This window comes from Bufo gargarizans, chromosome 10 (assembly GCF_014858855.1).
Source record: "Bufo gargarizans isolate SCDJY-AF-19 chromosome 10, ASM1485885v1, whole genome shotgun sequence".
Classification (NCBI taxonomy): Eukaryota; Metazoa; Chordata; class Amphibia; order Anura; family Bufonidae; genus Bufo; species Bufo gargarizans.
This window is the reverse complement of record NC_058089.1, coordinates 117,348,511-117,470,406: the sequence shown is the minus strand read 5'-3', so window position 1 is coordinate 117,470,406 and position 121,896 is coordinate 117,348,511. Positions and strand designations below refer to the sequence as shown.

The window sequence follows — 121,896 nt, the reverse complement described above, 5'->3', positions numbered from 1 at the left end:
ACATCCCGCGGTGGTTCCTGCGGCTTTGGTCTAGGGCGTAGTGCCCTGTGTATACGCTCGATCACTATTCCGGCCGCCCTCTCTGCGCCCAGTAGGTTTGAAAATATTACGCGCGCAATTGACGGCAAGGCCTCTACCGCATGCGATTCAGGTAGGCCCCGTATGCGGATATTCCGCCTGCGACTGCGGTTTTCCTGGTCTTCTAGTTTCAGGAATGCTTCATTCAATAAGGCCTTGTGGGCCGCTAACACGTCTGCGGCTTTACTTTCGTACGCCATGATGTCATCTTGAGCAGACTCCAGGGAAACGACTCTCTGGCCTAGATGTTTCAAGTCGTCTTTAATGTCAGATAAGCCTTGCTTGAGAGGTGAGAGAGCTGAATCTAGGACTCTCTTAAGGGTCCGTTCAGAAAGCGGTGGGTCGCGTGGACGTCTGTCTGAAATATCAGAGCCACTTCCCGCGTCCGAGAGGTCTCCTGCATCGGAGTCGTGGGTAATGGATGCCGCCATGTTAGGGCCTCTCTGCACAGCGAGCCTCTGAGTTTTCCTGAGGAACTTTTCCATTTCTGGCTGCTTAGAGTGTAGTGGGGTCGTCTCTGAACTGCCTCTGGACTTGTCCTTGCCAGTCTTCCCCATATTAGTGCAAATTATAGCTTAATTTAGGGCAAATGAGCCGGAATGCTGGAGGAGCTCAAGCTCGTGCGGCCATTCAGCAGCGTGGCTAGGCTCCGCCCCCTATAGTAGTTATATTCTTGTACATATGAGTAGAATTATAGTAATTATATTCTTGTACATAGGGGCAGTATTATAGTAGGTATATTCTTGTACATAGGAGGCAGTATTATAGTAGTTATATTCTTGTACATAGGAGGCAGTATTATAGTAGTTATATTCTTGTTCATAGGAGCAGTATTATAGTAGTTATATTCTTGTACATAGGAGCAGTATTATAGTAGTTATATTCTTGTACATAGGAGCAGTATTATAGTAGTTATATTCTTGTACATAGGAGCAGTATTATAGTAGTTATATTCTTGTACATAGACGCAGTATTATAGTAGTTCTATTCTTGTACATAGGAGCAGTATTATAGTAGTTATATTCTTGTACATAGGAGGCAGTATTATAGTAGTTATAGTCTTGTACATAGGAGGCAGTATTATAGTAGTTATATTCTTGTACATAGGAGCAGTATTATAGTAGTTATATTCTTGTACATAGGAGCAGTATTATAGTAGTTATATTCTTGTACATTGGAGCAGTATTATAGTAGTTATATTCTTGTACATAGGAGCAGTATTATAGTAGTTATATTCTTGTACACAGGAGGCAGTATTATAGTAGTTATATTCTTGTACATTGGAGCAGTATTATAGTAGTTATATACTTGTACATAGGAGCAGTATTATAGTAGTTATATTCTTGTACATTGGAGCAGTATTATAGTAGTTATATTCTTTGACAATTTTCTTTTTATTGAAAATAGCGTCCACAAGGCATACCACAACTGGACAAATGTTACATACAACAAAGTACAGCATGTTCAGTACAAGCAGAATAAGACAGTAACAACGCCGCATGAAGGCGCGTATCCCAAAGTTATCCTGACATTGAATAATTGAAATCAACATATTCATAGGTACGAACTACGCCCATCAAGAATAGGCAAATACAGCTCAGTACGCCTATAGTGTTGCGGAGTGATATTTAGCTCTAAGAACAGTAGAGTGAAGGGAAAGAGGGGGGTGGAAAGTAAAGGGAAGTTAGGGCCAGGGCGTAGGGGAGAGGAAAAAAGGTAAAAGGGAGGGAGGAAAACATAGGGAGGAAAACAAGAACTAAAACCCATCCATGGTACCTAGACATATGCAGTATATCAAGTGTTTCTCGGCCGAGTTATCTATCGCAATACATGTCAAAGTAAGACCGATCGCCACCTAAAGGAAAATGTACAAAAAGAACATAGATAGCATGTTGCCGGCGCCAGAAAGAAACTATGAAAGCGCATCGGAACCTACTATGTGCCCAAGATATGGGCTACTCGACTCCCCTGAATATGAACCAAGGGGTCCACATTTTCATGTATTTATTGTGATTCCTGTCGTCCCAACTCGCTAGCTCCTCCATACGGCATATGTGATCCACTTTATTCAGCCAAGCCTCTACAGTAGGGGGTTCGGTGCATAACCACTGTTGTGGGATGAGTAGCCTGGCTGCCTGAAGCAGATGTGTAATCAGACATTTTCTGGAGGGCGAGAAAGAGGGAGTTGGGAGCCACAGGAGCACTAGCGAAGGAGGTACCTCAACTGTAACTCGTGTTATGCTCCGGATGGTGGCCAGAACCCCCTCCCAGAAAGGGCGAATCTTCGGACAAAACCAGAAAATGTGAGATAATGTACCAGTACCCTCCAGACACCTCCAGCATTTATCATCTTGTCTCATACCTCTAATATATAATTGCTTCGGAGTCTGATACCATTGGGTAAGGACCTTGTATGAATGTTCCTGAATTCTCGAACATCTGGAGAACCCGTGTGAGTGTGCGTGCATACGCATCACATCCGTCTCGCTCAGTTCTAAATTCAATTCAGTGGCCCAGATCCTCGCATATTGCGGCGTTCCAGGAGAGCGGGGACTAACCAAGGCCAGGTAACACAAGGAGATCAGCTTGCGGGGAACAGTCTCGGACACCAGCAGTTTCTCAAACCATGACTGCGATGGTCTATGTCTATTATTCCCTATGATTGGTTTGGAGACAGAGTTGAGCTCAATCTGCTCCAGGAAATTGCATGATTGCGTTAGAGAATGCAGGGGATGTTCCTCAGCCAGAGTCCCTGAGGACAAATTAAGGAATTCCTCTGTCTTAAATTTACGCAATTTAAGCCAAATTGGAGCGACTTGTTTTGCTTTCGGGCGTGTGGCAAAGGGGAGAAGATCTGCTGGCATGGAAGGGGAGGGGTTATTCAGAAGATTGTGCATTTTATTTAGTTGTTGAATCACCGAAGTCGTACCCCCTAGTATATAGTAGTTATATTCTTGTACATAGGAGCAGTATTATAGTAGTTATATTCTTGTACATAGGAGCAGTATTATAGTAGTTATATTCTTGTATATAGGGGCAGTATTATAGTAGTTATATTCTTGTACATAGGAGCAGTATTATAGTAGTTATATTCTTGTACATAGGAGCAGTATTATAGTAGATATATTCTTGTATATAGGAACAGTATTATAGTAGTTATATTCTTGTACATAGGAGCAGTATTATAGTAGATATATTCTTGTATATAGGAGCAGTATTATAGCAGTTATATTCTTGTACATAGGAGCAGTATTATAGTAGTTATATTCTTGTACATAGGAGCAGTATTATAGTAGATATATTCTTGTATATAGGAACAGTATTATAGTAGTTATATTCTTGTACATAGAAGGCAGTATTATAGTAGTTATATTCTTGTACATAGGAGCAGTATTATAGTAGATATATTCTTGTATATAGGAACAGTATTATAGTAGTTATATTCTTGTACATAGGAGCAGTATTATAGTAGATATATTCTTGTATATAGGAGCAGTATTATAGCAGTTATATTCTTGTACATAGAAGCAGTATAATAGTAGTTATATTCTTGTACATAGGAGCAGTATTATAGTAGTTATATTCTTGTACATAGGAGCAGTATTATAGTAGATATATTCTTGTATATAGGAACAGTATTATAGTAGTTATATTCTTGTACATAGGAGGCAGTATAATAGTAGTTATATTCTTGTACATAGGAGCAGTATTATAGTAGTTATATTCTTGTACATAGGAGCAGTATTATAGTAGATATATTCTTGTATATAGGAACAGTATTATAGTAGTTATATTCTTGTACATAGGAGGCAGTATTATAGTAGTTATATTCTTGTACATAGGAGCAGTATTATAGTAGTTATATTCTTGTACATAGGAGCAGTATTATAGTAGTTATATTCTTGTATATAGGAACAGTATTATAGTAGTTATATTCTTGTACATAGGAGCAGTATTATAGTAGTTATATTCTTGTACATAGGAAGCAGTATTATAGTAGTTATATTCTTGTACATAGGAGCAGTATTATAGTAGTTATATTCTTGTACATAGGAGCAGTATTATAGTAGTTATATTCTTGTATATAGGAACAGTATTATAGTAGTTATATTCTTGTACATAGGGGCCAAACGGAGACAATTTAGTGGTGCTCTTACAGAGCAACTGCTGCAAGAAAGTTAATATTGATTGCATATAGATTCTATAAAGGTGTAAAGTTCCCATTCATCCATCTGTGGAGTCATAAAACGAGTCCCTCTCGCTGTTAATAAAGTGCAATAAATTCCTTTTAAAGTACATTGTTATATAATATTCATTCGTTTAAAATGGCTCTGCGAGTGGCGATGCTCTGCAGACTACGGATTCCTTATCTAAAGTGAGGCATTTAGTAGCAATAACAGGAATATGTCATGTTCAGCTGGTTTATACGTAACCCAGTAATTTCACTTGTCAAAGTCTACATGCTAAGTGCACGATGGAACGCGTCCTCCGTATCATGTTTGCATAAATTAATGGCAACACAGAGCAATAAACCTAAAGATTAGCCAGTGGATGGTAAAAAGCTGTCGATCCAAGAATCATTATGGGAATATTAGCAAGCTCTATGGTCTTTCTACAGCCGAGTGCCCACCTGTAATGTCCCATAGTAGAACTCTATGTTCTAATGCAAATGCCACCTTCCTCCTTTGTAGGTATACACCCTTAGGTGGCCAGTGAGGCATAGTTTATTAGCAAAATGGCCAAAATCACGCAAAAAAAATAAAAATTTGAGTCTGTCTCCTCTAAAATCAGTTGCAGTGTAAGCATACCACCAATACCAGCAGGTAGTGTCCTAAACGTAGATTCATCCCTTTAATCCTGAGAAAATGCTTCTTTTTATTTTTATGCAAATAAGGTTTTCGGTGCACCGTAGGCAGGGCTCCTCTGTTCGGTGCACCGTAGGCAGGGCTCCTCTGTTCGGTGCACCGTAGGCAGGGCTCCTCTGTTCGGTGCACCGTAGGCAGGGCTCCTCTGTTCGGTGCACCGTAGGCAGGGCTCCTCTGTTCGGCGCACCGTAGGCAGGGCTCCTCTGTTCGGCGCACCGTAGGCAGGGCTCCTCTGTTCGGCGCACCGTAGGCAGGGCTCCTCTGTGCGGCGCACCGTAGGCAGGGCTCCTCTGTTCGGTGCACCGTAGGCAGGGCTCCTCTGTTCGGTGCACCGTAGGCAGGGCTCCTCTGTGCGGTGCACCGTAGGCAGGGCTCCTCTGTTCGGTGCACCGTAGGCAGGGCTCCTCTGTTCGGTGCACCGTAGGCAGGGCTCCTCTGTTCGGTGCACCGTAGGCAGGGCTCCTCTGTTCGGTGCACCGTAGGCAGGGCTCCTCTGTTCGGTGCACCTGCGTCATTTTTACCGGCGCTGCAGCTTTACTGGCACAGAGATGGTGAACCAAATGGAACAGTCTATGGTTAAGTTTAACGGCACCAACCCTACATGGCGGCATGCTTACTTGGAAACTGATTTTGGAGGGGATAGACTCCATTTAAGGAACATATGTGACAAGTGTGGTCAGATCCACATAAACTAGGAAGGAAAGCCCTGCGGATTACATCATAAGCAGCCACGTTAGGCCGGGATTCACGCAACGTCTTTCATACGCCAGTCTTCGTAAAGGGTTCGCTGGAATAACATGTGGCAAATGTTTAATGGGGGCAAAGGCCTCATAATAAATTTGGTGCACCTTCCGTCCTTCCGTGCACAAGAATGTGAAATCGACACCAGCTATGAATTGGTGGAAATCTCAGTTTTATCATTTATGACAATTTTTGAAATACGTGATCGTATATCTGTTGGGCTGCAGGAGGCCACACCCCTCCCGCTAAGACCTGCCCACTTTTTTGACACTTTCTAAAAGAAGAGTTAAAAAGGCAGATATGACATAAAAAGGATTTAATAAATCTTCTCCAAACCGTGTTGGATTATTATTATTTTTTTTGCAATGGCTGAAACGTTGCCCGCTGGCATTACCTCACCATGTGGTTGACCAATTATTGCAATGTGGCCCCAACCTAAAACCACTGCTTTTACTTAATGGGTGTTCCCCAAACACGCCCAAGGGGATAGTGGCCCCAGGAAGTGCAGTGGCCCTCTTACACTGGATCTCCATGTAATCTGCTCTTTATGACACTTTGGGCATGTTGGTTGCCGTTCCGGTTGGCAGGACGGTATTAACACCGCTGGTGTCCGCTCAGCCTTTGCACCGTCCATTACCTTTAACTCTGCATTTCTTCATCAATTACTAACTTTTACATTGTCTCTCAAAACAAATGATTGTCACCCAGGAGGAATGAAGCGGATCACGGATGTGTATGTGACAGCACGTATCATAGGTCAAGGCTAGAGAGGAGCGAATTTCATATTTAGAAATTCTTTCACACTTCGTTTGGTGGTAAAAGGTGAAGTGCGTTATGGATTCAGTTACCACGGACCGTAACGCTATTCTATGACGGAATGCCTTTAGAGGCATTGCGTTATTCATCTCGTCATAATAGAAGTCTATGGGCTGCAAAACGGATCCGTCCTGTTTCCGTTATGCAGGGGAGTCCTCCCCTGCATAACGGAAACGGACAGATCCGTTTTGCAGCCCATAGACTTCTATTATGACGGAATGAATAACTGATTCCATTATGCATTCCGTCATAGACTTGCGTTATGGTCCGTGGTAACGGAATCCATAACGCAATTCACCTTTTACCACTAAAAGAAATTTGCTCATCTCTAGTCAAGGCGCCTGTTCGGCTAGAAACGCGGGCGGGTGTTTACACGGGGATGAATACTTTTGCAGGCTTTCTTTGACCCTCTTGGCACGACCCTTTTTAGTTGTCATTACGCTTTTGATGAAATTCATGTCGGCTTTAATTTTTCTCTTCTGCCGGCACCGTCCTTGTGTCTTATTTTGCAGAATTGAGGCTGAGCTGCACTTCCGGAAATCACCCACGGACAAGAGTGGCGCTGTTTCTGTCTGAAAGCAGCTGTGTTTTCCTAATGCCATGCAACTTAAGATGGCGCTCATGCAGCTGACAGCTATTCTTCCTTACTCCCCCCCATACACATGCATGCTCAGTTCGGTCACGGATGCATGTGTTCTGGATGGGAAGAAGGAAGAAAGTTGCTGCCAGACACCTGTACGATGGCTGATCTCCCCCTGAGAAATGAAATCCAAATTGCCCAATCCTTTTTTTTATTCCCCTGCGGTTGAGGAAAGCCAGGATACCCCCATACACATTACACGGTCATCTGGACCCGCCGTGTCCTCTGCACTTTGATTGACAGGACCAGGCAGTGAAAACGTGATCACGACTGGCCCTGACAATCAAGGTGTAATGGACATGACAAGCCTGAGATTGTATTTGGTCTCCCCAAACCCACTGCCGTACCCTTGGCATCTGTTTGCTGGTGTTGACTCCGGCCATTATGGTGGAAAACTCTGCACATTTCTCAGGTGGTCAGGTCCCCAATGTGGCACCCGGTGCCGTCTACGCGTCAATCAATGTCACTTATGCAAAAAATATATATGGCTAGGTGAGTAGTTTTGCGGAACTACCTCCTCGCCTTCCAGTTCCTCCCGTCCACTGCTTTGTGGTGTAGCCTCCATTTCCACCCCAAATCCAGATTTCTGTATATCTTTCTGGCTGATCTACGCCCATAATGAGTTTCAAAATTCCCCTGTGTGTAGGCTCTGCAGAACAACAAGACTCTGTATGCGGCTGCCCAGCCGGGCGACCACTGCGTACGGGATACTGTCTGACTGCCCAGTGCAGCAAAACAATACACATTGCAAACAGACGTAATGGGATGATAAGCCGAGCGTTGTGCAAGCGTTCAGCTCTGCCATAATTAGGCTATGTTTAATAATTACTGACAGTGACCTCTGCTCTCCTGTTCCTCAGTTTCCCGTCCGGATCGGAAAGATTATTTGTGAACTTTACCTGCGCCTTATAACACCGCTGAAGACGCTCAGCATCCAGTCCAGCGCCTCGGCTCCCAAGAGCTTGACACACAAGGTAAGTCCTCTCCACCTCGGTGGGCTTTAGTCCGTTGCATCGGGGGTTATGCCTCTTAGCCATGCAACGGGCGACATATAGGTGTTTGTAACTGCCAGGACTTCCATTATTGGGTCATTTCACCCATCCTCCATCATCTTAAGAGTCCGCTGAAGATGCGGGCGCCCGACTATGCCTCCTCCGCAGCTGCCCCCCATCTTTTGCATTCAATTTCAACCTGACACCTTGGGATCGGACGGGATTTGTCCGTGATGTGTGGACCTGTTTAGTCATTTGCCCTTGGATTGTAGGAATCCTCTCTGTTGTACGGTCATGATTGCAACTGCCGTTTTTTTTGTGTAAATTTTTGGTTTTTACAGTCAGTCGATCACAGGGCTAAAAGCATGATTAGTCGGGGGTCTACTTTATGGATTCTAGCCGGGGTGTACATTGCTACAAACTACTTTGCTTCCCAGTTCCTTTTCTATCTACATTACCCTGTGTGTAATTAGGTGTGGTGAACTGAAGGACCCCTGTAAAGATGCCCAGAGAAAGGGGCCCCCATTAGAGCAGAGTCACCTCGCAGTGCCTCCTTTTGTGGTGTCTTTGGTGCCACCATGTTTTACATGACCAGCTATTCATCTGTAATATACTACAGTATCGTAGTATCGTAGTTTCCCCAGCCCGGACCCCTGATGTTCTGCAGCATCTGAGGTGTGTATTAGGCTTTGTTCACATCTGCACTAGTAACATTCACTGTTCTGCTCGGTCACAGCAGCACAATAACCACAACCATGGGAGTGCCAGGAGGACAACACCTGATGGATCCCACAGACTACAGTGCGTCCGGAAAGTCTTCAGACCCATTGACTTTTATGTACCGGCCTGTGCTAATAGAAAAATATCCAGTTTTCCCATCATTCTGTATTCATTACCCCATAATGAGAAAGTGAGAACTAAATGATAGAAATCCTTGCTGATCAATTAAAAAGGAAAAACTAAACTCTTGCATTGACCTAAATCTGCAGACCCTTCACTCAGGACATAAATCTGCAGACCCTTCACTCAGCACATAAGTCTTCAACCCCATTCCTCGGGATGTAAGTCTTCGGCCCCTTTACTCAGGACATTAAGTATTCAGCCCCTTTGGCAGTGATTCCAGTCTTCTTGGAGATGCTGCCACAAGGTTTGGGGATTTTCGGCCATTCTTCTCTGCAGATCCTCTCAAGCTCTGTCAGGTTGGATGGGGGCCGTCAGTGGACAGACATCTTCAGGTCTCTCCAGAGAAGATCCATTTGGTCCAGGGCTCTGGCTCGGCCACTCAAGGACGTTCACAGAGTTGTACCTGAGCTGCTCCTGTGTTGTTTTGGCTGTGGCCTAGGGTCATTGTCTGGTTGGAAGGTGAACCTTCGGCCCAGAGCTCTGGATCAGGTTAAGAATATCTCTGTATTTTACGCCACTCCGCTTCCCTTCCACCCTGACCTGTCCCCCCAGCATGATGCTGCCACCACCAGCCTTCACTGTAGGGGATGGTATTGTGCAGGTGATGAGCAGGGCCTGATTTCCTCCAGACTAGTGTTGAGAGAACTTGTGTTTTTAAGTTCAGCGTCTAAAATTCGGGTTATTGAAGAATTGCGTTATGGATTCTAAATTCCATTATGGTCCATGGTAGTGGAATTCATAACGCGATTCTTCGATAACCCGAACTTTAGACGCCGAACTTAAAACACAAGTTCGCTCAACACTTCTCCAGACATGATGCTTAGATTTGAGGCCAAAACGTTCACACTTTGTTCCATCAGACCAGAGAATCTTGTTTCTCACAGTCTGAGAGCACTTCCAAATGCATTGTGTAATGAGATCCGGTGGGTTTCCATCATGGAGCCTGGCAGGCTGCAAAATTTTGTCCAGCATTTATGACCTGATCTGCGATGGAGACCCCTAACACACATGTGATCAAAGCCTTATGTGTTCTGTAGCTTCAGACTATCATGTTCTGAGGTGTGTATTGTCAGAATAAGCAGCAGCTGGGTGTGTATTATGAGGTTCTGCAGCAGCTGAGGTGTGTATTATGAGGTTCTGCAGCAGCTGAGGTGTGTATTATGAGGATCTACAGCAGCTGAGGTGTGTATTATGAGGTTCTGCAGCAGCTGAGGTGTGTATTATGAGGTTCTGCAGCAGCTGAGGTGTGTATTATGAGGTTCTGCAGCAGCTGAGGTGTGTATTATGAGGTTCTGCAGCAGCTGAGGTGTGTATTATGAGGTTCTGCAGCAGCTGAGGTGTGTATTATGAGTATCTACAGCAGCTGAGGTGTGTATTCTGAGGATCTGCAGCAGCTGAGGTGTGTATTATGAGGTTCTGCAGCAGCTGAGGTGTGTATTATGAGGTTCTGCAGCAGCTGAGGTGTGTATTATGAGGATCTGCAGCAGCTGAGGTGTGTGTTATGAGGTTCTGCAGCAGCTGAGGTGTGTGTTATGAGGTTCTGCAGCAGCTGAGGTGTGTATTATGAGGTTTTGCAGCAGCTGAGGTGTGTATTATGAGGTTCTGCAGCAGCTGAGGTGTGTATTATGAGGTTCTGCAGCAGCTGAGGTGTGTATTATGAGGTTCTGCAGCAGCTGAGGTGTGTATTATGAGGTTCTGCAGCAGCTGAGGTGTGTATTATGGGGAGGGGCCATACCGAATAGCAGAAGAGGACAGGGCATGGGGGGGAATTCAAATTCTTGCTACGGGGGCCATTGATTTCTATGCCCCTGGAGACCCCATACACATTAAATGGTCGGAAATCCAATCAGTACGGCTGGCTTTTCTGTGGCACCAGGTCTGCTATCGGAATAGGATGGATCGCTTCTCGGCCTTATGCCTAAGATCAAGTGTAGTATCAGTTCTGATCCGTCCTGGTGGTGTAGTCTGGGGCACTGGGATGTTGAGTTGAGCAGAGAACCACACGGAAGTTAACCCTAGGGTGTACGGCCATTAGTGCCATATGGCAGGTGACCAAGGGCCTCCAGATCAAAGTCATGGGCTGAGATATTTGAAAGCCTGAGGTGCAGAAGTGCCCCAGTACCGTAATGGCACACATTCACTTTATTTAGTTTTTGTGTTCACTGTGGGGCTCATTTACAATCAGAAATATACTCATATTAGGTGTATTTCTAGTGCAGATTGCGGCGCAAAAGTTATTTGCGCCGCAATCTGCAACTTTTCCCCACTCGGGCCAGGTCTACAAAAGTGAGTGTCACGGCTTGTGTTAGTCGTAGAAAATGGTTTAAATGTAAGACAACTAGTAAGGCGGGTTACATTAGGATCGGCGCTGGATACGCTGAAGTTATGTAGAGAACTTCAGCGGATCCACCGCCAGAGCAGGGGCTTCTTATAAGACCGCTGTCTAAAGTGCCGGTCTTAACAAATGACCCCCTCTCTGTTCACTTTCCACATTGTCACTAGGACCATTCAAGGTTGTGGTGCCCTTACTGGCTACCCGCTGAGGTCTGGGGGGGGGGGGGGCGGGCTGGCTGGCTGGCTATCAGGTTCCTCGCCTCCGGGGAGAAGCCAGACCTAGACTGTGGCTCTTGGCCAATACCTGGGGTGGAAGGCAGAGCAAAGACTGGCGTTTCTTCCGCTGAGGGATGGCCGCTAGTTCTGGACCCTTGCAGGAGCCTTCTGGCCCAAAGGGGCTGGGATTGGTTTATGGGGGGCTGTTCTCTTATGGAGAGGGCCCACAGTAGACTGCAACCTAGTGCACGTTTTTGTCTGGCACGCTTTTGTTGCACAGGGGTAGGAAGCACGTACTTCGAGCTTTAAAAAATTTAATCGGAGTAGAATCATTTTGCCGAGCATCTTCACCTACATGGCCGCCAGCCACCTTATGTTTATAATGAGCCTAAATCTAATTTATCTTACACCTGGTAATCTGATAGATGTGTGGCCTGCCCAGTCACTGCCCGCCCATTGTGGCCTGCCCAGTCACTGCCCGCCCATTGTGGCCTGCCCAGTCACTGCCCGCCCATTGTGGCCTGCCCAGTCACTGCCCGCCCATTGTGGCCTGCCCAGTCACTGCCCGCCCATTGTGGCCTGCCCAGTCACTGCCCGCCCATTGTGGCCCCCCCAGTCACTGCCCGCCCATTGTGGCCTGCCCAGTCACTGCCCGCCCAGTCACTGCCCGCCCATTGTGGCCTGCCCAGTCACTGCCCGCCCATTGTGGCCTGCCCAGTCACTGCCCGCCCATTGTGGCCTGCCCAGTCACTGCCCGCCCATTGTGGCCTGCCCAGTCACTGCCCGCCCATTGTGGCCTGCCCAGTCACTGCCCGCCCATTGTGGCCTGCCCAGTCACTGCCCGCCCATTGTGGCCTGCCCAGTCACTGCCCGCCCATTGTGGCCTGCCCAGTCACTGCCCGCCCATTGTGGCCTGCCCAGTCTCCACAGCTACCTGTGTAGTTAAATGGTCCACAAAGAATCTAGAGAAACACACGATAATGACACTTGTCACATGCATTGCCGCATCTGGTGAACGGTAAACCCTCTGTGCAGGTTACTCTGCTTTTGCATCAATGTACAGTTTACGGTACAGTCACATGTGGCGGATTTTTGGCAGTGTATACAGTAGCCCCAAAGTGCATGAGATAAAAAAAAAATCTCATCCAAATGCTGCAAAAAAAGTTCGGCAACCTAATCTGACCTGCAGTTTCTTTTGCTAGTGCATATACATCCCGTCCGGACATTACCCTATGGGCTCATCCACACGTAGAGGAATTGCTGAGGATTTCAGTACCAGCAAAGTGAATAAGACGCTGAGTACATTTTCCATGTAGAAACTGAGCTGTGGTGCAGATTTTCCAATCCACAGCATATGCCGGCTCACTGGGTAGAGGAGGACGAGGTTACAGGGGTTTTCCGAGTGTTTTATACTGAAGACCTGTCCTGAGGATAGGTCGTCAGTATCTGATCAATGGGGGTCCAACTCCCACCACCCCACTGATCAGCTCTTTGAGGGATAGTGATGACCTATCCTGCAGTATAGAACACTCGGAAACCCCCTTTAAGGTTAGGCGGATGTTTCGCACACATCATCCACTAGAAGGTTGATTGCTTTCTAACTTTTATGATTTTCTGGTGTCACAATAACAGGAAATAAACCATATCGTGCCCCTGATTGGCCAATTTATTAGCGATATCAGCAGAACGCCAACCTGATTACAGCATTTACAAGCAGGTACCATGTATTTTTATTGTGGCACATGATCACATGATCTCATTATTACTTATGACTCAGGATCCGGCAATCGGCCTCGGCGGGCACCATGGGCGAGGACAGCCTAAGGAAGCGAAAAGTGGGGAAAAATGAAGATAGCCAGTCCATCCAGAGCAAGGAGTCCACAGCCATGCAGCTCAAGAAGCAGGTAAGTGCCCTGCAGCGGCTTCAATATTTAGGACTCTCACATGAGATGCCTGTCGGCCGAAGACGGCCGTCTCGCTTAATCCCTCAAACGCTTGCACACTCAGCTCAGCCAAGCATGCATGTGTTCTGAACGGGGAAGACAGGGAGAAGAGCAAAATGAACGGCCCGATCCGTATCTCCCTCGACATCCATTAGTGGTCAACCCTTCCTGCCAAAATTGTTGGGTCCAGCCTATATAAGTCTCGTGTAACCCAAATGATGAGAAGCGGAGGCAAAGGAAGCCAGAAGAAGGGGAGCGGCTCAGAAGACACCTGCAGCCCTTCCCTCTTCCTAGCAAGGGGCACCCAGACACGGGCACAGAGGTTCACTTTTTGTGCACATTGATGCTAATCACATTTTATGTGTTCATCTTGCCATCTAAAGTCCTTCCTACAATTCAGCCCATACTAAGGGCACTGTTCATCCGGGGCCACCTGGTTCATAAAATACAATGCATCATTTACACATTAAAGGTCTGTGGTTGCCCCCCTCCTCTAATGTGTGCCGGCAGCAAAACTATCCTCCAACATCTGTCAATAGTTTAAGAACCATTACCGGCATGTTAGTTTTTTAACATGCGCCCTGTGGAGATAAGCGGCGCCATTGGTCTATATGGCAGCCAATCCATGCATGCATGTTTACACTTTCAATGGTTTTTCCTGCCCAGTCCTTTACCACCTCTAGAAAGATGCCTGATTTGTCCGTCTGTCACTTATACCCCCTGCTTCAATAAAATCAGCAGTTAATAGCGTCTCTACGGATCCTTAGAGGGGTCACAATATTATTGCTCTGTCCTCAGAATAGTCCATCAATATCAGATCGGTGGGGGTCTCACTCTCAGCACCCTTGACACTTGTATGGGTGCTGCGCCCCCTGTATTGTTTATAGGGCTCTTTCACATGAGCGGATCCTGTGCGAGTAATCTGCTGCGTGAAAGAGAACCAAGCCCCGCACCGGACAGCAGAGACACGGAGCAGTAACATGACTGATAATGCTCCGTGCCTCTCTGTGTGATCATTTTACTACAGAATCACAGTGACATAAAGTTGTCACCGAGAGGCACGGAGCAGTCATCAATCATGTTAGTGCTCTGTGTCTCTGCTGTCCGGTGACGGGGCTTGGCTCTCTTTCACGCAGCAGATTACCCGCACGGCATCCGCTCGTGTGAAAGAGCCCTAAACAATACAGGGGGCGCAGCACCCATACAAGGGTCAAGGGTGCTGAGAGTGAGACCCCCACCGATCTGATATTGATGGACTATTATTATTATATTATTCACAGCTGCAGATGACACACACAGTATCCGCCCTTACATGGGTCTGTCTGTCCGTACGCAGACTACTTATTAGCAGCCATGCAGAATATCGCAGCTTCATCCCATGCAAGTGAATGAACAGGATGAAGCTGTAATACTCTGCAGAAGTTTGTATCGGTAAATGGGCCCATCTTACAGTCCATTTCCTGAGAATAGGCCATCCGTTTTCGGATCTAAAAAACAACAACTTTAAATCTTTGCTTAGATCTAAAGATCGCCACTTGTGACTATTCACACACGTGCACCCACTACTCTGCTGGGATTTTTGGGGTCCTAGAGGTCAAACCACCGCAACTTAGGCTACTTTCACACTTGTGTTTTTACCTGATTCAGCAGGGTCCGTTATGAACGGATCTTGTTGTATTATCTTTAACATAGCAATGACGGATACGGCATTAAAACCATTGGAAGTCAATGGGCGCTGGATCCGTTTTTTTATAGTGTCTGAGAAAAGGGATCCGGCACCATTGACTTGCATTGTGTGTCATGCCAGATCCGTTTTGCTTCGCATCCCACGCCGGATGCGACAGTATGTGAACGCCACCCAACGGAATGCATTTTGAAGCACTCTGTTCAGTTTGTCCCCATTGACAATAAATGGGGACAAAACGGAAGCGTTTTCCTCCGGTATTGAGACCCTGTGACGGATCTCAGTACTGGAAAAGTTAAACGCGAGTGTGAAAGTAGCCTTACTCCTTTTATAGCTCATTGCTCCGACATCCTGGTTGGAGAAAAGTGACTATTTGTTTGCTGCGGGCCACCCGTAATAATGAGACGTGAATGTTGGAGACCTCATAGAGAGGTGAGATCATCTCGCAGCATGGAGGCATCCAGGAATAGACTAATAACTCAATCCGTAGACACCTCGTATTGATCGCCTCATCGTTGCTGGGTGGTTAAATATAGCCGACTCTGATCAACAAAAAGACAAGACGTTTTCATCAGATGACTCAGCCGCCTATTTATTAAGCTGCGTCCCATCCCCCACCCCCAGGGCCTCACTAGTTCAGGCGAGGAGCCAGACCGCTCATGCAGCTCAACCCCCACCAGACCCAAAATAGGAACCAATGCAGATAATACTGCATGGATCGGGGTCGGAGAGTAGGGGCGCCGTTACGCTGCACTGTTTTGGCCTATTACACACACAGAGGTATATTTTTTGGTCTCCTTTACCGTTCCTCTCCATTACCCCCAACGTGCTTGTGTTCAGGTCCTTCTCACATCTCTGAAGTGTCCACTCAACATGTGAGCTTGCATTCTGCTGGAGTCAACAGCGGGCGCCGTGGGTTAATGAATGCAGCCTTCAGTTAATATCTATCCGCCGCAGGTTGTCTCAGCGATCAGTCTCCATTATGTGGAGGAATAAAGAAGCAGATAACATGAAATTCATTGCTGCCGCCGGCAAGTCCTGGTCTCTGCACAGCTGAGATTATATTATCATCCAGTCATTACCCAGGCTGGGAAGACGGCAGTGTTCGGGTCTATTCACACCTGGAAGATTTGTTACAGAACTTCATGTGACTGTGAATAGGATCTATGAGCGGTGACGTGTCTGTGGGACTCATCGCCGCAGAGGCCAGTCATTGGCTGCAGTGGCTCACATGACCCCGACCTTCTAGGCATTTGCAGACCAATGAATGGAGCAGGTGACATTTTTTATTTATTATTAGATACCATACACTCCAGGGGCTAGATAAAAAAACGGACAGAATCCTGGAAAACCCCCTTTAAGCTGCCCATACACGTTAGATCTGAACTGATTATGTAATGTGTATGGAGGAATCCTGACGGCTGATGTCGAGGATGGGGCATGTTGAATTCAGTTGCCCAGTGGGATGAGCTGAGGGCGGAGGAGGCTGGCACCTGCTTTCTCCTCTCACAACAAGTGCATGCTCGGCTCGGCCAAGCATGCATGTGCATGGGAGGATCAGGAGAGTTAGCTGTAGGCTGAAGGAACGTTCTCGTGTGTTGTCCAGCTGTAGACTGCCACACAAGATGGCTGTCATTCGACTGCTCGTCCAGCCGATGCCACTGGAGAAGAGTCCCGGACTCCTCGTCATCTGGTGACTTTGCAGGGTTGGGCGGGTTTGCTATAGTTTGGGAACTTAAACCCCAGCTGCATAGAAGCATGTTTATGGTTTAGTGGCCCCATAACAGGTGACAAGTTCCCTTTAAGGCCATACATATTAAAGAGGTTTTCTGAGATTTTTTATATTTTTTTTACTGATGACTAGTGTTGAGCGAACTTGTGTTTTAAGTTCGCCGTCTAAAGTTCGGGATCAGGTTATCGAAGAATCGCGTTATGGATTCCGCTACCCTGGACCAAGTTATGGTCCGTGGTAGCAGAATCCATAACGCGATTCTTCGATAACCTGATCCCGAACTTTAGACGCCGAACTTAAAACACAAGTTCGCTCAACACTACTGATGACCTAACCTCAGGGTAGGTCATCAGTATCTGGTGGGGGTCCGACATCCAGGACCCCCGCCGATCAGCTGTTCGAGAAGGCAGTGGTGTTCCAGTGAGAGCCACGACTTTCTCTCCGCTTTTCCTAGGCGAGTGACATCACATTCTGCCTCTGTCTGACTGCTCTGCCTGTGCAAGTGCTACAGCATTGAACCGGGAAGCTCTGGATGAGCAGCAACGCGTGCGTCGATATAATACAATATACGTGCATTAGTATAGCAGTATAAACCTCCTCTGTGATTGAGAATTTCTAGGAAATTGGCGATGGCTGTGACCGAGACACTCTGGAGCTTTATAGTACAAGGCTGTGGATTCGCGGCTGACGTACACGTGTATCCATGCCAGGTAAACAGACCTCAGCGGGATAAAAGGTTCATGTTTTATGGGGTAATTGCTCATTATCGCCATAAAAGGATCCGGTGAGCGGTCATCTTCTGGTAATTAGCAAGTAAAATGATCTTATTTAATGTGAAGGTCAAAGTCTGAGGACAAGTGCGAATCCTCATCTGCCAGGAGGAATTTATGGTCCTGGAGATGGTTCACCTGTCTTCCGCCCAGTAACCCTTTCAGGACCGGGCAATTTCCATTTTAGTTTTTTTTACTCCTGGCTTTCGCGGGGGTCATAGATTTTCTTTATGTTTCCCTTCACATAGCCGTTTGAGGGCTTGTTTTTTGTGGGACAAGTACTTTCTAATGGCTGTTTAATATGGCATACACCGTATTGGGAAGCTGGTAAAAAATTCCAAAGGGTCGAATTGGGATTGGGGGGGGGGGGGGACACAATTCCGCCACAGTTTTTTTTTTGGGGGATGTGAAGTGAAGAAAAAAACTGCGAATCTGGCACTTTGATTTTTCTCCCTTTCACCGTATGGGATAAATATTTTAATAGTGACCTCCGCAGTTCTCCACCCCCTTAACTGTGACCTCCCCAGCACCAGGGGCGGATTGGCCATAGACCCTACAGGGAAATTTCCTGGTGGGCCGATACCACTCAAGCCCCTCACAACCGCCAGCTGGGTACATAATGATCTGATTGTCTCCTACGCACCTGGCCAGCAGGTGTCCTCCTGAATTCAACTGCATCAACATCTTCTTGACAGCGATACAGTTTAAGGGCTCATGCACACAGATACACATACGGCAGGTCCGCAATACACCGGCACCGGTTGTGCGGATCGCGGAACCATTCACTTCAATGGGTCCACAATCCGGGCGATGCGGAACAGAGGCACGGAACAGAAGCCCACAGAAGCACTACGGAGTGCTTTTGTGGGTTTTCTGTCCGTGTCTCCACACCGCAAAAAAGTAGCTGCATGCACTACTTTTTTGCGGTGCGGACAGATCACGGACCCATTCAAGTTGAATGGTTCTGGATCTGTCTGCAGCTGCCGCACGGATGTTGCCGTACATTGGGGACCGCAAGATTGCACGGAACGGCCAGCACACGGTCGTGTACATGAGCCCTAATACTGTGGTGCAGGGGGCAGTATTTTATGCTGCACTGTGGTATTTGGTTTCAGCTGGGCGGTATATTGCTCTGCACTATGGTATTGCTGGCCCTGCCTTCTTCTGTTGGCCCTTCCTAATTATGTTGCCTTGCCTTCTGTCAATTTGGACACATCTGCAACATGGGGCCACTTTTATGTTTTTTTTTTTTCCAGGGCCACTTTTAGTTCCCAATCCGCTCCTGACCACCTTAACGGTGACCACCACAGCGCGCAACCCCATTAACCGTGACCTCCACAGAAGCCCACCTCCTTAACAATGACCAGAACCGTACGTCCTAGAGAGCTGAGACCCGAAGTAAAAGCTTCCTAGACACCCGATGTACCTATGTGCCAAATTGGCTATGCATAAAGAATATGATAAAAAAAAAAATAATTATGTATAATTTTTTTTTTTATCTTTCTTTTTTAGGGCTCCAAGGGACCTCCACATGGAATCACCAGATTGCCATTTCTGTTCAGTAATTGGATTTAATGCATTACTAAATAGAAATTTCAGTATATTCCACTGAAGTGCTGCCACCTGCAGGCTTTCACTGTAATATACTCCTGGTAGCCTTGTACGGGCTCAGGCCTATTACCGCTGGGAAACGCCTTTCCTGATTTCAGCAAGGGTTTTTTACCATTTCCTCACAGCATCTGAGGGGTTAAGTCTGCGATCGGCGTTCAAAACAGCAAAAACCTGGAGGCTATGGCCCCCACAGCCGCCATTTTTAAACCTCGCCCTTCTGTTATGCATCACATTATTTGATAAATGTATGATTGCTGCGACCTCCACTGTGAACAGAGGTCCGTGAACCCAACTTGTGAATGGAGCGGTGGTGGTGCGCATGTGTGACCACCGAGCCATTCACTTCCATGGGACTGCCGAGTACAGCGCTCCTCCATCTCTGGCAGTCGCACCCAAACCCATCAGAGCCCGATTGCAAAATGCCGATGGGCTGACACAGGGAACATATATTTCCATCACAGAATAGTAATATCGTCTGCGGACTATCCTAGCCCGGGACATCTGATAATCTGGCAGCTCTCATGTTCTAATGATGCCAAATTAAAGGAATTTTACTGACATTTTTGCTTATTTCACGGCAGCCACATATCTGAGAATCTAACCCTTTTAGTTACGGCATCATGTGACCGCGGCCCTGCACAGCGAGCACTGACCTGCACCTTTGTTTTCCGCAGGTGGGACTGCTCAGTGGGATAAGTCTCATTGTCGGAACAATCATTGGGTCTGGGATCTTCATTTCCCCAAAATCCGTCCTCAGAAACACAGGTGCCGTGGGGCCCTGCCTCATCATTTGGGCAGGTGTGCGGGGTGATTGGGATTATGGGTAAGTATGACCCACACATATATAAAGCTCGGTGACCGCCTTCAGTGCAGTCCTTATAGGGATAGCCTCTCGGCTATGAGTCCAGGACAGCCTCTCGGCCTATGCTGCAGTCCATCCTGCTCTCCTGTACTGGGAGATTGGCCAGTCAGGGCTCTGAGATAGTGGAGTGCCAGTCCCATACATGACATGTCCTTCTTGTGTGTCTGCAGGGGCCCTGTGCTTTGCCGAGCTTGGCACAATGATCACAAAGTCTGGCGGTGAATACCCGTACCTCATGGAGGCCTTTGGACCCATCCCCGCCTTCCTCTTCTCCTGGGCCAGCGTCATCGTCATAAAACCTTCGTCATTTGCAATCATATGTCTCAGCTTTGCAGAGTATGCATCAGCGCCATTTTATCCGGGCTGCGAACCCCCACCGGTGGTCATCAAATGCCTGGCCGCTGCCGCCATCAGTAAGTTTAGGGACCACTCATACCCAATAGGTGCCACCACCATGACCGGGGGGGACAATGTTTGGGGTACATTTAATCTTGGCTTTCTTCTGTCCGGCAGTGACGATCACAGTGGTGAACTGTCTGAGTGTGAAGCTGGCTTCTTATGTGCAGAATTTCTTAACTGTGGCCAAAATGATCATCATCATCATCATCATTGTCAGCGGCATCGTCCTGCTGATACAAGGTACGCGAGGTGCAGAATCAGGGATGGGGGGTGAATTACTTATTTTTCCATTACACATAGGACTGCTCCCCTCCAATATACAGCGCCACCCTTGTCTACAGGACGTGTCTGATATTGCACCTGGCCTCATATGAGTGTGCCGTGTACTGAAATACCATCGTCTCATCTTTAGGAAATACTGAGAACTTTACAAACAGCTTCGAAGGCTCCAAAATCACAGCCGGGGGGATCGGTCTGGCGCTCTACAATGGTCTGTGGGCCTATGATGGATGGTAGGAAGATGTCTTCTATATTATCTGTCCTCTGTGTCTTGGCATACATCGTCCTGCTTCTGATAATCAACAACATGGTGCCTGGTGCGACAATCTCACGGGGTCACTGAAGATCGTGGCTGCATTCTTCCAAAAACAGCGCCACACCTGTCCATGGGTTGTTTCTGGTATTGCTCCACTGACATGGATGGGGCTGAGCTGTATTACCACACAGTTGTTACATGTATATAGATGCCTTCAGCATATCCTGCATACATTTATGCCTTGGTAGTATTGTACATTGCTTTCAGTCTAGTCTTCAAAAGCATAGGAGTGTAGGGCTGAAGGCGAAATTACTGCGCACCTGCAGTCCAAGCAGAGCTCAACGCTCCTCATGGATGGGGCGCCCCTGTGTGTGTGTATATAGTTATTGCACCAGCATCTAGCACTTGGAGCCTGTCAACAAGAAAATGCAATGTAAGCTACAGGCACCATGTATCGAGCAGAAGGAGCTGAGAAGACTGATTTATAGTTTCAGTATAAGGCCTCATGCCCACGACCGTATGTTTTTTTTATTCTTTTTCTCCTCCGTTCATTGGGGGGGGGGACTTGACCATGGGTATATGGCCACTAGGAGGCGGACACTAAGCACAAAAGTGTGATCTCCTCCCACCTGCTATTACCCGTCTTGCAGGGACTAAGCTAAAACAGTGCAAAAGCAGTAAAAAGCAAAACGGAACTGAACCAAGCCGCAATGAAGGCCAATAAAACAAAAGAATGGGTGGGAACTGTGTCCCCCAATAAACGGAAGAGAAAAAGATTTTACCCTAAGTAAAGAAAAGTCTAGTTTTCTCATCTGTGTTATGGGGGGGGGATGAGGCTTGACCAGAGCAATCCCAACAGTGGGCCAGAATACACAGGGGTAGGAACTAGGGATGAAACATCTGAAGTAGATTCGCATAAAACTTTGTTTCAATACTGTACGGAGCGAGTATTAGAATGTATTGGCTCTGATGAGCCAAAGTTATTACTTTGCAAAGTCTCGCGAGACTTTGCATAATAACTTCAGAAATTGATTTATACTGTAAAAAAAACATTTCCTGAACTCTGGTTCGGTTCCACGGTACAACTTGTACATTGGAAATGTTTTTTTACAGTATAAATCAATTTCTGAAGTTATTATGCAAAGTCTCGCGAGACTTTGCAAAGTAATAACTTTGGCTCATCGGAGCCAATACATTCTAATACTCGCTCCGTACAGTATTGAAACAAAGTTTTATGCGAATCGACTTAAATGTTTCATCCAAAGTCGATTCGCTCATCCCTAGTTGGAACGGTCAGAGAACTGCCGTCTGCAGCACTTTGCGCCCAAGTGAAGCGACTGAGTGTGCACCCTGTAAAACCTGGAGAAACAGTGTAAAGAGGACCACGTAGCAGTATTAAACACCCGAAGGGCCGAATCCCCATGATGTACAGCCCGGGAGGCGCCTACTACCCGCACAGAATGAGCAGTAACACGGAAGGGGTGGTTCCTGGTGTTTATTACGGTATGCTTCCACAATAGCCAAACAAATCCATAGAGAAATGGAAGATTTGAATGCCGTCAATCCTCGCCCGTCAGGGATCATGAAAAGGGAAACCGCCTTCCAGAAGTATGACGTCTGCAACAGATAAATGAGAATAGCCTGACCCAGATCCAGAGTATGGAGAGAGAGCTCCTGGGAGTGTGAAGGAGAGGCAACACAATCTCCTCATTGGGATGGAACGAGGATACCACCTTCAGAAGGAAAGACTGAACAGGACGAAGGACCATCTTGTCCAGATGGAGCTCTAGGAAAGGAGAGCGACAGAAGAGAGCCACAAGTTCCGACACCCGTCGAATGGAGGTGACTGCCACCAGAAAGGCTACCTTATAGGAGAGAAAACGGAGAGAAATCTGCTGCAAAGGCTCAAATGGCGATGACTGGAGGGTGTCGAGAAGATTAAGATCCCACGGGCTCAGCCAGGTTGCACTGAAATAAAGTAGAAAGAGGCTAGACTTGGCCCTTAAAGGGGAACCGAGCGCCAGCCCGTCTCCAGGTCGGATTGACACACATGGGCACATGAAGGTAAGCGTCCTTGATATCTATTGAGGACAGATATTCCTCCTGCTCCATAGATGCAATAACTGACTTCAAGGATTCCATCCTAAAATGTTGCACCCGAAGGAAGCGGCTAAGAGCTATGAGGTCCAGACCGTACCCTCCTTTTTTGGAACCATGAAGATAGTGGAATAAAAACCATGAAAATGGTCTTGGACAGGAAGTGGAATAATCACGTCCTGCTAGAGGAGAGTGTGTATAGCTTGAAAAAAGGCACATGCGGCGGAGCAGAAGTTCGGAGGAGAGGAATAAAAAAAAATGGAGTTAAGGAAGAAGTTAACTCAAGCTTGTACCCTTCCGAGATGACTTCTTGCACCCAGATGTCCGAAACATGAGCCAACCCAACGTGCAGACGTCTGTCCAACATACTAGAAGGGGATGAGGGATGCAAGTCATGCTGAGGAATACTTCTCTGTTTAGGACTTGGAACTCTCGGGGTAAGGATGCCATGATGGACGAGGTTTGAAGGGGGTCTTCTGCTTCCCATCCCGGGTAGACTTGTCATCCAGTCGTTTGGGGCTGGAGAAATGCCGTTAAATAGGTCCGTTCTTTTTGCACCTGGTGAAACTAGGGGATTTTTTCTGCGGCAAATGGGTGCTTTTACCACCTGTAGCATCAGAGATTATCTCATCCCGAAGCATGCCAAAGAGTCTACCACCATCAAAGGGAAGGGCTGCTATGGCCCGTTTTGATGCATTGTACTCTGCCCAGAAGGAAAGCCAGAGGGTATGGCAGATAGCCAGATCTAGCAGTGGGTGCTGAAAGCAGGGCACCACCGAACAATGCAGGGGTTGGTCCATGAGAAGGGAGGCTAGCAGGAGCTAATTACCCTGGAGAACCAGAGACAGGGGCATGAAAAACAGGTCAGGAAGGTGTTACTTACCTGTACAACATTTTCTGCCCACCCTGAATCCAGCCGTGTCACCCACCTCAGTGTGCTGCACCTTGGTGAGGGCAGCTACACCGGTACTGGAGGGGGACCTTCCTGAAGGAACGGCCAAGCTAACCCAATCACTGGTGGGATTGGGAGACAGAAGATATGAGACCTTCTGTACCTCCTTGTCTTCTGGAGGTGGGAAATGAACAGCGCGCTTGGGGACCCACTGGTCTCCCCCCTCACGGGTGGGAACAACAGGTGCCTTAATGCTGCCTGTAGCCCAACCAACCAAAAAAGGAAAAAATAAAAATGGAAAAACTAAACATTTTAAATGATTTTCAGCAGACTTGCACAGCGGGAATATCTGCCTCCTACAGACACTAAGCTAAAACTGGTGGGAGGTGCTCACACTTTTGTGCTTAGTGTCCACCTCCTTCACAGTAGTTATGTCCTCCCAGTGCCCCCCTTTGGCCCCTGGTGCCCTCCAGCTCCTTGGAAAAAAAGAAAAAGAACACAAATACCCTGATTATCAGCACATCCATCCGGCCATTCCCAGAGGCAGTAGCACAACCAACGGTCTCGCACACACATTGCGCTGCAGGCTGTGCGGGAGGCTGGTCCCCGGGCTTTCACATCTCCTCCCACAAAGCCAGCAGAGCAATGTGCGCCTGCGCAGGAGATCAGCAGAACGCTGAAGCAGAGAGTGGAGGGCTCCCTGATTCACCATGCAACCAAACTGCCCAGCGGGAGCCCCCCCCCAGCCTCTGCCCCGACTGCACCCCTCCCTACGCTCCTGACCCCCTAGTGGCAGCAGCTATACCCATGGCCCAGCCTGTGTCCCCCAATGACACAGACGAGAAATGGAAACGAATAGGACATGTTCTATCTTTTTTGCGGAACAATGGCAAGGACATATCGATGCAGAAAGCGCGCTGTCCACATTTTTTGCGGCCCAAATGAAATGAATGGTCCCACATGTGATCCGCAACAAAAATGTGGTTATGTGCATGGGGCCTAACTTGTAATTTTATATTCTTGCTCATTCTGGGCTTTGTAGTCCAGGATGCGGTCCTATCAGTGATTGACAGCTCCCTCTGTATACACAGTCAAAGACGACAGGCTGTCAATCACTGATAGGACCTCCTGGACTGCAAATTGCAGAAAGATCTCAGCTCCTTCTGCTCTATAACATCCTATCCTCTACCCTGTGGCATACCAGCATACCCCCCTTGCTGTACAGACATGGAGAGGGGATGGCGGTAGGCTCAGGGTTTGAACCTGCACCATCGGTAATGTGTCAGCTGTAACATGCACAAATGGCGAAGTTTGGAAAGAAGTCCGATCCCAGACGTTAAACCCTCTGTTAGCACCCCCACGGTTCGACCACCGTCTGCCCCTGGGTTGTCATGGCATTGGGGGGGGGGGGGGGGGCCTTGTTTTCTGCTTCAGTGTGACTTTTTAGAAAAGGGGCCCTTGTTTTCTGCCCCCTGTGATCGGGCCCCATCTGACGTGTGTGAATTATGCTTCTCCCTGCAGGAACCAGCTCAATTATATTACAGAGGAGCTTAAAAATCCATACAGGTAAGAGGCGAACGCCGCTGATTTATTACCCAGAATTTACAGAAGGGATCTGAGTATTGATTGCAGGAGAATGTGCTTAACTCCTGGACGGCCAGAGGAAAATGAAGAAGTAATAAAATCCCACTAAGTTAAAGGGGTTGTCCACCAGGAGAAGCTGTCCCCTATACACAGGATGGATACTTCTCCAGTCAATCCTATGGGCTGCCAAACAGAAGTAGAGTACAGCAACTCGGCTGTCCACCAGCCCTACAGATACATGGAGTGGTACAGCTGCTATAACCTGGGCATCTCCTGTATATAATTATATATGTACAGCTGGTATAAGTTATACATCCTCTTGTATACAGTGATATGGAGCATGCTGGTATAACCTGGGCATCTCCTGTATATAGTTATATATGTACAGCTGGTATAAGTTATACATCTCCTTGTATATAGTGATATGGAGCATGCTGGTATAACCTGGGTATCTCCTGTATATAATTATATATGTACAGCTGGTATAAGTTATACATCTTCTTGTATATAGTGATATGGAGCATGCTGGTATAACCTGGGTATGTCCTGTATATAATTATATATGTACATCTGGTATAAGTTATACATCTTCTTGTATACAGTGATATGGACCATGCTGGTATAACCTGGGCATCTCCTGTATATAATTCTATATGTACAGCTGGTGTAAGTTATACATCTCCTTGTATATAGTGATATGGACCGTGCTGGTATAACCTGGGCATCTCCTGTATGTAATTATATATGTACAGCTGGTATAAGTTATACATCTTCTTGTATATAGTGATATGGACCATGCTGGTATAACCTGGGTATCCCCTGTATATAATTATATATGTACAGCTGGTATAAGTTATACATCTTCTTGTATATAGTGATATGGAGCATGCTGGTATAACCTGGGTATCTCCTGTATATAATTATATATGTACAGCTGGTATAAGTTATACATCTTCTTGTATATAGTGATATGGAGCATGCTGGTATAACCTGGGCATCTCCTGTATATAATTATATATGTACAGCTGGTATAAGTTATACATCTTCTTGTATATAGTGATATGGACCGTGCTGGTATAACCTGGGCATCTCCTGTATGTAATTATATATGTACAGCTGGTATAAGTTATACATCTTCCTGTATATAGTGATATGGAGCATGCTGGTATAACCTGGGTATCTCCTGTATATAATTATATATGTACAGCTGGTATAAGTTATACATCTTCTTGTATATAGTGATATGGAGCATGCTGGTATAACCTGGGCATCTCCTGTATGTAATTATATATGTACAGCTGGTATAAGTTATACATCTTCCTGTATATAGTGATATGGAGCATGCTGGTATAACCTGGGTATCTCCTGTATATAATTATATATGTACAGCTGGTATAAGTTATACATCTTCCTGTATATAGTGATATGGAGCATGCTGGTATAACCTGGGTATCTCCTGTATATAATTATATATGTACAGCTGGTATAAGTTATACATCGTCTTGTATATAGTGATATGGAGCATGCTGGTATAACCTGGGCATCTCCTGTATATAATTATATATTATTCAACTGGATTGACACAGCCTTGTATAATAACAAGGGTGTACCTCCTTAATTTATAAATCAACAAAAGAGAACTGGTACCATGGAATACCCAATAAAATGAATCTTTATTTAACGTAAAAACATAGAAAAAAATCTTTTTATAGACAAAAATACATATACATAGAGACCATACAGGGTGCCAACAGAGAATGGTCCACAATAGCTGCTATATTATTATTAACTTATAATGTGGTATTATATATTTAAAGTGTGAGACACCGCTAGTAGTTCGTGTCAAGATCAGCATGCCATATATAAGCTGTCTCTAATCATAAATGCGGCTGTCTCTCACTTCAAATACACATAGTATGGCCTCATGCACACGACCGTTGTGTGCATCCGTGGCCGTTGTGCCGTTTTTTTTCGCGGACCCATTGACTTTCAATGGGTCCGTGGAAAAATCGGAAAATGCACCGTTTTGCAGCCGAGGCCGTGATCCGTGTATCCTGTCCGTCAAAAAAATATGACCTGTCCTATTTTTTTGACGGACAACGGTTCACGGACCCATTCAAGTCAATGGGTCCGTGAAAGAACACGGATGCACACAAGATTGGCATCCGTGTCCGTGATCCGTGGCCGTAGGTTGCTTTCATACAGACGGATCCGAAGATCCGTCCGCATAAAAGCTTTTTCTGATCTAAGTTTTCACTTCGTGAAAACTCATTTCCGACAGTATATTCTAACACAGAAGCGTTCCCATGGTGATGGGGACGCTTCTAGTTAGAATACACTGCAAACTTTGTACAAGACTGCCCCCTGCTGCCTGGCAGCACCCGATCTCTTACAGGGGGATATGATAGCACAATTAACCCCTTCAGGTGCGGCACCTAAAGGGGTTAATTGTACTATCATATTCCCCTGTAAGAGATCAGGGTTGCCAGGCAGCAGACCCCTCCCCCTCCCCAGTTTGAATATCGTTGGTGGCACAGTGTGCGCCCCCCATCGGCCCCCCCTCCCTCCCTCTATTGTAATAAATCGTTGGTGGCACAGTGTGCACCCACCATCGGCCCCCCCTCCCTCCCTCTATTGTAATAAATCGTTGGTGGCACAGTGTGCCAACCACCATCGTCCCCCCTCCCTCTATAGCAGTAACAACATTGGTGGCAGTGTGCGGCCTCCCATTCCCCCCCCCCCCCATCATTGGTGGCAGCGGAGTTCCGATCGGAGTCCCAGTTTAATCGCTGGGGCTCCGATCGGTAACCATGGCAACCAGGAAGCTACTGCAGCCCTGGTTGCCATGGTTACTTAGCAATAGTACAACAGTATAAGATTCATACTTACCTGCTTGCTGCTGCGATGTCTGTGAACGGCCGGGAGCTCCTCCTACTGGTAAGTGACAGTTCTTTAGCAATGCGCCGCACAGACCTTTCACTTACCAGTAGGTGGAGCTCCCGGCCGGACACAGACATCGCAGCAGCAAGCAGGTAAGTATGAATCTTCTACTGTTGTACTATTGCTAAGTAACCATGGCAACCAGGACTGCAGTAGCGTCCTGGTTGCCATGGTTACCGATCGGAGCCCCAGCGATTAAACTGGGACTCCGATCGGAACTCCGCTGCCACCAATGATGGGCGGGGGGGGGGGGGGGGAGAATGGGAGACCGCACACTGCCACCAATGTTGTTACTGCTATAGAGGGAGGGGGGGGGGGCGATGGTGGGCGCACACTGTGCCACCAACGATTTATTACAATAGAGGGAGGGAGGGGGGGGCGATGGTGGGCGCACACTGTGCCACCAACGATTTCTAACATTAGAGGGAGGAAGGGGGGGCCCGATGGGGGGCGCACACTGTGCCACCAACGATATTCAAACTGGGGAGGGGGGGTCTGCCCCCTGCTGCCTGGCAGCCCTGATCTCTTACAGGGGAATATGATAGTACAATTAACCCCTTTAGGTGCCGCACCTGAAGGGGTTAATTGTGCTATCATATCCCCCTGTAAGAGATCGGGTGCTGCCAGGCAGCAGGGGGCACTCTTGTACAAAGTTTGTAGTGTATTCTAACCTGAAGCGTCCCCATCACCATGGGAACGCCTCTGTGTTAGAATATACTGTCGGATCTGAGGTTCACGAAGTAGCTCATATCACAGTATATTCTAACATAGAGGCGTTCCCATGGTGATGGGGACGCTTCAAGTTAAAATATACCATCGGATTGGAGAAAACTCCAATCCGATGGTATAAAAGAACTCCAGACTTTACATTGAAAGTCAATGGGGACGGATCCGTTTGAAATGGCACCATATTGTGTCAACATCAAACGGATCCGTCCCCATTGACTTGCATTGTAATTCAGGACGGATCCGTTTGGCTCCGCACGGCCAGGCGGACACCAAAACGACTTTTTTTTCATGTCCGTGGATCCTACAAAAATCAAGGAAGACCCACGGACGAAAAAACGGTCACGGATCACGGACCCACGGACCCCGTTTTTGCGGACCGTGAAAAAAAACTGTCGTGTGCATGAGGCCTATCACTGTGATTGGGGTATAAGTAAAACTATATTTGCAGGGTTGGTGCCATATATTATTCACAGCCTATTGCATAATCTATGATACAAGCGCCAACACTAATTTGCGTTCGTCTCTTACCCCGAAATCCTGTGATTCAAATGTGGTCAGTCTCTGCTAGGCAGTCCTCATCCTCAACGCACGTTTCGCTTATTGCTTCCTCAGGAGGAGGTCTCTATGTATATGTATTTTTGTCTATAAAAAGATTTTTTTCTATGTTTTTACGTTAAATAAAGATTCATTTTATTGGGTATTCCATGGTACCAGTTCTCTTTTGTTGATTTATATAATTATATATGTACAGCTGGTATAAGTTATACATCTCCTTGTATATAGTGATATGGAGCATGCTGGTATAACCTGGGCCTCTCCTGTATATAATTATATATGTACAGCTGGTATAGGTTATACATCTTCTTGTATACAGTGATATGGACCATGCTGGTATAACCTGGGCATCTCCTGTATATAATTATATATGTACAGCTGGTATAAGTTATACATCATCTTGTATATAGTGATATGGAGCATGCTGGTATAACCTGGGCATCTCCTGTATATAATTATATATGTACAGCTGGTATAACCTGGGTATCTCCTGTATATAATTATATATGTGCAGCTGGTATAAGTTATACATCTTCCTGTATATAGTGATATGAAGCATGCTGGTATAACCTGGGCATCTCCTGTATATAATTATATATGTACAGCTGGTATAACCTGGGTATCTCCTGTATATAATTATATATGTGCAGCTGGTATAAGTTATACATCTCCTTGTATATAGTGATATGGACCATGCTGGTATAACCTGGGCATCTCCTGTATATAATTATATATGTACAGCTGGTATAAGTTATACGTCTTCTTGTATATAGTGATATGGACCATGCTGGTATAACCTGGGTATCTCCTGTGTATAATTATATATGTACAGCTGGTATAGGTTATACATCTTCCTGTATATAGTGATATGGACCATGCTGGTATAACCTGGGCATCTCCTGTATATAATTATATATGTACAGCTGTATAAGTTATACATCTCCTTGTATATAGTGATATGGAGCATGCTGGTATAACCTGGGCATCTCCTGTATATAATTATATATGTACAGCTGTATAAGTTATACATCTCCTTGTATATAGTGATATGGAGCATGCTGGTATAACCTGGGCATCTCCTGTATATAATTATATATGTACAGCTGTATAAGTTATACATCTCCTTGTATATAGTGATATGGAGCATGCTGGTATAACCTGGGCATCTCCTGTATATATTTATATATGTGCAGCTGGTATACGTTATACATCTCCTTGTATATAGTGATATGGAGCATGCTGGTATAACCTGGGCATCTCCTGTATATAATTATATATGTGCAGCTGGTATACGTTATACATCTCCTTGTATATAGTGATATGGAGCATGCTGGTATAACCTGGGCATCTCCTGTATATAATTATATATGTGCAGCTGGTATAAGTTATACATCTCCTTGTATATAGTGATATGGACCATGCTGGCATAACCTGGGTATCTCCTGTATATAATTATATATGTACAGCTGGTATAAGTTATACGTCTTCTTGTATATAGTGATATGGACCATGCTGGTATAACCTGGGCATCTCCTGTATATAATTATATATGTACAGCTGGTATAGGTTATACATCTTCTTGTATACAGTGATATGGACCATGCTGGTATAACCTGGGCATCTCCTGTATATAATTATATGTGTACAGCTGGTATAAGTTATACATCTTCTTGTATATAGTGATATGGAGCATGCTGGTATAACCTGGGCATCTCCTGTATATAATTATATATGTACAGCTGTATAAGTTATACATCTCCTTGTATATAGTGATATGGAGCATGCTGGTATAACCTGGGCATCTCCTGTATATAATTATATATGTACAGCTGGTATAACCTGGGTATCTCCTGTATATAATTATATATGTACAGCTGGTATAAGTTATACATCTTCTTGTATATAGTGATATGGAGCATGCTGGTATAACCTGGGCATCTCCTGTATATAATTATATATGTACAGCTGGTATAACCTGGGTATCTCCTGTATATAATTATATATGTACAGCTGGTATAAGTTATACATCTTCTTGTATATAGTGATATGGAGCATGCTGGTATAACCTGGGTATCTCCTGTATATAATTATATATGTGCAGCTGGTATAAGTTATACATCTCCTTGTATATAGTGATATGGACCATGCTGGTATAACCTGGGCATCTCCTGTATATAATTATATATGTACAGCTGGTATAAGTTATACGTCTTCTTGTATATAGTGATATGGACCATGCTGGTATAACCTGGGCATCTCCTGTATATAATTATATATGTACAGCTGGTATAGGTTATACATCTTCCTGTATATAGTGATATGGACCATGCTGGTATAACCTGGGCATCTCCTGTATATAATTATATATGTACAGCTGTATAAGTTATACATCTCCTTGTATATAGTGATATGGAGCATGCTGGTATAACCTGGGCATCTCCTGTATATAATTATATATGTACAGCTGTATAAGTTATACATCTCCTTGTATATAGTGATATGGAGCATGCTGGTATAACCTGGGCATCTCCTGTATATAATTATATATGTACAGCTGTATAAGTTATACATCTCCTTGTATATAGTGATATGGAGCATGCTGGTATAACCTGGGTATATCCAGTATATAATTATATATGTACAGCTGGTATAAGTTATACATCTTCCTGTATATAGTGATATGGAGCATGCTGGTATAACCTGGGTATCTCCTGTATATAATTATATATATACAGCTGGTATAAGTTATACATCTCCTTGTATATAGTGATATGGACCATGCTGGCATAACCTGGGTATCTCCTGTATATAATTATATATGTACAGCTGGTATAAGTTATACGTCTTCTTGTATATAGTGATATGGACCATGCTGGTATAACCTGGGTATCTCCTGTATATAATTATATATGTACAGCTGGTATAAGTTATACATCTTCTTGTATATAGTGATATGGAGCATGCTGGTATAACCTGGGTATATCCAGTATATAATTATATATGTACAGCTGGTATAAGTTATACATCTTCCTGTATATAGTGATATGGAGCATGCTGGTATAACCTGGGTATATCCAGTATATAATTATATATGTACAGCTGGTATAAGGTATATATCTTCCTGTATATAGTGATATGGAGCATGCTGGTATAACCTGGGTATCTCCTGTATATAATTATATATATACAGCTGGTATAAGTTATACATCTCCTTGTATATAGTGATATGGACCATGCTGGCATAACCTGGGTATCTCCTGTATATAATTATATATGTACAGCTGGTATAAGTTATACATCTTCTTGTATATAGTGATATGGAGCATGCTGGTATAACCTGGGTATATCCAGTATATAATTATATATGTACAGCTGGTATAAGTTATACATCTTCCTGTATATAGTGATATGGAGCATGCTGGTATAACCTGGGTATCTCCTGTATATAATTATATATGTACAGCTGGTATAAGTTATACATCTCCTTGTATATAGTGATATGGACCATGCTGGCATAACCTGGGTATCTCCTGTATATAATTATATATGTACAGCTGGTATAAGTTATACGTCTTCTTGTATATAGTGATATGGACCATGCTGGTATAACCTGGGTATCTCCTGTATATAATTATATATGTACAGCTGGTATAAGTTATACATCTTCTTGTATATAGTGATATGGAGCATGCTGGTATAACCTGGGTATATCCAGTATATAATTATATATGTACAGCTGGTATAAGTTATACATCTTCCTGTATATAGTGATATGGAGCATGCTGGTATAACCTGGGTATCTCCTGTATATAATTATATATGTACAGCTGGTATAAGTTATACATCTTCTTGTATATAGTGATATGGAGCATGCTGGTATAACCTGGGCATCTCCTGTATATAATTATATATGTACAGCTGGTATAAGTTATACATCTTCTTGTATATAGTGATATGGACCATGCTGGCATAACCTGGGCATCTCCTGTATATAATTATATATGTACAGCTGGTATAAGTTATACATCTTCTTGTATATAGTGATATGGACCATGCTGGTATAACCTGGGCATCTCCTGTATATAATTATATATGTGCAGCTGGTATAAGTTATACATCTTCTTGTATATAGTGATATGGAGCATGCTGGTATAACCTGGGTATCTCCTGTATATAATTATATATGTACAGCTGGTATAAGTTATACATCTTCCTGTATATAGTGATATGGAGCATGCTGGTATAACCTGGGTATCTCCTGTATATAATTATATATGTACAGCTGGTATAAGTTATACATCTTCTTGTATATAGTGATATGGACCATGCTGGTATAACCTGGGCATCTCCTGTATATAATTATATATGTGCAGCTGGTATAAGTTATACATCTTCTTGTATATAGTGATATGGAGCATGCTGGTATAACCTGGGTATCTCCTGTATATAATTATATATGTACAGCTGGTATAAGTTATACATCTTCTTGTATATAGTGATATGGAGCATGCTGGTATAACCTGGGTATCTCCTGTATATAATTATATATGTACAGCTGGTATAAGTTATACATCTTCCTGTATATAGTGATATGGAGCATGCTGGTATAACCTGGGTATCCCCTGTATATAATTATATATGTACAGCTGGTATAAGTTATACATCTTCTTGTATATAGTGATATGGAGCATGCTGGTATAACCTGGGCATCTCCTGTATATAATTATATATGTGCAGCTGGTATAAGTTATACATCTTCTTGTATATAGTGATATGGAGCATGCTGGTATAACCTGGGCATCTCCTGTATATAATTATATATGTGCAGCTGGTATAAGTTATACATCTTCTTGTATATAGTGATATGGACCATGCTGGCATAACCTGGGCATCTCCTGTATATAATTATATATGTACAGCTGGTATAAGTTATACATCTTCTTGTATATAGTGATATGGAGCATGCTGGTATAACCTGGGCATCTCCTGTATATAATTATATAAGGACAGTTGTACAGTGTGCATGTGCTGCCACCTAGTGGTAGAATTTTATTTGTTTGTCATATTTTATAATAAGAAAAGCTGGTCACAGAAATGCATTATTATATAACGATGATTTTTTTTTTCATACTTTTTGCGCAGAAACCTTCCCTTCGCCATCATACTTGGGATTCCGCTGGTTATGGTTTGTTACCTGCTGGTCAACATTGCCTATTACACGGTGATGAGCCCCACCGAGCTCCTGCAGTCTCCGGCCGTTGCTGTGGTAGGTGGGCCGTGAAGGCTTTTTTCTCCCAGTTTGCTAAATGAACCAATTAATCTGTGAATCTGGTTTATGGGGACAAGATGAGGCACAATTGTCATCACCTCAAGCCCCAACTGTGGTCTTAACATTGGGGGGTACTAGTAGCCCCATTACTGGATCCTATAGTCGAAACTCTCTGAGCTTATATTAGATTGTGAGCTCCTGGGAACAGATGCCTCAGAATATGTGGGATTTGGTATATACTGTATAATGTAAGCTGCAGGTGACCATCTGCGCTCTCTTGCAGACCTTCGGGGATCGTGTGTTGTACCCCGCATCCTGGCTCGTGCCTTTGTTTGTGGCATTTTCAACCCTTGGATCTGCAAATGGATCCTGCTTCACCGCTGGAAGGTTAGTGATGACTGCACCTCTACAACAATGTGTATATACTCAAGTTGTATTTGATCCTAGGCCAGGGATGCTCAACCCACGGTTCCCAAACTACAACTCCCAGCATGCCCTAATAGCTGTAGGCTGTCCAGGCATGCTGGGAGTTGTAGTTTTGGAACAGCTGGGGGCCACAGGTTGGGCAACCCTATCCTAGGCTCACTGTGGTAAGACTACGACTCCCAAGACGCACACTCGCTTGGCTGTTCTCAGAACTCCATAGAAATAAATGGAGCCTGCTGGGAGTTGTATCGCTGTATGGCTGTGGTCCCACATATGTTCCCAGAGTCCTCTTTGGTTGTGCAAGTCTGAGAATGCATATGGACACCGCCGTGCGGAAGGAATATTCAGTTCACCGCCCTCTTTCCTCAGGCTTACGTATGTGGCTGGTCGTGAAGGACACATGCTGAAATTCCTATCGTACATCAGCGTCAAGAGACTGACCCCGCTGCCGGCCGTTGTGTCCTATGTACGTCAACGTGAGATCTGTCACCGTTTCCCTTCCCCCGGCTCCATGTGGTATTTGTACATTTTGCTTCGGATTGGGTCAGGGGAATGGAAGGAAAAAAATGTTACAAAAAAAAAAAAACAATTGGCTTAAAACGTCCTAAAATTTGGGCACATGCTAAGGAAACTCCTGATTAGTGCCGAGCCTGGGGGCGGCCCAGCCTGACAGAGGAACTCATGGGTGCAGACAGGCCGTCCTTTCTTTGGGGTCCCTACAAATCCTGTGTCATGCCCCGCCCCCCCAGGCCATGCACTAGACTTCCTGACCTCCATCCTTCTTTCTCTCAGGGCATTATTGGAATGTGTTACATTATCCCGGCTGACATCGACACCCTCATTAACTACTTCAGCTTTGCCGTCTGGTTGTTTTATGGATTAACCATCGCTGGACTTGTGGTCATGAGATTCACAAAAAAGGACATGAAGAGACCGATTAAGGTAAATGAGCAAAGTATAGAAGTTTCAATGCAGCAATTCAGTATAATCTCCTACTCGCTATGTCCATACAGCTCCTATGCAGGCCTATGTGCTTCCATGGTAACAGACTCCAAACAAGGCCTGTAGCGCCCAGTCCTGCAGTTTTTCCATCTGTTCCCTACTACTTGCTAACATACGTTTGGAAAGGAAGCTAGAAGTACAGGACTGATGGAAGGACAGCAGGGCTGGACTACGCACAGGGTCGGTGGTCTGTACAGAAGGGTAGACTGTTAATCAGGATTCAAAGTTGCTTGTACAAGCATTGTTACAATAAAATAAAAAATAAAACAATTTCAAAAGTTTACACATCCTTTAAATAATTTCCTTACATACCATAATTGGGTATTCCAGCCTTTGTAAGTTGTCCCCTACCCACAGGATAAAGGATGACTATTAGATCAGTGGGGGTCCTCGAACCTGATGTACCAATGTTTCTATCATGCATTGTCCTGTCTGATCACAGACACTGCCGCTCCAGGAAAGGGGCGTTCAGGCACCGGACAGGAGAATGCATTACGGAGATACCCTGTGCACCAGATGTCGCCGTGCAGCACCCGTCCTGAACTTCTCGGTTCTGCGCTGTCCGGAGCGTGACACTCGCTCGTCTAAGCGGCCCAGGAGCTGAAATTCGGGAGCAGTATTATCACAAAAGCAAGCTGCACTGCCTAGTAAGGTAGACTGTAAAAGTTTATAAAATCACCCGCCCTAAAAAAATGACAGGTGCGCTCATCTGCGTTGTGAATTGCATTTTTCTGTTCCATCATAGGAGCAGAACAACCGAATTAATGCTCTGCACCGGCCAGACCCCACTAACTTATGTTGGGGGTCGTTGAGTTCAAATATTATTATTTTTTAACCGGAAAGTGCTGCGTGAGTCCTGAGCACATGTCCAGCCGGTCATTGACTCAGCTCCCACAATTCACTGCTCTCTGGTAACAGAATTCTGAATTTAGCTCTGGAGAATAACAGGATTGCCCCAGCACATGAGACGGAAAGTACAGTATTTTGCAGTTACGCATCAGTTTATGCAGTTTCTACTTGTTGCCGTATCTAAACCTGTTCATATTCTTACATTGTCAGAGTTCAGTTTTTCTGATACAGAGCTCCAAATCTCCTGCACTGCCAGTGATAAATGATAATATTCTGTCTCCTCACAGCCACCACTAGGGGGAGCTCACTGCACATTGTTTATCTGCTGATCTAAATCGTTGCTTTAGGCTTAAATCAGTTGGCCGGTTTCCTACGTTGATGGCCCATTCTCAAGATAGGTCACCAATAACAGATTGGCAGGGGCGCGATCAGCTGTTTGAAGACGGCGCAGCGTTCGCATGAGCGCTGCCTCCTCTTCACCTGCCTGTCACTGCCATCGCAATGACGAGCAGGTGTAATTACAGCTCCCCTGTCCTCATTTACTTCAACTGGAAGAAGCAAACTGAGTGTAACTGCTCCTTCCCATTAAAATGAATGGGGACGGAGGAGCTGTAATGTCAACGGCGAAAAGGAGGCAGCGCACACAGGAACGCTGTGTTCTCTTCTAACAGCTGATCGGGGGGGGGGGGGGGGTGCTGGGAGTCCCACCAATCTGATATTGATCCTCAGGACAGGTCATCAATACAGGAAACAGGCCAACCCCTTTAAATAGAAAATTGTGTTTCCATTAGTCACCGTTTTAAACACGTTCATGTGCATGTAGCCTAATGCTGCAGATTCTCTGCACGCTACCCGTGGCCGAATCCTAAAGATGCACCAAATTTATCCCAGTAGCTCAGGGCGGATGATACATTTGGCACATGGTAATTTTACACGCCTGTTGGTTGGCTCTGTGCCAAAACTTTGCAGCTCTGGGTGTCAAAATTGCACAAATTTAAGGTACACCCCTTTCTGCTAAGCTGCATTTTCATTAATGTAACTTTGTCCTAATAATTATTGTGCCAGACTAATGTAGGGGTAAATATCCTTATATATTCTACACACTCTACACACACACACACACACTTTTATCTTACATTCTTCTGGTTCTCCTCCTCAGGTCCCAATTGTCATCCCCATCGTGATGGTTCTTGTCTCGGTGTACCTGGTGCTGGCGCCCATCATCGAGGAGCCGGACTTGGCCTACCTGTACTGCGTGATCTTCATTCTGAGTGGCCTCATCCTTTATTTCCCCTTTGTGCACTTTAAGGTCAAATGGGCGCAGAAGATAACAAGTAAGGGCTACCAAGACTTTCCTACCAACTCTGCCGATTCTAGATTAGGCCTTGTTCACACGTCCGTTATTTGGAGCCAAAACCAGGTGCAGATCTTTTCATTATACCTGATCTCTGTGTAGCCTCCACTCCTGGTTTTGGCTCACAAAAACTGATGGAAATAACTGATATGTGAACAAGGCCTTAGGCTACTTTCACACTAGCTTTAAAGTTTTCCGGTATTGAGATCCATCATAGGGGCAAAAGCGTTTTTGCTGAACCCTGCTGGATCCAGCAAAAACGCTAGTGTGAAAGTAGCCTTAAAGGGGTTATCCACATTCTTTCTTATATATATATATATATATATATATATATATATATATATATATATATATATATATATATATATATATATATATATATATATATATGAAGTCTATGGGCTGCAAAACAGATCCGTCCCGTTTCCATTATGCAGGGAGGTCCTCTCCTGATCCCGGGTCCTCCCCTGCATAACAGAAACGGGACGGATCCGTTTTGCAGCCCATAGACTTCTATTATGACGGAATGCCTCTAAAGGCCTTCCGTCATAGAACTGCGTTATGGGCTGTGGTAACCGAATCCATAACGCAATTCAGATTTAACCAACAAACGAAGTGTGAACGAATTTCATAAGCGGAAATTTGCTCATCTCTATTGATTACCTATCCTCAGGATGGGTCATCAATATTAGATCGGCGGAGGGCCGACACCCAGCACCCCCACCTATCATCTGTTTAAAGAGGAGTCGGCGTTCTTATGAGCACTTCCTTCTCTTCATTGCTTACCTGCTCGCCATCGCAGCAGTGAGCAGGGTTAATTATATCTTGGCCGTCCCCTTCACTTCCTATATCAGGGAATTGCACAGTGAATTATTATGGGCTTCCCCCACTGATGAACCTGGGGCATATTAATTCCCATCTATATGGATGTTTGGATGTCTGCTGCTGCTCCATAGGCAGAATATGGAAGCAGTAAGGGGCAGTCTGTATTCTGCAAGAGCCTTTTCCCTCCAAACCAGGGGGTAAAGCTCTGGCAGCTGCCATCACCCTGTACTCGGCACACTCTCTACGGTATGTCTTTCTCATTCCAGAGCCAATCACCATGTACGTACAGATGATCATGGAAGTGGTTCCTCCAGAATAGCCCAAGATCTATGGACCCAGGTTACAAGACTGATGATGAACCTAAAGAAAAGACTGTGCAGGGGTCTTTACCCGCCGCACTATTGTACATAATGTAAATGTCACATTTCTCAGGAAAGCAGCCGCCGATGAATCTAACCCTCCAGCTGTCTGAATATTTTGTATTTTTTCATTTACTTTTATTGAATGCGTCTTTTCTACCTCTGTGTAAGGGGGATTCAGAGCAATAAATATATGGTATTTGAGGGAACAACGTCCTCGCCGGTGTACACTGCTCCTCGCGCAGCGAACAATGATAGAAGAGGATGAATGCGAGCCTATGAAGATTATTGCACGTTCACAACCGGCTTTACATACAGTAACAGTACAACCACACGGCGCAACTGTCTTGCAGCAGTACAGGTCACCGTGGGCCCCAATTAAACTTGAAGGGCATCTGTCAGCAGATTTGTACCTATGAAACTAGCTGACCTGTTGAATGTGGCAGAGAGCAGAGCTTCCAGGTGTAACGGCAACGCCCCCATTGCTCCTAGAGGTTAATTTGCATATAATAAAACATCCTTTTTCTCAGCGATGTGGGCACATAAGAACATGGGACCAACACAGATGCCTTCAGCTGCCAAGTGCACACGTAACAGGTCAGCCGGTGTCATAGGTACAAAACTGCTGACAGATGCCCTTTAAGGCCGCACTGTTTAGTCGGTTCGCCTTGTAAATGTCAGTGCAGCCATACTATACAGTGTGGTCATCATTCGTTTAATTAGAGCCTGTACTGCCACGCCATGACCATGCGGTGTAGTCGTACCTTGAAGAGGACTCTGTACTGGAAGGGGGTCTTATTGAAAACTCGAATTTCATTATTAAGTATTACATAAGCTGATTTGCCACTTATATTACACTCCAGAGCTGCACTCACCAAGCTTGAAGAACCGAGTAAAACCTGCAGACAGAAAAATATGCAACCCAAGGCTACTTTCACACTAGCGTTTTTGCTGGATACGGTGGGGTTCAGCAAAAATGCTTCCGTAATAATACAACAGTCTGCGTCCGTTATGAACGGATCCGTTTGTATTATCTTTAACATTGCCAAGACGGAGCCGTCATGAACTCCACTGAAAGTCAATGGAGGACGGATCCATTTTCTATTGCATCAGAGAAAATGGGTCCGTCCCCATTGACTTGCATTGTGGGTTATGATGGATCCGTCTTGCTCCGCATCCCAGGACGGAAAGCAAACTGAAGCTTGCTGCGGTTTGCTCTTCGGCATGAGAACAGGACTGAATGCATTTTGGAGCGCTCCATTCTGTTCAGTTATGTTTTGTCCCTATTGATAATGAATGGGGACAAAATGGAAGCGTTTTTTTCTGGTATTGAGACCCTATGACGGATCTCAATACCGGAAAATATTAACGCTAGTGTGAAAGTAGCCTTACACGGCGGGTTTTCTCCACTGTGTGCATGAGATTTCTTAGATCTCCTCCACTTTCCTTGTAGTTTAGCTGCTGTGGATTTTCCACACTGTGGGGGTCATTTATCAAGATCAGCATTTGTACGCCAGTATTATCCCCCATACGCTCCGAAAGCACCTCATCATAAATGGAGTGCATCCCCCAGCACTCCCTGAGCCTAGATACAAATCTGCCCTAGCTCACCGCTGGCGTAAATGATGATAAATGAGCCAGAGCTGATGACCCCGCAGTGTTTTCGGAAAGTGTCAAGGATGTCATATAGCAACACCAATGGCTCCTAAATTTGCAACTTTTCATTTATTTTTATTTTTTTACCCCAGTTTCTGCCGCAGAGAATCTGCAGTATTTATGCCCCATGTGAACATACTCTTAAAGTGAAGGTCCACCTTTGAAACCAATTTGTTTTAAAGCTTCAATGCACAGAAATTAAAAACATCGCCACCCTGAAAAAAATTATTTTGCATCTGAAGCAACTATGGATTTGCAAGTCTCCATCGTAAAAGACAACAAGCTCGCTCCAGGCAGCCCCCTATTATTCGCTGACCTGCAGAAATGGATGAGCGGGAATTGGTGTCAGAGCAATGGCAAAATGACTGCAGGGTGATCAACGCAAGGCTTTCAATATTGTTTTACTATGGAGACACAAAGGTCAGCACAGGAGTTTAGAGACAAAACCACAGAATTTGAATCAAGATTATATAAGTTCTTTTAAAAATTCAGCAGAATCAACCCTATTAAAAGAGGCATAATGCTTAGAGTTTATCCTGCTGTGTACAAAGATTTTTTTGTGCTTACCTGTAAAATCCTCTCTCGCCGAGTTCATTCAGATGTTAGCATCTAGTGTTGACCGAACTTGTGTTTTAAGTTTGGCGTCTAAAGTTCAGGTTATCAATGAATCGCCTTATGGATTCTAAATTCCGTTATGGTCCGTGGTAGCGGAATCCATAAGGCGATTCTTCGATAACCCGAACTTTAAACACAAGTTCGCTCAACACTATTAGCATCAATGACCCACTTGTGAAGGGTAGAAAAGCACAACAGGGGTGGGGGGGACGTTAGCTGAAAAAACCCGTACTAGTGCACACCAGAAGCGATGGACTCATCAGCTAAGTACCCCACGCTATTGCACTCACTGGTCCGGTGATGAAAGCAATGTGGATGACCAGTGCCATCAGGAATGAATGGAAGTGTCAGCTACGGCACCAACTGCCAGCATGAAGACGACACCTGACAAAGCCACTACATCCATAGGTAGCGTAAAATCCGGAAATATATATACATAATCACCAAACCCAGTACCAACTGGAAGGTTCCACCTATAGAAAGGGGGATGCAGTAGGAGCTATCGCATACAAAGACAGGTCCGAAACATGGTGTGGAGTAGACGCCAATGTGGTAGGAAACCATAGATCTAATACCCGGTGCAAATGAGCCATGTGAGGAAGGAAGCAACACGGGCGCCATGACAGCTTTCAGAGTGAAGGTAGGCACTGCACCTGAGAAGGGAACCATAAAACTGTAGACCTAGAATGTAGATACTCCACCTGAGAGGGGAGCCATACACTAGAGAACACAGCATCTAGTGCTCGTGCAACACTCCACCCGAGGGGGAGGCCGTACAGCAAACACAATACTCTACCCGAGGGGGAGGCCATATCGTAGACGCCGCCATGGTATGTAGTGCTAGCGTAGACACTCCATCCGAGGCGGGCCCACTCCATCCGAGGCGGGCCCACAGTAGTGGCTGCAGAATCTAGTGCTGGCTTATAAACTCCACCTAAGGAGGCGGCCATACAGTAGTAGCCATGGTATGGTTGCCTCTTCAGCTGCTAGTACCTAGGTGGTAGGGAGGCTGTAGTGGACTGCAGAAATGCAGGTGCCCCCATGGCTGGCGGGATGCAGGGGAGCTGGGCTGCCCTAGTGCACTTTGCCTTCTTGGGGTATAGCTCTGAGGAGGAGCTAACACTTTTTTTGCTTAGTGTCGCCTCCTAGTGGCAGCAGCTGTACCCATGGTCTCCTGTGTCCCCCAATGATACGAGAGAGAAATGACAGTTCAATTGTGTAGATCTCTAGTTCACTTTTTGTTAATATGTGATCTAGATGTTCAGTGCCCCGACGAGCGGGCCAGGGCATCTCAGCTACCTAATTCTTGCCAGTCACCTAGCCCTGTAATCTCATGCCTGCGCTGTACTTTACACTCTTGGCGCATGCACAGTATATAAACCTATGCTTCCCTTAGCAACACCGTTTAGTAATGTGCATGCACCAATGACATCATCCTCCACCCAGAAGAGAAGACACTTGGGTTTGCTCATGTGGAGGATGTCCTGCACTGCTGAGGTATTCAAGTCAATGGGACTGAGCTGCTCCTTGGGTGTGTGACTGATGTACGGTGATGTCACATAGCCTAGGATGAGTCTGCGGCGCCCACCTTCTTCTAACAGCTGATCGGTGGGGGGGGTCCTGGGTTTTGGACCCCCGTCTATCTGATAATGATGACTTATCCAGAGAATAGGTTATCAATAGTAATTCCCAGATAACCCCTTTAAAGACTATGGACACTGATATTTTGTTAAAACTTTTTTTTTTTGTACATTTGCTTATAAAATACAAATTTTTATATTTTTTTAATTCTAAAATAATCAATAATTTTCTACCATTTTGCTTCTTCAGCGAGTGGCTTCTAAAACGGACATAGAAACAGCAGCAGAGCTCTGGCGAGGTTGACTGTTCTCTCTGCTCTCCTCCTTCCTTCTCTCTGTGTTCGAGATACCAGCAGGGAGGCAGAGGGGGTTGCAGAGGGGTTGCTCACACAGATTGTAGATCAGGAGAAAAGCACACTCAAGGTAGTCTGCCAGGGGAAGGCAGCAGCATCCTGGACACACAGATCCAGAATGCATTAGGGCTCATGCACATGACTGTGATCGGCCTGGGAAACATGGTCTATGTATTGGTCTCATCTCCTGGGCCAACTGTATCATAGCAATACATACAGCCAGATCGCCCCGCGATCAGATATGAAATGACTGTTATAAATTATGGTAGAATTGGTTCAGGTTCAGTTCCAGGGAAGCCACGGTCGCCCTGGAAGATTCGTCCGGCCACATGGACCGTGTTTCCCATGCCATTCACAGATGTGTGCATAAGCCCTTACTGGGAGGGTCGCATCCACGTGAGAAAAATCTGAAACTAGGGGCAGGTTCTAAACTGAATATCAGGGGGGTCTGAAAACAAGTAAAGCAATGAAAATCGCAGCCCGAAACTTAGTGCATCTTTTATTGACTTAAGGTAACAGAACATGTCTCCATGTCAAACGTGCGAAGCCTTTAAGCAGCAGAATGTCCCATGTCATAAAGTCTTTAAACAAAACCAATATTAGATGTAAAAAAATATATCAAATAACACATATCGCCAAAACCACGGGATCAGCAGCTGTAGGGACTATACACAGTATTATTGCCTTTTTGCCTCTGTAACTTCCAGTACAACAATGGACTATCTCACACAGCGAGTAACCTGACCGCAGCCTCGGAAAAAAAATAAAAAAAATATATAATTTGCATCTTTTTATAAATTGAAACAAGTAAACATATTTGCCCCTGCCCGGTATTATTACATATTTGTCATACTGAAATGTTTCTGATTTTAAAACAAAATGCAATAATAGGAAAGGGAATGCAAAAAATAAAATAAAATACTGCCGTTTATTAAACATCCCAATTAGGGCTCATGCACACGACCGTATGCCCCCCCGAGACATACGTTCCGTGAGCGGGCCACATCGTGCGCACAGCATCATAGGTTACTATGATGCTGTGCGCATCGGGCCGCCTGCGGGGCTATTGTCCAGCACTTATAAGATCATATGAGTGCAGGACAATAGCCCCATTGGCGGCCCGATGCGCACAGCATCATAGTAACCTATGGTGCTGTGCGCACGATGTCTGCCGCTCCGGGACATGTGGCCTGCTCACAGGACCATATTGTCTCGGAGGGCATACGGCCGTGTGCAAGAGACCTTACCCATGTGAAAAAGTAATCACCCCCCTTAACCTTGATAACTGGTTGCACCACCTTTAGTAGTAATTACTGCAGTGCTTCTTGTCAATTAAGGTGAAACTAAGGCCGAGTTCACACTTCAGTTATTTCCATCAGTTATTTGGTTATTGTGAGCCAAAATCAGTAGTGAAACCTACTCAGAGATCAGGTATAATGAAAAGATCTGCACCTGTTCTGTGTCTTTGACCTGAACCTGGATTTGGCTCACGATAACTGATGGAAATAACTGACCAGATAACTGAAGTGTGAACTCAGCCCAACCCTCATCTAGTCAGAGAATTAAAGGGGGTTTCTCATGCTGCTAAACATTTACATCAATGGACCTAGCTGCTTGAAAAAGTAAGATTTAAGATCAACATCTGTTATGTAAATCCAGTGCTTGTCCGAGATGCTCAATCTGATCCCCTGGTTTACAGATGACATACAGGGGGGAGGTAAGGCAGACCCCATTTACATGTGAACAGTGAAGTGTCCTCGCAGAAGGGAGCAGTTCTCGGAGCAAAGTGAGACTACTACAGCTTCCAGCCCATCATGACTGACCGAGGATCTCTGACGAGCACCGGATTTACAGTGCATTCAGAAAGTCTTCAGACCCTTTCTCTTTTTACATTTTGTTATGTTGCTCCTTGTGCTAAAAAAATAAAAAATAAAAGTTCTCCCCTTCACTCTGCACTCAATACCCCATAATGAGAAAGTGAGAACAGAATTTGAGAAAAGTTTGCATATTTATTGAAAAGGAAAAACTAACATTTCTCCTGGACATAAGTATTCAGACCCTTTGCTATGACACTTGACGTTTAGCTCTGGGGCCTCCCACTTCTCTTCATCCTCTCTGAGATGTTTCTACACCTTGATTGGCGTCACCTGTGGTAAATTCAGTTGATTGAACATGATTTGGAAAGACACAGCCCTGTCTATATAAGATCTCACAGCAAAAACCAAGACATGATGAGGAAAGAACTGCCTATAGACCCCAGAGACAGGATTGTGTGGAGGCACAGATCTGGAGAAGGGGACAAAGCATTTCTGGTGCACTGAAAGTTCCTAGGAGCACAGTGGTCTCATAATTCTTAAATGGAAGAATTTTGGAACATCCAGGACTCTTACAGCTGGCAGTCCCACCAAACTAATTAATTAGGGGAGAAGGGCCTTGATCAGAGAGGTGACCAAGAACCCAATGGTCATTGAGACTGAGCTCCAGAGATCTTGTGTGCAGAAGGGAGAAACTTCCAGAAGGTCAACCATCACTGCAGGACTCCACCAATCTGGGCTTTATGGCACAGTGGCGAGAAAGAAGCCTCTCCTCAGTAAGAGACACGCAAAAGCCGCCTGGAGGTTGTAGAAAAGCACCTAAAAGGACCCTCAGACTGTGAGAAACAAGACTGAACTTTCTGGCCTAAATTCTAAGCGTCATGTCTGGAGTAGGGTTGTTGCGATACAATAAAAAAGTACCGTATTTTTCGCTTTATAAGACGCACCTTTTTTTCCCCCAAAAGAGGGGGGGAAATGACAGTGCGTCTTATAAAACGATGGTTGACTTTTTTTTACAGGGCTGACACTGATATATCGCCGGCCGCTATGCTGCACAGTATGGCCGGCGATACATCAGTTACAGTGTGGGGAGGGAGGAGGGGCTGGAGGCAAGTCACAGCGGGGCCCAGTGCAGTCACTGTATTACACCGGGCCCCGCACACAGAAGTCTTTGTATGTAAAATCTTTCATTAATCCTTTATACCGTAAATCGCTCTCCTTTTGATAAACGTTACTATCCTAATCGCCTGCATCAGTACTCACTATGAATGCAGCGTGCGGTCCGGCCGGCGTGTGTGACTGACGTCACGCTCCTCCCACTTCATTAATGAAGCAGGAGCAGGATGAAGTCATGCGCCGGAGGGACCGCACGCTGCATTCATAGTGAGTACTGATGCAGGCGATTAGGATAGTAACGTTTATCAAAAGGAGAGCGATTTACGGTATAAAGGATTAATGAAAGATTTTACATACAAAGACTTCTGTGCGCGGGGCCCGGTGTAATACAGTGACTGCACCGGGCCCCGCTGTGACTTGCCTCCAGCCCCTCCTCTCTCCCCGCACTGTGACTGATGTATCGCCGGCCACATATATCAGTGTCAGCTAGTTTATCAAAAGGAGAGCGATTGATTCTATTTTACATACAAAAAATAAAGTACTGTAATGCTGTGAAACATAGGGCCAATGAGGGGGACCAGCATAAGATGCTATATGTGTGTCACCCACACATATAGAATCTTATGCTGGCCCCCCTCATGGCCCTATGTGTCACAGCACACATCCCCCATAACAGTGCATCATCCATAGTTTCCCCCATAACAGTGCATCATCCACAGATTCCCCCCCCCCCATAACAGTGTGTCATCCACACATCCCCCATAACAGTGTCATCTCCAGACCATTAGTTCAAAATCCACCAAAAGCACACCTTTTGGTTCAAAATATATTTTTTCTTATTTTCCTCCTCAAAAACCTAGGTGCGTCTTATAATCAGGTGCGTCTTATAAAGCGAAAAATACGGTATTGCAATACTCGATACCATGCAAAAAAATAAATATTAAAAAAAAGCCACGGGCATTACGCATTTAAAAAAATGCCAAAATCGGGAATTTTTTTTTTTCTTCTGTTCTGGCGTTTACCGCATAGGAGATTTTTTTTAGATTTTCGGACGTGGCAATATGTGGTATGTCTTTTTTTATTTATTGCTTATATATTTTATATGTAAAATTGGGAAAGGGGAAGATTTAAACTGTTTTCTTACTATTTATTTAATAACTATTAGCCCCCTTAGGGGCTAGAACCTGGGATATTTTCATTCCTTTTCCTAGTCACCCTAACAGAGCTCTATCAGGGTGAAAAGGACCTCACACTCTCCCTGCTGCTCTTTGCATATTACACACAGCAGCAGGGAGATTACCATGGCAGCCAGGGCTTCAGTAGCGTCCTGGCTGCCATGGTAACCGATCGGAGCCCCAGGATTACACTGCTGGGGCTCCGATCAGAAGCTGCCACTGCCACAAATGAGAAGTGGAGGTGGCCCTGTGGCCACTGCCACCAATTATTTTAATACTGGGGGCGGGCGGGCGCACTGCGCCACCAATGATAATTAACCTTTAATACAGGAGGCCGGTGCCGGCAGCAGATCAGCGGCAGTTAACTGCCGCTGATCGCAGCTCCCTGTCAGAGGCAGGGTGCCAGCTATGTGATTCTGCTGCCAGCACCCGCCTCCTGTAGTAAACGTTAACTATCCATGGTGGCGCAGTGCGCTCGCCCCTCTCTCTTCTTATTGGCAGCAGCAGCACAGGCGGGAGGGAGAGAGACTCCTTCCCTGTGCTGCTGAGGGAACATGAGCGCGCTCCATGTTCTTTGATGTTAGGCTGCGCAGTAGGGCAGCCTAGTATCGATAAATGTCAAATCCCTGTATCATATCGATACCCGCAACAACCCTAGTCTGGAGGAAACCAATCACTAGCCATCACCTGCCCAATACCATCCCTACAGTGAAGGCTGGTGGTGCCAGCATCATGCTGGGGGGACAGGGAGACGGGTCAGGGTGGAGGGGAAGATGAATGCAGCAAAGTACAGAGATATTCTTAATGAAAACCTGATCCAGAGCTCTGGGCCGAAGGTTCACCTTCTAACAAGACAGTGACCCTAAGCACACAGCCAAAACAACACAGGAGCGGCTGAGGGGACGACTCTGTGAATGACCTTGAGTGGTCCAGCCAGAGGCCTGAACACAAAGTATCTCTGGAGAGACCTGAAGATGTCTGTCCACCGGACCGCCCCCATCCAACCTGACAGAGCTGGAGAGGATCTGCAAAGAATGGCAGAAAATCCCCAAATCCAGGTGTGAACCTTGTGGCATCATCTCCAAAAAGACTGGAGGCTGGAATCGCTGCCAACGGGGCATCAACTAAGTCCTGAGTAAAGAGGCTGAGACTTATGTCAATACAAGATTTTAGTTTTTCCCTTTCAATAATCTAGCAAAGATTTTGAACATTCTGTTCTCACTTTAGCACAACGAGCAACATAATAAAATGTGAAATAAGTGAAAAGGTCTGAAGACTTTCCAAATGCACTGCAGATACTGTAACATAACTAAGAACACAGGGACAGCTGTATACTTCAGGTCCCTTATCAAGCACACTGCTCAGATTTACTAACATGTTTGCTCCCACAATCTGTCTAAGCCGTGGAAAAACTAGGCAAAAGGTGTTTGGCCCAAGATGTGACATTCAGCGCCAAAATAGCCCCACAATTGAGGCGTAGAATTCTGTTTTAAAGGGGCTGTCCCACAAAAAATATCCTACTGTTTTCAAACCAGCACCTGGACATGAATCCTTTTGTAATTGCATGTAATTAAAAAATTTGTATAACCACTGAGTTATTCAATACAATGTATCTGTAGAGCGCCACCTGCTGTTTGTTCTTTTTCTTATTTCTTTGTCCTGCTCACTGAGAAGGCCGCACATGCTCTGTTTCATATTTCAACTGCCTCCTGAGCTGTGATAGGGAGAGCATGGACACGCCCCCTGATCTGTGATAGGAAGAGCATGGATACGCCCCCTGAGCTGTGATAAGAAGAGCATGGACACGCCCCCTGATCTGTGATAGGAAGAGCATGGATACGCCCCCTGAGCTGTGATAAGAAGAGCATGGACACGCCCCCTGAGCTGCAGCAGAGAAGACACTCCCCTTCAGCTGTCAGCCTGATATAAATCTAGCAGAGCAGTGAATGTGGAGATCTCTGGATCCATGTGAGGTACAGGGCTGGTTCTAGCTTTGTTAGAAAGAGGATGTCATGTAATATAATGATGTCTGATTTTCATTTTTTACATTAATCATGGGATAACCCCTTTAAAGTAGGTCAACCAATAATTTAAAACAAAAGGGTCTATCCCCGCGCCACATTCATCATCCAGCATCAGCACTGTGACAAATCTTGTGCAGGTCTAGATAAGCCTACGTTTATGCCATTTATAGGATTAGTAAATCCATCCCATTGAGTAAACATCCACAGCACAGAGGAAAAGGTAAGTGAAGTCTAGCCGTAGATCCCTCTTCAGCAGCAATCGCTTCCACCAAATGTTTCCTGCAGCTGCTAATAAGATCTGCACAATGTTGAGGATGAATTGTGGACCATTCCTCCCTGCAAATGTGTTTCAGATTATCAATATTTCTGGGATGCCTTGCATGCACAGCACTCTTCAGGTCATGCCACAGCATCCTGATAGGGTTCAGGTCAGGACTTGACCATTCCAAAGCACAAATCTTCTTTCTCCACCGTTCTTAAGTTGATTTGGGTCATTGTCTTGTAGCATCACCCAACATCCCTTCATCTTTAGGTCATGGACACTTCCTTTACATTCTTCTGTAAAATGTTCTCATTCTCCTTAGAAATCATTGTTCCGTCAATGACTAGAAGGTGTCTGGATCCTGAGGAGCAAAGCAGCCCCAAACCATGGTGCCTTCTCCACTAGCCGCAAACCATGATAACCTCCCTCCTCCCCCATTCACAAACCATGACGCCCCCTCCGCCGTGCTGCACACCTGGGATAAAGTCTCTTTCCTCCAAATACTTTCACACTTGCGTTTTTGTTTTCCGGCACTGAGTTCAGTCCTAGGGACTCAATACCGAAAAAGAACTGATCAGTTTTATCCCCATGTATTCTGAATGGAGAGCGATCCGTTCAGGATGCATCAGTTCAGTCCCTCTTACGTTTTTTGGCCGGAGAAAATAACGCAGCATTGCTGTATTCTTCTCTCCGGCCCAAAATCCTGAACACTTGCCGGAATGCTGGATCCGGCATTAATTTCCATTGAAATGCATTTGATCCGGCCCCAAGTGTTCTGGCAAAAGAGATCCGGATTTCCGGTCCGCACATGCGCAGACCTTTAAAAATGCAAAAAAAATATATAAAAATACCGGATCCGTTTTTACAGATGACACCGGAGAGACGGATCCGCCTGACAAATGCCAGCCGTTTGCGTCCAGATTTGGCGGATACGGCAGGCAGATCCGGCTACGGAACTGCCTGCCGGAATCCTCTGCCGCAAGTGTGAAAGTACCCTTAAAGAAACACACAGCAGACATCTCAAGCTTGCCTGACAACTACCTGGATGTTCCATAATGCTTTTGGATGTTCTATGGACAGATGAGAAAAAAGTGTAACTTTTTTTTGGGAAGAAAGAGGATATTTTACCACTGAATGTCTAGGAAGAGAAGGTGAAGCTCCTCTTCCAACAGCTGATCAGGGGGCGTCAGGAGCTGGAGCCCCATCAGTCTGAGGATAGGCCATCAACGTCTGACTCCTGGAAAACCCCATTAAACTCAAGGGTTCACTTACTTTTTCACCGTGTGGATGTTTCCTCAATAAATTACATGATCGGCACAACTGCTTGTGTGATATTAGTTGAGATAATGTAACGGCTGAGGGGCGACATGATCTGTCCATTCACAACCTCTGTGACAATACAGCTGACACACCCAGCTTTCCCAGTAACAGATATAAGAAGGATTAGTACATGGCTCATCAGAAGAGAACTTTCTCAGAGGATACGACACAGACAGGATGTAAAGCCTCTCTACCCGTGGATTGTATAGAAAACACTAGGTAGACTGCACGCTTTGGGAGAGAGACATATACACAAGTCACCGTCTCACAGATGGTTTTACCGAGCCCCCGTTATGTTCTCGTCAGTGGCCGCACTGCCGCAGACTAATCACTGTCGGAGCTGCTGTATTCCGAGGACGTCAGGTCTTCGCTGATCACATTGTAAAACTTTTTAGGCATGTCCAATCCTAGAGAGCGGGAGAAAGGTGCGTGAGTGAATGTCTGGAGACAGTCCTCCACAATCCATGTGCTGTATGTACGTCCTAACCATCTAATAGATTGTACAGCCGAATATTACATGGAGCCCAGTGCAATGATCACTTTCATCTGACCCCTCCAGGACCTGCTTAAAGGGGTTACACGTACATTTGCCACGTGTTTCCAGCCTGGGCTTACAAACTGCAGCGCATACGCAACTCTGAATCTCTCACTAATGCGCTATTCAAGGGTAGTCAGACGCATGCGCTGTGGGTTCTAATCCCAGGCTGGGATCGCGTGGTAAGTGTGAAGGTCCGAGGTTTTAGTACTCATGCCACCCTGGTGTTTGGAGAGCACCATGCCTGTGGTACTGAGGTCACCTACATAATTTTGGTGGCCAGAAGAGCATCCTAGAGGCAAAAATGTCCCAATAGAAAGATGAGTTTTCTGGAGACTAGGAAGTCTGATGATGGGGCCTAGGTTTATAGGCTGACGGGGAGTATGTGGCTTTGATGCATTATTATGATTTGCAACACTGGGTTTCTGGGACTCACCCGGGCAGGTGGACGGAGATGCCAGAGGTAATTACCCAAGTACACAGGAAGGTGCCCATAGCTATGACCGTCACACGGGAGCTGTGGTCTGGTTTCAGATATTCTATAGTAAGAAAGACACCAACCTTCCCTCCCAGAGGATTTTACATAATGATTTAAGATCACAAGTGTAAGTAGCCTGGAAAAAAAAAAAAAGATTTCCTAGCAATGAAGAGAAGGCACCCACTATTTAACCCTTAGATGACCGGGTGGTTTCCGCTTATGTTTTTCATTCCTAGCCCTACCAGAGTCATAACTTTTTTATTTTACCGTTCACATAACCTGATCTTTGCCAGGGAACGCAGACTGCTCAGATGCCGTGACCACGGAATATGAGGGGTAAAATGTATACAATCAGCCATATGGCTGATCGCATACATGTGTGGCGGGTCACTGCTGTTTCAAACAGCAGAAAGCGAACTGCCATTGAGCCCACTGCACGCAGGCGCCATGTTTAAAGATGCGACTTCCACCGTACATAAATGCCGGATGTCACGAAGGGGGTTAAACGCTTGGCACAATATTGCAACATGTAAACGTTGTGGCCACGGTGCATTTTTTTTGTTTTCTGTAGTGATATCAGAAAACCGCTGAATAAAAAAAAAAGCTAATAAAAAGGATAATGCACTCATCCGACAAAGATGCAAGGATGAGGTAAAATCCACCTTGCCCAGTCATGTTTAGAGTCATGGTAGATGTTACCTAGACCCAAAGACATAAGATTGCTGATGGATCCAGTCAAAGCTAGTGGAAGGCATCAACCGTCCAGTGTCCGCTCCTTTCACCAAATGCTTTACCTCATCACATTTAGGCCTATTTCCCACGTCCATCTTTACATACATGACAAGATGGCCCGTGGTTCATGCGTGACGATGAAGGATCTGCATGTCCGTTTTTTGCCCTCCATATGTCATCCGTATTCCATGTACACGGCAAGGCTGACAATTTCCAGGGCATCTCCTGGCAATGGTCTGTGTGGTTTTCATGGACCCTTGGACCACCTGACGTGTGAATACACACACATTAAATTCAATGGATATGTGAGCGGTTTGTAGAGGCCACGGACAGAACATGTCTGCCATTCTCCTACATGTGAAAGAAGCCTTACCAATATTTCCCATCATCTCATGCAGCTGTTCCCATAACTGCTATACAGCTCGTATGTAGCAGCAGCGTGTACACTCAACCATGGCTCCAAATAAACAGTGCTCCCCATATTTATAGGAATCCCAGAGGCAACACTTAACATCTACTGTGTGGATTGCTGAGAATTGTCTACTGTGGGTGCCATACGCTGTATCTCCTGCACTAGACGCATATGACCACAAGACCACAGTGTACACATGGTCAGATTAGAATCCAGGACTTACCTAAATTACTCCCCTTGATTTCCTCCACGTCTTCAAAGCGGTCAAAATCAAAGCTCACGTTTCGATGCTACAAAGAAGCAGAACACACAGTAAGCACTGGGGCCCCTGTAACCCGGGCAGAAATGTCCATTTCCCATATCTCACTTTAAGCTTCAATACTCTGTCCCACAATTCTGCTTTACTCTTCTGGACGGTGATTACGGCTTCTCCGTTCTTCACTGTGCATTCCGATTTGTCTGCTACGATATCCTTGTAGAGCTCCATATCCGCGACATAGTGCTTTCCTCCAGCATAGCAACTGTGAGAAATACATCCACGTCTGCATGACAAGAACCCGCCATCAAGTCAGAGGCTTTCAGCTTCCACTGTAAAATGGCTTACCTGAAGACGAGTCGGTCGCTGTAGAAGGTGCACTTGGGCTCGGTCACTTGTCTCAGCTTTACAGGTCAAGGTCACAGAATCGTTCTTCTCAAACCATTTCACTTCTGGAAATAAACTAAAGACAAGAGAGTCTTGCTTCCTTACAACGGGCAACATACAATAAATGATGGAATTGTGCAACGTGCACTGGAAGACAAGAGCTTTGACAGGAGAGGAAAGGGATGTTTCTCAACTATTTTAACTACAACTTTTTGCTGGACCGCCACTAACCTTGCGGAGGGGAGAGTTCTTAGATGTTCAGAGTCCCCACTCACAGGAAAGCTTTGCCTTTCATCATTAGGATGGGGCAAGAGGTCAGCCCTGGTAATCTTCTCATTGCCTGGTAATAAAAGAGATCAGGCCTGTAATACAGCTCCATGTCTGCCTCATGTGAAGGAGGGTTATAGCACTATGTATACTGATATGTATGAGGATAGCAGCATACCAGAATCTGTATTCTTCAGACATGGAGAACGATCTGCCAGATCGTTCTCAGGTACTACATCTTCTTCTTTCCTGGTAAAAGTATATGCCGTATCGTTCTCAGGTACTACATCTTCTTCTTTCCTGGTAAAAGTATATGCCGTATCGTTCTCAGGTACTACATCTTCTCCTTTCCTGGTAAAAGTATATGCCGTATCGTTCTCAGGTACTACACCTTCTTTCCTGGTAAAAGTATATGCCGTATCGTTCTCAGGTACTACATCTTCTTCTTTCCTGGTAAAAGTATATGCCGGATCGTTCTCGGGTACTACATCTTCTTCTTTCCTGTTAAAAGTATATGCCGGATCGTTCTCGGGTACTACATCTTCTTCTTTCCTGGTAAAAGTAAAAGTATTCAGTAAAAGAAGAATATTTGGGCAACGCTTTTCCCAAGATACGTGGGGCACAATGAGTCTTTCCCAGGGACTATTTGTAACTCACATCAAAGTTTTCTCATCCCTAAAATGTGGTAATTCTGTGTAAGTCGGTTCTCATGGAATTACCTGGACATTGCCCAGATAGTGTTACCCCCTTTCTTTGCTGAAGCTCCTATTTTGGCTAACAGATGAAGGCTATGGCTGATGAAGCATAGTAGGATAAAACGAGATTTTTGTATAACTTACCAGTAAAATCTCTTTCTCGCTCTTCCTTGGGGGACACAGGAACTCTTGGGTATAGCTTATCTCCATAGGAGGCGTGACACTAAGTAAAAGACTGTTAAGCCCCTCCTCCAGCAGCTATACCCTCAGCCTGGAGAGAGAGACTTCCAGTTATGTGCCCAAGTAGTACAAGACAAAGGCAAGGAGTAACCAAACCAATACCAACAAGTCCGAAAAAAACACCCGTAGGGCAACAAAAAACAATGGGTGGGCGCTGTGTCCCCCAAGGAAGAGCGAGAAAGAGATTTTACTGGTAAGTTATACAAAAATCTCGTTTTCTCGCCCAATTCCTTGGGGGACACAGGAACTCTTGGGACGTTCAAAAGCAGTCCACAAACAGGGAGGGACCACAATCAAAAGCGACCCAGGCACCGTAAACATTAAGGCACCGCCGCCTGCAAGACCAAGCGGCCCAAGGCAGCATCCGCCGAGGCATAAGTGTTCACCCTGTAAAACTTGGTGAACGTGTGCAAAGAAGACCAGGTGGCCGCCTTGCACAGTTGATCAGCCGAGGCACGATTACGCTGAGCCCAGGAAGCCCCGACCGCTCTCGTAGAATGAGCGGTAACACCAAAGGGCGGATCCCTGCCCCTAGCACGGTAAGCCTCAACGATAGCCATCTTGAGGAAGCGGGCAACAACCACCTTATACGCCGCCAGCCCCCTGCGCGGACCCTCCGGAATCACAAACAGAGAATCCGAGCGTCGAAAGGGTCTGGTCACATCCAGGTAGATCCTGAGAGCCCGAACAACATCCAGACGGTGAAGATCCCGTTCCCGAGGATGCGACGGGGACGGACACAGAGAAGGAAGGACAATATCTTCATTCAGGTGAAAGGCGGACACCACTTTCGGAAGAAAATCCGGAACCGGGCGGAGAACCACCTTGTCCTGGTGAAAAACCAAGAAGGGTTCCACGCAAGAAAGAGCCGCCAACTCAGACACACGCCGAAGAGACGTGATGGCGACGAGAAAGAAAACTTTGCAAGACAACAAGCGAGGGGAAACCTTGCGCAGAGGCTCGAAAGGGGAAGATTGGAGAGCCGTCAGCACAACGTTAAGATCCCAAGCAGGAACGGAAGGGCGATACGGGGGAGCACAGTGAGCAACCCCCTGAAGAAAGGTCTTAATTGGACCGAGCGGAGCCAGAGGGCGCTGAAAAAGGACCGAAAGAGCCGAAATCTGACCCTTCAGGGTACTGAGGCCCAAGCCCAGATCCAGACCGGACTGCAAAAAGGACAAAACCGTAGGAAGGGAAAACCGCAGAGGAGGAATCCCTAAGGCCTCGCAGAAGGCTAAATAGGCCCGCCAGGTACGGTAATAAATCCTGGACGATGCCGGTTTACGCGCACGAATCATGGTACGGACCACGTCAGCCGAAAACCCCCGCCGCGTCAGAACCGCGGTTTCAACAGCCACCCCGCTAAACGTAGCGACCCTAAATGCTGGTGGAAGATCGGCCCCTGAGAGAGGAGGTCTTCTCTGAGAGGCAGAGGCAAGGGAGCGTCTGCCAGAAGCAACATAAGGTCGGCGTACCAAGGACGACGCGGCCAGTCCGGGGCTATCAGGATTGCTGGCGTGCCCTCCGCCGCAATCTTCCGAAGGACCCGTGGAAGAAGAGGCAGGGGCGGAAACACGTAGAGGAGCGAAAACTCCGTCCAGGGGAGGACGAGCGCGTCTGCGCCGTAAGCGTCCGGATCCTTGGCCCTGGCCACGTAGGTGGGAAGTTTGTTGTTGAATCTGGAGGCCATGAGATCCACGTCCGGACGACCCCAACGGAGACAAAGAGACTCGAAGACGTCGGGGTGCAGAGACCACTCCCCCGGGTCGATCGTTGTTCGGCTGAGGAAATCCGCCGCCCAATTGTCCACCCCCGGGATGTAAATGGCCGAAAGGGCAGGAACATGAACCTCCGCCCAGCGAAGGATCAGAGACACCTCTCTCATCGCCGCCGCGCTGCGAGTGCCCCCCTGGTGATTTATGTACGCCACAAAAAGGAGGGGAGAGGAGGAGAGGGGGGGAGCGGCACGGCTGTACAGCCACCTCACCATTCGGCGACTTCACCCTCTAGTCCATCCAGCTGGGACGCCCCTTCAGCCACTGACACAGAAGTGGCAGCAGCTGGAGAGGGACTTGCAGGTGGGCGACCCTGTGCTGGCGGGATGCAGGGGAGCATGGGCTGCCCTGGTCCTCCTTTTCTTCTGTGGGGGAGGCAGCAGGGCGGATAACCGGCCCTGGCGCAGCTCAACCCCGGGAAAACAGACAGGTCTACTGCGACTCTGTTGTCCCTGTGGAAAAAACAAATGAAAAAAATAAAAAATAAAAATAAAAATCTTTGCAAAGACAGCTCTGCAGTGCAGAGAGTGTCTTGCCTCCTTGACACTAAGCAAAAAACTGGAAGTCTCTCTCTCCAGGCTGAGGGTATAGCTGCTGGAGGAGGGGCTTAACAGTCTTTTACTTAGTGTCACGCCTCCTATGGAGATAAGCTATACCCAAGAGTTCCTGTGTCCCCCAAGGAATTGGGCGAGAAATTGGAATATGCATAGCACAAACATCTCCTTCTATATGACCCGTACGGGAAGCCATATGTAAGTTCTGCTGCAATATCTAACAGTTTACATATTACAATTGTGTGATTTTAGGAACGCACTTGATTCCATTCAGATACAAACCTATTGGCAGACGTTTGTGAGGATCTGCTGGGCTCCAGCAGAGCTTTCAGTTGAAGAATGTGCTGAGGGTTGTCTGTACCCAGTCCTGTGGATAGGATTTCTTGCCGTACATTAAGGTCATATACGCAGGATGCCAAATCTGACAATCGAGTCACCTGCACCTAAAATGAGAGTTGAAGGGGATAAAACAGACATTAAAAAATATGAAGCAGCTTCACTTCTGCCTTGAAGCTACCCATCTGCTGGTGGTTACACACATCAGCCGTCTGCTCTTACCATAGGATCCAGCCAGTACGTTTTTCCAAGATGAAGAACGACTTTAGCTCTGTGCTGCTTCCCTCTGACACTTTTGGTAATCATTTTTGTCACCTAAGACATACACCAGAGATGAAACGTTAACACCAAGATATTAGGAATGTAAGGAAATGTAACACTGCGGGTACCGATAGGCTCTACACGGGAGGGCTGCTCTCATACCTGCTGGTGTTTTATGTGTGGACTAATTATTTGAGAAACATATAATAAAGAGTGACTTCCTATTCAATGAGCATGTTATACAGCACGTTTCAAAACTCACTTTTGGATCCCACGTATCTTCATTGTCAAGAGGTTTCACCCTACACACAATGAACTCCCTGAACTGTGCAGGGACTGACTGAAAGGCAACTGGCAGCAGGAATAGCGTATGGACGGGAATCACATCTGTCCGCCCGTCATCGACGTACTGAATGTGTGCGAACAAGACGGTGTCCATTGTTTTTGTAGATAAAACCTGTACCCTATTAAAAGACAAAATCAATAACAGTGGACCATGTCTAAAGAGCTTTTATATGTCCTATCAGTGCATAGAAATCTAGAAGCAGGGAGTCCCTCCGCACATCCAGATGTCACATGCTGGCCAACATGAAATCATAAAAAGCCCTACAAACACACGGCCTACGTGCAGCTCAGTCCCCGTAACACGGCCTCTTCAAGCAGGTGATCAGCGGGGGTGACGGTAGTCCCACCCCACAAATCTGATATCGATGGCCTATCCTGAGGATGGGTCATCATCAATACTGTACTCCCAGAAAACCCCTTTAATGCCAGGGTGCCAGGACTACAATGGTTGCACAACACTACATGGTATGCTTTTTAGGTTTCCTTTCTTTCTGACCTTTGCCTCCTGAAAAATGATGGTTCCTCAGATTGCAGAAATCTGTACTGTCACCACCATTAAAGGGGTTTTCCAGGCTTTTAATATTGATGACCTATCCTGAGGATAGGTCATCAATATCAGATATCGTCAGGGATCCGACACCCCCACCGATCAGCTGTATGAAAAACAGAGTGTGTGCCGTCTCCTGTCTCTCTTCCCGCTCACTGTCAACATAGCAGCGGCGAGCAGGATGAGAGACAGGAGACCGCACAAGCACATAGAGCGTGCCTTCTGTTCATACAGCTGATAGGCTGGGGTGCCGGGTGTCGGACACCCGCCAATCTGATATTGATGACCTGTCCTGAGGATGGATCATCAATATTAAAAGCCCAGAGAACGCCTTTAAGAGGGTCATATACATTAGATGTATACCGACCACAATGCAACAGTCCAGGTTGAGTGGCAGATGTGGATATATTAGCAATTATCATCCCACAGAAATGTGACCAGCCCCCAAAGTGTGAATAAAAAGTGAGAAATAGTTGTCAGACACAGCCACGTACGGGGGCCTACAGGCTGCATTTGTAGTTAAGTCTTGGATTAAGAAATCTGAATCTATGCTGGTTTATAGAATTAGCAGCAGAATATGTGAAGTACCTGTAATAATCTGAGCCATCACTTATGGCATACAAATGTTTGCACTCCACTTGGCGCACTGGCTCTTTATTATTTGGTGACCTGTAATATTCATTGAGTTCTGCAGCAAGTGTATTGTATGGATCGTTTTTGGTTACTACACGACCACGGAATCGAGCTGCATCCACAATACAGAGAGGGACGACCTGTGCAAAAAAAACAAAAACAGGAGTGCAAAAGTTATGGCCCCTTAACTGTGATCATGTGAGGCTCAGACGGCCACAAGGTGGGTGCGTTTTATCATCCATAACACAGCTGCAAATCCTGGTCCGAACACCGCCCTTCAAAATTTATCATAGGGAACTATGATGCGGTGAGTTTAGATTGTTAGACCAATGGCTGGGCTGGGATTTTAGGCTGTGATATGAACACTCAACTGCCTCCCATTGTGGTAATGCCCTGATGGTAACAACCCCCAGCAATTACTGCAGGAGTATAGCTGTATCTTAAATAGTAAAGCAAAAATCATAGCTATTGTGGTCAGATGCAACTTACCGTTATATACTGGTCACTCTCTGGAATGGTGGCTTCTCCACAATGAAAGTCCACTGAGGGGTTAATATGATGCCGAAGAGGACACATACCATCATCTTGCCTGGGTGAGGAAAAGGGGAAAATATATGCAACACAGAAACAAGGATAGGCTCAGGAATATATCCCATCATATTTGCATTGGTATGACGGTATTTTAGGACTGTTATATTACAGACGGGTTACCTAGAACCTGGAGTCAGGTGAAACTTTAGGTTCTAGGTCAGCCTACACACATGTAAGAATAAAAACACTGCCACTTACTTGCAATAGCCAAAGGATTTAAGGTAAGGGCAGAGCTCCTGATCCCGCTTCTTGTTTTCCCAGCTCTGTAACAATCCCTGAGCATGAGCGATGAGTGCAGGCGGGACTTCGGCCTGTGCTTGCTTCATGCTCTTCAATAAATCAATTGCGAAGCTTGCGTGTTTCTCGGTCATCAGAATAACAGATTTGGCCCTCAAATGGTCATCTTTCTGCATCGATATCTAGATTTGAAAATTGCATTGTGTAGATTATCATGAGAAGATCAAGCAACAGATACACTGAGGAGAAGGTGCAGAGGGATCACCTCTAACAGAGCAGAATATATAAACTTCCAATACCTTATCAATGCTGCACTGAATATACTCCAGCAAAGAAAACAGGCGGAGATTTAAGACGCCGACATTTTCAGGAAAACTGTAATGAATGACGCATGTGGCGTCTGTGATCTCCAGGAGAGGAACATAGTCATCTGTGACCACTGCAACAGAAACATAATAAAGGGAGGGTCTGACTTTGATCTAATTACAGATAGTTGAAATACCGACGCATTCCAGCATCTGTATTGCATCCACAACACACAAACAACGCATCATTCAAATGAACCAAAGATATAGCCGCTTACCCAGGACCACGACTGTTCGGAGACCTGACGACCTCTTCCACTGCTCTAAGATATGACTGAACTTATGCACAAGACTACTATGCAGCAATAAACTGTACAGTGAGGCGGTCTGAACGGCCTGCAAGGAGAAGCAACAGCATCATAATTTACATGACAGATACTCAGCCTTAAACTTGCACTGAAGACCGACTGGTCATGGGATTTTTGCCATGGGCGGAAAAAGGATAGGACGGGCTGGAGATAAATCCACCCAATCCTATTGTTTTCCCAACACGTGCACTGCCAGAAATGACTGGCGGTCCCTTATCCCTGCTGCCCACAATAGAAACTTCTAATTCCTACATTATACATGGAGAGCTCACCAGAATAGAGCACGGCCTGCTACAACCAGCCGTGACAATGTGTAATTCAACCAAAGGCCGGCTCTCAAGTAATTAATGTAACATTTATTCCCTGTTCATTTCATGTGCAAACAGAATATATACAGAAAATTATAAAAAATATAAAAGATACAATTCATATAGAAAAAACCCCATAAAAATATAGTGATATATTAGTATTTATAATTCATTATAGTCACGGTCCCGCTTACAGCTCCATTTGCGGAGCTCACGCAAACTTTGGAACTTAGACTCAATTCATATGCTGCGGTTAAGTATCTCTCTATATGTTATGTTCGTATGTGGCGTGCTACTAATACCGTTCCAGGTTAGTGTTGAAAGTTCGATCTCCTTATATTTCCATGGTACGCTTGTCTGTTAGTACTGGTATGGGTGTACTTATTAGTTCAACAGGGTATATTGCGTTCTTGCGCTTCTTACCGGTACCTTGGTGTGCCCGCCTTATCACACGGTCTGCTACTGCCAATGTAGAAGTTGGTACATACGTGGCTTTGTCCGTATATACTGCTTGATCTCTATTGCTCTGGGATCGCTGAGACTTGCAGTCCGTCCCTGCGCTTGTGCCGGCACTTTGTTATAGGCCTCGGGACGCCAGATTCTGTTGCGTATCTAATTCGCAAGGCACGTATGCTTCTTCTGGCAGGCAATGAAGATCTGGTTTTTAAATTCCGCAGCTTACTTCTTGTGCGTTTTTACCAGATGCGTTTCGAAACTTAAACTGTTTCTTCCTCAGTGGTAAAGCTATAATGTGGCATGAGGGACAAATTGCTCTTTATATAGAGCTGATGTCATTACTAAAATAAACCGGACTATACAATACACATGTTGCGATATACCCGCGCTCTCATATATATATATATAATGGTGATACATTTATACTTTGTTATAAGATATTATATAATGTTTATAACATAAAAAATATAATAAAATAAAATAAACATCATGTGATAATGTAGAAACAAATATAGATGATGATATTAAATTAAAAAAACTTTCAATACTAACCTGGAACGGTATTAGTAGCACGCCACATACGAAGATAACATATAGAGAGATACTTAACCGCAGCATATGAATTGAGTCTAAGTTCCAAAGTTTGCGTGAGCTCCGCAATTGGAGCTGTAAGCGGGACCGTGACTATGATGAATTATAAATACTAATAGATCACTATATTTTTATATGTTTTTTCCTATATGAATTGTATCTTTTATATTTTTTATAATTTTTCTGTATATATTCTGTTTGCATATGAAATGTATAGGGAATAAACGTTATATTAATTACTTGAGAGCCGGCCATTGGTTGAATTAAACTTCTAATTCCACCAAATTTTGGGATCATTCCTCTATAATTCCCATGACAAGTTCATATCGCATTTTATGGGGTAGAACAGCTGACCTTATGTAGAGGATCAACACTTACCTTATGCACTAATTCAGCTTCTTCATTATTTTTGGTGAAAATGAGGATTTTCTGCACCTTGACTGGTGTGAAGTCTAAACAGTGCGTCAATACTGACATTTTGTCACAGTCAAGGCAAAGCTGGATGACCTAGGTGAAAAGATGGAAGTAACTGCACTACCGCAGAGGAACGGTATGAGATCTGATGTAGGAAGTGCCGTTTCCAGAACAGACAGAAAGCAGACAGTAATGCGTAGAAAACACATAAGCTGAGCATTTAATTGTACCATCATCTTTCATACAGAAGACATCAGGAAGGGAGAATACCTGCTGGACATTGGCAAAGACCGCTGCCTGCTCCATCTTGGTGATCACAATGCGTGGAGTTGCCATGTATTGCAGTACAAGCTGCATGTCATGGGTCCATTTGCTTCCAACAGCCACAATTTGCTGAGGCGTGCCGTCCCTGTTCTCTACGCTCACTATTTTCTTATAGATCTGAAGTATTTCAGAAATCTGAAAACAGAGATGATGAGAAATTAATATACAGAAAATATCTGCAGCAAGCAAGGGGGAACTATAGAGAGCAGCCACCAATCAGCTGGTAATGGGGACGACCATGAATGACACAGATATGCAAGGTGGGCTGTGCAGAAATGGGAAAAGGAAACCACCTAGTGGTCCCAATAGGAGTTCCGCGATCATCAGTGGGACAAGTTTCCACCAAACCAAAGTTTCCTACGAAAGCAATCCCACTGACCCCTTCTTCTGCACCACATATACAATGCAGTCGGCAGATCACGCACTGTGTCTGTATAAAGTACAGCGAGTGTCAGCTATAATGTACAACCAACACCCTGGTGCAATGGACAGGACTGGAGAGAATGCCAATCCTAGCCATTTCATCCCGTAGATCCTGAACTCCAATGTGACTTCAGCATTCACCCCCAGTTTAGAGATTACTCTCCTGTGTAGACAGGCCTAACAGTCTATCCTGTATGGCTGACATCATACAAACTACAGGATTACATTAAAGGGGTTATCCAGGAAATGATCAGGATGACCTACCCTCAGGACAGGTAATCATTATTACATCGGTGGGGGCCCAAGTCCGGCAGGCTAATCAATAGTTAATCAATATTATTTCCAGGATAACACCTTTAACAACTATCAGCTCTCAGACACCTCACCAAACTGCCCCCTCTTTGCTCTTCTGTATCATTTCAGCCCTAAAAGACTAGGAGTGCGGTCATATAACTGGTGGGCCCATAAAGTGATTAGCTGCACAGTTGTAAAACCCCTTGACTATCTGTGTGTGCTGTTTGCAGACTCTCCAGTGTATCCTATGAGATGCAGCATTGCACAGCTTCCTGGAGGGAAAAACCTATCACAAGCAGGAGGCAAGGGAGACTGTCTGAAGATGCATCACACTGGAGTACCCTGAGACATTGCAGTGTAAGGTAGCTGACAGCAGCTTTAAATCACAGAACTATAACTTGCTGTCCTTAGAAACGACTTGGAGAAGAGCAAGTGCAGCAAGCCAGATGTATGATGGGAAATGTAGGGGCCAAATCTTGCTAAACATCAATTTCAAGCATTTGTGAATCAAAACCAAAATGCTGGTCCCTGCTCACCTCGGATCCCGCTTTGGAGAACAGCACGTCCACTTCATCAAAGACCAGATTACACAGGCGAAGGAGGAGACGACCATGATGTGCCAAACACCTCAGCAAACTATGCGGGGTAGTGACAACAACGTCACCTGTCCAGATAAACAGAGGTTAAACCAAAGCACAGGACCACCCCCCAAAAAATTAATGTACGACATCCAGCTCACATTGCCTTCTGAAGTTTATGTTCTCAAGATCTTCATTTTTAAGCCCGACCAAGAGCAGCATGGGGCTCAGGAGCCGCGTGTATTTACTGAGGTCCAGCAGCAGGTTATACACAAGGTGGGCTTTATTCCATCCAGGACAGATAATCACTGCGAGGGGCTAGGAATAAAGCAGGATAAGTGAGAATCTCCCTTGGCATCTAATAATCCACAAATTCTCATCATTTACCAATCACTGATCTCACAACCCTACAGCAGAAAATGCAAACAGTGACACAGGATAGGAAATAATTTAGATCGGTGGGAACCCGACCACTGGGACACCCCCCCCCCCCCCCCCAACAAACCATGAGAATGGGTTTCCCATGCCCCCACATGAATGGAGTGGCAGCTCGACCAATACACACTGCCACTCCATTAATCTCAATGGGAAGGCCTGTGATATGAGAGTACAGTACTCACTGCTGACAGCCCATTGACTATGAATGGGGCAGTGCAAGCCATTCACCATCGCTCCATTAATATAAGGGACAAACTCCTCATAGTGGATGGAGCAGTGTCTCAGGTCTAAGGAGGTTGCAGTGACAAACCACTGATTGCAGACACCATGGTGAGATTCAAAACCACCAATGACAAGGCATGTGCCAACTCCATTTGGAACCTAGCGGGGGTTGGGGGAGCATAAGTCGGTTCACTGACAGACTGTGTTGGTGCAGAAAACCTATAGGGATTTAGGGGTTGAGATGCGCCACGCTGAAATTTAGTACTGCAGTGGGAGCGAGGTAACAGAGAGGGCGGTACAGCAGTTAGAGCGCGTCCGGAGGGATGGGCACGCTCTGATGTGACTGGACGCTGCATGTAGACTCCACCTGCATTGCAGCCTGGATACCGCTGTATAGCGTCTCACTTGCCAGAGCATAGCTGAAGCACTTTGCCTTCTACACAAGAGCGCTCATCCCCAGCACCCAAGCGTTAGGAGCGGGACACAAGGTCCCACTACCTGAGGACTATATGTGGTCACCAGAAAAGGGATGCCTCGAAAGGGACTGAAAACAAGTAATTGGGGAGGGGGTAGTATGATAATTTTCCTCCATGGTTTTCAGCCACTATCTCCAGTCAGGCTGCCCCTTCAGTGCATGTCCCATTGGGGAGGGAGATAAAAGTAGATGAGGCACAGAGGTATGGGGTAACTGTGCTACCTATTCTTCACAGGAAAAAGTGGACTGCAGGAGGGTTAGAGCCGTGTACCTGCCCCTGGTCGGGGTAATGAGCAATGAATATCATTTACCCCATATTCCCAGAGATGAAAAGGAAAAATAATGCAGCTGTACAAAACCAGGCAGGTCTGCCTCCTATAGACACTAAGCTAAAACTGACTTAGCTCAATGTCTGCAGCAGGGATATAAAAGTAGGACTATTGCACTTGTCACTTTACTCTCTTCTTCTAGAGCAGGCATGCTCAACCTGCGGCCCTCCGGCTGTTATAAAACTACAACTCCCACAATGCCCTGCTGTAGGCTGATAGCTGTAGGCTGTTCGGGCATGCTGGGAGTTGTACTTTTGCAACAGCTGGAGGGCCGCAGGTTGAGCATGACTGTTCTAGAGGCAGAAGCTATACCCAAAGTCCAGCCTGAGTTCCCCAGCATGAACGAGAAACCAATTTAATGACGGAGAGCATTTTGTTTTACCAGATGCAATTCAGTTATGGGCTCAGCTACGTTCAATGCATCCAGCTCGGGAAGTTGAATTTCACATGTCTCACCAGAGGCTTCTGCTGCTCTATATAACCTCCATGCTTTATACTGCAGATCTACTTGTTCAGACTAGCTGCTGTGAATAAGCAAGTCATTGCATGGAGAGATCACAGGATTTATAAACTGCACAATTTGAGTTATGGATCGAGAAAGGTCAAAGTACAAATGAAATATAAGGCTGCACAGAAATCCAGGAAACGTTCTCACCCCGTGTTTAGCTGGCAGCAGTTTGTACAGCAGTGACGCACAGTTCAGATAACTCAGAAGAGGAGGGATATAATATATGGGATTGGATCCATCAGGACAGATTACGATTGTATCAAACCCCTCGGCTATAGGCGCCCAGCAGTAGGACTCGGTCTGATTGGGTCCATCGTAGCCACACATGAGCAGTCCCTGAAACACGAGCACAAGAAAACGAAAACTGTCACAAACATTATGCTGTTCTTCACAGCTATGGAAACCTCTAAAATCTAACAGATAGAAGTGTATCCTGACAACATCCCACGCGTCTGTATCCCTCTCCTCGTGTCACAGGCAGCCCTGTGACAGGACCAGGTGACAGTCTACCTCAAGATCAGTAGTCTTGCGATCTTCTACTTGTCTCCATTCCTCTCCTTAAAGGGGTTTTCTGGTTAGAAGTTATCCCCTATCCACAGGATAGGGAATAACTGTTAGATCAATGGGGATGTGACTACTGGGACCCCCACAGGTCCTCCATCTGAATGCAGCGGCAGGTCGAGCATGTGTTTTTGTTGCTCCATTCCTTCTCTATGGGTCTTCTGGAGAAAGTAGAGCGCCATTTCCAGCAGCCCCATGGAGATGAATCGAGTGGCAGTGCACATGCCCGACCTGCAGCCCCGTTCAGTCTGGGGAACAGAACCCTCCTTCCTATGATCACAGGATAGGGAACAACTATTAAATCAGTCAGTATCCGACCAGTGGGATCCTCCCCGATTGAACAGTTATTCCCTATCCTGTGTAGAAGTGAAAACTTCTAACAGGAATACCCCTTTAAATCAGTAATCTGAAACCTACGTCAGAGGAGGTTACAGATCGCTGTCCTAAATCATGATGACACTGCCCAATTCATAAGCCGCCCCCCAAAAATGGTTGCATCATCACATTCCCCATGTCTCCTGAAACACTCTGTGCTGCTACATACTCTATTAGACTACGACCTGCTATTACCAGAGTCCAATCTTCCACTCAAATCTACGAGCAGAATCCTGAATTCAGCCTCAGACCAGCGGCTCCGTTACAATACCTTTTTTTTAAATCAGATAATTTTTATTATTATTATTATCAGTTATCTTTCTACAATACCTTTTTAATATGGGTACACAGGGACATCTCCTCCAGGGTGTAACATGGCACTAGACATTTGCTCACAAATATGGCGCTCTCTGGATTTGTTATTTTCAGCGGCTGCAAGGAAAGGCAAGTTGTTAGTGTCGAGAATGAAACAGCAAAATGGTTAAAAAGTAAAAATGATTAAATTCACATGTACTGTACATAGAGAAGATCTGCAGACTAAGCCCTCCCTCCTTCCGCACCAGTCTGTCACTTGGTAAGCGCACTTGTTTTTTTAATTAATATCAATTTCTGACCGCTGGGACCCCCAACCACCCTGAGATTCAAGGGCTGCAAAACTGGTTTGGCGCTGCATTCCCCCCAAGTTTATCCTGCACAATGGCGCTCCCGGCCACACGGCATCATGGGTGCAGTCAGCACACCACGTGGATGAAAAAAAAACTGCCATGTGGATTAGGCCTTGCCGTGTATCAAACCCGCATGTCAGGAGGGGTGACAGGGCCTCTAACAGAAACCGACGGATGACCTTACAAGGGGCATGATGGAGAAGGCAGGTCTTAGAAAAGCAAAATGGGAAAATCAACCAAAAACACAGTAAAAACTGCCACCTACATAAGAAGAGGAGACAGAATGCACTGCTGGACAGATTCCTTAGAATAGGTGATCAGTACCTGATCGGTGAGGGTACGACCCCCAGCGGCTGGGACAATAGCATGGACGAATGCCGGAAACGTCTCTGTAGGGCAGTGGCACCCTGCTCAGGGCTGTGTAGGCAGGGACTAATAAGGACTATCACTACTCTGATTCCCCAGCTTTGTACATATGTGCATACATAGGCGCACCCTTCTGGTTCATGCCCAACAGAACCTGTCGACCCACTGGACATACATTTTATTCTGCTTTCTGTACCTTGCAGTCTGTTGTGATTTAACATGACACGAATAAGCCTTCTGCTACTGACACATAGGACAGACAAGCTTACCTTCGCAGGTTCCATTTCCAGTAACTCTCGAGGTGTAGGACTTAAAAACTGGAGAAGTCTGGAATATAAAGTGAGCTGTGAATGGCTCTCCCACCTTAGTATAGCAGGTGAATAAGCAGGACACACTTCAGTACAATGGAAAGCAGAATGTCCGTGTCTGATCAAAAGGAAGAATTTGAAAAACCGAGTGTGTTTTATATATTACTAACTGACCTGTTATACACCCTTTCATTCAGGAAAGTGACGTGCAGACCACTGGACTGGAGCATTGAGAAGCTACTGACCCCCGAGGTGTAAATGACAATCTGACAGATTAGGATATGTCCATAAAGTATAATTACCTCACCAAGTCTTTCTTCTTGTCAACTTCTTTTCTTAGTATAGGCTCATTCTCACCAACTGAGCTAAGGATATAGAAAATTCTAAATGATTAATTTATTGTTTCCAGTGGTTAGATGGCTGTAAACCGACTGCTATCCCTCCTGAACCTCCCATGGGCAGACGGTGCCTCCCTAACATTGCAGGTGACCTAGGGAGGCTAATCCCCATCCCCGCCTGCCATTGGCTGCTCCCCCTAAACCCCGAATGTTTTCATGCGCGCACGATGAGAAGGAGCAGCGGCGGTGCGGAGACCAGGAGCGGCGCGGGGAGCCGGGTAAGTATATTCATTGTGAGGGGCCCGGGCATATGGGGGGCATTTCATAGTCTCGGATAACACTTTTAATGTGTATGGCCAGCTTACGTTCTGAAGATGAACAAATAAAGCTGCAATTACTACATCATGAAATGTAAACCTACCCAACTTTTGTCAAGGATTTCTCAGTGATCTCTAAACAAAAGAAAAGATAATTTGTCAGTACATAGCACAACATTGGACACCATTATACAGTTTATAGACAGGAGGTTTACAGCTTAGTTCACATTTACGTTATTTAAAAAAAGTTTTTTATTAAAATGTCTTAAAGGGGTTGTCTCATCTGATACATTGGTGACCTATCGCTAGGATAGGCCACCAATGCTAGCACCTATCTCTAGAACGGGATTCCCGCATGGATGGTGTGCTCTCACTCACTTTCAAGGGTCAGTTTTAGAGAAGGTGCACGTCTCAGAGGTGGGACTCACATCTATCTACTTTGATGGCATATCCTAGCAATATGCTATCAAAGTCCCAAATAAAAAAAAACTTTGATCATGGCAAATTTATGGATGGGCCTACACACTTCAATAGGAGTGAAACTGGTGCCAAAGTGTCGTCACGTGTCAATCAGCATATTTACAGAGTCGCTGGACTGAAAACCTGATGCATGCCAATGCTCTGCTGCAGAGGGAAAAAACTACTGCAAAAAATGCAAGTTTAAATCTGTAGATGTATTCACAATCCTGCAGGTTATCAGATACAGACAAGTGGGAGACTTACCGGTAGACAGCCGACGTCTTGCATCTCTTTTGGAATATGCAGGCCACATAAACGGGGCAGGGTTAGATTGCACTTCGGTATCACATTCTGTTTGTGACATCTCTTCTAGTGTCTGATTTGGCTTTTCTTCCCTGTTTACAATGAAATATGCACATACTATTAGTCATTTTCTAGCAAAATCCACGATGACATCATTATAAGTATGGAAGGACTTGGAACGGAGATCCCTAAAGGAGCTACACCTTTCATATTACATTTGTAGTTGCTTTTACAGTAACGCCCTAATATCAATGCAACTGCACATATTGTCCATATCAGAAATGGGGCAGAAGAAACTAAGGCTGTCCATACACATTAGATAACTGTTGGCTGAATGTTCTCTCTCAAGTCCCCTTCATCCACATGCATTCTCAGCGTGTCCAGAACGGGAAGAAAGGAGGAAGTCTTTGCCAGACTGGCAGCATTTTACCTCCCCAAAAACAAAGAGATGGAGCAGATAAAATCCAAAACTGTAGTGAGAGTGGTATATTGTGCTGCACTGTAGTATCTGGTTCTGCAGGGGCAGTATTTTGTGCTGCACTGTAGTATCTGGTTCTGCAGGGGCGGTATTTTGTGCTGCACTGTGGTATTTGGTTCTGCAGGGGCAGTATTTTGTGCTGCACTGTAGTATCTGGTTCTGCAGGGGAGTAATTTTGTGCTGCACTGTGGTATCTGGTTCTGCAGGGGCGGTATTTTGTGCTGCACTGTGGTATCTGGTTCTGCAGGGGCGGTATTTTGTGCTGCACTGTGGTATTTGGTTCTGCAGGGGCGGTATTTTGTGCTGCACTGTAGTATCTGGTTCTGCAGGGGCGTAATTTTGTGCTGCACTGTGGTATCTGGTTCTGCAGGGGCGGTATTTTGTGCTGCACTGTGGTATTTGGTTCTGCAGGGGCAGTATTTTGTGCTGCACTGTAGTATCTGGTTCTGCAGGGGCGTAATTTTGTGCTGCACTGTGGTATCTGGTTCTGCAGGGGCGGTATTTTGTGCTGCACTGTGGTATCGGTTTCTGCAGAGGCCGTATTTTGTTCTGCACCGTGGTATCTGGTTCTGCAGGGGCGGTATTTTGTGCTGCACTGTGGTATCCGGTTCTGCAGGGGCGGTATTTTGTGCAGCACTGTGGTATTTGGTTCCAGGGCCACTTAAAGGTCACCTCCGCTGGGGAGAATCTTCAGGTTTTGTCCGATATTTATTTAATGCGTCTGGCCGTATGCACTGAGTAGTTAAGGGCATGAAATGGAAGTTCCTCACAATTCTTACTCAGCCAGACCAACCCGATATCACAAAAGAAACTTGGGGGGAGGGGAGAGCATCCAGAGGACCGACACAGGTCCAGCTTCTCTAGTCCCAGGGAGAGAACTCTCCCAGCCACACATTTCCTCTGCAGCAGCCATAGTATGACTTCTTGAATGACATATTGCATTGAACGGATCCATGTTTGCTAATGAATCTCTATGCTTATGTTCTGCACAGATGCTGTTTGTAAAGTTATTAAGAAATCTAGCGGCTGATGATGTGATTTGGAGGTTTATAATTAAGACTGTATTACACAGGCGGTTTTCGGGTAGGACTATTACGATCACCGCTATGAGGAATGTGCGCTCTTATGCGCGCGTGTCCACGATAACTGGCCGGAAAATCAGACTGTGTAGTACAGCTTTTACACTATTGGTACTTTATTTTACTATGAAAACTGCAGCTCTAATACAAGCTCAATGCACAGATGCAGGGGCGATTAGTCATAGACCTTACAGGGAAATTTCCCAGTGGGCCGATGCCCGGGGGGCTTGCCTGGGCCCCCCTCACGGCCGGCCAGTGGAAATTTTTGGAGATGTATTTTGTGCTGCTGGCGGGTGTATTGTGTGATGGACTGTGGTATTTGGCTCTGTTGGTATAATACATGTGTTTGCGCAAATTTCCTGAAATACAAGAAGTGGGATGATTAATTCCCTCCTGCTCTCCGGATATAAGTGCGGAAGAACCTACTCCATATGCATATAGACCAGGCTATAGAAGCAGACTACAAATTACAGGCCCTGCCAAAGAAAAGACAATGCAAAGAGCCATACCTGATCGTCCCAGCAAATGTAGGAGCCATTGGAGCTTCTGCTGAAACAAAGCAACAACAATTACTAGTGATAAATCCCGACTGCAAATAACAGGACCTGATGGAGGAGCTCGTCTGCACCTGTATGAGGCCTGTGCGCTGGTTCTGCCTGGTTCTGGACGGGATGGAGGAAGGGGTTAGGACTGGTCACAACCTTAAATTTGGCACAGTTTGACAAAGTTTGTGGCTGGTCTTGTGGAGGAGACACTGCGCGTCCATTCTCACATACAGACATTTGATATTTGCTCAAAGGGTTTGATGACTTTTCTTTTTCACTCTGTAAAGACCCAGCATCACTGCTGGATTGAATGGCTGCCTCCCTGCAAAAAAAATCAGTCCTGAATGTTAGACAGACAGACAGCTAGATGGTGATTAGAATAGATAGAAACGCGCAGGCATTTTCTGGAGATTTGGTGACGTACTGGGCTCTCCATGGGGAAAGCTAGGGGGAGGCTTACACCTAGCAGTGAGCACGGTGACGTCACCGACACTAATGGGCGGGTATATATAAATAAAATGGCTAGGGCAGCACTAAAGCTTAGGGTACTTTCACACTTGCGGCAGGACGGATCCGACATGCTGTTCACCATGTCGGATCCGTCCTGCGGCTATTTCGCCGTGCCCGCGGACCGCCGCTCCGTCCCCATTGACTATAATGGGGACGGGGGCGGAGCTCCGGCGCAGCACGGCGGTGCACGGAGAAAGGCCACCGGACTAAAATTACTGCATGTCAGGCTTTTTAGTCCGGCGGCTTTCTCCGTGCACCGCCGTGCTGCGCCGGAGCTCCGCCCCCGTCCCCATTATAGTCAATGGGGACGGAGCGGCGGTCCGCGGGCACGGCGAAATAGCCGCAGGACGGATCCGACATGGTGAACAGCATGTCGGATCCGTCCTGCCGCAAGTGTGAAACTAGCCTTACCCATCAGAGCCGGTGACGTCACCGGGAGCAGTGTAAGAAATATAAAACAAAAAAGCCCTTTCCCCGCGCGATCCAAGGGAGAGCATCGGAGCATAAAATACTCCGATGCTCATCTCAGGGGGCCCGAGGGGTGAAAATGGGGACAACCCTTTTAATTCCCTCATTTTGATATTTGCATTTCTGTAAATTTAAAGGGAATAGGGTTGTTGCGATACCAAAATTTTGATTCGATTTCGATACCATTAAAAATAAAACACCAAAAATGCTGCGTGTATTCCGCATTTTATGGAACGTCCGGCCCATAATCCAACAGTCCGATCCTATTTTGGGGGGGGACAAGGTGACCAAAAAAATGGCGAATTGCGCGTTTTTTTATTTATTTTTTATGTTCACCGCATAGGAGATTTTTTTTATATTTTAATAGTTCGCTCTTTTTTGGGTGTGGCGATATGTAATATGTTTATTTATGGTTTATATATTTTATATGTAAAATTGGGAAAGGGGGGGCATGTGAGCGGACGTGAGCTGTGGAGCTCCTGCACTGCCTCAGCCATTTATCTGACACAAACAGCCTGAATAGGGACATATTGTGGACTAACTCACACCTACAGGTCCAGAGACCTCTCCGCTACTTGCCCGCACCTGTGTCCCGCTGCCATGTCCAGGAGAGACGGGAGAGTAGCCGAAAAAAGTTTGCAAGATGGCGCCGGGGCCGCCATGCCGAAGCGCCGGGACCGCGTGAGTGACCTACAACATGAGGCGGCCGAGAGGCTGAGTCAATATGCGCACACCCCGGTACTCCCCAGTGTGAGACATGCCACCTGTGAGCCCTGATGGATGGGGGAAGGGATTCCGACGGAGAGGAGGCCGAAGAGGTGGTGGGTCTGAAAAGGCACCCTAATAGATTTGCCGCTATACAGGATCAAGATGGGGCTGAGGACCCAGATGTCCCTGGCTCAGATATGGAGGAGCCAACTATCAAGGACGTTCTCCAGGCCATTTCTAAGTGGGGCAAGTCGCTTAATACTATATCCATGCAGATGGGAGCCATAAAGGAAGATATATCTATTGTCAGGCATGATCTGCGACAACTGGCAGACCGTACAACGTCTCTAGAGGATCGTATGGGAGACATGGAAGATGCTGTACACCCTCTTAAAAGAGACTTTGTAGATCACTCCCGCAGAATTGATGTAATCTCTGGTAAACAAGACGATCTGGAAAATCATCGGAGACGAAATAATGTGCGGCTAGTTGGAGTGCCTGAGAAAGTGGAAGGCGCTAACCCCACTGAGTTTTTTTCGAAAACTGGCTCAAACAACAGTTTACAGGAGGTGTCTTGACCCCTCTATTTGCCATTGAACGTGCGCACAGAGTCCCCACCAGGCCTCTACCACCAGGGACGCCACCACGACTGGTTCTCATGAAGGTGCTCCATTACAGGGATCGTGACGCTATTCTGCGAAAGGCCAGAGACCTGCCTGATATTTCTATCGACGGCCAAAAGGAGATTTTTGTGAAACTCACCTGTAAAATCTTTTTCTCGTCTTTTCCATTGGGGGACACAGACCATGGGTATAGCTTAGAGGTATTAGTAGGAGGGACACTATGCAAATGAAAGAGCTCCTCCTCCTCGGGCTATACCCCCAGACTCCACCAGGAGGAACTCAGGCGTTGCACAAGCAGTAGGAGAAGGAGCAAGAAAAAATCATGGAAACCATCGGACCAAGCCATAAGGTCCAACCAGAAACAGAAAAACTGAACTAAAGACCCCTCCTGCAACAGGAATAATGGGTGGGAGCTGTGTCCCCCAATGGAAAAGACGAGAAAAAGATTTTACAGGTGAGTTTCACAAAAATCTCCTTTTCTCGTGCTTTTTTCCATTGGGGGACACAGACCATGGGACGTCCAAAAGCAGTCCATGGGGTGGGAAAAAATATCAGCACCGCCAGGAGGAACGCCCCAACGGTCAAACAGGAACCACAGCCTGCAAAACCCTGCGGCCAAAGCCGCATCAGCCGAAGCCAGTGAATGCAACTGACAAAAATTTGCAAAGGTATGCAAGGACGACCAGGTGGCCGCCGTACACAGCTGAGACGCAGAGGCACGACTGCGTCTTGCCCAGGAAGCCCCCTCCGCCCCAATGGAGTGAGCGGCAATTCTAGCCGGGGGAACTCCACCACAAGCGTGACAAGCCGCGGAAATAGCCAAGCAGATCCAGAGCGCCAAGAACGGCGGACGGAAGCAGTAGCCGCGAGACACACCTCCAGGACCCGTACAACATCCAGGGAATGCAGAGTGCATTCCTTGGGGTTAGCCGGAGAAGGACAAAAGGAAGGCAGGACAAGATCCTCATCAAGGCGGAAGGGAGAGACCACCCTGGGCAAAAAGAAGGGGACTGGACGGAGCACAACTTAATCCTGGAGGAAAACCATTAAGGCTCCTGACAGGAAAGAGCGGCCAGCTTCGACACCAGTCTGACCTAAAAGCTCGTGATGGGACGTGAACTCACAGCCACTGCATAATAGCCCAGAACTTTAATCACTACGCTATGTAGCTGTATCAGAAGCTATGGTCACAAGGAAGTCCAGATGAGAACAGTCAGAGAGACCCTCCTCAAAGGCTCGAAGGGAGCCGACTGCAGAGCGCGCAGAACCAAATTGAGATCCCAAGGAGACAAAGGGGGAACATACGGGGAACCGAATGCGCCACCCCCGAAGAAAGGTCACCACCGGACCCTTAAGAGCAAGGGACCTCTGACGGCCCGCGCCGAAACCTGACCTTACAGGGAACTAAGCGACAGTCCCTGCACAAGCCCAGACTGAAGAAAAGACAGTACCATCAAGATGGAAAACCGAAGGGGGGGGAACCCCGAACCCTCAAAAAAGGATAGGAAGGCCATCCAGGTACGATAGTAAATCCGGGAGGAAGAAGACTTCCCCGGACTGATCATGGTCCTAACCACTGAATCCGAGAACCCCATCTTTATCAGGATGGCGGTTTCAACAGTCACGCCGGTAAACGAAGAGACCGCAAATTCCGGCGGAAGAACGGGCCCTGAGACAGTAAGTCCTGTCCGTCGGGAAGAGGCCATGGGGCGTCCGCCAGCAACCGAGCCACGTCCGAAAAACCACGCGCGGCGAGGCCACTCTGGGGTGATGAGAACGGTCGGAGTCCCTTCCGCCTCGAACTGGCGTAGACCCTTTGGCAGGAGAGGAAAACAGAGGAGGCTGAAGTCCTGCCACGGAGACACCTGCGCATCCATCCGTACGCCCCCGGATCACGGGCGCGAGCCAGGACCACTGGGATCTTGTTGTTGAACCCGGACGGTCCCATCTGTGGCAGATTTCTTCGAACCCTTCTGGATGCAGAGACCACTCGCTTGGATCCACCGTGTTGTGGCTTAGAAAGTCCGCTGTCCAGTTGTCCATTCCTGGAATGCAAACTGCTGACAACACCGGAACGTGAGTCTCCGCCCACGTCAGAATTCACTTCACCTCCTGCATCACCATCCGGCTGCGGGTCCCGTCCTGATGGTCGATATAGGCCACGGCCGCGGCATTGCCCGTTTGAACCCGCACTGGGAGGCCCGCAAGGAGAGAGGTCCAATAGGAGAGAGAGAGCGGAAAAAATCGCCCTCAATTCCAGAAAGTTGATTGGAAGGCGAGACTCTGCCGCCGGCCAAATTCCTTGAACCGTGCGAGACTGGAAAACGCCCCCCCAACCCAGGATGCTGGCATCGGTGGCGGCGATCGTCCAGGAGAATGCGAGAAAGGAACTCCCCGACCTCAGGTTCTTTGGGAACAGCCACCAAGGGAGAACTGCCCGAACCCGCTGAAAGGTAAAGGATCTCCTGTTGCGCCAGGCGAGTGTGAAACTGGGCATATGGAAAGGCCTCGAAAGAGGCTACCATAAGACCCAGGACCTGCAAGTATTCCCGAATGGAGAGGCACGGGGAGCGCAGCAGATGCGACACTGCCCCCTGGACCTGGGAGGACTTGAAGGCTGGTAGAATACTTTGGCAGCCGAGGTGTCCAAAATCACCCTCCGGAAGGAGAGCCTCTGGGACGGGAAGAGGCAGGAGTTTGGGAAAGTTACCAGGCAGCCGAACCGTTCCAGGGTCTGAACAGTGATCCGGACGCTGTCCGTGGTCTGCGGTAGAGAGGGGGGCCTCTATCCGGATATCGTCCCGACAGGGCAGCAAAGGAATGCCCCTGGTACGAAGAAGCGCCATGAGCGGTCCAGGACCGTGGCAAGGACCCGCGGGGTGGTCGCCAACCCGAAGGAAGGGCGACAAACTGACAGTGTCGACCCATAATGGCGAAGCGCAGGAATCGATGGTGGGATTCCGCAATCGGGACATGTGATAGGCCTAGGAGCAGCAGGGCGGGCTGACTGGGCCCTCTAGTGCCGGGAAGGCTGGTGCAAAGGAAGGCCTCTTTGCGGGCGACCTGAGACCCCCGGCGGAGGAAGCAGGCGACGGCCTACCAGATGAGAAACGGCAAAAGGCATGCAGAGACGAACTCGTCCAGCTGATCCCCACAAGGCCTGGAAACCCCAAAGGGGAGATTAGCAAGGGAACGCTTGGTGGAGGCGTCAGCGTCCCACACCTTCAATCAGATCTCTTCGCGCTGAGTGACAGAGATGGCCAACCTGCGGGCAAAGAGGGAAACAATGTCCCTAGAAGCTTCGCAAAGAATGTTAGAAGCCTGAGACATCTGGAGAACCAACTCCAGTGTGTTAGTAGCCGCATCTCGTACCGCCAGTTCCTGGTGGTGGTGTTGTAACCACACCGAGAGAGCACTGGCTACCCCTGCTGAGTGAAAGGTAGGTCACAGGGACGCGCTGCCAGCGAAAAAAGGACCTGGAAGAGAGTCTATGCGTCTGTCTACAGCATCCTGGAAAGAGGAACTGACTAAGACAGGAAGGGCCACATAATTGGCTAATCCGGCCACCGGAGGATCCACCTTAGGGGGAGGAGACACCTCTCCTCGCCGTCAGCAGGGAAAGGAAAGTATATTCATGCGCTGGGTGGTCGAGAACTTTATTAAGACCACCCCAGGCCCTGGACATGACCGCGGAAAAATCCCTCATGGACCGGGAACATGGTAGTCTCCGACTGCCTGGACGGAAAAAGGGGGAACTCCTGACCAGTGGAAGGAGGAGAATCCCCTTGGAGAATAAAGGTGTCTCGGACAGTCACCACTAAGTCAGCCACCCTGGTGGAGAGCTTAGGCGAGGGGTCCCGCTCCATGACCTAATCAGAGCCGGAAATTCTCCTTCAGACTTGCGCTCCCTAAGGGAGGGGAGAGTCGCCCGAACGCGCCTCTAGACGAGGGGGGGGGGGGGGGGAGAGCCAGAGCCATCCGAGGAGGGATGCTGCTGCTCACGCTCCCTGTTAGTATTCGGGCGTCTTCTGTGGAAAACCACTTAGAGAGGTGGTTGGCGTCACAGGATTTGAAAATGCCCTATAGTCCAAAAAGGACGTGGCTCGTCCGAGCCGGATAATTCTCCTTCGGAGTACTCTCCCAAGGGAGGGGGAAGAGCAGTCCGCAAGCGCCACCGGCGAGGTGAGGGGGGTGGAGAGACAGAGACATCCGAGGTGGGATGCTGCCGCTCACGCTGCCTCTTCGTAGTCAGTCACCCACTGTGGGGACCACTGAGAGAGATGGAGTCGTTAGCGCCACAGGATTAAAGGACATGGTTGCCTTGGTGACTAAGACCAATTTAGCGGCCGCGCTGGACATGGCAGATGCCCAAGCGGGGACCGCGGGCCCCAGGGACGTGGAGGAGGGGTGGAGGAGGGGGGTAAGGCAGGGATGCAGGCAATACTTATCTGCTCCTGCAGAACTTCTCCCTCGACTCCAGGACCAGCAGGGATGCACCTCATCAGGCTTCTGACTCCTTGTCCAGGAGTGCAGTGTTCTGGTGGAGGGTGGCAGCAGGAGACCCAGTAGCTGGTGGGATACCGGAGCTGCAGGTCGAGCCCGGATCCACTTGTCTTCTTTGGGGGGCAATGGAGGCAGCCAGGCAGCGTCCAAGGACGGCAGCGGGCATTCCACGGGGGACCAGGAAGGCGCCATGCCGACCTGTGTCCCCATCTAGAATAATATAAACAATTTTTGAAGGCTGAAAGGGGCTTTGAACTCAGAAAGCCTGGACATGGGGCAACAGCAGCAGTACCACTGAGCTACCAGCTTGCCTGGCACAAAACGGAGTAGAGTGATGAGGAGCTGCACGGCCATGAGCAAACAGAGTCTCCGGTGTAAGGAGAGTCAGAGCGGCATGCCGAGGCTCCGCCTCCCCTAACGCATCATTATGGCGCGAAAAAAAGCACGCGAAAATATGCGCGCGCGCGAAAATATGCGCGAGCGCGAAAATATGCGCGAAAATAAGCGCACCACGTGGAGGAGCGGCCTGCCGGCGGGCGCTGAGGGAGCGCAGCAGCCAAGGCCCGACGAGAGAAGCGCTGAAGCCCACAGTTTAAGGGGAAGAGATGCCAGTACTCCAGTGCCAAAATGAAGAAAGTGCCCCATCAGGATCCTTCTTCAAGCTCACCCAGGCAGCCACAGACAAATAGACACAGAGGGAGGGGGAGGGATTGTGCAACACTTATCTGCTCAGCATGCTCCCTCGATGTCCAGACCAGCAGGGATGCGCCTCTTCAGACTTCTGACTCCAATCCAGGAGAACAGTGCTCTGGAGGAGGGTAGGCAGCAGGCGTCCCAGCAGCTGGTGGGATGCCGGAGCTAACAGGTCGAGCCCGGATCCACTTATCTTCTTGGGGGGAAATGGAGGCAGCCAGGCAACGTCCCAAAGACGGCGGCGGGCACTCCACGGGGGACCAGGAAGGCGCCATGCCGACCTGTGTCCCCATCTAGAATAAAAATAACAAAAAGGAGTAGAATCAGAGAGTGTCAACCTCCTTCACCAGACACTAAGCAAAGACTGAGTTCCTCCTGGTGGAGTCTGGGGGTATAGCCCGAGGAGGAGGAGCTCTTTCATTTGCATAGTGTCCCTCCTACTAATACCTCTAAGCTATACCCATGGTCTGTGTCCCCCAATGGAAAAAAGCACGAGAAAGGGTGTCTTTTTTCCTCGACTTCTCTATGGAAGTTCAAAAGAGATGATCAAGATTCCTGGAAGTAAAGCATCGTCTGCGGGAGCTGGGAGCAACGTACTCTATGCTGTATCCAGCCAGGCTTAGGATAGCGGCTCTTTGATCCACAAGCTTCTTTGAAGACCCGAAGGAGGCATCTAAATGGCTGGACCGTCATGAAAGACAACTTCGGGCAGAAAAGAAGATCAGGGCGACTGAGAGGTCTATAATACAGGCTGACATTGTATCATCTGGGTGTTAAATACCGGCTGTGTAGAAGTACGCAGGCGGTTGTAAGCGTCTATATTCAGCCCCTTCCAGCGTTAAGTTACTAGTGGGAGCTAAGATGCCGGCGTAATGCAAAATGCATAGAGTTTCAAACATTGCTAATATTGTCCGTATCAATAATAACTGAGGTTAAGTGCAGGATGTTGTTCATGCTGTTCGTATCACTATTCTTTACTGTTTAACAGTTTGTATTTCAGGTTGTGAATCTCGGAAGCGTTAATTTCCGCCCTACCAGGGATTGTGGGGGTTAAGGAATTTGCTCTACCAATAGATAGTACTAAGGTCCGTGGGCAGTTAAACTAAGGTGTATTGGTGGGGTCTGTTGGAAAGAGTGAATTCAGGTACTTTTTAAGCAAGGGGAGAGATGTTCTCTAGGTTGGGGAAGGGGAGTTGGGGAAAAATGGTCCCGGGTCTGTATATTTGTCTCAATGGGTAATGGAACCTATGGAATGCATATTGCTTTATCCGTTTAAGATATGGTACCCTATATGTAAATATGGCTAACCCAGTGAATTTTCTGAGCTGGAACGTTCGAGGGGTTAAGGATGCTATTAAAAGGAAGGCCATAATGGAGAGTGTTAGTGTATCACCCTACGATCTGCTGCCTACAGGAGACGCACCTTCTTGCGGAGCAATCCCACTTGCTTACCCCTAGGTGGGCGAGTCATTGCTATCATGCTACTTACTCCTCCTATGCAAGGGGAGTAAGTATACTGATCCACAGACAGCTGGTTTTTAGCTGCATAGATCAGAGGATTGATACAGATGGACGCTATGTCTTCCTTTATGGCAAACTTTTTAATGTCCCATGCATTATATGTGGGGTATATATACCGCCGCCATACTCTCAGCTTGTAATTAAAAAGCTACTAGCTTTTTTGTCTGATTATCCTGATACTCCAGCACTGATAATGGGGGATTTTAACAACGTAATATGTCCTACATGAGATAGACTGTCCACTTCTACGTCACAATCGGAGGGGCTGCTTACCCCTTTTGGGAGATTTCTAGATGAAGCGTCCCTGATGGATTTCTGGAAGTTGGGCAATCCACGGGCACGTCAGTACTCTTGCTGCTCCAGCACGTACCAAACATTGTCCATAATAGATTTGGCTCTTGGGAATGAGGCAATGGGCTGCCGCATCTGCGATGTCCGATATCTAACTAGGCAATTGTCAGACCATTCTCTCAAATTAGTGTCTGCTAACTTTCTACCCCCCGGAACCTGAGGTAGGCCATTATGGAAATTCAATCCATTTTGGCTGTCGGTTATACCCACTGTCTCAAATATTAGGGACATGCTAAGAGAGTTTTTTTGCCCTTTATCTTCCAGGAGCTTCGTCGCTGATAGTCTGGGATACCATCAAAGCCTTTTTGAGGGGAATACTTATTGCAGAGGTTAATAAAAAAAAACGTAACGAATCCGAGTGACGGTAAAAACACTAGAACGACAGATGATTGAGGCGGAAACACAATAGGTCATACACCCCACGGAAGGGTATAGAACCCAATGGCAGGAAGCACAAGGTAAACTGAATGAGAAACTCCTTCTCAAAGCAAAAAACAAACGCTTTTTCCAGAAACAATCGTATTTTGAGGAAGGGGAAAGGACAGGTAAATTGCTGGCATTGCTCTCCAAAGTGCAGCAGCCCTCTGCGTATGTCGCTGCCGCCGTGACGCCGAGGGGATTGTGTGTACAACAAATTGTTAGATATTATGCATGTATTCCATTCATCCCTATATGAATCTAAAATTACTGCAGGGGATCCAGAGATTATGCATTTCTTGGGTGGGCTTCAGCTTCCTACATTAAGCTCTGATCAAGTGTTGATTGTGGATAGTCCCATAACAATCAAGGAATTAGAAGCGGCCCTGAGTGATATGTCTGATACTAAGGCCCCCGGGAGCGATGGCTTGCCCACCGAAGTTTATAAAACATTCGCCCCTATTTTGCTTCCTCAGTTGCTGGAAGTGCTTAAGGGGGCACAGCGTCAGAGTAAATTGCCACTTAGTATGAATGAGGCGATCGTAGTTGTCATTCTCAAACAGGGCAAAGATCCCCTAAAGGCAGAATCGTATAGACCTATCTCTGCTCCGAGTAGACGTGAAGCTATTAGCGAAAGTGCTGGCGAATAGACTCCATACAGTGATAACGTCGCTTATACATTCAGACCAGGCAGGATTCATGCCCAATATGTCAACTGCGGTTAAGATCAGACGTTTATTCCTAAACATACAGGCGGGGAGATATCACGGATTGAAGGCGGCGGCCGCGTGGAATGGAGATACTTGTGGGCAGTGCTCAAGAAAATGGGCTTCGGGGCAACCTTTATCCAGTGGATCCAACTCTTATATAACGCCCCTACAGCTAAGATTAGGGTGAATGGAGCTCTCTCCCGATCTTTCCATTTGCATAGAGGGACGAGACAGGGGTGCCCTCTGTCACCCTTACTCTTTGCAATAGCAATTGAGCCCCTGGCGAGGGCACTTAGGGAAGCGCAGGCAGTCCAGGGCTTTAGATATAATGGACAAGTTGAAAAAGTAGCTCTTTATGCCGATGACATGCTCTTGTTCCTAGATGAATGGAGCTCCTCTCTTCCGGCGGCCATGAACATTATTAATGGATTTAGCGGCCTGTCAGGGTTGAACATTAATTGGTCCAAGTCTGTGCTGATGTTGCTCTCTGATGACAATGGGGACAGTTGCTGCCAGACGGAGGGCTTGCAACTTGTCACTTCTTTTAAATATCTGGGCGTCCATGTTACTGTTGATGTCAGAGACTATGAACGACTGAACCTGACTCCGCTGCTGCAGAGATTCCGACAGAAGGTACAGGTTTGGACCAAACTGCCACTCTCAGTAATAGGAAGGGTTAATCTTCTAAAAATGATACTGATGCCACAACTCCTATACTTGTTGCATAATGCACAGATATGGGTTCCTACCCGATTTTTTTGTCACGGTAATGCCATATTTAGAGATTTAATCTGGAAGAGAGGGGTCCCACGTATAAAACTAGCTACGCTCTGTCGACCAAAAACTGATGGGGGACTTGGGGCTCCGGACCCATGGATGTATTACTTAGCTGCCCAATTACAGCATTTACGCAGCTGGGGGATGGAGGAGGGCATTAATAAGACGGGGCGAATCGTGCAAGTTCTAGTGGGGGGGGGGGGGGGATTAATAACAGCGTTAGAGGATGGATCCCTGGATAAAGCAGGGAATGACATTCCGATATTTCAGGTTATCCACAAAGTTTGGTGGAAAGCGAGGAAAGTAGCAGGGATACAAGGGTACACGAAGTTTACCGTAATATGGCCCAATTACATGTACGCAGAACTGCATAAAATATCTTCTATCCGGATGTGGGGACGGTACAGACTTACCCATATGCATCAACTGTATGATGGGGAGACTTTAAAAGAATATGCCACTTTTGGTATTTTTTCAAGGCCCACTTTAACCAAAATATCTAATAATAGGAACTACACTACCTTACCTTAGAAGCCTAGGGACATGGGAATGTGTCGCTTCTACATGTGTTTGCTCACATTTCCAGAAATACAAGAAGTGGGATGATGAATTCCCTCCTGCTCTCCGGATATAAGTGCGGAAGAACCTACTCCATATGCATATAGACCAGGCTATAGAAGCAGACTACAAATTACAGGCCCTGCCAAAGAAAAGACAATGCAAAGAGCCATACCTGATCGTCCCAGCAAATGTAGGAGCAATTGGAGCTTCTGCTGAAACAAAGCAACAACAATTACTAGTGATAAATCCCGACTGAAAATAACAGGACCTGATGGAGGAGCTCGTCTGCACCTGTATGAGGCCTGTGCGCTGGTTCTGCCTGGTTCTGGACGGGATGGAGGAAGGGGTCAAGACTGGTCACAACCTTAAATTTGGGACAGTTTGACAAAGTTTGTGGCTGGTCTTGTGGAGGAGACACTGCGCGTCCATTCTCACATACAGACATTTGATATTTGCTCAAAGGGTTTGATGACTTTTCTTTTTCATTCTGTAAAGACCCAGCATCACTGCTGGAATGAATGGCTGCCTCCCTGCAAAAGAAAATCAGTCCTGAATGTTAGACAGACAGACAGCTAGATGGTGATTAGAATAGATAGTACCCAAAAAGATAAGTAACCTTTTGATACAAATACAGGAGGCGGGTGCCGATGGCAGAGTGACATAGCCGACACCCGACCTCTATGACAGGGCACTGCGATCCACGGCAGTTAACCCCTCAGGTGCGGCACCTGAGTGCTTAACTGCCATGGATTGCAGCACCGTCATAGCGGTCGGGTGGCGGCTATGTGATTCTGCCGCCGGCACCCGCCTCCTGTATTTGTATTGAAAGGTTACTTATCTTCATTGGTGGCGCAGTGGCCACAGCCTGCCTCTCCCCTCCTCCGCCCCTCTCTCTTCTTATTGGCAGCACAGGAGGGGAGGGAGAGAGAGACTTCTCCCCTGTGCTGCTGAGGGAATATGGAGCACGCTGAGAGCAGCACGCTCCATGTTCTCTGATACTATGCTGCGCAGCCTACTATCGGTAAATGTCAAATCCCGGTATCGAATCGATACAGGTACAAAAGTATAGATTGGGTATCGATAATTCGATACCCGCTACAACCCTAAAAGGGAACGTTCACTTTAGGTCCCTTCTTATAGATGAGTCTGGTCTCCTGCATTGAATTCTGCACAGGAACAGCTTTGTCTGCTCTCCTGATATAACTGCAGAAGAGCCTTCCCTATGCACATTCAGACCCGGCTCTAGAAGCAGACTACAAAGTACAGGCCGTGCCAAAGAAAAGACTTGGACACTGCAATGTAAAATGCCGTACCTGTCCCCTGACTGGAATCATTAAAACACAAGGCTCTAGTGGCCGGATATCGACAATATACTGTCATCTGTTACAATCCGGGCTATTAGTTACTCCACTAGCAGTGCTTGATAGATGGAAGGACAAATTCCCACACTTACAGACAAATTGATAGATGACCAAACATAAAAACAAACATTGGGGAAACTTTATCATAAGGGGAATATCTGAAATCAGTTTTGCTCCAGTCTGTGAAAACTGCAGCTCTAATACAAGCTCAATGCGCAGATGCAGGGGCGGATCGGCCATAGACCTTACAGGGAAATTTCCCGGTGGGCCGATGCCCGGGGAGGCCGCCTGAACCCTCCTCACAGCCGGCCAGTGGAAATTTTTGGGTCTGTATTTTGTGCTGCTGGCGGGTGTATTTTGTGATAGGGACTGTGGTATTTGGCTCTGTTGGGGAGGTATAATGTGCCACAATAAGGTATAGCTGGCCCCATCTTCCATCAATTTGGACCCAACTACTAAATGGGCCACTTTTAGTATTTTTTTCAAGGGCCACTTTAAGTTCCCAGTCAGACCCTGCGCAGATGAACCAAAATATCTAATAATAGGAACTACACTACCTTACCTTAGAAGCCTACGGACATGGGAATGTGTCGCTTCTACATGTGTTTGCTCACATTTCCAGAAATACAAGAAGTGGGATGATGAATTCCCTCCTGCTCTCCGGATATAAGTGCGGAAGAACCTACTCCATATGCATATAGACCAGGCTATAGAAGCAGACTACAAATTACAGGCCCTGCCAAAGAAAAGACAATGCAAAGAGCCATACCTGATCGTCCCAGCAAATGTAGGAGCAATTGGAGCTTCTGCTGAAACAAAGCAACAACAATTACTAGTGATAAATCCCGACTGCAAATAACAGGACCTGATGGAGGAGCTCGTCTGCACCTGTATGAGGCCTGTGCGCTGGTTCTGCCTTGCTCTGGACGGGATGGAGCAAAGGGTCAGGACTGGTCACAACCTTAAATTTGGGACAGTTTGACAAAGTTTGTGGCTGGTCTTGTGGAGGAGACATTGCACGTCCATTCTCACATACAGACATTTGATATTTGCTCAAAGGGTTTAATGACTTTTCTTTTTCACTCTGTAAAGACCCAGCATCACTGCTGGAATGAATGGCTGCCTCCCTGCAAAATAAAAAATAAAATCAGATAGGGATAGATGGTGATTAGATGCACACATAGATAAGAGATTAGATAGACAGATGGATGGTGATTCGATAGACAGAGAGAGATCTGATAGACAGACTGAGGCAAAATAAAAAATAAAATCAGCCTTCAAGTCTACACTTCAAAAGAATGGAAAACTGCAGCTGGAAGTTACCACTGACTGAAAGGCCAGACAACATAGAAGCTAAAAGAATAGGAAGAACGCTGCCATACCTTCCACGGAGAGGACTCGTCTCAGTCACATCTACAAAACAACAAACACATATTGAGAAAACCGTATTATAGGTTATGTAATCGGCTCTTAAGTCTGTATAAGTACTGGACGTTACTGTACACTTTTATAACATCAATTATCTATTATGCTTTGTGTTTCAATCATTGCCATTTTAAAGATCTCCGATTGTTGTTATCGGATAAGAACATTCTTGCTTGCAGCCTGACTCAGTCCAGGGTGACAGCGCCCTCTCAGATCCAGTCACCTGTCAGCTGGACACGACCATTACACGTTTTCTGCCTCTGGATGACTGTCCATACGTTAGCAGACAGCAGAGTTCTTGAGAATAGCGAGGAAGCGAACCATTAACTAAAAAGACAGTTGCAGGAACAGATACACAATTGCCTAAGAGATCCCCAATGTGGCCCCTGCTGTATGTCCCTCCGCTGTGGACTCTTCATATGTGGCCCTCATGCCCTTTCCATTTATAACAAAAGGGACAATGCTCTGTTGGATTAGTCTCTGCAACGGACCCCACTGACAGAGGCTCCAAATGGAGACAGCCTAAGGGTCCGTTCACACGTCTGCAGTGTTTTGAGGATCCGCAAAACACTGGGCCGGCACCTCAATAGAAATGCCTATTCTTGGCCGCAGTTGCGGACAAGAATAGGGCATGTTCTATTTTTTTGCAGAGCCGCAGACCGGAAGTTCGGAGCCGCGGACCGGTAATGCGAATGCAGACAGCACACTGTGTGCTGTCCGCATCTTTTCCGTCCCCATTGAAAATAAATGGGTCCGCACCGTTCCGCATAATTGCGGAACGGATCCGAACCCAAAGTGCGGACGTGTGAATAATACTCATAAGGCTAATTTCACACTTGCGGCAGTGTGATCCGGAGGGCAGTTCCGTCGTCGGAACTGCCTGCTGGATCCGCCGATCTGCATGTGACTGAAAGCATTTGTGAGACGGATCCGGATCACAAGTGCATTGCAAGTACGGATCCGTCTCTCCGCTTGTCATGCGGACAGACGGATCCGTCTTGTATCTTTTTTCACATTTTTACCGGTCTGCACATGCGCAGACCGGAAGGACGGATTCGGCATTCCGGTATTTTGAATGCACTAATACATTCCTATGGGGAAAAATGCTGAATCCGGCATTACAGCAAGTCTTCCGTTTTTTTCGCCGGAGATAAAACCGTAGCATGCTACAGTTTTATCTTTTGCCTGATCAGTCAAAATGACTGAACTGAAGACATCCTGATCGGATTACTCTCCATTCAGAATGCATGGGGATATGCCTGATCAGTTCTTTTCTGGTATAGAGCCCCTGTGACGGAACTCAGTGCCGGAAAAGAAAAAAGGCTAGTGTGAAAGTAGTCTAAATCCAGTAAAGAGAGTATGATAAATTTAAAGAATTGTAATGTAGTGTAATACTTGAGATATTTCCACATTTGCTCTAAAGCAGAGCTGCACTGAAAAGCAGAGATCTCCACCAGAGCCACTCCTGTCAGAGGATGCTGGGAGTTGTACAATGCCATGAGGTGTGAATTTAGCAAATATTCTTTTCTTACCAATGGCTCCATTTAAAGAACTTAAAGGGATTCTCTAGGACTTCGGACTCATGCACACGACCGTTGGTGTTCTGCAGTCAGCAAATTCCAGATCCGCAAAACACGGATACCAGCTGTGCTGGCCCCTAATAGAACATGTCCTGTCCTGGTCCGTAATGTGGACAATAATAGGGCATGTTCTATTTTTTTTTTTATTTAGTCGCAATACTCAACAAGGGATACTCACTATCCTGAGGCTGTTTACCTGTAGCAGAAATGCATGAATTCTGCCGAGTTGGTGCTGAGAATATACCGACTCTGCCATTTTCAATCTTGTCGTTGGGATTTCCCTTCTCATAGCACGCATACTTTTTGACCACTAGATCATCATTGACGCAAATCTATGATTAAACATACAAAACAATTAGTGCTAATGGCTCCTGAAGGGCACGTCTCTATTCAGTATTGCTATATGGCCCAGTCCACTGTCGCTTACCACTGAGTCTGCAGTAGTCACAAACAGGTACACGGCCATACAGTTATTCTCCACTGAGCAAAGCTGGGCTTCAATCTTGGCGGCCACTAGAATGACAAAAGGCTTACTAAACAATGATCAATTGGCAGGGTGGCGGGGTGACAGAGGATCCTTTTGAGCTGCCTTATCATAAAAAATGCCGCCCCTTGAAAGCTACTATGGCTGACACTTGCTTCATGAATTAATGAATGGGTTATCCAAAAGTATAAAGTGTCCCCCGGTGTGCCGGGCGCCCCACATGGAATATACTTACCTGGCTCCCCACAGCGCTCCTGGTCCCCGCACCACTGCTTCTCTCCGTGCATGGATGAAAACATCCGGTGTCGCGGGGAGCAGCCAATGGCAGGCGGGGACGCAAGGGAGGCTTGTCTCCGTCTGCCATTGGCTGCTCCCCCCACCCCGACAACGGATGCTTTCATCCGTGTACAGGGAGAGGCAACAGCGGCGGTGGGGGGACCAGGAGCTCCGCAGGGAGTAGAGTAAGTATATTCCATGTGGTGGTATATAGCTAGATCAGGGATGCCCAATCCGTGGCCCTCCAGCTGTTGCAAAACTACAACTCCCAGCATTCCTGGACAGCCTACAGCTATAAGTCTACAGCATGGAATGATGGGAGTTGTAGTTTTACAACAGCTGAAGGGCCGCAGGTTGAGCATGCCTGGTCTAGATTATGCCACCAAAGTAAGACAAGAGAGGGCCACAGAGGTGGGAACTCCACCTATCTCGAGAACATGACCCCGAAAGTCAAGGAGAGTGCACAGTGCATGTGGGCGTGCCCTCAATTTACTTCTATGGCAGTTCCGCTTGGCTATTTTCGGAAATCCCATAGAAGTGAAAGTAGAGCGCATCGCACATGCACGGCCACCTCTCCATTCACCTCTAAGACTGAACATGGACACAGCAGAGCCAGCGCAGTGGACTGGAGCTGCGGTGAGAAGGTAAGTATGGATTTTCTGTTTCAAAAAAAAAAATGCCATTAGGGTTGAGCACCTATATGGCAGCCACTGACTTCCCAGAGTCGCCCCAGCCACACAACTAACCCTGCGATTTTATTTCAGTCCCCGTGAGAAAACACATTACAAAATGTTTGTTGTTTGAGGGTACTCGGTGAAATGACGCATTAACTTTATACAATGGGGTACTACAATTACATTTGCGGGGGGAAGGGGTTGGCGGCAGGGCATTCAATCACCTGGAAAAGACAGTAAATGAGCCCTCAGATGTCATGGTAGCAACTGAAGGAGTAAAAGGTTTTGCAAAGTGTCAGGGTAGGTCATTGATATCAGATCCTCAGGGCTCCAACTCCCCGCACCCCTGCCGATCAGGGGTCCAACTCCCCGCACCCCTGCCGATCAGGGGTCCAACTCCCCGCACCCCTGCCGATCAGGGGTCCAACTCCCCGCACCCCTGCCGATCAGGGGTCCAACTCCCCGCACCCCTGCCGATCAGGGGTCCAACTCCCCGCACCCCTGCCAATCAGGGGACCAACTCCCCGCACCCCTGCCAATCAGGGGTCCAACTCCCCGCACCCCTGCCAATCAGGGGTCCAACTCCCCGCACCCCTGCCAATCAGGGGACCAACTCCCCGCACCCCTGCCAATCAGGGGACCAACTCCCCGCACCCCTGCCAATCAGGGGTCCAACTCCCCGCACCCCTGCCAATCAGGGGACCAACTCCCCGCACCCCTGCCAATCAGGGGACCAACTCCCCGCACCCCTGCCAATCAGGGGTCCAACTCCCCGCACCCCTGCCAATCAGGGGTCCAACTCCCCGCACCCCTGCCAATCAGGGGTCCAACTCCCCGCACCCCTGCCAATCAGGGGTCCAACTCCCCGCACCCCTGCCAATCAGGGGTCCAACTCCCCGCACCCCTGCCAATCAGGGGTCCAACTCCCCGCACCCCTGCCGATCAGGGGTCCAACTCCCCGCACCCCTGCCGATCAGCTAGTTGAAGAGATTGCGATGCTCGTGCAGTTTACCTGCAGACATCTCCCTTACAGCAGCAGTGCAGGGTAACTACAACTGCCCCGTCCTATTCAATTGTAGGGGGAAGGTTATTAGTCTGCACTGCCAGTACAAGGCAGACGCATGCAGGTAAACTGGCATGAGCACCGCAGCCTCAGCTGATTGGCAGAGATGCCGGAAGTCGTACCCCTGACGATCTGATATTGATGACCTACCGTGAGGATAGGTCATCAATATCCTGAAACTGCACAACACCATTAAATGTCCCTGATTGGAGATAGCTTATTTTATTTCATCCAAGATGGCAGTCCAAGACACTTCCTGCTTGTCCAGCCCTGCTCATGGATTGGCCAGCACTGCTCACATGAGCATCGCTGGCCAATCGGAGGGCAGCAGTAAGTTGTCTTGGACTACCACAAGCACAGTATGAATCGGCTAGCCTGAGAAGTGGCGTGACCATCTTAGATGACGGAAGAGGAGCCCAGGAACGGGATATGCAGCTAAAAATATGAGATCACCAGGTAAGTGCTCTGCTCAGTCACCGGTTAATGTGAACGAGGTGGAGGGTGGCTATAAGTTTACACTGTATGTAGTGGTATTATCAAGTCTGCCCCAATGCTAACACAATAATATATGACCTTACCACTTAGCAATTGCCTGAAGTAATCGATTGCAGCAGTGTCCCATCTTTTTACCTGTCTATAAAAGAAAGACAAATGGTTAAAAGGGGTTATCCAAGACTAATACAGACCTTTCGGAGTGGCCCAACCGCGTGGTGTTCACACTTACATGGTCCCCACCGCTGGGTTCTGTCTCTGTTGCTCCTGGCTTTTCCTCTCCCTGCAGCGCTGAAAACAACATCCGTCGATGGGGGAACACACCTGACTGCTGCAGCCAACCACAGGCCTCAGCGGTGACCTGCTCCCCTTGCATTGCATTAACAGCTGTCGTGAAGCAAGGGGAGCAGGACACAAGTTCCCCCCCATTGACGGATGTTGTTTTCAGCACTGCAGGGAGAGGAAGTGCCGGCCTGGGATTGACAGAGACTGAACCCAATGGCAGGAACCAGGCAAGTATGATCACCACCACATGGTCGGACACTCTGGGAGGTCTGTATTAGTCTTGAACAACCCCTTTAAAGGGGTCGTCCCATGTTAAAGGGGTTCTGCACTTTGTCTTAACTGATGATCTATCCTCTGGATAGACCATCAGCATCTGATCGGCGAGGGTCTGACACCCGGGACCCCCGCCGATCAGCTGTTTGAGAAGACAGTGGCGCTCCAGCAGTGCCCCGGCCTTCTCACTGTTTACCGCCGGCCCAGTGACATGGGCTAAGCTCCATAAAAGTGAACAGAGCTTAGCCGAGCCCAGGCTAGTTGATACTAATCGTGACATCACTGGGCCAGCGGTAAACAGTGAGAAGGCCGCGGCGCTGCTGGAGCGCCACTGCCTTCTCAAACAGCTGATCGGCGGGGGTCCCGGGTATCGGACCCCCGCCGATCAGAAGCTGATGATCTATCCAGAGGATAGATCGTCAGTTAAAACAAAGTGCAGAACCCCCTTAAGACTTAACCCCTATCCTCAGGATAGAACAGAATAGGGGGTAAGTTCCTGAATGGCACAGCACTTGGCTATCTCTGGCAGTCCCAGAGTTTAATCGATGGGACGGCAGACATGCCTGACAAGGGGAACACAGAACCCTGTTCTTGTCACTGTCGGGGGAACGAGAGTTCAGACACCAACAATCAGAAACGTATCCACTATTCCATCCTATCCTCCAGATAAGGGCTCAGTCACATGGCGGTTGCCCCTCAGTTGCCGTATTGCGGCCCGCAATACATGTGTCACTTGAATGGGTCCGCAAATCCGGAGATGCGGTGTGGAACAGAAGCACGGAACAGAACCCCACGGAAGCACTACGGAGTGCTTCCATTCCGTGCCTCCGCACTGCAAAAAGATAGAACTTGCTCTATCTTTTTGCGGAATCGAAGGATCGCGGACCCATTCAAGTAAACGGGTCCGCAATCTGCATGCGGCTGCCCCGCGGTCAGTGCCCGTGCATTGCGGACCGCCAATTGCTGTCCACAGCACGGGCAGCACACGGTCGCGTGAACAAGCCCTAAGAGCTAAGTGGGTTTTTTTTTTGTGGGACAAGCATATCAACTTTAAAAGGTAACCTGTCACCAGTTTTATGGTGTCCTAACTAAGGACAACATAAATAAGTGACTGATTTTCTTAGCAAAATGCTGGGTCACTTTCTTTAATTCACCCAGTCAATCCAACATCTTGTATTGAAAAGCTCTAGCTGATAATGATGAGTCATGAATATTCATGAGCTCCTGACTCTTCCCGCCCACCTGCTGCTGATTGACAGTTATTTTCCATATGAATCAGCAGCAGGTGGGCAGGGGAGTGGCTATAGCTCTGAATTAAATATACGCTGGACTCAATGACATCACGCTGGACTCAAATCAGCTCATTAGCATGCAGCATCTTTGTGTGTATATTATGAGGTAACCATCTGTCACACCAGTAAGTGAATACATCTAAGGCACTTTTTAGTAGTTAATGATTGTATATAATTAGTTAAATATCCACATGACAGGATCCCTTTAATTATAAAATGGCACAGAGGTGTCCACCCTTACACATTCACTCACCCCATTTCTAGTTTATTTTCGAAGACATTGAAGCGGAGAGATATTGGCTGAATGTGGTGCAACTTAAATTTCCTTGCACGAAATGGGAGATTCCGGCATTCCTCCACAGGGAACCGAATGCTGCAAACACAGAAAGACGCGCGGCTATAGAATGAACGAGGAAATTGTCATATTCACTATGTCTATGATTTACTCCACTGTATCTTCAGGATAGGTCATCAGTATCTGATTAGTGGGGGGTCTGACACCCGCCACCTCCACTGGTCAGCAGTTTGAGAAGGCACCAATTCTCCGGTGATTGCTGCGGCCTTCTCACAGTTTACACAGCACAGCGCCGCACATTGTATAATGGCTGTGCTTCGTATCGAGCTCAACCCCGTTCACTTCAATGGGGCTGAGCGCGATACCAAGCACAGCAGCTATACAACATACGGCTTGTGCTTGGTAAGCTGTGAGAAGGCTGCAGCAATCACAGGAGCGCCGAAGCCTTCCAGGGTGTAGGACCCCCACCGATCACATGATCAGATAGGTCATCAGTATAAAAATCGTGGAAAAACCCTTTAAACCACCACCAGAGGGAGCTCACTGCATAGATATTTATACAGCTCCAATTAAGTTCTATAGTATCTGTATAAATGTATATGTCCTGAGCTCCCCCTAGTGGTGGCTGCACGCCAGAGCTTTTTTTTTTTTATTTACAATGGGATATGGTGCTCACTGGGTGAGATTAATCAGAGTTTTTATGGCAGTTTTATAGAATTAAGTACACTGAAAAAGAAGTTGGGGGTCATTTACTAAAGACCGGCATTTCACACGTCAGGCTTACTAAAAATCCCACTGGCTGATGATCCGACAAATCTATTAAGAGGCTCATGCTGGCATCTTCTGCTGTCAAGGGGACAGAACAGAAACCTACGCTAGGCAGGAGCTGGAGTAGATATTAGGTGTAGACTGCACCAGTTTTCTGATGCATATATTGATAAATGAGTTGGGCTGTGGCGCTCCTGCCAGTGGCCTGTCTCCTCAAACCCACTTTTTAGAAAAGTGGTGAGGCTGCCGGAAACAGCTACAGCATTTGCAACCAAATTTGTGGCTTTTCTATGCAAAAAAAAACGGACACAGAACGTTAGTACATGACCCTCAAAAGCACCCTTATTTTTATTGCTGATTGGTGCATTTGTCCTATATGTACAGTTTACTCGGCCTCTTACTTTTTCTTCGTAATGGGACAGAACAGGGCATAATCCAGGAGGAAACAATCCACCAGCTCATCCTGCGCCATACAAGTGGAGGATTCCAGGATGGCCCGGCACCAACTCTTCATTTCTTGATTGAAAACTACACATAACTGAAAGGAAACATAAAATCAGTGTCTACGGTCAGGTTTCAGATGCGCGTTCACACCTATGGAATTTATAGCGCATTACCGCCCCCACGGGCAGCGCCGCCGGCTTCAGCTCCTCCACATCTCTGTATGCTGTGCTGTACAGGAAATTCAGCTGGGCAAACAGCCGCTCGTACTCCTCGCCATCACCCAGGGTTCTGCAGAAGAAGCAGCTTGGGTCCACCACCTAAACAGGGAGCACACATCAGGCAGGTCACAGACTACTAAGCTGCACTTACCTGCATCAGCGAAAGTCTACTTACCTTCAGTACTGACAGGCTGAGCATGTTTCTCTCAACTTCACAAGCATGTGGGAAAGTCTCTGATCTGTAAAGAACAGCACCTGTCAGCAAGATCAACCCTATTTATAAAAAAATAAAAATATTCACATTCACATGTTCTAATTTTTTGCGGTACAGACGGATCACGGATTCATTCAAGTTGAATGTGTCTTGATCTGTCTGCAGCAACTGCACGGATGGTGCGCGTGCATTGGGGGTCACAATTTTTTATTTAATTTTTTAAGCTGGACTCGTTACCTTTTCTGAATTAGACTCCAGCCAAAAGTAGCCCCAACTCTGACTCCACAGCTCTGCTTTTTTTAATTAAAAAAACAAAAAAACCTGTAGGGTACCTGCACACAGTGTAGATTCGTATGCGGAAAATCTCCAGGAAATCCACGCATAAATCTGCACTATTTATTGTGGTTTTGGTGCAGATTTTCTGCTTACGTTCACAGTCCTATTGATGTCTATGGGGAAAACCACTCTACAGAAGGTGCCGAATCGCACAAACCATTGACGAGCTGTGGATTTTCACAGGTCAAAAGCTAAGTGTCCGTCCATTAAAATTGTCAGATATCATTCACTTGCCGCAGTGGTTTTTCCGCACATAAACCACAACGTGTGCAGAGAGCCTTAGGCGGGAAGCAGGGATTGCTGTGCTCCCCAGTGGTGAGGAAGCGAACAATGTCTGCGTCCCTTACCGCTCCACCCCCCACTTAAGGCAAATTCAGGGCTCCAGATGGCGACCAAAATGGTCGCCAATGTGACTTAGAATTACACAACTTTGTAGTCATGTCGCCATTTGCGCCTAGACCTTCCGCTGCTCTTTCATCACACATCGAATCTCCAGCGCCAGCCTGGCCAGAATAGCAACAAACATCATCCTCCAATCAGGTGTCCGGTCACATGCAGGTGAAAGACTTTGGAATCTGCTCACTGATTGGCTAATCTGGAACTCCTGCATTGTGATAGGCTGTCACCGATGGGTGGGCGGGGCTTAGGATGGCGGGCGTTTTGATAGACAGCGCAAATCCAGTCACTATCAGGGCGCTTGTGTGAAGGTTAGGAAGCCGGGGCGGTGACAGGTAGTGCTCTCCTGGGCAGTGCCCTGTGCAGGGGGTGGGCAGCAGGCCTGTAGTGGCAGCACATGTCTGCCCAGTCACCATGGCAGGGGTCACCAAGTCATTCACCTGGCACTTTCATGGCATGCTGGGGGAAGGATCTTTAATTCTATGTCTCTGTGTGACCAGGCTCTGAGGCTGCTGCAGTGGCCAGTCCTCTGCCTCAGTGTGACTTGTGGAGGAAGAGTACTGGACAAGCAGGCGGGGAGGAAAAGCTTGGTGACATCATGTGCAATATCTCAGGGAGCGAGTCACACTGCCCTGGCCTTGTGTGGAGAGCCTCCACTCCGAAGTATGTCATTGCCCTTCTTTTCCATCACACGCCCAGCTCCATGTCTGTACAGATGTGCTGTCACTAACTACTGTATACCTTATTATAGAGAAGCCATGGGGGTAATGTGCCTAGTAGAGGGGCTCCTGCCAGACCACCTGGCACCGAGATCTGGCGTCCAAGTGGTCTTCCTCTACTAAGGTGGATCCTCCTGTATCCCATCGTTCCAGGTACCCTATTATTCATATGGCAGACAGCCTGTCTTACCATAGACCACTGCCTAGAGTCTTTTGTCGAGGCCAGTGGCTCGGCATCCACTTGTGATGGTAAGGCAATCACAAAATGGGGGCGATTTGGCTTCACCAGGATATTGTTTCTGGGGCTCCCTGAGAGGACCTAGAGTCATTAACTCTGTAGAGTTCCCATTTAGGGAAACATCTCTGTGAAGCCTCTCTTGATGCGGACATGCTCTCTACACGGCACTAACAGCTCACATTTTGGACAGCTGATCCAGCCTCTAAGTGCTCCCACATTCAAGAAACTTGGGTTCTCAAGATAGTTTCCTCCGGTTAAAAAAAAAATCAAGTTCTCTTCCATGACTCCTGATCGTCCTCTGAAGCAGGCCTCCTTCTTTAAGGGGTCATTTCACCCAACAGATTTCAGGGGGGTTTCCTTCCAATCTGATAATGGTCCCCCCAATAAAATGGATTGGTCTACCCAGTCTTGGACCTTAACTGGCTCACTCACATTCAGAACTTCCTAGCGACATCTGTTCGCTAAGTAATCGCCTCCATGGACCGCTCCATCCTCCTTTCCCAAGGTGTGTACATGGCCCTAAAGTGGTGACTCCCCTCCCCATCCATCCTGCTGGGGAAACCTTCTACTCTGCTGGACAGTTATCACAACTGATACCAGCCTTCACAATTAGGGAGGTTACGTCACTACTCAGAAAGTTCATAGTACTCGGTTGCCGGTGGAATCAAGAATCTCAATCAACATTGTGGAGCTTCGAGCTATCTAACGGTCCTTACTTCAATAGACTTCCCTCCTTCTGAGGTGTTCCATCTAGATTTAGTAGGACAACTTAACAGCAGTCACCTATCTGAACTATCAACGCAGCTCAGGAGTGATGGCAAAATCAGCCAACAAACCAGGACTGATAGACCCAAAGAGACCCTTCTTCCCAACGTCTTTGAGGAACTGTGCAGAAAGGCCAGAGATGGACCTGATGGCCTGGTCTTGAGCCTCAAGAACAAGCTTCCCAACTTTATGGTGAGGTTGTAGGATGACTGAACCTGTGCAGAAGACTCCCTGGAGTCTCCATACTGTCACTCCAGCTTCCTGTACCTCTTTTCCCACCTTTATCTTTTGGCAAGGATGCTCCAAAGAATCAAGTCAGAGGGCATCTTTGTAACCTTGATCTCTCTGAAGTAGGGCTGCAACGGTTCAACGATGCCTCTGTGTGCACACATTGTCAGCGCGCCGGCTGATGCTGTGTGTGATGTCAGGTCCCTCCCAGTGCATGCTGGGAAGACGATGCAGTCCGTCTCCTGTGGACTCCATGTCAGCGCAGTGCCAGGAAAGTTGGTGATGTTGGTGATTTAAAGTGGGCACCTGAGATTGAAGGGGCGGATGGCGCTGGGGGACATGGATGGCGATGATATCTGATGGCACTGGGGGACAGGACATGATCTGATGGCACTGGGGGACATGACATGATCTGATGGCACTGGGGGACATGACATGATCTGATGGCACTGGGGGACATGACATGATCTGATGGCACTGGGGGACATGACATGATCTGATGGCACTGGGGGACATGACATGATCTGATGGCACTGGGGGACATGACATGATCTGATGGCACTGGGGGACATGACATGATCTGATGGCACTGGGGGACATGACATGATCTGATGGCACTGGGGGACATGACATGATCTGATGGCACTGGGGGACATGACATGATCTGATGGCACTGGGGGACATGACATGATCTGATGGCACTGGGGGACATGACATGATCTGATGGCACTGGGGGACATGACATGATCTGATGGCACTGGGGGACATGACATGATCTGATGGCACTGGGGGACATGACATGATCTGATGGCACTGGGGGACATGACATGATCTGATGGCACTGGGGGACATGACATGATCTGATGGCACTGGGGGACATGACATGATCTGATGGCACTGGGGGACATGACATGATCTGATGGCACTGGGGGAGTGGGGGACATGACATGATCTGATGGCACTGGGGGAGTGGGGGACATGACATGATCTGATGGCACTGGGGGAGTGGGGGACATGACATGATCTGATGGCACTGGGGGAGTGGGGGACATGACATGATCTGATGGCACTGGGGGAGTGGGGGACATGACATGATCTGATGGCACTTGAGGGAGTGGGGGACATGACATGATCTGATGGCACTTGAGGGAGTGGGGGACATGACATGATCTGATGGCACTTGAGGGAGTGGGGGACATGACATGATCTGATGGCACTTGAGGGAGTGGGGGACATGACATGATCTGATGGCACTTGAGGGAGTGGGGGACATGACATGATCTGATGGCACTTGAGGGAGTGGGGGACATGACATGATCTGATGGCACTTGAGGGAGTGGGGGACATGACATGATCTGATGGCACTTGAGGGAGTGGGGGACATGGCATGGGGGGGGCTGATCTGATGCACTGGGGGAAGTGGGGGACATGGTGGATGGCATGGAGGCACCGGGGAAGGGGGTCATAGCAATGGATGGCATGGAGGCACTGGGGGAGGGGGACATGGCAATGGATGGCATGGAGGAACTGGGGGAGGGGGACATGGCAATGGATGGCATGGAGGGGCTGATCTGATGGCACTGGGGGAGTGGGAGACATGGCATGGAAGGGCTGATCTGATAGCACTAGGGGAGTCGGAGACATGGCAATGGATGGCATGGAGGGGCTGATCTGATGGCACTGGGGGAGAGGGGGACATGGCATGGAAGGACTGATCTGATGGCACTGGGGGAGTGGGGGACATGGCATGGAAGGACTGATCTGATAGTTGCCACTGGCAATACTGACTAGAGCATCTAAATAGTTACAGAGAGCCTCCAGAGGGGGTGTCATTTATGGATACTTAACCAATTGTTTTTTTTGTTTATTTTTTTAAACAAAATTGTCTTTTTTCCTTTATTTACATAAGGAAAAGCTAAATGAAAAAAATATATACAAAATTGGTATCACCACATCCACGCCAAGCTATGTAATAAAAAAACATTGTTGATTTATTTTTTGCTCCAACGACCCGCTAGAAATAATAATAAATTAAAAAGACGTATACATGCCGAAATGGCAAAAACCCTCATACAGCTCCATCTATGAAATAGGAAAAAGGGTCTGGGTCTCTGAATGCAGCGACACAAATACAAATGATTTTCAAAAAATAAAGACATAAAAAAAAAATATTGAAATTATGGATCGCCTTAAAGGGGTTTTCAGAGACTTTAACTCATCTGATCGGTAGGGGTCTGAGACCTGGACAGCTGTTTGAGAAGGCACCGATGCTTGCAGTTGCACCGCAGTAAGGCTGGGTTCACACCTGAGCGTTTTACAGCGCGTTCCTACGCGCTGTAAAACGCTCAATAAGGAGAAACCAATGCTTCCCTATCGGCATGGTTCTCACCTGGGCGTTTTACAGCGCGTACGATCGCGCTGCAAAGCGCCCAACGCCCCAAGAAGTACATGAGCTTCTTTGGGGCGTCTTGTCGCGCGTTCCCGTACATAGACTTTCGGGAACGCGCGACAATGGGCGTTCGCTTGTCTCTGTATGCGCGATTGCAATTGCCGGTACAATCGCGCATACAGAGCGCTCCATCGCGAATGCTCAGGTCTGAACCCAGCGTAAATGATTATTTCAGTAATCAAGTATTCTATCGAATAATCGAGTATTCTAATAAGAAAAAAATAATTAATAGACTGTTTTCCTATCAGACCCCCTGCCATCAGTGCCCAACACCCTTCGTTCTCCCCTGTGCGATCAGCCCAAGTGCATCAGCCCCTCCATGCCATTTATTGCCATGTCCCCCACTCCCCCAGTGCCATCAGATCAGCCCCTCCATGTCCCCTACTCCCCCAGTGCCATCAGATCAGCCCCTCCATGTCCCCCAGTGCCATCAGATCAGCCCCTCCATGTCCCCCAGTGCCATCAGATCAGCCCCTCCATGTCCCCCACTCCCCCAGTGCCATCAGATCAGCCCCTCCATGTCCCCCACTCCCCCAGTGCCATCAGATCAGCCCCTCCATGTCCCCTACTCTCCCAGTGCCATCAGATCAGCCCCTCCATGTCCCCTACTCCCCCAGTGCCATCAGATCAGCCCCTCCATGTCCCCTACTCCCCCAGTGCCATCAGATCAGCCCCTCCATGTCGCCCAGTGCCATCAGATCAGCCCCTCCATGTCCCCCACTCCCCCAGTGCCATCAGATCAGCCCCTCCATGTCCCCTACTCCCCCAGTGCCATCAGATCAGCCCCTCCATGTACCCTACTCCCCCCAGTGCCATCAGATCAGCCCCTCAATGTCCCCTACTCCCCCAGTGCCATCAGATCAGACCCTCCATGTCCCCCACTCCCTCAGTGCCATCAGATCAGCCCCTCCATGTCCCCCACTCCCCCAGTGCCATCAGATCAGCCCCTCCATGTCCCCTACTCCCCCAGTGCCATCAGATCAGCCCCTCAATGTCCCCCACTCCCTCAGTGCCATCAGATCAGCCCCTCCATGTCCCCCACTCCCTCAGTGCCATCAGATCAGCCCCTCCATGTCCCCTACTCCCCCCAGTGCCATCAGATCAGCCCCTCCATGTCCCCCACTCCCTCAGTGCCATCAGATCAGCCCCTCCATGTACCCCCTACCCCAGATCAGCCCCTCCATTTCCCCCAGTGCCATCATCAGATCAGCCCCTCCACGTCCCCTACTCCCCCAGTGCCATCAGATCAGCCCCTCCATGTCCCCTACTCCCCCAGTGCCATCAGATCAGCCCCTCCATGTCCCCCACTCACATCTGCCCCTCCATGCCATCCATTGCCGGCTGTCCCCCTTAAGTGCCATGTCCCCAGCGCCAGTGAAATAAAATACTTACCTTTCCTGTAGGGGCACCGCTCCACAGCTCCTTCGTCTGGATCCTGACGTCACACAGCGTCGGGTCATAGTGTGCACTTACGTGCACTATGACCTGACGATGTGTCAGGAGCCAGTGCAGGGCGGTACGGGCCGGCGGGTGACCACGGAGCGGTAAGTAATAGCAAGCGCTTCACTCCCACTCCGTGGTCACATGACACAAACAAATCCTTTGTGTCGAGTTACTCGATTCAATCAAGTAATCTTTTCAGCCCCAGCAGCAGCCTTCTCACATCGCGTCCAACGGTCATAGAAGTGAATGGGGCGGAGCGCGATACTGACCCCTAGAGGCTCTGCTCTCTCTGCAACTGCCGCGACCTCTGCACTTTGATTGACAGGTCCTGGTGTGATGATGTTTTCACTGCCTGGTCCTGTCAATTACAGTGCAGAGGGTGCGGCAGTTGCAGAGAGAGCAGAGCCTCTAGGTGTAATGACAACGCCCCCGTTGCTCCTAGAGGCTCATTTGCATATAATAAAACATCCTTTTTCTCAGCCATGCGGGCACATATGAAGACTCGGAGATCACAGAGATGTCTGCAACAAATCTGTTGCATGTGAACATAAGAGCGGGAGGCAGCTCTGCTGCAGTCGGCTTATGCGGTCCGGAACTGGCGCAACTTTATGTACACTTCAACAAATGGTATGCTGGAGCTTGTAGTTAACACTACGGCACGCTGGGACTTGTAGTTAACACTATGGCACGCTGGGACTTGTAGTTAACACTACGTCACGCTGGGACTTGTAGTTAACACTTTACGTCACGCTGGGGCTTGTAGTTAACACTTTACGTCACGCTGGGGCTTGTAGTTAACACTATGTCACGCTGGGGATTGTAGTTAACACTTTACGTCACGCTGGGGATTGTAGTTAACACTTTACGTCACGCTGGGGATTGTAGTTAACACTTTACGTCACGCTGGGGATTGTAGTTAACACTTTACGTCACGCTGGGGATTGTAGTTAACACTTTATGGCACGCTGGGGTTGGAGTTGACACTTTACGGCACGCTGGGGTTGGAGTTGACACTTTACGGCACGCTGGGGTTGGAGTTGACACTTTATGGCACGCTGGGGTTGGAGTTGACACTTTACGGCACGCTGGGGCTTGTAGTTGCACGCTGGGGTTGGAGTTGACACTTTATGGCACGCTGGGGCTTGTAGTTGCACGCTGGGGTTGGAGTTGACACTTTATGGCACGCTGGGGTTGGAGTTGACACTTTATGGCACGCTGGGACTTGTAGTTAACACTTTACGGCACGCTGGGGCTTGTAGTTGCACGCTGGGGTTGGAGTTGACACTTTATGGCACGCTGGGGTTGGAGTTGACACTTTATGGCACGCTGGGGTTGGAGTTGACACTTTATGGCACTCTGAGACGTGTAGTCATTGCTGTAGAGGGGACTTTTTTATTAATTTAGGGCTCGCTGGGACTTGCAGTCACCACTTTACGGCCTAGCACTATACAGACGTATGCAGACAGGCACACATTGGTCACACTCGGCATACCGCCATCTCCTCAGCTCTATTTCACTCACAAGCTCCGTGGTCAGCGACCTCCTCGTCAAATTTTCTGCTCACGCTGTAAAGAGACCAAACGGCGCCGCGTTGGTGACGTCACTTCCGGTAACGCGGCTTCCCTTGCCCCTGCGGAAAACTGTAGTTGCTCGTCTCTGCCGCTAGAGCGCGCAATCAAAGGAGCACCTCGGGGCGGCGGCCATATTACCGTGGCCTGGTCCACGGTGCTTCCGCTTGGTCAATGTTTATCAGAACTAGGTGGGAAGTGACGCAGTTACTCCTGGCAACTAGACTGCAACTACAAATGCTGTCCTTACTGTTACAATACTGTTATCAGGCGCAGCATTGTGGCTTCTATTTACCTGAATAGGGTGGGGTTCCAATCAAAATGGCTGACAGGCAGCACCCAATATTAGAGTGGAGCAGGTTTTGAAGGGGTGTTCCTTAAAGGGCATCTGTCAGCAGTTTTGTACCTATGACACTGGCTGACCTATTACATGTGCACTTGGCAGCTGAAGGCGTCTGTGTTGGTCCCATGTTCATATGTGCAAATGAGCCAATGGGGACGTTACCATTACACCTAGAGGCTCTGTTCTCTCTACAACTGCCGCGTCCTGTGGATCGGGCAAGGAAAACATCATCACGCCTGACCCCTGTCAATCAAAGTGCAGAGAGAGAGCAGAGCCTCTTGGTGTAATGGCAACGCCCTCGTTGCTCCTAGAGACTAATTTGCTTAGATTAAAACATCAGTTTTCTCAGCAATGCGGGCACATATGAACATGGGACCAACACAGATGCCTTCAGCTGCCAAGCGCACATGTAACAGGTCAGCCAGTGTCATAGGGACAGATCTGCTGACAGTTGCCCTTTAAATCCCATAGAAGGGAATGGAGAGAGCTGTCTATATGCGGGGCCTTCTCTCCATTCATTCTCCACCTGAATGTGGCACCCAGCGGCTTCCTCTCCCGCACTGAAGAAAGGTGCGGGCTCATTCACACGAACGTGTGCCGCCCGTTCCGTGCATTGAGGACCCCATCCGTGTGGCTGCCGCAGACGGATACAGACCCATTAAACTTGAAAGGGTCCATGATCAGGGTTGCCAAACGTCCAGAAATTTCTGGACAGTTCATAAAAATAGGCAAAGTTTTTTTTCCAATGTCCGTGGGAAAAAAAAAATGAGTCTGGTGATACTTGACTAGATTATTTTGGTGATAAATATTATCATTTTACAGCTCACAGTATTGGCTCATGCACACGGCTGTATGTATTTTGCGGTCTGCAAAAAATACGGATGGCGTCTGTGTGCATTCCGTATTTTGGGAATGGACCAGCCAGCCCCTAATAGAACAGTCCTATCCTTGTCCGTAATACGGACAATAACAGGACATGTTCTATTCTTTTGTGAAACGGACATACGGACACAGAGTAACTTCAGTTTTTTGGGGACCCATTGAAATGTCTGCAAAAAAAAACCCAGAATGGACATGGAAAGAAAATACGTTTGCTGGTGATGAGGTGTTATCAGTATATTGCGCTATAGACATGGATTACTTAGAATCTTTATTATTCATTATGGTTTTCCAATTTGTCCGTAAAATGTTAGCTGTCCATGATTTTGGAATAAGATGTCCATAAAAAAAGAATCTGGTTGGCAGCTCTGTCCGTGATCCGTACGCACCGCAAAAAAATTGAACATGTTCTATTTTTTTGTGGTGTGGAGGCATGGAGAGAAACCCCATGGAAGCACTCCGTAGTGGTTCAACCGCCTCTGTTCCGCACCACACCTTCAAGTAAATGGGTCTGCATCCGTAATGCGGTGCACAAACAGCCGCTGTTTGCGGGCCGCATTACGGGCCCGGCCTGCACATGTTCATGAGCCCTAAATCAGACGTTCACGGCATATCCTGTGCACTTGCCGTACATGTCTAAAGCCTCCGTCCGTGGAACACAGTCTGTGAGATACCGAACTGGCATCCTGCTTAGCGCAGGAGCGCACGGCGTCATTGGTTGCTATGACGCCGTGCACTTCGTGCCGCCGCTGCTGTACAGTAATACACTCATATGATCTATACAAGTGTATTACTGTAGTGCAGCGGCGGCACGAAGCGCACGGTGTCATAGCAACTAATGACGCCGTGCGCTCCTGCACTAAGCAGAATACCAGTCCGGTATCCCACGGACGTCTGCCTGAGGCTTAAGCTGGGCGTACCCCCGGTGCCTGGACGCGTCTCTGTATTACAATGCACTTGGTGGTTTCCATCACTCCCATAGACTACAATGGTGAGAGCACTGCGCAGGCGACCATCGCCCTCCAGTAACTAAAATCACATTACTGAAAATTATTTTTATTGAAGTGTTTCTATGAGAACAGTAAAACTATTATTCCATTGACAAAGGAAACGTTCACATGATCAGAAATCATATTGTACCGTAGAAACTGTATAAAATGTACCGCGTCACCCCCAACCCACAAACCATCAGGCCTGTGCAAGATGGTGGCTTTAGTAGAAAGCTGCGCAGAAGATAAATCCATAGATTCTCACAGAGAGGGCAGTGTCGCAGGAACGGTGGGTGTGCCGTCAGGTGACCAACTACCCCTAGAGTTGCCTTAAAGGAGGTGGCATATCTCTAGAACGGGGCCCCGAAAAAGAACGAGAGAGCACCGCGCATGCACAGCCAGCTTCCTTTCACTTCCATAGGAGCGCTGAAAATAGAAGAGTGCCAGCTCAGCTATTTCAGGAACTCCCATAGAGGTGAAAGAAGAGGCGGGCGGGCTTCTCCCATTCATCTCTGTGGGAGTTCTGGAAATAGCCGAGCACGCTCACTTAGCTCTTTTAGGAAATCCCATAGAAGTGAATGCAGCGCACACCACCTATGCGCGGTGCGCTCACCTTAGCTTTAGAGGCCCTGTTCCAGAGATAGGTGCGGGTCTCAAGAGGCGGGACCTGCGGCTTACAGACATTGGTAGCATATCCTAGCACTGTGCCACCAGAGTGCAAAATGGGTCAACCCCTTTAAAAGGAAGTCTGTCAGCAGTATTTCCATGTGAAACTGCTGACAGCAGAAGGAGAGCAGGACAAACATGCCTCTTGTGGGGGATTTTTAATCAGGAGTAGTGTGAAGATGAAGTTTTATTCTGCTAGGTTCTGCAGGTGCCCTGGAAGGATTGTGAAGCTCCAAGACACTTGCAGGAGCAGACACCTTGAACGTGTCATCGCTTGGCCTAGGAAAAGCAGAGAGAAGACCGCGGGATCAGATACTGATGACCTATGCTGACGATAAGTCATCAGTATACAAATCTCAAAAAAAACTTTAACTACTCATTTCAATGTGGATTGAAAGTACTTTTTCTCCAGAATGAAGCAACAGATCTTTTTACGTGAAAGGTACCATTACATTCAGCTGAGCTAGCCCTACACGGCACTGTGCCTGGTTTATCAGTGATGACATTCCCTTTAATTTTACTGTTCTCTATGACATATTTTTCCCGCTCTTCACAGCGCAGGTTGACGTGTTTGTATTTCGGCTGCGTGTCTATATAGATCTCAGGCAACCAACCCACGTAAGTTAGCCTGTGGAGGCGTCTCCGCCCCGGAGCTCTTCTGTTTGCTGTGTGGAGCACATTTTTGCAGTCTCTCCGGTGACATCAGGATCTTCGAGGTAGAGCTCGTCTCCTGCAAGACCAAGAAATATCATTATCTCAGCAGATGGTCATGCTTCTTGTGTGACTAACAAGTTATGTCTCCGGTTCTGTGATCGCAGGTTCCGCAGAGGCGGTCCCTTCATGTCCTGGACTCTCTGCACTGACGGTATTCGATCCCCTCTCCTTTGCTGTGAGTGATGGCTCTAGTGGTCTCCTGGTTGGACATTGCACAGGAAGGGAACGCCCTCCTCGGAAAGCCGCTAAACATTTCATGATACGATTAAAGGGGCTGCCCAACTGGATTATATTTATTATATATGGGGCTAAAAGAATTTAAAAAAATAATTACTATGGTCCTTACTGATCCCCTACCACTGCCGTTCTAATGATTACCAGGTCCTCCACTACTGGCCCTGAGGAGACATCTCAGCCAATCAATGGCTGCAGTAATAACCCACCTCTGCCAGTGATTGGCTGAGCAGAGTTCTCCAATCGTTTCCTCTGTTTTGAGCTCGGTGTCACAAAGGTAGCGACGAAGGATCGGTCAGGTGAGTAACAATTATGATTTTATTATAGATTAAAAAAAATGAATCTCTGGATTACCCCTTGAAAGAGGACCTTTTTTTTAAATATATATATATTCTCTATACTTTCTTATAGGGTTGTTTCGGGTATCGAACTTTCGATACCCAATCGACACTTTTGTCCCGGTATCGATACGATACCGGGATTTGTCTTTTATCGATACCAGGCTTCGCTACTGCACAGCCCAGTATCAGAGAACATGGCCGCGCTGCTCTCACCGTGCGCCATGTTCCCTGTGCAGCACAGGGAAGAAGGAAGCCGTCTCTCCCTCCCCCTGTGCTGCCGCTGCCTCCAATGAGAGCGCAGAGGGGCGGGGGAGGGTACGTTTAATACATTACAAATGCAGGCGGCGGCAGAAACACATTGCCGGCACCCAACATCTGACAGGGCGCTGCGATCCGCGGCAATTAACCCCTCAGGTGGCGCTCCTGAGGGGTTAATTGCCACTGATCGCAGCGCCCAGTCGGAGGTCGGGTGCCAGCAATGTCTTTCTGCCGCCGGCTGCATTTGTGTATTAAACGTTAATTATCATTGTTGGCGGTGCGCCCTCCCCCCATCCCCAGTATTAAAAACATTGGTGGCGCAGTGCGCCCCTCCACAGTATTAAAAGCATTGGTGGCAGTGGCCACTGGGTCCCCTCCTTCTCATTGGTGACAGTGGCAGCTTCTGATCAGAGCCCCAGCAGTGTAATCTCAGGGCTCCGATCGGTTACCATGGCAGCCAGGACGCTACTGAAGCCCTGGCTGCCATGGTAACATCCCTGATGCTGTGTGTAGTCCTAGTCACCCTGATAGAGCTCTATTAGGCTACTTTCACAGGTTCAGTATGCCTTCAATTTTGAATAAATCCCCAACAGTGTCACCAGCAAAGCCCCCCCACACCATCACACCTCCTCCTCCATGCTTCACGGTGGTAACCAGGCATGTAGAGTCCATCCGTTCACCTTTTCTGCGTCGCACAAAGATCTCAAATTTGGACTCATCAGACCATAGCACAGATTTCCACTGGTCTAATGTCCATTCCTTGTGTTCTTCAGCCCAAACAAGTCTCTTCTGCTTGTTGCCTGTCCTTAGCAGTGGTTTCCTAGCAGATATTCTACCATGAAGGCCTGATTCACACAGTCTCCTCAGTTGTTCTAGAGATGTGTCTGCTGCTAGAACTCTGTCTGGCATTGACCTGGTCTCTAATCTGAGTTGCTGTTACCCTGCGATTTCTGAGGCTGGTGACTCGGATGAACTTATCCTCCGCAGCAGAGGTGACGCTTGGTCTTCCTTTCGTGGTGCGGTCCGCATGTGAGCCAGTTTCTTTGTAGCGCTTGATGGTTTTTGAGACTGCACTTGGGGACACTTTCAAAGTTTTCCCAATTTTTCAGACTGACTGACCTTCATTTCTTAAAGTAATGATGGCCACTCGTTTTTCTTTACTTAGCTGCTTTTTTTCTTGCCATAATACAAATTCTAACAGTCTATTCAGTAGGACTATCAGCTGTGTATCCACCTGACTTCTCCACAACGCAACTGATGCTCCCAAACCCATTTATAAGGCAAGAAATCCCACTTATTACACCTGACAGGGCACACCTGTGAAGTGAAAACCATTTCAGGTGACTACCTCTTGAAGCTCATCAAGAGAATGCCAAGAGTGTGCAAAGCAGTAATTAAAGCAAAAGGTGGCTACTTTGAAGAACCTAGAATATGACATATTTTCAGTTGTTTCACACTTTTTTGTTATGTATATAATTCCACATGTGTTAATTCATAGTTTTGATGCCTTCAGTGTGAATCTACAATTTTCATAGTCATGAAAATAAAGAAAACTCTTTGAATGAGAAGGTCCAAACTTTTGGTCTGTACTGTATATTCTCCATTTGTAAAGAATTTTCCTGGGCATTTTTCCTTTTCTCGTCCCTCATCTATAGGATCAGTCCTGAGTAAACCATGCAGGGTAATCGGGGAGACTGGGCTCCAGTCATCTAGCAAATAAACGTGTGAGGGCTCATGCACACAAACGTGCCAATTTGCGGAACAGAACGGGCGGCCAGGATAGAAATAAATATTCTTGGCTGCAAAATGGACAAGAATAGGACATGTTCTATTTTTATTTTTTTTGCAAGGCCATGGGACGGAGCAATGGATGCTGACGGCACACGGAGTGCTGTCCACATCTTTTGCGGCCTCATTGAAGTTCAATGGGTCCGCATCCGAGCCGCAAAAAATGCAGACCAAAACCACGTTCGTGTGCATGAGCCCTAAAGGTGCATTTACACACTAGAGAGGAGGAGCAGATTGTTGGGAAGGAAGCGTTCCTCCCCGACAGTCAGCTGCTCGCTCAGTGGAGGTGATTTACCTGCAGCGATCACCTCCACAGTATGAGAACAGGCGGTCGGTATTACAATCGCTCGTCCTCATACAGATTCATTGTTTCTGGGCAGCAGATCGCTGTTTAGACGGAATCACATCACCACCGGGCCTGGGTATGAGCTGTACAATACCCAACGTGGGCAGCACCATTGATGAACAGACTGCACATGCGCCACTTACTGGTGCAAAAAGCCCCACAGGTAAATCAGACCTTCATGGCATATGCTGTGCACGTGCCGTACATATCTAAGCTGGGTGTACCCCCTGAAACATGGACACATCTCTGTATTACATTGCCATTACCGTAACTCCCATAGACTACAATGAAGAGAGCCGCGCGCGTGCAACCATCGCCACCCAGTAACCAAAATCAAATTGTGGAATTTTTTTTATTGAAGTTTTTTCTAAAAGAACAATAAAACTATCTCCATGATCAATGGAAACGTTCATGTCGTTATATTCAGAAATCATATCATACAATGATAAACCCCCCACCGGGACTCTTTGCACATTGCCACCGATGGGTAGAGTAGATTATTTGTTGGGAGCTGATCGGAATTAAAGGGAGTCTGTCAGCAGTTCTGACCATGCAAAACTGCTAGCAGCAATAGGCAGGAGTTGTGGAAAGCAGGACAAACATAACTTTTGTGGAACTTTTATTATCAGGAGTTTTGTGTGAATATGAACTTTCATTCTGCCAGGTTCTGCTCCTTCCCTCTGACTGACAGCTGTAGTGGTCTCCTGTTAGGATGCTTCAGCTGTCACTCAGAGCAGAGGGGGGAAGACTGGGAAACAGCTCAGACTTCACAGTGAAGCCCCTACTTCTGGGACACTTGAGGCAGAACCTGGCAGAATAAAGTTTCATATTGACACTACCTCTGATAATAAAACACTCGACAAAAGGTATGTTTGTACTGCTCTCCCCAGGCCTACCTGGTGCTGTCAGCAGTTTAACATGGTCAATACTGCTGACAAAATTCTTTAATGGGGCTCTAGGGTTAGTTACTCCCCTCTCCGCAGTTCCTCCGCCACCGGACGGGACTAGGTCCCATGAAAATCACTGGCCTCAGCAGTCACGTGTTGGAACATCACGTCACTAACACATGTGACCACTGAGGCCAGCTCTGAATATTTTTGGAAAGTTTGGGGCATATTAGTTGTCTGCCTGTTGGTCCTTCATGACTGTCGGGCAGGCCCGAAGCTGCACTCTTGCTCGTCCTTATTCCTCTGTCATTCTGGAGAAAAAGGTTTTTTTGTTTTTTTTTATTAATTAAAGTAATTTTTATCAACATATTTTAAATTTTACAGACATAAGACCCCAACACCCGCATACCCTCCCTCCACACGTGCTCAGAGGGCGGGGCCAAACCATTCTGTGCACCCCTGCTCCTCCTGCTTCCTGTCAGCTCCCCCCCTCCTTAACTGACAATACAAGGTGAGATGACTATGCAAACACCTGTCAATCAAGAAGGAGAGGGAGGGGCTGAAAGAGGAAGCAGGTGGAGCAAGGGTGCACAGTGTGGTTTGGCCCCGCCCTCTTAGCACTTAACATTTTGCTGATGGATTTAAAGTATTTTTTCTCCAGAATGAAGCATCGGATTGTTAAGTGAAGGGTATCATTACACTCAGCTGGGCTAGCCCTACAAGGCACTGTACCTGGTCAATTTCCTGCTGACATTCCCTTTAATTCTACTATTCTCTATGACATATTTTTTCCGCTCTTCACAGCTGGCTCTTGACCTTCTTGTCGCTGTCACTCTGCGGTATGCGCGGGTTGACGTGTTTGTATTTCGGCTGCGTATTTATAAAGAACCGCGCCACCCCATCCACGGTTAACAGCCTGTGGAGGCGCTCTCCGTCCTGGATGAGCTTTTCTATTGTTTGGTCTGTGGAGTACAATTTCGCTGTCTCTCCGGTGACATCAGGATCCTCAGGGTAGAGCTCGTCTCCTGCAAGATGATAAACCAACAAACGTCATCATCCCAGTAGATGGTCATGCTTCTTGTATGACCGAGACGTTATAATGTCCCGGTGCTGTGATCACAGGTGCCACGGAGACGGTCCCTTCATGCCAAGTGTCCTGGACTCTCTGCACTGAGTGATGGCTCAGAGGTTGGACACTGCACATGAAGGGACCGACCCCACACATTTCCAAACCTCCTCAGAAAGCCGCTGAACGTTTTTATGATGCAACCATTAAAGGGGCCGCCCAACGGGCTGAAAAAATAAAAAAAGATGTATTATGGACCTTACCGATCCCCCATCACTGCAGTTACCGGGTTCTCCACTATTGGTCCCGCCTCGGCACACAGAACATGACATCTCAGCCAATCAATGACCTCAGCAGTGACCCGCCTCTGCCAATGGTTGGACGGCATGACCTCTACGCCAGGGTGTCTGACGTCAGGACCATGGAGTACATGACAGCTCTGCTTCAGGACAAAGTAGACTTGTTCCACGCCATCTGGGACCCAAATTGGTCTACTAGACCGCCCTGAGAGGATCCTGGAGAATGGTAGATCCCCCTGCTCCCTACCTCCTAATGTGTCTTTGTCTATATTGTTAATGTCTCTTTGAGGCTTTATTCACCCCCCCAAAAGTTACATACCTGGGAGTGTATGCACCATGCCATCCTTGGCGCGTACAATAACAGGCATCCATCTTTCACAGCCTTCCAAGCCCCGATGGAGAGCGAATCTCTGCAGCTCCTCATGGTGCGTAAAGTTACACAATCTCCTCAAGTCATAGAGCTGAGGAGGAGGGATCCAGGTTTTCTCCTGTAATTGATCTAATGCTTCCTGAGGAGTCCACCACTGAAAGATATGACAGCACAATACATTACAGGACATGGCGGCACAGGGATTGTCTGTCCATTCACTCAGTCTCTACAGGTTACTGTGGGAAAGAGGGAACAGCAGGAAGGTCAAAAATCACAGACCAAAAAAATCTAAGGGTACGTCTACACAGGGCGCATAAGTAATGTATGTACATAGTGACTTCACCAGCAGAATAGTGAGTGCAGCTCTGGAGTATAATACAGGATGTTACTCAGGATCAGTACAGGATAAGTAATGTAATGTATGTACACAGTGACTGCACCAGCAGAATAGTGAGTGCAGCTCTGGAGTATAATGCAGGATGTAACTCAGGATCAGCACAGGATAAGTAATGTAATGTATGTACACAGTGACTGCGCCAGCAGAATAGTGAGTGCAGCTCTGGAGTATAATACAGGATATAACTCAGGATCAGTACAGGATAAGTAATGTAATGTATGTACACAGTGACTGCACCAGCAGAATAGTGAGTGCAGCTCTGGAGTATAATACAGGATATAACTCAGGATCAGTACAGGATAAGTAATGTAATGTATGTACACAGTGACTGCACCAGCAGAATAGTGAGTGCAGCTCTGGAGTATAATACAGGATGTAACTCAGGATCAGTACAGGATAAGTAATGTATGTACACAGTGACTGCACCAGCAGAATAGTGAGTGCAGCTCTGGAGTATAATACAGGATGTAACTCAGGATCAGTACAGGATAAGTAATGTAATGTATGTACACAGTCACTGCACCAGCAGAATAGTGAGTGCAGCTCTGGAGTATAATACAGGATGTAACTCAGGATCAGTAATGTAAGGGATCATGCACAACAATTTGCGTTGCCCGTGCGGCACGGATCGAGACCTTGATCCGTCCGCACTGCAAAAAAATAGAACATGTTCTATTTTTTTGCGGTGCAGAGGCATGGACAAACGCCATGGAAGCAGTCTGTGCCTCAGTTCCGCACCGCAGCTCTGGATTGCAGACCCATTAAAGTGAATAGGTCCACATCCATGATGCGGGGAGCACATGGCCGGTGCCCGCATATTGCAGACCCGCTGTTTGCGGGCCGCAATATGGCCACTGACGGCAACGGCCGTGTGCAAGAGGCCTAATATATGTACACAGTGACTCCACCAGCAGAATAGTGAGTGCAGCTCTGGAGTATAACACACTTATGTCTCCTTTGCCCTGTATGCAGGGGTGGACTGAGAACTTAAAGTAGCCCTGGAAAAGAAGATACGAGTAGCCCCATGTTGTAGGCTTGTCCAAATTGAGAGAAGGTGTGACAACAGAAAAAAGCGGGGCCAGCAATACCGTAGTGCAGAACAAAATAACACCCCAGTGTACCAGATACCACAGTGCAGCACAATATACTGCTGACAGGCCCACGGTATGAAGCTGTATCATCTTCCTGAGGATGGCAATATAACCGATTTCAGGAGGGACCTGCAGCCACTGGCCGGATGCATAAGTGCCTGATGCTCCTACATTAATGCTGAGCTCATCAGATCTTTATGTACTTGGCTTGCGGCCAAGAGGAGCGCTTGGGTGGCCCCCGGGCATCGTCTCACCAGGAAATTTGCCTGGAGGGTCTATGGACAATCCGCTAGTGCCTGTATGAAGCAGACAAAATCTTAGCTGTGGGCACTCACTTTGAAGGTGACCACTTCTTTCTGGTCATCCACAGTGACCGGCTTTCTCGGCAAGCAGCAGATGAAGAAGGCCGTGTCGTAGCGCCTCGCCTTGGTGTTTTTAGAGAACAAGGGGGTGAGCCAGTTACCCCACTCATGAAGAGCCCAGATATTAGGGACACATCGTAGCTCCTTGCACATTTCAATGAACTTCAGGGGATCACCCTGAACTTCCCCTCTCCACTTGGCTACGGTTTCTCCATCTTGATCGTAAGCGTCCATGAACTTCTGGTTGTCCTCAATACTGGACTTCTCAGGAACCACCAACAGTATACCCGATTCTTCAAAGGTCTCTCTTATGGCGCAGATCCGGAAGGCCACCTCGCCGGGGATCAGGGAGCCAAACTTCGTTCTGTCACTGATGAACATGGGAGACCTAGTGTCGGGAGGCTGCTTCACCACGCCAAGCCCAAAGTTAGGCTTCTGGACGTGTCTCTGAAAGACTTTTACCCAATCATTGGAGAAATCGGAGGGTTCCACAAGTCCTCCGGGGAACACAAACGCGTTGGGCATGAAGCCGCTTTTCTCACTGCGTTGTAGTAATAGAACCTCATAATCGAATGTGGTCGTCTTCTTCTGCCCGTGCCAGGGACCTGGAGCTGTGATTTTCGGTACGGCTCCTCGATGTTGGCATCCGGCTGTTAAAATGAGGGTGGCGGCCTCCCTCCAGTGCTTTAAGGTGGTGTTCATTTTGATGGCGTGGAGTATCGTAAAGAGGAGACGCCCAGTCTAAGGTCTTTCCTGTAAGTAGAAGAATGTATTCTAAATGCAGGTGACAACAGCGGTATACATCCGGCGTGCATCACACCACATACAGGTACATCACAATCATCTGGAATATCTAATAATCCAGAATTTACTAGCGCACAACTGATGGCGGATGTGAATGGATTTGTTGCTCAGTGTGTAGATCAGGCATCCTCAAACTGCGGCCCTCCAGCTGTTGCAAAACTACAACTCCCAGCATGCCCGAACAGCCTACAGGTATCAGCCTACAGCAGGGCATTGTGGGAGTTGTAGTTTTACAACAGCTGGAGGGCCGCAGTTTGAGGAAGCCTGGTGTAGCTGACATTTGGTTGAATCTAATCCACTAAAAATAATCAATGTGCTCATAGTTTCAAACCGATTTCATGAAGAGGAGTCCCTCCCAGTAATATATGCTGGATCTGTGTGTCCTGGATGCTGCTGTCTTCCCCCTGTGTGATCTTCCTTCCTGAGATGCTTTTCCCTCCTCTCCACTCTCTGATCTTCCACGTACAACCTCCTAACCCTCTTTGTAACTATCTCTTTGTAACCCTCTTTCACTTCTGTGGAGCCAGAACTGCGGGGACAAAAAAACGCACCATATAGAATAAGTTGCGATTTTTACTGAACGCAAAGATGATACATGAAAAAACGTGCATTAAAATGAATTGGTTGGGATTCAGTCTGGTGCTATCCTTCACACACATTGCATCCAGACTGAATCCCAACCAATTCATTTTAATGCACGTTTTTTCATGTATCATCTTTGCGTTCAGTAAAAATCGCAGCTTATTCTATATGGTGCGTTTTCCCCCCGCAGTTCTGGCTTCACGGAAGTGAATGGGACTCGTGTGGAAAACAAAAAATGTGTTTCTCACCGATGGTTGGTAGGAGATGTAGATTGTTATTCTTATCCCATGACTGATGTAAAAAATAACAACCAGACATCATATAGCACATGACAGTCTCTTTCTAAAAAACTTGGAACCAGCGCTGTACCTCACATGGATCCACATCCATTGCTCTGCTAGATTTATCTCAAATCTGACAGGAGGCGTGGCTTGCCTGCAGCAGCAGCTCAGGGGGCGTGTCCATTCTGCTGCAGCTCTCTCCCTATCACAGCTCAGGAGGCAGTTGAAGGATGCAAATGAGCATGTGCGGCCTTCTCAGTGAGCCAGACATTTATTTTGAAAAGAAACAGACAGCAGGTGGCGCTATACAGATAGATTTCATTTAATAACTCAGTGGCTAGGCTAAATTTTTAATTACATGCAACTGCAAAAGAATTCAGATCCAGGAGCTGGTTTGAAAACTGTAGAATGTTTTTCGTAGGACGACCCCTTTAACCACCTCAGCCCCCCTAGCTTAAACCCCCTTAATGACCAGACCACTTTTTACACTTCTGCACTACACTACTTTCACCGTTTATCGCTCGGTCATGCAACTTACCACTCAAATGAATTTTACCTCCTTTTCTTCTCAGTAATAGAGCTTTCATTTGGTGGTTTTTCATTGCTGCTGACATTTTTACTTTTTTTTGTTATTAATCGAAATTTAACAAAGTTTTTGCAAAAAAATGACATTTTTCACTTTCAGTTGTAAAATTTTTCTAAAAAAACGACATCTATATATAAATTTTTCTCTAAATTTATTGTTCTACATGTCTTTGATAAAAAAAAAAAGTTTGGGTAAAAGTTATAGCGTTTACAAACTATGGTACAAAAATGTGAATTTCCGCTTTTTGAAGCAGCTCTGACTTTCTGAGCACCTGTCATGTTTCCTGAGGTTCTACAATGCCCAGACAGTAGAAAAAACCCACAAATGACCCCATTTCGGAAAGTAGACACCCTAAGGTATTCGCTGATGGGCATAGTGAGTTCATAGAACTTTTTATTTTTTGTCACAAGTTAGCGGAAAATCATGAATTTTTTTATTTTATTTTTTCCTTACAAAGTCTCATATTCCACTAACTTGTGACAAAAAATAAAAACTTCCATGAACTCACTATGCCCATCACGAAATACCTTGGGGTGTCTTCTGTCCAAAATGGGGTCACTTGTGGGGTAGTTATACTGCCCTGGCATTTTAGGGGCCCAGATGCATGCGAAGAAGTTTGCAATCAAAATCTGTAAGAAATGGCCGGTGAAATCCGAAAGGTGCACTTTGGAATGTGCGCCCCTTTGCCCACCTTGGCAGCTAAAAAGTGTCACACATGTGGTATCGCCGTACTCAGGAGAAGTTGGGGAATGTGTTTTGGGGTGTCATTTTAGATATACCCATGCTGGGTGAGATAAATATCTTGGTCAAATGCCAACTTTGTATAAAAAAAATGGGAAAAGTTGTCTTTTGAAATCTCGCCTCTCGCGAGATGACGCACGGATGCGTCCAGGAGGAATGAATCGACCGCCTCCAGGACGTATCCGTGCGTTAGGCGGTCCGGAGGCGGTTAAAGGGGTTTTGTCACTTCAGCAAATAGCATTGATCATGTAGAGAAAGTTAACACAAGGCACTTACTAATGTATTGTTATTATCCATGTTGCTTCCTTTGCTGGCTGGATTCATTTTTCCATAACATTATACACTGATCGTTTCCATGGTTACGACCACCCTGCAATCCAGCAGCGGTGGCCATGTCTGCACACTATAGAAAAAAAGCACCAGCCTCTGCATGCTCCCACCATCCCGGCCACCAAAGAGACCAGCGCTATTTGCATAGTGTGCAAGCATGACCACCGCTGATGGATTGCAGGGTGGTCATAACCATGGAAACGAGCAGTGTATAATGTGATAGAAAAATTAACCCAGCCAGCAAAGGAGGCAATATGGATAATCACAATACATTAGTAAGTGCCTTGTGTTAACTTTCTGTACATAATAAATGCCACTTGCTGAAGCGAGAGCACCCCTTTAAGCTTTTTTTTCACAGACGGAAACGCTTTCAATCTGGATACAATATGCACACACTCAGGGGTGCACCTCCAATGAGGCTAGGTGAGGCGGCTGCCTCAGGCGGCGAGATCTAGAGACGAGTGGGGGTGGTGGCAGGGCCATGAGAAATTAGCGCTTCCATTGTGGTTCTCCATGGACAGCGCATGCACCCATGTATTTTAATATGTTCACTCGCACATCAGTGAGTCAGCGGAAAGACCACAGAGAAGTACACGATGGCACAAACATGCCCATTGAAGTCTATGGGTCTGTGAAAACCGCTGACACAACACGGGCGCCATCCGTGTTTGGTTTGTGCTTTTCATGGACCATTGGCAGGAGATGCTTTAAAAACAAATTTTCAGCCCAGCAGTGGAATACGGATGAAACGCGGAGGGCAAAAAACAGACGCACGGACCAAACACGGATTGTTCATGGGCATCTTCACGGATGAACCGCTGACTATCTGGTCACAGATGTCATCATGGACACGGATGTGTGAATGAGGCCTAAGGACTCACGAACACGACCGTTGGATGTTTTGTGGTCCGCAAAACACAGATACCGGCCCAGTGCATTGCGCATTCTGTGGAACGGACCGGCCGGCCCCCAATAGAACAGTCCTATCCTTTTCCATAATTCGGACAATAATGGGACATGTTCTATTTTTTTGTGGAACGGCCATGTTAATGGTTCCGCATACAGGCCGCAAAGAAAACGTAATGGACACGGAAAAAATATACGTTTGTGTGCATGAGCCCTAACGCTGAGAGCAGGGAGGGGGAGAGCAGACAGAGCTCTGACATTTATACCAGGGTCAGCGGCGCCAGCAGCTCGGTGAAGGACTCGCACGCACCACGCAGGAAAAAGTATAAAGACAATTTACATTCAATAAAGTCATAGATTGTAAGCTCTTGCGAGCGGGGCCCTCACTAGTGTTTCAGTTGAGTATTAACCAGTTACGTTGCGACATCTTTTGTTTTGTGCATGAACCCTCAGAGTTGTAAAGCGCTGCGGAATATGGTGGCGCTATAGAAGTAACGTGTCCACAGCCTGTAATGTACAGCGGTAAAAAGAGGAATCTGCAATGGACTACAACCCTGAACGTGTGCGTCCTGCACCAGGATCGGGTCTAAGTTCATGGAAGGAGGGAAAGCAGGTGGATAGATCCGTGTCAGCCGTCATAGGACACACATGTAGATTATTAAATATGTATATATATATGTGCTAGAGGAATCTGTAATGTCAGCAAAAGAGGTGAAGAGAGAGAGTATATAACCACACACACAGTATATATAATATATAGACACACACAGTATATATATAGACACACATACAGTATATATATAGACACACATACAGTATATATATAACCACACAGTATATATATATATATATACACACACACGTGTAGCCGGCAGAGGTCATGTCTTCTGCTCAGTTCACACTGTCCTTTCCCATCAGGTTCGCACTATAACCCCCAGCAGCCATGACACTGGCCACACAGCCTGCAAGACACAGCGCCCCTCACACACAGCGCCCGCAGTCAGGACCTCGCATTACCCCGGCCGGAGTCCTTCCTGATGTCAGCCCGGCAGCGGCCATGACTTGTCTCAGTGACTACAACTCCCCGTGCACCGAAATGTCACCGAATAGTTACCAGAGAGTGTGAGGCAGCGCCCCCGTGTGGTCAGGAGGAGTGATGACCTGTGTGATACAGCCTGCCGTGTATCTAATCCTCCTGTGTGGTACAGTCTGCCGTGTATCTAATCCTCTCCTGTGTGGTACAGTCTGCTGTGTATCTAATCCTCTCCTGTGTGGTACAGTCTGCCGTGTATCTAATCCTCTCCTGTGTGGTACAGTCTGCTGTGTATCTAATCCTCTCCTGTGTGGTACAGTCTGCCGTGTATCTAATCCTCTCCTGTGTGGTACAGTCTGCTGTGTATCTAATCCTCTCCTGTGTGGTACAGTCTGCTGTGTATCTAATCCTCCTGTGTGGTACAGTCTGCCGTGTATCTAATCCTCTCCTGTGTGGTACAGTCTGCTGTGTATCTAATCCTCGCCTGTGTGATACAGTCTGCTGTGTATCTAATCCTCTCCTGTGTGGTACAGTCTGCCGTGTATCTAATCCTCTCCTGTGTGGTACAGTCTGCCGTGTATCTAATCCTCCTGTGTGGTACAGTCTGCTGTGTATCTAATCCTCTCCTGTGTGGTACAGTCTGCTGTGTATCTAATCCTCCTGTGTGATACAGTCTGCTGTGTATCTAATCCTCCTGTGTGATACAGTCTGCTGTGTATCTAATCCTCTCCTGTGTGGTACAGTCTGCTGTGTATCTAATCCTCTCCTGTGTGGTACAGTCTGCTGTGTATCTAATCCTCCTGTGTGATACAGTCTGCTGTGTATCTAATCCTCTCCTGTGTGATACAGTCTGTTATGTATCTAATACTCCTGTGTGATACAGTCTGCTGTGTATCTAATCCTCCTGTGTTATACAGTCTTCTGTGTATCTAATCCTCCTGTGTTATACAGTCTGCCGTGTATCTAATCCTCCTGTGTATCTAATCCTCCTTGCCATGCTGAGAACCGTGACGTGGTGCATGCGGGCTCCGATATATCCATGACTGGAATATATTGGCAAAAGTCTCAGCTTTTAATGCCTTTATTCATGTCTTGCCAGCATAGTCAGTGTTATATCTGTTTGGTGCATTCTCTCTGTGTGTTTCCTGTGTTATACAGTCTGCTGTGTATCTAATCCTGCTGTGTGATACAGTCTGCCGTGTATCTAATCCTCCTGTGTGATACAGTCTGCCGTGTATCTAATCCTCCTGTGTGATACAGTCTGCTGTGTATCTAATCCTCTCCTGTGTGGTACAGTCTGCCGTGTATCGAATCCTCTCCTGTGTGATACAGTCTGCTGTGTATCTAATCCTCCTGTGTGATACAGTCTGCTGTGTATCTAATCCTCTCCTGTGTGATACAGTCTGTTATGTATCTAATACTCCTGTGTGATACAGTCTGCTGTGTATCT

The 121,896-nt window shown here is 47.1% G+C and overlaps 3 protein-coding genes across 3 annotated transcripts; 1 reads left to right on the top strand and 2 right to left on the bottom strand.

Moving 5' to 3' along the window:
• The first annotated feature begins 7,731 nt into the window (after nt 1-7,731).
• SLC7A9 (solute carrier family 7 member 9) lies at nt 7,732-40,201 on the top strand. Its single transcript, XM_044270378.1, is given in 14 exon segments — nt 7,732-8,114; nt 13,363-13,489; nt 20,000-20,122; nt 20,124-20,148; nt 20,358-20,600; nt 20,701-20,826; nt 20,999-21,098; nt 25,632-25,676; nt 35,061-35,184; nt 35,471-35,574; nt 35,983-36,079; nt 36,406-36,555; nt 38,624-38,798; nt 39,910-40,201. Coding segments are annotated over 13 exon segments (1,464 nt in total). The 5' UTR covers nt 7,732-8,114; nt 13,363-13,390; the 3' UTR covers nt 39,963-40,201.
• An 11,698-nt stretch (nt 40,202-51,899) lies between these two features.
• On the bottom strand, nt 51,900-95,996 carry TDRD12 (tudor domain containing 12). The gene is given in 39 exon segments (XM_044269320.1): nt 51,900-52,324; nt 54,298-54,364; nt 54,442-54,595; nt 54,679-54,740; nt 54,742-54,793; nt 54,949-55,057; nt 55,163-55,536; nt 58,531-58,691; nt 58,807-58,899; nt 59,108-59,309; nt 60,326-60,510; nt 60,860-60,959; nt 61,160-61,380; nt 61,498-61,637; nt 61,782-61,899; nt 63,605-63,733; nt 63,911-64,099; nt 65,218-65,345; nt 65,421-65,577; nt 67,379-67,567; nt 68,498-68,599; nt 69,468-69,525; nt 69,809-69,871; nt 70,266-70,296; nt 70,885-71,015; nt 72,990-73,026; nt 73,109-73,347; nt 85,040-85,076; nt 85,159-85,397; nt 86,998-87,034; nt 87,117-87,355; nt 87,611-87,641; nt 89,430-89,565; nt 89,661-89,746; nt 92,309-92,364; nt 94,326-94,445; nt 95,537-95,673; nt 95,753-95,896; nt 95,973-95,996. Coding segments are annotated over 39 exon segments (4,860 nt in total). The 3' UTR covers nt 51,900-52,241.
• A 16,394-nt stretch (nt 95,997-112,390) lies between these two features.
• On the bottom strand, nt 112,391-120,546 carry NUDT19 (nudix hydrolase 19). Its single transcript, XM_044269797.1, has 4 exons — nt 120,431-120,546; nt 115,157-115,936; nt 113,283-113,487; nt 112,391-112,623 (listed from the first exon to the last, which is right to left on the bottom strand). The coding sequence occupies exons 2-4, from the start codon at nt 115,883-115,885 to the stop codon at nt 112,397-112,399; spliced, it is 1,161 nt and encodes a 386-aa protein (XP_044125732.1). The 5' UTR covers nt 115,886-115,936; nt 120,431-120,546; the 3' UTR covers nt 112,391-112,396.
• Nucleotides 120,547-121,896: the final 1,350 nt, after the last annotated feature.

Coding starts and splice junctions, on each gene's coding strand:
- NUDT19 (XM_044269797.1), bottom strand. CDS start 115,885: ATGAACACCACCTTAAAGCACTGGAGGGAGGCCGCCACCCTCATTTTA. Junction 113,488..115,156: donor AAGAAGTGGTCACCTTCAAA/GTGAGTGCCCAC, acceptor CATATCTTTCAG/TGGTGGACTCCTCAGGAAGC. Junction 112,624..113,282: donor CATGGTGCATACACTCCCAG/GTATGTAACTTT, acceptor ATCATCTTGCAG/GAGACGAGCTCTACCCTGAG.